The sequence below is a fragment of the Sarcophilus harrisii genome, chromosome 4 (assembly GCF_902635505.1).
Source record: "Sarcophilus harrisii chromosome 4, mSarHar1.11, whole genome shotgun sequence".
Taxonomy (NCBI): Eukaryota; Metazoa; Chordata; class Mammalia; order Dasyuromorphia; family Dasyuridae; genus Sarcophilus; species Sarcophilus harrisii.
In genome coordinates, this window is record NC_045429.1 from 362407913 (window position 1) to 362534841 (window position 126929).

Sequence of the window (126929 nt, forward strand, 5' to 3'; positions counted from 1 at the left end):
TTCATTCCCTTTTGTCTTGCAATATTTATCTAAAGATGCCTGGACTCACTTAGCTGTTCTGGAGGCCATATTCTCTTATTCATATCTTCTCTTTTGGTTTATCTGCTTATGCTCTGGTTCTTTAATTAAATGTTCTCCCTCCTAAGATCTTGGATAATTCCATTATTCTCCCCTTGTATTATTCTACTGTTTACTTTCTGATTTCTTCCCTTTTGATGGTGGTGTTCCTGGGAGCCAGATTTTAAAATTGCCTTAACTTCCTTCAGTATCTGGCAATTCATGTTTTACAAGCTTCAATCTCTGCCCTAGGTGACTACTAGAAAGACATAATTTCCACCAGCTAGATTCTGGGCCCTTTACAACTCTGGTGGTTCCACACACTCTCTAGTTTTCTGCCCTGCTTCCCCCTTCTTTTCTTAAATCTCTTATTGAACACTGCTGTCACAGAATATTGCCATACAACAGTGCCAACCAGAGCAAAATTCTATGTTTTAGTTTTCTGTGACAGTTTAAGGAGGAGATTAAAGAATGAGAGTTGAACTCTGTAACAAGGCAGCAACTTGGCTTGTGCAGCTTTGCCAGAGGATTATGAGTCATGAAGCAAGGGTAAAAGTGGGGGATTGGATTAAGGATTAGCCTTCTCTGATGCTAGTTCACTGGGTTTTTACTTCATTAGGATTTCTGATGACTTGGATCATTTTACTAGCTGAAATTATTTTATCTCTAGTGCATGTCACTACTGTAGGTTAAATTTTTAGAAATCATAAAAATTGAAGAAAGTATTATTATTTTCATCTTGTTGGTCATATAAGTAAGAAGACTATAGCAATGTGTTCTAATCAATCAAATCGGTAAATATGAGAGACATGAGCACCTGTCTTTTTGCCCCAGCTAGACAACATCATAATTATCATTATCATCATTATAGCATTGTATAACACATTGCTTGTGAAATATTTTTCACATATTATCTCATATAACAGCAACCTTACAAGATAAACACTATTATTTTCCCCATTTAATAAACAAAGAAACTGAGATTCAGAGAAATCAAGTGTCTTGTCTAGAGTCACACAGTAATTAAACATTTGAGACGAATTTGAATTCAAGTTTTCCCAACTACAAGCCCATTTGTCTATCCACAATGTCATCTAGTTCCCTCATTTGCAGGACTGTATTCTGAGTGATACCTTTTAGAGGAGACATTAACAAATTGGAACTTGTCTAGAGGAGGGTGATCTTTCTGATGAGGTATATTCATGTCACTTGAAAAAATAGTTAAGAAACAGAGAATGGTTAGCCTGAAGAGGAAAGCAACAAAGGAAACATGTCATCTTCAAATATTTGAAGACTTGCCTCATAGACTAGGGATCAGTCATATTTTTTTAGTTCTCCATTCAGAAGAAAGAACTAATGCTAAAAGGTAAAAGTAACAGAAAAGCAGATTTCAGATGAGTATAATAAAGAACTTCCCAGAAATCTATCTCCAAATGGAATAGTTTGCATTAGGGAGTAAGAGATACCTATGAATATATTTACACAAAGATTAGATGATTTTTAATAGATAAAACATGGTGAGAATTTCTGCATATAATAGATAAATCTGAATTAATCCTATTGATTGATTAATAAATTAATTTTAAAAATTTGTTAAATGTTTCCCATATTCCAGGCATAGGGAATATAAATACAAGAAAATATTAGAGTCCTACATTCTAATAGAGGAAGACAACACAAATTGGGGGAGGGGCAATAAGGAATGAAAATGAATTGTGATTGGAATCAGCGCAGATGATTGACATGTCCCTTCCAGGAATCTAGAAATGGTATTGTTGATTTGGTCTCTATTCTGAGAGAGAGAGTTGGAATAGCTATACCTAATATTGATATAACACTTTAAAACTCACAAAACATTTTATCTGCATATATATATAAATATATATGATATATAATACATAATATAAACATATATATATATATATCATGTTTAAAAGATAGATAGATATGTAAAATTTGATCCTTATCATAATTCTAGAAAGTAGGTTCTATAATTATTATAACTTTATAGATTCCAGTTTGGTGGTTTGGTGACTTGCCCAGGGTCCCCAAGCTAGTGAAATGTCTGAGGCAGGATTTGAATTCAGATCTCCTTCAAATTCAGTAGCTGAGTCACTATTTTACACTGTATATGTGGTATATGTGTTATGCACAGGCATGTGTGTTTGAAAAGCATAGGAAAGGCATGTCATGGAGATAGCATGATATGCTCTTAAGCATGATAAAATGAAAGCCCACCAATCAGAAGCCAAGGATAGTAGGATTTTAGTTTTTTTTTTAACCTAATCTATCCAACAGAATGCTAATCTATATAGAGGATACACAGAAATGTACAACATGATCTAAGACTTTCAAAAAGCCTACATTTTATATAGACACACAGCACTAACTTACAAAAAGAAATTAAAGGACAATCAAGTATAAAACTGTTAAGTAGAATACAATCAAAGGGTATAGACAGTTTAATAACTTTATGAGCATTATTCCACTTTGGTCTCCAGAAAGGGTGGATTAGTTCACAGCCCCACCAACAGTGAATTTTTGTACCAATTTTTCCATATTCCCTCCAACATTTGTCACTCTCCCCTTCAAACATTTGAAATCATGGAATAGCAATATCATTTCAAGAACAACTTTAAGCAACTAAATCATTTTTACTATTATAAACCCCCAAATATCTATAAAGGATCTGTGAAGGAAGAAGCTATCCCCCATCCAGGGAAAGAACTGATGATTAAAATTATGTATAGAATGACTATATATATATATATATATATATATATATATACACATATATATATATGTGTGTGTGTATACACACATATATGTATGTATATGTGTACATGTCTATATATACATGTATGTATGCATGTGTGTATTGTGTAACTAATGGAATGCATCATCAAAACATGAGGGGAGGGTAAGAAATAAAAAAGGGGGAAATAGAACTCTACATGATAATTTTAATATATATTTAAAAGTTATTCATAATAGATTTGCACAGAATTGTTTGTTTTCTTTCTCTCTTTTTTTTTACTGAGGCAATTGGGGTTATGTGACTTGCCCAGGGTCACACAGCCAAAAGGTGTTAAATATCTGAGACCAGATTTGGACTCAGGTCCTCCTGACTTCAGGGCTGGTCCTCTATCCACTGCACCACCTGTTTTATTTCTTAGGTTCAGAATAAAATTTTTAAGGTACAATAGGAGTTCAGAGAATAGAGATATCAGAGAAGATTTCATGTATGACAGAAGACTCAAGCTAGTCTTTGGAGGAATTTTTGGATTAGGAAAAGGGAATGAAAATAGGTAATTTCAGGTAGGAAGAACTGTATGAGTAAAATCACAGGGGAATTAAGGGAAGGAGAGGAGAATGAACAAAGCATGTGTAGGGGAAAGTGTGGAAAGAAAATATACTGACCCTGAGACAAGAAATTGTCATGTGTGGTTGATTGTAATGATTATTGGTTACAAAAAGGATTTCTACACAAAGATTCAATAAAGCTTTGTTTTAGGAAGGAAAAACAGAGAATCGTGAGTTGAAAAGATGAAAAGGAGCTTAGAAATCATCTATTTCAGTTCTCTCTTTAAAAAAAAAAAAATACATTAAAAAGTAGTATGGTTCACGGGAAAGAACACTGACTCTGAAGTCAGAGATCCTGAGTTCAAATCCCATCTACCTCCATTTACTACCTTCTATTAGTTTCTTAAACTTTTCCCCCCGTAACCTCTTTTCACTCAAGAAATTTTTACATGGCCTGAGATGTATAGGTATATAAAATTGATATATAATTAAACATTTGCTGATAATAAATCATACTTTCATGACCCCCACATTCAATGGCAAGATCCTGTATGGCATTGTGAACTAAAATTTAAGAAGCTGGGACCTCTAAGACCTTGGATAAGTTATATAATCTCTTGGTAATTCAGTTTCATCATCTAGAAAAAGAGGGAAGTTGGACTAGATAGTGTTTGAAGTCCCTCCTGCCTCTACATCTATGATCCCATGACACTGATGGAGTTTAAGAAGTGACTTATCCAAAGTTATTCAAGCAATTAGCAAAGCTATGGTGTTACCATAGGGCTGACTCTAAAATTCATGTTATTTCTCCTATACCGAGGAAATAAATAGTTCTTAAGTTATAGAGAAAATATGAGTTAATTTAGTTATGAGAATGTGAGAATGTTTTTAGTAGAAAGTCCTGCAACTCTGTTCCTTCCTTCCTCTTTAGAATTGAAGATCACTCAATGAGGAGACATAACCGCACAGAGGTGAGTGAATTTTTTTTTCAAGGATTCTCCAGTTTCCAGGAGCATCAGATCACACTCTTTGTAGTCTTCCTGGCCCTGTACATTTTTACCTTGGCTGGCAATGTCATTATTGTGATAATCATACGAATTGACAGTCATTTGCATACACCTATGTACTTCTTTTTGAGCATGCTATCTACTTCTGAGACCTTGTACTCATTGGTCATTATCCCACAAATGTTGTCTAGCCTTGTATCCAGGGATATGTCCATTTCCCTGGCAGGCTGTGCTACTCAAATGTTCTTTTTTGTCACCTTTGCCATCAATAACTGTTTCCTGCTCACAGCAATGGGATATGATCGCTATGTGGCCATCTGCAATCCACTGAGGTATACAGTCATCATGAATAGGAAGGTGTGTGCCCTACTGATATGGGTGGCATTTAGCATTGGTCTTATTGTAGCAGTGACACAAGTGACATCTGTATTTAGGCTACCTTTCTGTGGTGTAGAAGTGGCCCACTTTTTCTGTGATATCCGTCCTGTGATGAAACTCTCCTGTATTGATACTACCATCAATGAGATCTTAACTCTAATAATCAGTGTCTTGGTGCTTCTGGTGCCTATGGGCTTGGTCTTTATCTCCTACGTCCTCATCATCTCCACCATTCTTAAAATTGCCTCTGCTGAAGGTCGGCAAAAGGCCTTTGCCACATGTGCTTCTCATCTCACCGTGGTCATTGTCCACTATGGCTGTGCTGCCATTGCATATCTGAAACCTAAGTCAGAGAACACCAGAGACCAGGACCAACTGATTTCAGTGACTTATACTGTCATCACCCCACTGCTAAATCCTGTTGTGTACAGCCTAAGGAACAAAGAGGTGAAGGATGCTTTGCTCCGAGTTTTTGGTAAAAAACAACCCTAATTTTAACTGCAATTATCATGAAGCACTTAACCATTACACTATATATAAAAAGCAAGAGCAATACTTAAGTGTTGCTGTTCAAATTTAGGTTCATGGATTGTGCTCTAACATTAAGAGGATATTTTTTGGAAGAAAAAACATATTCAATCTCAATCAATGGTAGGGGGGAAGGAGAGGGAGATTCTTTGATGGAAGAATTTACCTCTGGAAGAGAACCAGATAAAAGAAGGTATGAGGCTATGATTGTGGTTTTTGCAGCGATAAAAATATGAGCATACAAGGGAACAATGAAAAATGAGATAAGACTAAGAAATGATGCAGGAATATGTTCTTTTCAAATTCCTCAAATTTCTTCGTGACACTCTGATGAGTTGGCAAATCTTAAGGATGATGATCCTCATACACTTTTTTCCCACTTTCCTTCAACTGTAGAAGGATGGATGGGAAGGGGGCAATAGAGCTTGTTAGCACCAAGTGCTCTATCCTCTGAGAGAGGCCCAATGAAACCTTCTCTAACAAACATTTCTTAGCAAAAAAATATAAGAGAAATATATTTCCTCTTCATATCTGCCCTCTTCTAACCTAGATCCAAACTATATTTTCAGAGATGTCAGTAACACTGGTCAAGTGGTTATAAAAGTGAACTAGTATGGCAAAAAATGAGGGTTCTAAGATTGCCCAGGGAGGGTGGGATACAGAATTAGAATGATTTGTGGTAAAAGTTAAGGAACAGAGATAAAAATTTTGGGAAGTTTGGGGTTTTTTTATTCTTTGGAAAGGAAATTGAATCAAGGGGGAAAGGGGAAAGGGAGCTAAGAAAGGAAATATAAAGCTCAGAGAGAAATAAAGACAGAGAGAGAGGAAGAGAAACAGAGAGATGGAGAGAGAGAGAGAAAGAAGGAGGGATGGAAAGGAAGGGAGAGAAAGGGAAAGAGAGAAAGAAAGAGAGAGAGAGAGAGAGAGAGAGAGAGAGAGAGAGAGAGAGAGAGAGCGCTAATGATGTTATGGTAGTTATGGCAGGGGAAAAGAGGATATACAATTATTTTACATTTTGAGGGACTAATCCTCCAACCATCTGGTGTATAATACTAGGAAGTCCTCAACCCCAGTTGAAGGAGAAATAAAATATAACTACCTACATGTGGATATGATAAAGAGGGTGATTTTATCCACTTCTGTAACAACTTGTTGTCCTTAGATTAAAAAACAAACATACAGCTTTGTCTAAAAGGGCTTCTTTCACAATTGTAAAATAATCTGAACATTTTTTATTGTCTCCTATCACTGAACAGAAAATATTTGTTCATAATAAATTTTGCCAGTTGAATTCCAAATACTCTCTTTTTCTCCCTTGGCTGATCCTCCCTCCCCTCTCTCAATCCATCCTTTTTCTGTGAAGTGCTTTGCTTATCTATTCTAAGTTGCTACACAATGTTGCTGATTCACTGTGTACTCTAAATGGGCCTGAAATGTCATAAAAAAAACAAATTTTACTCTAGGAAATTGAAGCTGCTATTCAACAAGAACAGTATTCCATGACATGCTAATAAATTTATTTTTTTTAAATTTGGCTTCCAATTTTTGACCCATAGTTATCAGATCCACCCCCTCCTAGGTAGTACTATCTCTCTCAACTGAAATAATTCCCCAATAGCCAGAGTGAGGAACCACTAAGTTCTCAGTGAGGGTAACAGTTCAAATAATTTGAGGTTTTTCCCCTCTCTTGGGAGGAATTACTCAAAATAATTCATTCTTCTTATTATAACATTTATTACTCAAATTTCCTGCTATGTCTGTCTGAATATGAGGTTTAATCTTACATACAGAACATAGTCTTTCGTCTCATTTCGATTCTGCCCATCCAGGAAACATTCAAACGGAACCTGCTTACAGTATTCATTTTTTTCTGAGAAATATTTGCAAAGATCTCCAGTCTTTCTAATAAAGAATAGGGCCTTACTAACTCCACCATATCTGGTCCCAATTTTAAAATGATCTTGAACCTCCACAGGCTTTCCATTCCTTTGGCTTTTCCTGAGCTCAGTGATGCAATATAACACAGTTCAACAATCATTTACTAAGTGTCTGCTATGTGCAGATTACTGAGTTGGGCACTATGAGAGATCCATACTTCAGAAAAGACATGACTCCTGATAGACCTTGAATTTTAGCATGGAAATGCTAGAACATGAACACAGATGAAATTAATGGATAATATTCCTTAGTGCATGCAAATAGAGATGCAAAACAAGATTTATGTGAGATTTAAGGGTGAAAATTCTTATGACTGAGGCTATTTCATAAAAAGTACAGAAACATGAGCTAGGGACAACTTTGAATGACATCATTCCCCACCCAAAACAAAACACCATCTTTAAGGTTTTTTTAAGTTGAATCTTTCATTTGAATATATGTAGTAAAGTTGAAGACTTTGTCAGAGTCTAGGGAGGCACAAAATGAAGGTCTCCCATGACTTCTTCAGATTCAACATTAATATCAAGTAGGCTTTAGCAACATTTGAGATGATTTAAAAATTCTAATTTTGGCCTACTCAGGTTCACAGAAGACTTGAAGGAAAATCATTTCAAGCTGCTGAACACTGGTTTGGATTCTTATGATTGAAAGGATGCTAACAACAATTAGCACTATAAATCTCACATTCAATATTATATTCCAACTTACTAAGCCTATATTGGGGGAAAAGGGGAGGGGGAAAATAAAGTCAGATATTCACACTGCCCCTTATCCTTTACTCCCCTTAATATACTTGCCAAAAAAGTGAGCTTTGTGTAAAAAATGATAGATATTCTGAGTTCTCAAAACAGAATGGGTGGAGAATGCTTCCAGTGGCTCTGGAAGCATGGATGGGTAGAAAAGAAAAAAAGAAAAGTCAATAAGAAAAGTTGATAGGAAGAAAATTTATTTATAAGTGTCTATTTTGTGCCAGTCACTATACTTAAATTCATTATAAATATCATCCCATTTGTTCTTCACAACAGTATTATGAATGCTATAATTATCCCCAGTCTATAGATGAGAAAACTGAAGCAAACAGAAGCTAAGTAGTTTACCCAGGGTCACATAGCTAGTACATGTTGGGTTGAATTCGAACTCAGGCCTTTCTGATTGGAGATGTAACAGTCTATCTGCTGAACCACCCTAGCTATCTCAATATTCCAGTCAATGGACAGAAAAATATGGGCTTTATAGAAACATGGACTCTGAAATACAGAGGTTAAGTTAAGAAGTGCTGCTATCTACTTAATGTGACTGAAGCTACCAAGAATGCACATGAGTACTAGTAATCATCAAATGACTCAGGAAACAGCCAATCGAAAGTATAATCTATAGAAATGGGAATCATACCTCTAATGAATCTTTTGGAAAGAAAAGGCTTAATTATAATAGTTTAATTAATCATTCAATTCAACAAACTTTAAGTATTCATTTATTATGTGATAGGCACTGAAGGCAATGCTTGTAGGGAGCTTAGAGTCTAATTAGGGATAAATGATGAGTACATATACAAGAATTATACAGAATAAAATGTGATAATACCGAAGAAGAGCTATGAAAAGAGGTATGAGAAATTTGAGGAAAGAGAGTTTATTTTCACCCGCTGACATGCTGAGGACTTCACAAAGGAGCTAATTTTTTAGTGGAACACTGAAAGACATCAATAGATGGAAATATTGGAGAGAAGCATATATTCAAAATTTGGGGGTCAGTAGGGACCAAGTAATAGAGACAAGAGGGGATAAAATGAGAAAGGGAAAGTAAAAGCAGTTCTTTTTGTTTGTTTGTATGATATGTCAAAAGTAGCAAGCAATAAGGCTAAATAAATTAGAAGTTCTTAAATGACAGATGAGGAAATTTAGACTCCAGACTAGTGATGATTCTCACTATATCTGAGAAAAGTGAAATGGGATATAAAAATTTCTCAGTACAATTCAAATGTTAGAGATTATTTATTGGGTACATGTATTTGATCACTAGAAAGGTAAATGACAGAATTTTATGGAGATAAACATAGTATTGCAAAAAGAGCACTAGAATTAGAATAAAAATTAGAATCAGAAGACCTGACTCTTCTTTTCTCGTGGATTAGCCATACAATCATAGGAAAGTTATTTAATTAGCCTCAGTGTCCTCATTCATAAAATGGAGGTTACTAATACTTATACTTTGCATCTTGTAGACAAGGTGGGTACAGCCACTACCATCTCCAGTAGTTAGAGTTAGTCATGACCATTTCCCACCCCCTCAACTGCCATTGCCTCCCTGACCATATCAGTCCAGAAGCAAGGAAGATAACCAGGAAGAATAGTATAAATATGTAATAGTATGTGTGCATGTATACATGTATGTATACATGTGCATATGCATATATATGCATCTATTCATATAGATGCACAAATATGTATATGAATAATAATGGGATAAAATATATTGTGATTTATTTTAAATATATTTAAATTATATTTCACATGAAAGATCATTTATATAATTATAATATGTGATGCAACACATTATATATCATATCAATTATATATCCTACATCTAATTATATGTTATAAGAATATGCAATATTATTTCATTCAAATAAATTATTATATTTAATATGCATAAGTAGCATTTAATTTGGTAGCGTATTTTATATAAGACATGCATGACCTGCTGTAGAGGGCTAAGAACAAGCAGATCTCCTAAAATGCTACACAGGGGTTAACATACTCTCTATGCAGCTGAGGATTGATGTGCAGCAGGTTTACCACTCTTCTGCAACCAAAGTTGAGAATAGGACATGTTGACCAATTAGATCAAACAAGTGCTGCTAGCACAAAGATGTAATAAATCTGGGAATTACCTATGTGAATATGTAAGCATCAGGAAAACATATTTGATATAAATCCAATATAACTTTGATGATGAATTCATGGAACAGGAACAAGGCACCACAAACTAGACAATTTATGATTATGCTGTGGTACACAGATTGTTATTGCTAGTTACCATTTAATATTACTGTCTAGCTACAATGTAACAATGGAATATACATAATGTAACTTAGAGACATCTGGTGTTATTGCAATACTAGCATAAAGAGTATACAAACCCTTACTCTAGGATCAATAAATGAACTTCATTAGTTGAAGTGTCCATCTGTCCTGCATCATACTTTCTCCTCGATGAGGCCCTTGAGCTGCTCTCAAGTGGCATCCAAACAGAGACGTGAACATAGATCTACACTGAAGCAGAGAAGCATTGAGAAGGACAAGGTACCCCTAATTATTCAAGATTCCGGAGCAACAAAAGATAAGAAGGGCAACAGGAAAGCATAAAAATCAACCTACCTATTGGAGGTAGAAAAGGAGCTATAGTTTCATTAAAGCCTTAGGCTGAATTGAATTTCACAATGGGACAATCTCAATCAGCAAAAAAAAAGAAAAAAAGAAAAAAAAAAAGCTGTATTTAAAAATGTTTTAAAAGGTAGTTAAAGAAAGGGGGCTACTGTTAACTAAAGATCAATTAAAAGTATTCATGGAATGCATAGCGAAGTCCTGCCCCTATAACTTTTTCCAGCCTTATACATGGCTTATCTGCAACATTTAATTTATATAAACACAAATATATAGAACATTTTATATTTTATATGCTATATAATGCATTTTATATATTGTATATCACATAGTATATGTTGTACATAGAGTATATTGTATATATTTTATAGTAATATTTAATTTATTATATCACATATGATATAAAATTATGCTTTCACAATGATTGATTTTTTTCATCACATCTTACCTATAATATATTTAATATTTATATGACCTATAAAATTATATTAATTATATTAATTTGTATAGATTATATAATAATTAATGTTTCCTATATATATGTGTGTATATATATATATATATATGTAACACACATATATATATATGTAACCCTGTATAGAAACATATATAATGTATCAACCTGGTTAAGTCAATTATTACTCTGCCACATGTCATATATAATGAATGAAATAACTGTTAAAATATAAGAATAATTCTAATATAGCTATATCATATGTATATTCTATAAAGATAATATTTATAGGCTATATTTATGCAATTATAAATTACATATTATAATTAATAAATTATAAAATACTTAGTGCCTTTGTTCTTTAGTGCTTGGGAATCTATCCAAAGGGCTCATCTCTTCATGGGGACTGGTACTATTATATGGACTGGTCCTTTCCCACTCCACTATCCAATCCTTCAGGGCCCAACTGGAACTACCCTGAGGGAAAAGGTCCTTCCCTTCACTGACCATTTTGAGGCCTTCCTGTTCCATTTTACTACCACTACCTATATACTGTGTATGCAACTAGATCTCCCAAGGTCAATAACTACCGCTCTGCTACCCAACTCTATTCTGGTATCAACTCTGGTCACAAAGGCATAGAGAAGGATAGGGGAACCTCTCCACTCCTCTGCAGTCAGTCCTGCCATCCCTCACTGGAGACTTTAGTACTAGGATGAACATGCTAGTAAGAGAGAGCAAAATAAATAGAATATATTTATATGTGATATAGTATAGTATACATATTTTATGTAAAAAACACCTTTTATATTTGACATATGTAAAATAATCATATTTACATATTGAATGTGGAATGTAGATTAAATTATTTTCATAGTATAATATATAAGATAAACATGCTGTATTAGATATGATATATTTATGTACATATAGTGAGTATAACTTACATGTGTATATTAAATTCTAAAAATTATATTATTTTATGCAAATATATTATATAATATATTCATTTTAAGAGATTATATAATATAATCTAGTTTATAACATGTATATACTATAATCCATCCATGATTTATTATATCATGTTATATGTCATAGAGTTGGATATCACATCAATTTTATATTTCAGTTTTCTATCTATAATTCTATTCTGTAGGAATACATGATACAGGCTATATCATCTATATCATATTGACATATTATAAGTATGCAATTCATTCATATATAATATACTATTTTATATAATATACACTGTATGGCACTGTATATATAAAAATATTATTGCATATCAGTTAACTAATATATCTTATGTCATTGTGATATATCATATTTTAAATATATAATTTAAATCTGTAATTTATACTTATGTGTGTTACAGGATTCTATAATTACATGTATTATATAATTAATTATGCTATCACATATTGCCTATGATATAGAATTATATTTATATTATATATAATAATTCAGATAATACTACACATAATTGAATACATATAAACATTTATAATATTATAATTCTTAAGCTGTGTAACATAATGTGCAACATGTAATATGCAATATATTATACATTTCATAACCATCATCATAATAAATTTCCACTGATGCAAAATAAATTACATTTATTATTTAATAATAGATTTTTAGTATTATAATATGTACATAGTATAGTATATGTAAATACATTGTATATTTTATGTTCTATTTATATAATTGAAACTATATTTTTTAATTATAAAAAGTTGGAATATCAAGAGGAAACATCTTCTCATGGGCACTTATATCATTCAGATGATTTCTCAGTCCCCCCATGCCACCCCCATGAGGGCAGAGGGGAGTCTTCCCCTCCTTCAATCAGGGCCTTGTTATTCCATTTGACCAGGGTTGTCCATCTCTCACTGTTCTCATTGCAGACTTCATAGGCGTTCCTTTCCTGCAATCAAAATCACCAGTCACCTGGATGGCCAATACCAGCAAACGTGAGGCAGGTACCCCTTTCCCACTGGGATCCACTACTCTACTCACCACCAAGACTCCACAGGTTTGATGCCACTGTTTACACGCCTGAGTTTATAAACTATATCATACATTATATAAAACATTTATATATCATATAGCATATAACAATATATAATTTACTATATTATCACAAACACTGCCTGGCACCTTTTATGTCCCTAAGCCAAGACCACCCAGAATCAGCAATCTCCCAGCTCTCGGCACCAGCTAGAACCAACAGCTGCCCATAAGGCAGATGGCTTGCTGCACCCCAAGATCCCTGCCTCCAAAGACTTAAAGATATTTGTAAAGACCTCAGCACACCTCAGATGTGCAAGCTGTTTCCTATGCTCCAAACAATTCCAGACTAAGGATGACAATTCTAGCCAACAAAAATAGCTTAAATGTAATATATTCATAAAATTTTATATATATATATATAATTTATGTAACCAAACTCATTATATGTATTATAATTATATATGATAACATTCTGATGTTAATATGTATAATATATGCATTTATTTAATATGTATAATATTATTGTATAATATATAGACTATATCATTCATAATCATATCACATGATGTTACTGTTCAGTTATTTCTGATTTTTTATGACCCCATTTGGAGTTTTCTTTGCAAAAATAGTGGAGTGCTTTGCCATTTCCTTCTCCATATCACTTTACAGAAGAAAAACTGAAGCAAACAACTTGCCAGAGTCACCTAGCTAGCAAGTGTTTTAAGACCAGATTTGAACTCAGAAAGAGAAGTCTCTCTGACTTCAGGTCTGGCACTCTGTCCACTGTAACACTTAGCTATAATATATATGTAATAAAATTGAGATTTGAGATATATTCATTATATATAATTTATTAGTGTATTCATATTAAAGTATAAGAAATATACTGTCATATATTAATAGTATATTGTATATAATACTACTTATGTGTGTTCTATCTATAATTATATATTTAAGGCACATTTATAGAACATATATTTAATTAACATAATACACATTATTTTCTATGATTTATCTGATATACTACATGTATTATGATATACTGTATACAAATATAATATATGCAATATTATATATAATTTAATGTATTTTATACTATATGTTAGAGATTATATATTTCTAATAAATTTTGTTATATCATTGTTTTGTTTTATATAACAATTAAATATAATTTTTATCACATATAATATTAGATATTTATATTTTTTAAACGTTAACTCATGAAATAATGGATAGAGTACTGAGCCTAGAGCCAGGAAGACTTGGATTTTAATCTAGCCTTAGACACTTAAGCATGAAACCTGGGGCAAATTTTAACCTCTCAGTGTCTCACTTTCCTCATTTATTAAATGGAAATAATAGCACTGAGGTTCAAATAAGATGATATTTGTAAAGAGCCTGATACATTGCCTGGCACATAGTATGCTAGCTATCATCATCACAGGTTAGTCAAGAGGAAAATACTTTCTAAATTGTAAAACACTTAATGTGCTAGATAATGGGTTAGTGTAGCACCATTTTATTAGACTCTGATGTTATTCTAGAGAGCAATTGTGAACATTCTGCTCATTTGGCAAAAATAGTCATCTATAAGTTAATTGAAGTCTGATTTTGATTAGATTTTTGTGAATTTAATTCATGGGAGTCAATTCACCATAATCTGACCAACTTGTGAGAAGCTAGGTAGTTCTAGATGGCACAGTGAATAGAATGTCCTACTTGGAGACAGGAAAACCTGAAATCCAGCCTCAAACACTTATAAGCCATGTGACTGTGGGTATGTCATTTAACCCCTTTCTGCCTCAGTTTCCTCATTTATAAAATGGAAGTAAATAAAGCATCTATCTTAAAGTATTGGTGTAAGGATAAAATGAGATAATATCTCTAAATCACCTGTAAACCATGAAGTGTTTTATAAATATTAACTATTATTATTGCTCAAAGGACATTTTTTTAAATCCATCATTATATGTAAGAAATTGCTTCAGAAACTACCAGATTAGGAGGATGGATGGGGATAGTTACAAAGAAATTTATGATTATGTAATACTTCTCAAGAAGTTCATAGTTTTGTTTGAAAGATAAAACAAAATCCTGAAAAGCCAACTACCAATATAGTTAAATTGTATCAATTAAATAACCTCTATTAAACATTTATTATGCTTTAGGTGCTGTGCTAAGCATTTGGGATACATGTTAAGACAAAAACAATCCCTCTCCTCAAAGAGATGATGTTCTAGAAGGATGTAAAATACTAAAAATATGAAATATACACCTAGAATCAATGGAAAGTAACCCAAGAAGGCAATGCTTTAGCATCTTGGGTGAGGAGAGGAGTGAACAAGACAGGAAAGGACTCCTGAAGAAGAAGATGGGATTTGAACTGAGCTGGAAGTGAGGACGGAGATCATTCCAGTCAGGGGAAGAAAGCCTGGAAGTGGAAATTGTAGTTTCATGTGTGTTGAACAGCAAGTAGAAAAACAGTAGAGGAGAGCAACATGTGAGAAGCTTGGAAAGACAGGAAGTAGCCATGTTAGGAAGTTTGTCTGGAATCTGTAGTCATCCCTTGGAATACTCCCTCAAATGGTATAGCCAGAAAACCTATCTACTCAGTGTAATCTTGTTTCTTTTTTGTCCATGTCTGAACTATAAAATCCTTCATACATGGCTTTCTTCTAGGTCTCAACATCCCCTGGGTATTAGTAACACATAAAAGCTGTACATTTTGTTAAGTCATTTCAATCATGCCCAATTTTTTGTGTCTTTGTGGCAAAGATACTGGAATGGTTTGCCATTTCCTTCTCCAGTCCATTTTATAAATGAAGAACTAAGGCAAATAGGGGGAAATGACTTGTATAGGTCTAGTACCTATACACAGCTAGTAAGTGAGAACATATTTAACCTCATAAAGTTGAGTTTTCCTGATTCCAAGAATAATGCTCAATCCATAGCATCACCTAGCTGCCCATACATTTTGTCTTATTTACTGTTTCTTATGCTCACAATTTTCTATCAAGATCCCATATAATACTTTTTTTTATTAGTATTCTAAGGTAACATTGCTTTTGGCTATTGTGTCCCTCCTTTTGAAAAGGAAACTGTTTCTCCTGGGAAGCTTTTGGATAGCTCCTCTTGGATTTTTACTAGTTAAACTTCTATAGGTAATTTGTACTGATTTCTCTTTTATCCACTTCCCATTTCTAGTGTTTAAATAAGTCAGGTAAGACTACTTAATTATTATGTAAAATGACTTCTTAACCTTTAATTTTTCTGTTTATTTAGTGCTGACTTCAACTTTTGCTTTTACAAGTTGTGATCCGACTGCATTGAGGCAGCTGATTCAAGAATAACCTTCACATCATTATCCTATCATTTTCTGTCTATTAAAACAGCCAACATTTTTTGTACAATACTTATTATGTGTAGAGCCTGCCAACATTTATTTTAGAAGAAAGTTATTCCAGTATGTGTAGAGGTAAGATTGATGAGGGGTTTACAAACCTGTGAATTTTCTCATTTCTTAATCCAGAACTATATTTTTTAAAATATTTTATAAGGTGCTTCTTTATATTCACCTTTGCATTGAAGTTGCCTAGTTCTAATATATATACAAATACACACACACACACACACAGAGAGAGAGAGAGATTTGATCCAGAAAATCTTGTTGACTTTTTCATAGAATTCCCATACCTCTAGATCCTCTAAAACAGGTGTTGGCATATAAGTTGCAATTCTTTTCATGAACATTTTTTTTCTTGTTTATGTTCATCTTAGCACCATAAGGTTAGGAGATAAAGCACTATATTAATTGACAATTGTTGTAGCCTTTGAGTATGCAATGCAATGAACTCTACCAACTCCTTTATTTGCTTCTCTAAGTAGAATCTATGTCATCAATACATTTAGCCACAACTTCATTATGTCTTCTGGTTTTATTTTTATATCAGTATTATAGGGCTCAGTTTCTTCATTAATATTTCAACTCTCAGAATCACAAACTCTAATAGCTGGAAAGGACTTCAGTGTTCATCTATACCAATCTCTACCTGCATAAAAATCCTCTCTATTACACATCCACCATTGACAGGTTCTCAGTAGGAGAGTCATGTAATTGGAGTGGTACATTGAAAAAGATTAATTAGACAACAGTGTGTAGCAAGAATTGGAAGGAAAACAGACTGCAGGCTAGGAAACTGGGAGAAAAATAACAAGACTACATATAGTTGTTGAGACATGAGTGTATAAAATTTCTGAAAATTAAAAAAAGAAAAATAATATATAACTGCAAGGAGGTCATAACTAAGAAGATATATTCAAATATAGCAAAATATTTATAGCATCACTTTTTGTTGTAGCAAAGGACTGGAAACAAAATAGATACCCATCAATTGGGAAATGTTTACAAATTGTGGTACATGAATATAATGGAATATTACTTTAAGAAATAATGGACACAATAGTACAGAGAGGCTTGGAAAGACATGAACTGAATCAAAATGAAGTAAACAGAGTCCAGAAAACAATACACAATGGCCACAACAATGTAAATAGAAAAAAAAACAATCACAAAACAATCAAAAATGAATATGGAGAAAAGATATGAAAAGACAACACATACATATACACACACACACACACACACACACACACACACAGTTTTGCAGAGATAGGAGGTCCCATGGATATGGAACATTGTAAATATTTTCAGACTTTTTCAAAATATTGATCAGTTTTACTGATTTTTTTTTCTTTTCCCCTTTTTTGTGTTTTTTAAAAGTATAATTTATTATCTTGTTTAGCTCCCTGGGGAAATTCATGTGAGATGAAAACAAAAGATAACAAAATATTTTTAAAAAGAAAAAAATGAATGAAACATTGCAGAGCTTCATAAATTAGATCTACAAATACTCAAAGGGTGTCAGTCTAGCTATCTATATTGAATTAGACTAGTTCTAGTTTCAGATTAAGATATCCATAATTTTTTTTATTCTTTCTAAAATTTAATTAACTTATCTACAAAAATCTGAATCCAGAATGAAAAAAAAAGTGAAGGAAAGCCAGCTGGATTGTCTTGGATAATTTACACAGTTCTGGTAATGATTACAAGCATCTCCTAGAAACAATGGCCATCTTCTTAGCATTGACATTTTTCTGTTGCTGAGATATGAATGAGATTCAGGAAGGGCAGCACAATGTTCTGCTGTTTACTATCGACATAACCCTGGACAGTCACACGAACTGGACCTCAGTTTCCTCATCTATAAAAATGGAGGAGATAGAATTTGACTAGATGATAATAGAAGTCCTTTAAATCTCTAAATATCTGATCTTATAAGTTTATAATTTGAAGAATTAAAGTTGAATGTAACCAAAAGAAGAACAGAGTCTCATAGTAGGAATGAGCAGGCTGCAACTCATAACCTAACAAGAATTTTGCAGAAAAGGCATAAATGATTGTATTGGCTAAACAATAAAGACAGTGGATTGATCAGGAAACAAGCATGGGGAGGAAACAATAGATAAGTCTAACGTTCCAGGAGTATCTATGTCAGCTGAAGAAATCTAGAATAGGAGTTGGCAAACTACAGCCAGAGGACCAAATCTCCCTTGCCACCTAAATTTGCAGTATCCTAAAGCTAAGAACATTTTTTACATTTTTATTTATTTAAATTTATTACATGTATGATTTAAAGGAAGACTTGTAGCATGATAGTCTGATCCTCTAAACTCTGTGGGTAAGTATTTTAAGGAAAGATTTGTACAGGGTGAGAAAAAATTAATGGATTGTAATCTGCTTCATTGGGAAAAGTGGCCACATCAGAGAAATCACTGATCCACTAAGGTATAAAAACTTCAACATATTGAAAAATAAGGCTTTTTTGATGACAGATGGGAATAAGTATAAGAAGAGGGGAAGAATATATGAGTATGGACCTATATTTGAAGTGAAATTGAAATGTATAGAATATTTTCTGTTTACTATTACAAATCAAAAGTCGCTTAATCACCTTAGGAAAATAAAAAATGCATTATGGATACCTTGGTTTGTGATAAAATTATAAGGTTTGAAATATTGTTGTTGTTAGTAGTGATGGTAGTGTTCCTCCTTCATTCTCAAAGAGGAATGTGTTATCAGGAGAGTGACGTCTTGGCTTACAAGTGAATTGTATTTAAGTGAGGCAGAGATGTATGAAATCACAGCCTCACTCTTTCTTATTATGAGTTTTTACAAGTCCAGTGACAAAATGACTGATGATGGTTAGTCAATATGGATTATAATGGCACCAAACCGCTCCAGTATCTCTGCCAAGAAAATCCCAAATGGGATCATGAAAAGCCTGACATAACCAAAAAATAATTGAACAAAAACAATTGTGTATTTAGAAAACAACTGCATACTTTCCAAGTAAATTCATTTTAAATGGTTTTAATTTTCTTTATAAAAGAACAATACAGGCTATTGAACTTTTTAGTCAGCCAATCAATAGTGATAATAAGTCAGCTTTACCACTGAGAGTCCAGGTTACTAAAGGGATGCCAGGATTTAAGTAAATGGACAGTGGTCCATTTAGTCCCTTCTCTCTTCTTTCATAATAACATGGGGTGGCAGACCAGTTCTGTGTCAAATATCCATCTATGAATTAACCTTCAATATAGACTACTGATCAGGGCCTACCCTAGCTGCAGAAGCCGCTGTTAATGCAACAGGGAGCTTCTAGGTACAAAGCTCAGTGCTTAGCCAACAATCATTTCAGAACTGAGCAATGAATGAGATAACAGGCTAAGAAAGAGAAGCACTAAAATAACCCTCAATCCCAGAAGCTTGATATATAGAGAGAAGCTATCAGTTTGGAGGAATGAAGAAGTATAAGGCTATAATTACAATGACAAATGCCAAAAAGTAAAGACATTTGAAATTAGTCAGTCAGAGGTCTTATCTATACAGATCCAATAGGGAATAAAAAGGAAGGAAACATTTATTAAGTTTCTATGTTCTGCTAAGCACTTCACAAATATTCTCTCATTTGATCATCTCAATGATTCTGGGAAGTAGATGCTTCTTTTATTCATATTTTATAGTTGAGGAAACAGAGGCAGACAGTGATTAAGTGACTTTCCCAGGGCCACACATCTAATAAGTGGCTGAGGCTAGATTTGTCTTCAGACCCAGTCCTCTATCTACCGTACTAATTAGCTGTCTAATATTTATACATGAAAAATACTGAGTTTACAAAAAATGTGTATAGAGATGGGAACTGACTTTTTGAGTCCAGAAAAGATCAAGTGTGGCTCTAAAATAGAGTATGTGAAGAGGATTCACGTGACTTAAGACTAGAAAGGTTTGCTGGAAGAGTATTGTAAATGGCTTTTAAACAGAAGAATATGTTATCTTAGAGACAAAACAAAACTACTGTAAATCAAAGATAAAAGCTCATCAACAAGGGAAAAGTGTACAAGTAGCTAATAAGTAACCTAGTAACTTGGGGATAGGGACTATTTCATTTTTTTGTCTTTGTGGCACAGTGCCTAGCACACAAGATACATGTGGACTGACTGACTGGATGACTCTTGGAATGAAAGCTCATGGTGTTCCAAAAGCCACTAGCTTTTCAAGTCTATTTCAGCCATGTAGAATGGTTCACTAAAAAAGATCAGTTGGTCCCATATCATTTCTTGTGCTAGTGGGGCCACTAATAAAATAGGAATAAGCACTGGAGCTATGATTTCATTGGTACAAGGAACAGCCAGTAACGAAATTCTATCAATGTAGGTCAGGTCATCATTAGTTAGCAGTTTATAGTCTTAAAAAGTCACTTATAGCAAGGAGGTTAAGGGACTTATGCAGTGTCACACAACCATTAAAATACTCAATTTGTGGTTGAGATAGGTCAGACTCTTTTTGACCTCATTTGGAAATTTTTTTGGCAAAGATACTACAGTAGAAGTATCCATTTCCTTCTCCAACTCATTTTATAGATTAAGAACTGAAGCAAACAGGGTTAAGTGATTTGCCTAAGGTCCCACAGCTAGGGAGTATTTGATCTCATGAACATGAACATTGACTGATTCTAATCCCAGTGCCCTATCCACTAGGTGCCAACTTGATGCCCCATAAAACACTAAATAGGCCCTACTAATAAGATACTAATATAGATTTTATGATAATAATAATAATGATAATAATAATCACTGCCTTTTATACAGTGCTTACTGTATGCCAAAAACTGAGTTAAATGCTTTATAAATAGTATTTCATTTGATTCTCACAACTCTGAGAGAAAGTGATAGGTGCTATTTTTATCCCCATTTTATAGATGAAGAAGTGAGGCAAGCAGTGATTAAGTAATATACAAGGATACTTCAAAATTAAAACCAGCTTTTGAGGGCACCGATAAAAAAAATCTGTCCTAAGTCCATGCCTGAAGCCCCTGACCCTGGAGGGATACAACATCACTCACTATGAGACACAACCAACAGAAGTAAAAAACAAACCAATTAACCATGGGGATATTATAGCAAATAGAATGGGATAAGAAGTCTAGAACAGATTTTAAAAGCCATTTAGTCCAATCCTCTACCCTGTTTTCCTGACCGATGCCCAGGGAAATTAAATGATTTGGTTAAGTTCACATAGACAGTATGAGTGACTACATTTAAACTCTAGTCCTTTGACTTTTCAGCATCTTCACCTGCTGTCACATCAAACTGCCTTTCAAACTGCCTTCCTAAATCTCTCATGTTCAGCATCTCAATTCGGGGAACACATGAGGGACAGAGGTACCGTGGCAACTTAGGAATGACTCATATTCTTCAGCAAACTACTAAAAGAAAAAATTCTTTCCCTTGAATCACTCTTATCTTTTTCATCTTTGACAAGGCTGTCTGCTCTCTGGCACCAAGGGAGATATTGAAACAGATGAAACAGACCAGGAAGGATGAGGTAACTATAAATGGGAGGAGCAAGATTCAAGGAGAAAATGAAAAGATTATTTGGACCAGAATGGAACAAGGCAATAGCTAATAGGAAAGGGAAAAAAGAGGTGGACAATTATCTTATTTAATTAAATGATTGATTTGATAAAATCTTGCTGGCAATTGTATTTCTGCTTGAGATCTTAGCACAGAGGACAGCTGAGAGAAGCTTCTAATTTCATTAGAGCTTGGCAGGAATCTGCTAATTGCCAATCAAAGGCGGGTGAGCAAGCTAATATCACATTGTGAGAAAAGGCAGGAAGCCTGCAATAAATAAATTAAACCTCACACGGGAGTTCCCAGCTACTGACTCTCAAATGCAGTAAACAGATATGGAAAATGGCACTTTGCCAATCAGTTTACCACAAGAGTTAACTGTGAGAGCTCTACCAACAAGAATCGCTGAGGAGGAAAATATTACTTCCAGGATGTCTGTAAGGCAATTCTGCAATGACCTATAGTTTGGGCAACATATATGGAGGATGAAAGAGAGTGCTAATTAATCTTACAAAGAGCCATGTGTCCAAGCGAGTAGAGGGAGATATTTAGAGATTAGCATCAAAGTAAAACAAGAGGGAAAAGTGGGAAACAGGATTCATTAGGGGACTAATTTTCATTATTGTGTTCTGTCGTATATGTTTATGTGTCCTCTGCTTATTTTTGCTAAATAAATTGAATCTCTAAAATAGAAATATGATTTGCATGACTTCACATGTATAATGGGTATCACATTGCTTGCCTTCTCCGTTGGTGAGGGGGAGGTTAAACAGGAGAGATTTTGGAAATAAAAAGAAAATGCATAAAGAAAAAATAGAATGTTACTTTACCATAACAAATAACCAAGTTGATAAAGTTATGAATTGATGCAGAGTCAAATGACTAGAACCAGGAGAGCAATATGTACAATGATAAAAATATTCTAAAGGAAAGGAGTTGAAAGACTTTAGACCCCTGATCAGTGCAATGAGAAACCAGTAATCCAGAGCTAACAATGAAGTAAGCTATACAAAAACAATGAACTTAAAATAGAGAATAAGTTCTACATTTTTGTAAATGGCCAATAGAGAATTTTACTTCATGAAACTAGACATATTTGTTATGTTTTTGCTTTAGTTATTTATCATTTAACAAAAAAGAGAAAAATAGACAAATAAATGAAAAAAAGAAGGGAGAGTGGAGAGAGAATGGGAACGGGAAAGAGGGAGAGAAGAAAAAAGGACGAAGAAAGAAGGAAAAGAAGGAGAGAAGAAGGGAAGACGGGAAAGAAGGAGAGAAGAAAGGAAGGTAAGAAAGGAGGAAGGAAGGAACGAAAGAAAAGATAAAGAAAGAGGGAAAAAGAGGAACAGATAGAAGGAAAGAAAGAGAGAGGAAGAAAGGAAGGAGGGAAGGAAAGAAGGAAGGAAGAAGGAAAGAAGGAAGGAAGAAAAGAAGAAAGGACGAAGAAAAAAATAAAGAAATCCTCACACTTGTTGCTCATCCCTACATTAAAATAATTGGCATCAACATAAAAAATCCAGCATCAGGGAAATAGAAGTCTATGTTAAGATAAGTAAAATGAGATAGATCAGTTTGGGTACTAAAATGTTGTATGTAATTAGATTGTTGCCGCAATAGTTAGCCACAAAGGTTACTAAAGGAAACTAGAAAAAGACCTTGCTTCAGACAAGTATAACTCTTCACTCTTCAAGTGAGGTGTAGGATTCCAAAGTGAAGTACAAGGAAAGTTGGCAATCTCTCTTATATGCTACTTATTTTGCCATGGGAAAAGCTTGAAGGCATGATCTTCAAAGTGTGTGGGTCCCACAAACACATCCCAAATATCAGGAAAAGGAAGGATACCCTACCTTTAAGACACAGTGTTCCCTTCAGTTCCAGTCTCTGTGTTCTACATGCCCTAAACTAAGGTTTGGATGGTAGAAGTAGCTACTAAGATTGTTAGCTCTAATCCTGAATAATACTTCTGATACTTCTGTGATGAAAAGGCTGGGGTAAAGGTAGAGCACCAAGAAACAAAACACAGAAAAGACAGAGCAGAAAGTTTTATTGAAGGAAAATATAATATGAAAGGCTGGCATCATATAAGGTGAACACAGAACAAGGCCATTAGGATCTTAGGTGGCATTAGGTACCTTAAAATGATAAAGCTAGGGTAGGTTTTTATAGGGCTCTTATCTGGGTAAAAAATAATTGGGCATTGGGAGGAGGGAAAAAGGAACCTAGAGCTAGGGTGTAGTTTAAGGTTTAAGTTTAGTGATGACTTCTGCTAGGGATAGAATTTTTATTTCTTTACCTCAATTTGGTATTAATACAAAATGTTTCTATATTAACTGTCTAATTTGACCAAATATTTTTCCCTTCTAAAACCAAAGCTAATAATATAGTCACTAAAATTATTTACATGCTTACCTACTTAGGTTTTAGGAGAACAATTTGTCAATGTTGTTGTTTTGAAATTATGATTCTCTAAAGTGCCAGTGTTTTAAAAATAACCTTCTTATAATTTTGCATGCTTTTGTCATAGAGTACTGGGCAGTTATATGACACAGTAGATAGAATATGGAGTCAGGAAGACCTGAATTCAAATCCTATCTTAGACATTCACTAGTGATGTAATCCTAGGCAAGTTACTTAACCCTGTTTGCTTCAGTTTTCTCATTTGTAAAATGACCTGGAGAAGAAAAGGCCAACCACTTCAGTTTCTTTGCCCAGAAAACCTCATTTGAGGTCACAAGGGAGTTGGAAATGACTGAACAACTATTCCATTAGGCATTTTTTTTACTCTTGAATTAGATCAGTGTTGTGTTTGTTTATGTATGATTCAGGAGGAATATGGTACACCTGAATCCTGGATGACTCTAATAAACTTATAATTATAGAGGTTTGAAAAAAAGGAAAATAGAAAGGTCCCCAGACTAAGGAACTTCATAGTTCCCACTAGTTGAGGGTTGAAGGGGAAAGGGAATATCACACCTACTACATGCCAGGCACTGGAGTACATATTTTACAAATATTATGTCATTTAATACTCGCAATAATCTTATAAAATAGCTGCTATTACTATTCTCATGTTATAGTTTAGAAAATTTAAGCATACAAAGTGGGAAAAAGAGCTTTTGGGCATTTTTGTGAGTCTTACTTTGACAGGGTGATCCTAGATTTGATCTTCCCTGGAGTTCCTTCATTTAGCAGGGCTGGGAAGCTACTGAAATCCTTACAATAATCTGCAGAGATAGCATATTGAAGTTTTCATTCATATCAAGACGCACATATACAGGTAAGAAATTTTTTCTTCCTGGAAGAAAAAGGAGAAATTACTAAAATAGTATGTTTCTACTCTCCAGGTTGTCAGGGAAAATGAAGTTTCCCTTGAAGGAATGGGAAAAAAGAATTCAAGCAGAAATCAAAGAAGAGAGAGGATGTGAAGAAGCAGAGGGAAAATTAGGAAACTGGAAGGTGGCAGAATGTGATAAAGAGAGGGAAAAGAAGATTTGGAGGTATATTATAGATTTCACACTCTTCCTATAGAGAGAAGATGAAAATGAAACTTCATTAGAAGATGCAGCTTCTTTTGCTGAAAAGAACAATGATGGAAAAGCACAGGTCATCAGGTGAAACATCATTCATTAATGGTCAAATAACCATTTGGAACTTCCTGAGTTCTAGAAGCAATAATTTCCTAGGGTCCTACCCAATGTGTGTTGGATTAATACGAAATCTTCTTAAAAGTCCTAGAGGTTCTAGGGACTAAAGGATAGTTTTCTGATAACCTAAGCACAAGAGCAGTATGCAAGGAATCACGAGGTCTTTCATTAGCCCTGATCAATGTGTCAGCATCATCAACACAGAGGTAAGGAAGGTGAATCAATGTTGGATCCTTGCTAAATATCCTCTCCATGCCATGATTAAATAAAATCCCTTTTATCAAGCACTGAATGGTCTACAGATTGATCAAACATGTAATCTGAGTGCTTCATGAAACCCACAACACTCCAAAATACTGTCCAAATCAAATCAAAATGTAATTTCTCTCTGGTTTTAAAGCATTGATGTATTAATTTCAAAAAAGAAACATCTAAACATGTATACTTTTCTATATGGTTCACAAGGCTCCCCGTTAGATTGTAAATTTCATAAGGGCAGACACCATCTTTTGACTCTTTTTGTACCCTCAGTGCTTAACACAGTTCATGGCACATAACAAGAGTTTAATAAATGTTGATAAATTGTTGATTTACAGTTTAGTGACCCCTGTTTCTATTTGAGTTAGTCACCACTAATCTATAAGATTTTAATTTTGTTACAGCACAAATCTTTAGGCCAGATCTAACTCAAATAGTCAGTGAGGCAAATCTTGCAGGCAACAGTGTCAAATCAAAAAACTGGGATAAATTTGAGTGCAATCTGATTGTGGTCCAAATCAGATTTAAAGGGAATTGGGAAATGTTTTAAAAAATAAAAAAGGGGCAGCTAGCTGACATAGTGGATAAAGCATCAGCCCTGAAGTCAGGAAGACCTCAGTTCAAATCTGGCCTCAGACACTTCTTAGCTGTGTGGTCCTGGGCAAGTCACTTAACCCCATATAAGTAAAATTAATATACAGCATATGTTAACTTGACATTTATTGTCATTATGAAGCTTCAGGGAACTATTTTCTATTTGAGTTTAACATCACTGGCCTACAACACAATGATAAGGAGAAAAAAAGGAAGATATATTTGTTGACCTGATATGAACAACAAAGGCCTAGTGTCGTCCCAGGGCCATCACCTTAGTTATAATAAGGAAACCTCCCAAAATTGTATAACCTGATGATCTAGAGGTCACTATATTATGGGTGATTTATTTAAAGTCAATTATCACCATAAGGAAATTAAAAATCATAGTATCATGAAATTTTGTATAAAAGATATATATGTATATGTATCTGTTTACATGTGTACATGCATATATATACACATATACATATATAAATACTTATTTTGGGGGCACAGATGTTGTTTTCATCATTATATCAGTGGAAGTTGGGGAACTAAAGAAAACAAAAGGGCAAATTAGGAAGGGCATAACTAGATCAGAAAATTATATCTTCACGTAGGATTTGGAATTTTGCCTAAGAGTATTAGAATGATATTTTCTTGGTCAGTCTCCTAGCAAGGACAGGTGGAAACATTTTTCCCACAGTCTTATGAATCTAATCAAGAGGGCTTTAAGTGCAAAAGGAAGTTAGAGGGAGAAAAAAATTACAAATAGAACTGACAAAATTGGAATAAAAAATTAGCATATAAACAAAAAGAGTTGGATGCTACTTATTCATCCATCTTGTAGATGAAGAAACAGACCTGGAGATGTGCCATGACTGTCCAAGACAGGCAAGAAGTGACAGAGACAGAATTGAATGTAGATCTTCTGATTCCAAATTTGGTGGTTCTAGTAATCTATGGCTGAATAAGACTTTCAGAAAAGAGGACAAGTAATTCATAGAAAATAATATCTGAGAAGAAAGGTAGCACTAGAACCCATACATAGAGACATATGTATAAATACAGTATATTTTGTATACTATGTATGTATTGCATAAATATATATATACATAAAGGGGAAAGAGGAAAAAGTGGGAGAGTAAGAGAAGAGGAAGAAAGAGGAGGAAAAGGAAGGGGAAGGGATAAGAAGGGGAAGAAGGGAAAGGATAAAATGGGATAACGGAGTGGTATATTGAATAAAGTCCTGGGTCTAGAGTCAGGTAGATCTAACTTCAAATCCAGGCTTTAGGTACTTACTAGCCATGTAAACCTAGGTAGTCAATTCATCTTTTTTTTGCCTCCATTTCCCACCTGTAACACATGAATAATAAAAGTATCTACCTCTCAAGGTGGTTGTGAGGATCAAATAAGACACTGATTGTAAAACACTTAGAACAGTTCCTGGTACATAGTAAGTATATAGTATATAAATGTTAGTTATTATTGTTAATGGTGAGGAAAGAATGGTACAATTGTGTGTGTGTGTGTGTGTATGTATGTGTGTTTTAATTGGAGGTCTGCTTTCCCTCCACTTCTCTTTAGCGCTAGGGATTTTTTTTTGTCCCCATTCATTTATAACATTTTATAAGTTTCTTAGAGTTCCTCTTAATAGTAAAGAAAAAGGATAGCTTCCTTAAAATAACATCAGCAGCCCCACACCAACACCTGTGGCCCAAGCAAGCTATTTAACATTGTTTCATAAGCCCAGAAATAGAACATCTAAACTCTTTCTTTCTTCAGCTACTCTCATGCTTAAAGAGAAAATATTGGAATGTTCTTAAAGAAAAGATATTGGAATCTTCTTAAAGAGAAGATATTGGAATATTTTTTGCTGTAATATAAACCACCCATCTCTACACACTGCAGAAGGGGATTATCTCAGTCACTCATAACAATCTAGAGAAGCATGTGAACATTAAATTGACTTTTAATGAGTTTTCCTTGAGAACCAGATTCCTCTTGGATCTCTTAGTGGGGACTTGATCATCTTCAATAGAGGAAATGAAATTTCATAAGATGGGATTCAAGGTTAAAAGATTATGCCTTATTCAAAAGGAATAGATAAAAGGAGGTAAAACCGAATCAGATTTTTAAAAACTTATACTTACATGAGAAACCCAGGAACTTAAATTAGGAAATACGGATATGAATCAATGGAAGGGGAAAGGGAATCTTTTTTTCTTCTGCAATTTGGAACCAAATTCCTTTTTTCCTTCATAACCCATATATCTCACCTCTTTTAAAAGAAGACCTTTTCCCTTCTCCCTTAATTTCATCTTTGGCATTCCTCAGTCTCTCCTATTTCATTCCAGTCTATGACAACAAAAAGTTTTCTTCTTTCTTAAGACTAACTTGTCATTGTATATGCTTGTATCTTTAATCCTCTTCCTTTCCATCTTTCTTTCTCCCTTAAGAAACTTGAACATTCTCTGTGTGTATGTCTTTTCTCTCTCTCTCTCTCTCTCTCTGTCTGTCTCTCTGTTTCTCTCTCTCTCTCTCTCTCTCTCTCTCTCTCTCTCTCTCTCTCATTCTATATCCATACCTATGTGTCTCTCTCTTATCCTCCTTCTACTTCCCTCTTTCCCTCTCCATTATAAATGAGTAGTCATGTGTGATATAAGATGCAAACATAAGAGAGGAAAGGTAACCTTTGAAAGGAAGACACTACCAATGGAAGAGATTATGAAAAATTTCCTATAAAAGGTGATATCTGAGCAGCACTTTCAAAGAATTAAAAAAAAAAATCTAAGAAATAGAGGTGAGGAGAAAAAGCATTCCAGCATGGGGAGAACGAGCGAAAAGGAATGAAGAGTAGGGATAGAGAACCTTATATGAAGAACAGCAAGTAATTGAGCATGACTGGTTTATAAGATATATAAAAAGATTATGTATGAGACTAGAAATATAAGAACAACAATTATAACAATAAAATTTATAGACTTTGGGGTTTGCAAAATAAATCCTCATTAAGTCCTCAGCACAATCCTTTGTATTAAATAATTTTACTATCCCCACTTCACAGATGAAGGAACTGACTGTGAGAGGTTAAATAACTTGCCAGGAACAGTTTCTGAGATAGAATTCAAATTCACATTTTTTTTCACTGCACCTCTAGCATGCTACACACTGTGCCCTGTTCCCACCACAAGATCAGGCTCTGAAAAGCTTTAACTGACAAACACTTAATTCATATTTTGATTCTTGAAATAATAGGAAGCCACAGAAGTTTACTCAGTAATAGAATGCCCTAATCAGAGCAGTGCTTTTAAAGGGATCACTTTGCTACTTATATGGACAATGGATTGGAATGAGAAAAAAACTTGATCAATTACGAGATGATTGCAATAGCATAGGCAAGAAATGATGAGGTCCTGAAGTGGAGTGGAAGCTCTACAAATAGAGAGAAAAGGACACATTTGATGATGATGGGAAAGGAGCAGATGAATCATTCATTTTTATATTCTCCAAATTTCATTCATGAGAACCTCATTTCCCCCTTGAGTTATCTTCTGATTGGGGTCTTATTGTGGGAAGTTTTCTTTTCTATGATCTTTTTTTAAAAATCTGCTCTCCTAAAAATGTAGTAATAAATCACATTTATATAATAATTTTATGGTTTTAAAAACATATCTCATAATAGTCTTGGGAGATAGATAACACAAATGATTTTTAGCCCCGTTTTGTAGATAATGACACAGAAGAGTCCAACAACAAAAAATGGCTGAAAACATTATATTATAATGGATAGAGAATCAGCCTTAGAGTCAGAAATTCAGGTTCAAATTGTACATCTAGTTTATTCCAGTTGTGTGACCATATACAATGATTTTAATCACTAAATTCTCCAAGACTACTCTCTTAAGAATATAGGCCACACAGGAGTTGCCTATATATAATGATAAAGGGAGTTTCCACATTGGGAATTCCTTTATCAAGGAACTTACATTATATGTAGACTTTGCTTCTATACGTAGACTTTCTTTTACTTTAGTTTTTGCTGCTTTTGCCAATTGAATATAAAGTTCTTGAGGGCAAGGATAGTTTCATTTTTTTCACTATGTCCCCACCATAAAACAGGGAAAGTAGTAGGCACTTAGTAAATACTTTTGTTGTGCCACAGTTTCCTTTTATTGTCCTGTCTCAGTTTCCCTAAATTATCCTGCCTAGGTTTCCCTAAATTGTCCTGCCTCAGTTTCCCTGAATTGTTCTGCCTCATTTTCCCTGAGTTGTTCTCCTTCAGTCCCCTTGGTTGCAACCCCCCTTTTCTGCTCATTAGAACTGAGATAGTTAGGGCTGTAGAGATCTGACATTCCAGAAGATAAGACTCCAGATGTCCTATCTCAGATACTTAATTGGCATTGTCTATATCTCTAAGTTTCAGACTTCATGGCTCTAGTTGAATACCTCCTAAGTCCTCTCAATTTGTAAGAATTTATGGCCCTATCTCCAACCTGTAAGAACCCGACTGTTGGTCCCTGCCTAGAGATTCCTGCTCCCCAGAGTTTGAACTCCACCCACACACCACCCACCCTCACCTTTGTTTCACTACCCAAGCCTAGAGTCATATATATGTCACTGAGAACTCACATTCCCTAATGGATGCTTTGAGACATCAGTCCTGGGGGCAACATGCCCCCAGCACAATCTCTCCCTCTCAAATAAAATATTAAAAACTCTCTAATCTCTATCTTGCCTCAGTTTCTCTGGCATTACACTTTTTAAATGCATGAATAAAGTCACTTTAGATCAAGGTTCCTATCACTTCTACTCCAACTGCCAGACAGTTCTTTTAATTAAGTGTACAGTTCTCCTTTTAAGAATAACTATTCTCCCAATTCTCTCTGTGCAACAAGAGAACTGTTTGGTTCTGCACACATATATTGTATTTAGGATATACTGTGACATATTTAACATATCTAGGACTGCTTGCCATCTAAGGGAGGGGGTGGAGGGAGAGAGGGGAAAAATCGGAACAGAAGTGAGTGCAAGGGATAATGTTGTAAAAAAAAATTACCCTGGCACGGGTTCTGTCAATAAAAAAAGTTATTATAATAAAAAAAAGAATCATTATTCTCCTTTTCACTTCCTCAATCTCCTGAGAAATAAAAAGGAATCAGATGATCTGCTTTTTGCAGAATGGAGACTTTAGCAGATGTCTTAGTAATCAAAAATTCAAAAATTCTCGATCACTACTATATCTTGCTTCTGGACCAGTTACAGGATATGTATCAGGAACTCTTCCATTTTCTCTTACCAGATATTCTATCACATATGCTCATAACCCTATCACTTCCACTTCTCTCTCCTTATTTCCTTGGGCAAACACTCTTCAATACATCCCTTTCCTCTGCTCTCTCCCACACAGATTCATAGTTTTCTAGAGTTCTTTCCCATTCCTTTGCACCTGATATATTGACTTAGAATCACTTTATTTTTCTATATTCTAGTCACGTCTCTCACTATTTTGAAAGTGTTGTTTTTCAAGTTAAACAAACATTTTATTAAGTACCTATTATTTGAGAAACATTGTTAGGTGCTAGGAAAATTCTAAGAGATTGTATTTATTTCCTTTTGTTAACCTCTCAAGATTCCTTTTATTATCCAACTTCTTCATTTTAACTAATAGAGATGATGTTTTTAAAACTCTTTCCATTATCTCCTCCTCCAAATTAATAAATATCTCTTCAACTTACTATTTTTTGGTGAATTTTCTTTGTTATGACTGATTTGTGATGAATGTAAGCAGACTTAAAAGGGCGGAGAGAGCTGCATTTTTCCTTTTCCCAGCATTTTTAATTTAAAGTTCTCAGGCTGGAAAGAAGAGGGAAGAACAAAAATCAACTACAAATGAGGCACAAATAATATCTCATTTGGTCTCCTTTGATCCTCACAAATAAACCCACAAGATAAATGTGATTAGTATCCCCATTCTACAGTTGAGGAAACTGAGGCAGACAAAGATTGAATACTAATCCAGAGTCACAAAGCTATTAAGTGCTTGAGGCCAGATTTGAATTTAAGTCTTCCTGACTCTAAGGTCAGCAATCTATCCACTATCTACCCTGGCGTGGGTTCTGTCAATTAAAAAGTTATAATAATAATAAAAAAAAAAAAGAATCACTATTCTAGTGGTAGTATACTACCTACTTGTCTCCATGACATGGGACGAGTGAGTTTTGGAAAGTGGATTCATCCCCAGATGTCCTCATCCACATTTTTTTCAATTTTCCAACAGCATTTTATTTTTCCAAATACATGTAAAAAGAGTTTTCAACATTTACCTCTGTAAGACTTTGTGTTCCAAACTTTTTTCTACTTCCCTCTCTTACCTCCCCCCACCCCAGGACAAAAACTATTCCATACAAGTTAAACACGTGCATTCCTTTTAAACATATTTGATATTTTTCATGCTGTGCAAGAAAAATCAGACAAAATGAAAAAAAAACACAAGAAAGAAAAAACAAAAAAGCAAAAGTGAAAATAATGTTTCAATTCACATTCATATGGAAGGAATGAAGAAAACACCATCTGTGCCTTCATTTTCCTATTGAGAATTTCCTATTTTCCTGTTGAGAATTTAATAACCCCTACAGGTTGTTTTCAGGTCTTTTTATTTATTTGTTTTTTTCTTTTTGGAATCTTTGATTAATTTCCTTTGACTCTTATTTCCATTTCCTTTATTGGGGAGTTATGGCCTATTACAAGACTCTTTTTTCCTTGTGGTCAGTAACTAATTTATATATAAGTTCTTATCTTTTTGAATAATGTAAGAAATGGGGCACTGGACTTGGAATCAGGAAGGTTCAAATCCTGCCTCAGACACTTACTAGCTATATGGCTCAGGACCAATATTTTAAGCTCTCTGTGCCTCAGTTTGCTCTTCTGTAAACTGAAGAGGTTAAACTTGATGAGCTCTAAATTTACTTCCAACTCTCAACCTAGATTCCTGTTATCTTTCTGAACATTCCCTGGTGAATAGAATTGTATTTACTCCTCCAAAGGTCCATATCCATCTTTCATAGGAAGTATCACATATTTATTCTATAGTTACATGAGAATTCTTTATTCTTTCTTTATTTTCTTATTTCTTTTCTTTTCCTTGATATTTTCTTTTGCTTCCGTCCTTCCTTCCTTCTCTGACTTTCCCTGACATTTTTCTTTTCTTTTTTCTTTCCTTTTTCTTCTTATGTTCTTATGTTTCTCTTTTCTCCTTATGTTCTTATGTTTCTCTTTTCTTCCTTCTTTGCTTCCTCAGAAATATATTAAAACTTAATAAATTACTCAAGATCAAGCATTGTAGTAGTTAGCAAAACTTAAGAAAATAATAATAATAACATTTATATATCACTTTAAGGTGATTAATTAATTAATTATTAATGGCTTATTTCATTTGATCCTCACACAATATCTGGGATGTAAGTAATATTATTATTTATATTTTAGAGATGAAGAAATTAAGGCAGAAATATCAAATGACTTGCTCAGGATCACACAGTAGCAAGTACCTAAGAAAGGATTTAAATTCAGTACTTTCTGACTACAAGTCTAACACTCCTTTTATTACATCACTTAATCCCCTTTGACTTGGCAATCATGGAAAGTGCCAATTTAGAGCATAGATTCATGTACAAAATATTATGTGGGAGGATAATGAACTAGGAATAAATATCAAAAAATAGTAGAGAAGGAAAAGCATCTAAAGAAAATTCTGCATAAGGATTTAACTAAAATGATTTCAAGAACACTAATTTTAAGTGGAAGAATAACTCTGTATGTGGGGTGGGGTGTATCCAAAATAAAAATTATTATCATTCTTCCACAACCCACCCCTTTTCTGAACTTCCCTATTAGTATAAAGAACCCATATCCTTTCAGCCACCCAGATTAGAAATTTCAGGATTTTACTAACCCTAACTCCTAATTCTCACCAACCCCATACATCCAACAAGCCACTAAACCCTGTGCTTTCTTCCTCTACAAAACCTTTTGCTTGATTCCCTGCTCTCTTCTCACACAGTTATCAGGTCCTCATTACCTCTCCTTTTGATTGCTACATTTATTTCCTATTTGATTTCCTTACTTAAGACTCTCACCACTCTAATCCATTTTCCACTCAATTGTCAATGTGATTTTCATAAATTCTAACTCCTACTATATCTTTCCTTTATTCAGTAAACTTCATTAACTCCCCATTACTTTTTTCTTTTGTAACACATTTTTTAAAATATTTCAAAATAGGAAAACAAACAAATAATTTCCATATATACAACAGAACTTGAGGATTAAAAACATGAGACTATAAATTTCCATTTCAAGAATATATAATAAAGATTACACATGGGGTTCAGAATTGTCCATTTTTTCTTTTCTCCTTTGCAGGTTTTCTTTTGCTTTCTGCCATATACTAGTTATTCTTTTTTTCCTCTTTCCTCCTCCTCCTCCTTTCCTCAAGAAGGTAATAATTAAACACGGATATATTTATATGTGCAATATATACATATATATTTACATATGAACAGATATCTATAATCATACTCATATATACATGTATATTCACATATATCTATGTTAGACCATATTATGCCTTTTGTCCCCTATTTCTTTGAAGGTGGATAACATCATTCTTTATAAATTCAAGATTTTCTATGCTTTTTAGATCTACCAACTCATCATTTCCTATACCACAACAATATTTCAACATGTTGTTTTCTATCTTGCTATTTAAGTAGATAAAATGATATTGTTTAATATGGTTGGTATATAATGCAGTTTCCTATCATTCTTTTTTGATAAAATCTACTTTAACTTAACTTTGAGATCAGTGGTTATTAACCTTGCTTTTTATTTTTTTTAAATAAATTCTACTCTTAGTTTGGGTGGGGGACAGAGCCAAGATGGTGGAGAGGACACATGCTTCTTTCTGAGCTCTCCTGCTACCCTCAAACTATTTACAAAATTCAAACTCTGAATTAGTTCTGAACTGTCAGAACCCATGAATATTGGGAGTGCAACACATTACCAACAGAAGATAATCTCAAAGATCACCAGAAAAGGTCTGTTTTGGTCAGGTATGAGCACAGGAGGCGGCCAGATCAGGTGCAGGCACAGGCAGGCAAGCAGACAGAGCATGGAGGACAGCACATGCTGAGCAAATGGAGGTGCGGTGTGGTCTCCCCAGCAGAGAATCTGCTAGGAGGACTCTACCACAATGTTGGCTACTCTGTTCTGGTTGTGAGCAAGTAGATCAGCAGAGAAGTTATAAAACTTCCAACACAAATGCAGAGGGTAAAGCGTGTACCACAAAGTGGAGTCTCAGGGGACCTGGCCACACCCACCCGTCATCGGGAGTGACTCAGTGGTGATCCCAGCACAACTGCTGCTGCTTCACTGCCACTTCCTGGTGCCTATTGAGAAAGCTTGGAAAACTCTCATTGTTGCCAAAAGCAGACCCCAACAGTTTTGTTTTTGTTTTTGTTTTTTTTTTTTAATGAGCAAAAAGGCAAAGTGAGCTCTAACTACAGATAGCTTCTATAGTGAAAGAGAACAGATTTCAAACCATGAGGAGACTGAAAGCACATTGTCCTCAGATGAGGACAGGTCATATCCTGGTCCCCACCATGCAAGGCTCTCCAAATAGAAATTAAAAAGGGTCTTAAAAGAGAGCTAGAAGGGAAATAGGGAAAAATGGGGAAAGGAAAGGAATTGGAAAAGGAATATAACTCATTAAAAGAAAAATTTGTTAAAGTGGAAAAAGAAAACAACTCTCTGAAATGTGAAATGGAAAAGGTAAAGAACTCCCAGGAAAACAGAATATTTTAATTAGAAAAGTTAAAGAACTCCCAGAAAAACAAAATTTGTGAATTGGAAAAGGTAAAGAACTCCCAGAAAAACAGAATTTTTTTTTTGTTGAGTACTGTCTTAGACACTTGCTAGCTATGTATCTCTGAATAAATCACTTTGTGCATCTATTACCTAATCCACAAATGGGGGTAATAAGACCTACCACATAGAGTTTATATGAAAATCAGATGAGTTGGCATATGTAGAATGCTTCATAAACCTTAGAACTCTCTAAACTCATTAAAATGAGTTTATTATTTTCTTTATTATGTTTGTGAATTGTAAAAAGAAAAGAACTCCTTGAAAACAATTGGTGAAATGGAAAAAAAATTCCATAGAACAAAACAACTCATTTAAAAGCTCAATTGGAGTAAACTCCAATTAAAAACTCAATTAAGTAAAATAATTTCATAGTTCATAATAATGAAAGTAGAATATTTATTAATGGTGGTAAGATTTAGAGTGTGACCAATCTTGGTCTGTGTATAGCTGAAAGAAAGTAAAAGATAAATTATGGGAATTGAGAAGATCGAGCAACTAGGAAGTTAAGGTATTTGAAGGAACATCACTATGTATGTTGAAGTTCCCAAGTATATGGGCAGGAATTGGGGTGGGAAAAGATTATAAACTAGGCATGAATTTATTGAAGAAGAAAGAGAATTTCCTGAGGAATCAGTAAGTAATAGCTACCAGAATCTAGATTGGGTGATAAATTTGGAATAAATAAATCTCAAAGAAGAGCTTAGTGAATGGTCTAGATGGAGAGTCTAGATGTGGCAATGAGGATCAAGCAAGGGATATTCTAATTCTTCTAACCATATCCAGTAAGTTGGGGAATATGAGAAATATAAATGAAAGCATAACCAGTAATAGAATGGGTGGTCAAGGAAGTTGTATCATCAAGTAGGACCCTGGTCTCAGGAAAGGAATGGGAGAGAAAAAGATTTAAGAAGAAAGAAAATGTGTTTTTCTATAGACTAAACATTCCAGAAGGCACAGTAGAAGGAATAGGTACATCTGGAATGAAACTATTAGGTAGATGGGTTGAGGAGGACAGTAGTAATCTGAGATAACAAAGGAAGTATATATAATAATAACTGAGACTTCAGGAATTAGAAATGTATAATGGGATAGGATTATGTTAACCATTGAGGAATATATCTAAGCAGAGTATTCCAGTGACTGGAAGTAATTAAACTGTCCAAACTTATAGTAGGTAAAAATGCTGAATTCTATGGAACACAGAGGGCCACCTTTCAATAAACAGAAGCAGACAAAGAAGTGGCTTTATGGGAGACAGAATAGTAGTAGGGCATGATTAATAAAAATGGGTCTGATCTTGGAGAGGACTCTTGGGTACTGGAGAAGGCCTTACAATAACTATAAATGGGAAGATGGGTAGACCTAGATCTGGAATTGATACAGGATACTCTGAGACATCTCAAAAATTAAGGAGCTATAGGTTGGGAGCCTAGATCTAGAACCTAATGGAAATTGGCCAGAAACCCTGAGGCTGATAACTTTGCATAATACTGACTCAATTAAATCCAATTCACTTGAATCTCCCTGATGTCATCAGCCTTCTTCAAGAATAAAAGTCAAAAAACAACAGTTAAATTTTTAATATAAATGTTTACACCTCGGAAATTGGCAAAAGCTACAAATTATAGCTTGATTTATTGTTTTGTTGTTTGTCTAGACTTAATAAAGTAATGGAGAAAATGTTAATAATTCAGATTAAACTAAAAAGTACATCAAAAATGCATTTTTCCAGAAAGCCAGTTGTTAAATGTTTACTAGCATAGTCTTGCATATTCCCCAATGAATGGAAATTTTGATATTTCTTCAAAAGAAAAAATATCAATCAACTAAGCTATAGGATCAGGTTCCTATTTTCCTGCCTTTCCTCACTGGCAAATAGTTCCCAGGATATGGAGAAGGGCATCATGTCTAGGAGAGTGTAAAGCAAAATGACTCAGTCCTTATATCTCATAAATTGAAAAACATGTCTCAGGGTCAGTAAAAGGAATGTCTTTGTTTAAATTTGAATCTATGTGTTGTTTCCCTATATGCTATAATTTTTTTTCATGCTTAGAATATAAGGTCATATTCTCAGTCAATGAGGATGAGCCAGAGGGCAGAGAGGGGGACGTTAAGATTGCTTCAGGAAACCTATAAATTGCCCCTTCTGTCCCTGCTCAGGGTCCTCACTTTCACCTCTTCATATGGTAAGAGTGACTGCCAGCTTCTCATGAGAACCAAATGAATTTTCTCCTTGCACCTTCAGAGATCTCTGAGTATTGGATGAGTTGCATAACACATACCCAATAAAATGTCAATTTTTTGAGATATAGATAATTTAATTTGCTGTATTTGTACTTCTGGGTTTAAAGTCTGTCATATAAGTGGGTGCTTTATAAATGCTTGTTTCTAGATTTTAAAGAAGTATCAAACAAGATGGATAGTTTAGGTAGCATGAGCAATGATATTAGATGATGACAATGCTTTTTGTGTTATAACGGTACTCTTGCAATATTATAGAAGTCCAGAAATAAATTGTTCACAAAGGAAATCCTCCAGACATTTGTTGAACCCCCATAAAGGATTTATTATAGTAGCAATTAACAATAATAATTATAGAGAGTTCTAAGGTTTATGAAGCATTCTATATATGCCAACTCATCTGATTTTCATATAAACTCTATGTGGTAGGTCTTATTACCCCCATTTGTGTATTAGGTAATAGATGCACAGAGTGATTTACTCAGAGATACATAGCTAGCAAGTGTCTAAGACAGTACTCAAACTTAGATCTTCCTAATGTTTTATCTAATATTCTGTCTACTACAACTCTTAACTGCCTTTTAATCACAGAAATAAAAGAAATCTCAGAAGTCAACTAGACCAATCCATATCTGACCAAAAATCCTCTCTAAAAAATACCTGCTATTTTCTAAATCCAACATTATTTTGAAAATCTCTAGTAGGAAGAAAAGCAGTACCTCCTAAGGACACCCAACTAGTCCTACTTAATTTTTGGCTGCTGTGTCATATTGTAGACTTATGTAAAGTTTATAGTATACTTAAGCTCACAAATCTTTTTTTCAAATTACTGCTCTTTATTTATAATTCCTCATCTTATATTTGTGAAGTTAAATTTTCAAATCCAAGTATAAACTTCTCCAATATGTTCTTTCTCCTCTCTTCAGTCTCAGAATAAATATTACTTTCAGAGTATAGGTTACCAGATGTTCATGAATCTTCTAAAAATATTAGCATGATTTACATATTGACCCAATCTGATCACCAGCAAGTAATTGGAATGCCTCATACTGGAAGACTTACTACATGTCTATTTCCTTGATTCAAGCTTTTGCCCCGTTCTCACTCTGGAGCACAAACTTTCTCAACTCCCTTGGTTTAAAAAGTGTGCCTGCTAAGGGAAAGGGACCTGTATGTGGACGAATGTTTGTGGCAGCCCTTTTTGTAGTGGCTAAAAACTGGAAACTGAGTGGATGTCCATCAGTTGGAGAATGGCTGAATAAATTGTGGTATATGAATATTATGGAATATTACTGTTCTGTAAGAAATGACCAACAGGATGATTTCAGAAAGGCCTGGAGAGACTTACACGAACTGATGCTGAGTGAAATGAGCAGGACCAGGAGATCATTATATACTTCAACAACAATACTAGATGATGACCAGTTCTGATGGATCAGGCCATCCTCAGCAACGAGATCAACCAAATCATTTCTAATGGAGCAGTAATGAACTGAACTAGCTATGCCCAGAAAAAGAACTCTGGGAGATGACTAAAAACCATTACATTGAATTCCCAATCCCTATATTTATGCACACCTGCATTTTTGATTTCCTTCACAAGCTAATTGTACAATATTTCAGAGTCTGATTCTTTTTGTACAGCAAAATAACGTTTTGGTCATGTATACTTATTGTGTATCTAATTTATATTTTAATATATTTAACATCTACTGGTCATCCTGCTATCTAGGGGAGGGGGTGGGGGGGGGGTAAGAGGTGAAAAATTGGAACAAGAGGTTTGGCAATTGTTAATGCTGTAAAGTTACCCATGCATATATCCTGTAAATAAAAGGCTATTAAATTAAAAAAAAAAGTGTGCCTGGTCCCTGCATGTGATTTCTGTTAGGAAATGTTGTATATTGGGAAACAATATTGATAATCATTTTAGTAAATCTAAATCCTGGAAGCTTCTGATTGGAATTGTTTGTTTCTCATTATAAAGGCTGTAGAATGAGAATGCTTTATTATAGATAGCTATTTCCATATATAGACAATTAAACAGTTTAAGAGTCATGTCAAGACAATTATGTATTGAAAAGAAACAAAATCATAGTGAGATCAGAGTGATGGTAGATAACAGTAAAGCACAGGGCCATCTTTCTCACAGAATGTGTCCAATTAAGCCAAATTTAGGGCCTATCATATTCTATTTATATTTGCAGTCTTTTGCAGCAGGATATGAGAAGTCAATAAGTACAATTTGAAGATAAAATTCACATATTTTTCTATCAAATGGGTAATACAAAGTATCATACCTTAGCAATGGTCAAATGTCAGAATTGAATTTTCTTTTTGGATGACAGCAAATCAAAAGAAGTCTGCTTTACCTTTGCTTCCTTAGTTTTCCCCCTTCCCCTAAACCTTCATTTTTCGGTTGGCAGATATCAAATTAAGGAGAAAGATACAGTGATTTGAAAGCAGCAATCCCCAGAAGTCACTAAAAGCTCAGTTCTTCCTATAAAATAATGTGGTCCTTAGTTCAATCATAATAGAAAAATGAACCTGAGGATGGACTGAGAGTTTGGGAAATAATGTTCTTTTCAAATGATAGAATCAGTAAAGTTTGACTTTCTAAATAAAAGGTAGTCCACAAAAAGCAATGCTGAAGGGATTTAGTTTCAAAAAAGTTAATTAGTTAGAAACTTGAAGTTTTAAATATAAATGCCATGCTATGCTTTAAAAAATTACTTTTGGTAGGGAGAGCATGAGGAGAAATGCAGAATTTTGGTCCCTTTTGGGCCAAGTCTTCAGGGTATCTCACTCATTATAACCGCTGTTAAAGGATTATGGCCCAGTGAGGTTTTAGCAAGAGCTAAAGGCCTATATGATGAAAGACAATGAAATATAAAGGGAAAAGATTTCAAATGTAAAATAGTCATTTCCCACCATGGAAAAGGTTGGATCCTTGAATAGCTCAATTGATGATGAAAATGCCAGCAAGATTTAATAAATTTACTTCAGTTACAGAGTGAATTCCTACATTTGTGCCTAACCATTCACAGACTTAAGATTCCCAATGAGTATAGGAAATAAAACTTAATAAATTGAAACTGATCATGCTGAGGAAGCAGAGAGAGGTTTATTGAAGACAGGGTCTTATGAGCCAAGAACAGGAGAAGCAAAATTTCTCCTATCTCCTGCCAAGGAGTAGTAAACAAGAATAGAAATTAAATGGAAGGAAATTCTGTCTGTCCTAAATCTTCTCATTGATCTAACTGAAGAAAATTCGGTGGAATTTAAAATGAACACACTACTGTTCCAAATGCACATCCCAGCCAAGACAGTGCTTGAGGTATGAGAGTAACTGCCCACAAAAAAGCAAACTTGGGGATTACAAAGGATCCACCAATCTAGCAGAGACAACAGACCCTACTAAAGAACCCAGAGAAAAGTTGTCAATCCAGCAAAGATTATCCAATAGCAACATTTCTTTCCAGAGATGACTAAGCCTATCCAGGTGGGGATTAAGATGATAGCTCACATGCCATCTCTTACAACAAGAAAACAACTCATCCAATGTCCATGCTACATTCAATTGTGAACTTTGTCAATGAATTCTTTGAAGAAACGTTTCTTCAAGTTCTAAGTTAATTCTTCTGAGAAAAAGGAAAATAGTAAAAATGTCTGGGGAAACATTTTATACTTGGTTCTTCCTATGAATTTCTTCAGTAAATATCGCTTCATAAAAGTTAAGTGATATTAATTGTTTGAATTGTTAATAGAGCACTAATTAATTGAGGAGATACTTGTGCTGAATTTTTGGAAGAACTCTCTAGAATGGGGACCTGTGCCCTTTAGAAGAATCCTATAACCCCTCTCTGGAATTTGCCTCTAAACCTTAATAAGGAGAAAGTTTCCTTCTGGAACCCAACTTAGTGGGAAAAAATGTTATAAGGACCCATTGGAATTAATTGCTTAACCAATAACAATTTATTAAACATCGATTATGTTGGGAGCACTGGACAGGGATATAAAATCAAAAGCAAAATAATCCTTTTCAACAAGGAACTTACATTCTAATAGGATAGCCAAAACTGTCTCTGTCTCTGTCTCTCTCTCTTTCTCTCTTTTTCTCTCTCAAAGTCTACAAAAACACTTACACACATGTGTGTGTTGAGGACAACTATCTTTTGCTTTTTATATCAAAAAAATGGTATCTATTCATTTATCAAGCTTTTAGTAGCATAACACTGTGCTAAGTATTGGGGAAATAAAGGAGCAAAATACAGTCCCTATACTCAAGGAATAGATAAGTAGATGGATGGATGGATGGATGGATGAATGGACAGCTATATCTTTCTATATAAAATCTAATTTTCATGAAATTCTATGAAAGTTATTTTTTAATCATAAAAACATATCATAATAAATTATTCAAAGGCTATTAAGGTACTAACAAAGTGTTAAAGGCCTAATGTACTCAGAAAGTCTTGATAAGTTGAGAAGAGTAACAGAAAAACTGCTTCTGGTAGAGGTGGGTGAATTACAAAGACAGGAAAGAGAGACTGGGAAACTGAAGTTTAGGGAGAATGAATAACTCTCCCCAAATCATAAAGGGAGTAAATATCAGATGTAGGATTTAAACCCAAGCCTATAACTGTAGAACCATTTCATATTCCACCACACCAGACTGTATCCACTACCAAGCTCAACACCAAAGAGAATAGTGAAAATGTAGTAAAAATAGAAGTACCCATGCAAAGAAATATTAAGGAGATGAAATCCAGAAATGAGTTAGCATTGAAGTCTATATGAAAACAATATGAAAATGTGCAAAATATGGCTAATGAATAAAATAAACTCTTTTTTAAAAAATTAAATTGCATTTAACAGCAACAAGATTATACGATGATCAATTTGGATGGAGGTGGTTCTCTTCAACAATGAGATGATTCAAACCAGTTCCAATTTTCAGTGATGAAGAGAGTTATCTACACCCAAAGAGAGGACTGTGGGAACTGAATACCCCAACAGTATTTTCATTCTTTTTGTTGTTTGTTGTTTGCTTGCATTTTAATTTGCTTCTCTCTCTCTCTCTCTCTCTCTCTCTCTCTCTCTCTCTCTCTCTCTCACTGGTTTGAATTGATTTTTCTTGTGCCACACGATAATTGTATACATATATATGCATATATTGGATTTATCATATTTCTACCATGTTTGACATGTATTAGACTACTTGTCATTTAAGAGAGGGCATGGGGGAAGGGGGGAATATTGGAACACAAGGTTTTACAAAAGCTAATGTTGGAGAATTGTCCATGCATATGTTTTGAAAAATAAAAACTTTAATAAAGAAAAAAATCAAAATGAATTGTATTTTATTTTTCTAATTACATGTAAAGATAGAGTTTTCTTTGTTTTCTTTTGTTTTGTTTTTTTTTATGATGCAATTGGGGTTAAGTGACTTGCTCAGGATCACAAGGCTAATTAGTGTTAAGTGTCTGATGCCAGATTTGAACTTTTTCTCCTGACTTCTGGACCAATATTCTATCTACTGCATCAGCTATCTGTCTCTTAAAGATCATTTTCCATAGTTATTTTTGTAAGATTCTGAATTCCAAATTTCAAGGGAACTAATGAAAAAAAAAAATCAAATGAAGGCAGCCTAGCTGTACCTGATCTAAAACTATATTATAAAGCAGCGGTCACCAAAACCATTTGGTATTGGCTAAGAAATAGACTAGTGGATCAGTGGAATAGGTTAGGTTCACAGGACAAAATAGTCAAAAACTATAGCAATCTAGTGTTTGACAAACCCCAAAATCCCAATTTTGGGGGATAAGAATTCACTATTTGACAAAAACTGCTGGGAAAACTGGAAATTAGTATGGCAGAAACTAGGCATGGACCCACACTTAACACTGTACACCAAGATGAGATCAAAATGGGTTCATGATTTAGGCATAAATAATGAGATTATAAATAAATTAGAAGAACACAGGATAGTTTACCTCGCAGGCTTGTGGAGGAGGAAGAAATTTGTGACTAAAGATGAACTAGAGATCATTATTGATCACAAAATGGAAAAATTTGATTATATCAAATTAAAAAGCCTTTGTACAAACAAAACTAATGCAAACAAGATTAGAAGGGAAGCAACAAACTGGGAAAACATTTTCACAGTTAAAGTTCTGATAAAGGCCTCATTTCCAAAATGTATAGAGAATTGACTCTAATTTATAAGAAATCAAGCCATTCTCTAATTGATAAATGGTCAAAGGATATGAACAGACAATTTTCAGATGATGAAATTGAAACTATTTTTACTCATATGAAAAGGTGTTACAAATCACTATAGATCATAGAAATGTAAATTAAGACAGCTCTGAGATATCACTACATACTTGTCAGATTGGCTAAAATGACAGGAAAAGATATTATCAAATGTTGTAGGGGATGCAGGAAAACTGGGACACTGATGCATTGTTGGTGGAGTTGTGAATGGATCCAACCATTCTCAAGAGCAATTTGGAATTATGCTCAAAAAATTATCCAACTGTGAATACCCTTTGATCCAGCAGTGTTACTACTGAGCTTATATCCCATAGAAATATTAAAGGGAAAAGGACCTGTATATGCCAAAATGTTTGTGGCAGCCCTGTTTTTAGTTTCCTAGAAACTGGAAATTGAATGGATGTACATCAGTCAGAGAGTGGCTGAATAAATTGTGATATATGAATGTTATGGAATATCATTGTTCTGTAAGAAATCACTATGCCAAGTGAAATGAGCAGAACCAGGAGATCATTATACACTTCAACAACAATACTGTATGAGAATGTATTCTGATGGAAGTGGATATCTTCGACAAAGAGAACATCCAATTCAATTCCAATTGATCAATGATAGACAGAACCAGCTACACCCAGGGAAAGACCACTGGGAAATGAATATGGACTACTTGCATTTTTATTTTTCTTCCCAGGTTATTTTTACCTTCTGAATCCAATTCTTCCTGTGCAACAAGAGAACTGTTCGGTTCTGCACACATATATTGTATCTAGGATATACTTTAACATGTTTAACATGTATGAGACTGCCTGCCATCTAGGGGAGGTGGTGGAGGGAGGGAAGGGAAAAGTTGAAACAGAAGTGAGTGCAAGGGACAATGTTGAAAAATTACCCATTCATATGTTCTGTCAATTAAAAGCAATAAAAAAAGAATTAGATTATTTAATTTCCAATTGGCTTTTAGTCTATCTTTCCCTGGCCCTTTATTGAATATAGTTTTTATTGCTTCATAGTCTGACAAGGAAGCATTTACTATTTCTATCTTTCTGCATTTGATCCTAAGGCTTTTATGCCCTAATTTTGGTCAATTTTGGTGTAAGTTTGATGTACTGCCAAGAAAAGGGTGTATTTTTTTCTGTCTCTATTCCATTTTCTCTAGAGGTCTATCATATCTAGGTTTTCTGGGATTTTATGGACCTCCCTAGTTTCTTGTTTATTTTGTGGTTAGATTTGTCTGATTTTGAGAGGGGAAGGTTGAAATCCCCCACTAATAAAGTTTTGCTTTGTATTTCTTCTTCTAACTAGCTTAATATCTTCTCTAAGAATTTGTATGCAGTACTACTTGGTGCATATATATTTAGTATCTTACTACTTCATTGTTTATGGTATCTTGAACTGGAGAGTGGTTCCCTTCTGTCAGAGTTCATTGTTCAGAGTCTTAGTTTCCTGTGGTTTTTGAGGGAAACTGGGAGAGTTTGAACAACTTCATGATTTCACTGATTTCATTCCATTATATTGACTGCACCCAGAAAAGAGATTTTAAAAGGAAGAAAAAAGACCTGTATGCACAATAATATTTATAAAAGGTCTTTTCTCAAGGCAAAGAAGTGAAAAATGAAGGAATTTCCATCAATTGGAGAATGGCTGAATAAATAGTGGTATGAAAATGATGGAATAATATTTTGCTATAAGAAATGAGGATAAGATGCTCTCAAAAAATCCTGGACAGACTTTGATAATTTCAAACAAAGTAAAATATACTGTTTACAAAGTAATAGCAGTACTGTAAGATGATCAACTGTGAATAAATTTGCTATTCTCAACAATACAATGATCCATCCCCAGAGAAAGAACTGATTGTGTCTAAATATAGATTGAAGCATATATTTTTTTATTTTATTTTTCTTTTGGTATTTTTTGGGGGAGGGGCAACCTCTGTTTTCTTTCACAACATGACTTTAAGGGAAATATTTTGCATAATCTACATGTGTCTTCTCAATATAGGGAAGAGGAGAAAGGAGGAGAGAGAATCTGGAACTCAAAAGTTTGAAAACAAACATAAAAATTGTTTTATATGTGACTTGAGGAAAAATAAAATAATGAAATAAAAGAAAAAAATTATTTTAATTAAGAACTCTGATTATTGCAATAACCAGCCACAATTTAAGAGCAGTGATAATGAAATATGTTGACCTCTGGATACTGAAGCAATTAATTTAAGATGCAAAATAAGACATACCTTTTTAGACCATCATTGTGGCGATTTGTTCATGATGCACATTTGTTCCAAAGCTTTTTTTCTTTTCTTTTCTTTTCTTTTTTTTTTTGCAATGGGGTGGAGGATTGGAGTCAAGGGAACAAAATATAGAGAGTAAGAAAAAAAGAAAAAGAGAAGAAGGTTGATTGAGGTATCTGTTTTTAAAAGTCTAGCAAAGTTGAACAAATTATGGCATATGATTCTTTGGAATACTATTATATTGTAAGACATGCCAAGCAGAATGCTTTTAGAAAAATCCAGGAAGACTTATGTGAACTGAGGCAAAGTGAAGTGAGCAGAACTAAAAGAATATTATTTGTAACAGCTATATCATACAATGATCAACTGTGAATGACTTTGCTTTTCTCAGCAATATAATGATAAAAAATAATTCCAAAGAACTTTTGATAAAGAATGCTATCTACCTTCAGAGAAAGAATTGCAGGAGTGCAAACAGAGGGGTCAAAGCATGCACTTTTTAATTTTTTCCTCTGTCTTTTCTTTTGCACCATGGACAATATGAAAATGTGTTTTGTATGACCTTTACAAATATGATCTATACCAATGTGCTTGTCTTTTGGGGGAAAAGAGAATAAATGGAGAGGGGAGGGAATTTTGAACTCAAAAATTATAAAAACTGAAATGTTAAAATTTTATTTTTATATGTAATTGACAAAAATAAAATAAAAAAATTTTTTAAATATTTAAATTTGTTAAAAATGCCAAGAAGAAAATAGGAAGAAAGCAGAGATAAGAAAGACTTTTGTGAAGGCTACAAGTCAAATGTGTTATATAGTTATATGTGTTAAAAATCTGTACTTTCTTGTATCAATCTCTTTAAATATTAGTTTCATTTGATGTCCATTAAGTTCAGAATAATTTTAAGTTCAGAAAAATCAATGGAAGGAGAGATAAAATGTCATTGTTACAAAAATGTGTTACAGACCATCTGGACCGAAAGCAGATATAAATAAGGAGCTCAATAGACAAATCTCAATCTGGCACAGATGCAGAATACACAGATTAAGAACGACTTGAGTTACTCAGACATCCGGTAGGATTCTCAGAAAAATGAAAAATAGCTGAAAATTTCTTGACTAGCCTTACTGATAATATCATTCATCAAAACATAGAGCATCCTTCAGGGGAAATTCTACTCTATATTGGATTCATTAGCAGGGAGGAGCTATTTGCTAGAGTGTAGATAACCAGAATCATTGAAAGTAGCCAGTCTTATTAATCTGGAAGAGCAAAAGGTCAAGAATTTCAAGGGAATTAATGAAACAAAATGCAAATGAAGTTGGCCTAGCTGTGTCAGACCTAAAACTATATTATAAAGACAAACCCAAGACGCCAGCTTTTGGGATAAGAACTATTTAACAAAAACTGCTAGGAAAATTGAAAATTAGTGTGGCAGAAACTAGGCATTGACCCATACCTAACACCATATACCAAGATAAGATTGAAATGGATTCACGATTTAGACATAAATAATGTTATTATACGCAAATTAGAAGAACAAAGAGTAGTTTACCTATCAGATATGTGGAGAAGGAAGGAATCTGTGGCCAAAGAAGAACTTGCGTGTATTACTGAATGCAAAATGGATAATTTTGATTATATTAAGTTAAAAGTTTTTGTACAAACAAAACCAATGCAGACAAAATTAGAAGGGAAGCAATAAAATGGGGGGAAATTTTTTACATTCAATGGTTCTGAAGAAGGCCTCATTTCTAGAATATATAGAGAATTGACTCAAATTTATAAGAATTCAAGCCATTCTCCAAATGATAAATGATCAAAGGATATGAGCTGGCAATTTTCAGATGAAGATATTGAAATGATTTCTAGTCATATGAAAAGATACTCTAAATCAGTACTGATTAGAGAAATGCAAATTAAGACAACTCTGAGGTACCATTACAGACCTCTCAGATTGGTTAAAATGACAGGAAAAAATAATAACAAATATTGGAGGGTATTTGGGAAAACTGAGATACTAATGCTTTTTTGGTGGAGTTGTGAACTGATTCAACCATTCTGGAGAGCAATTTGGAACTATGACAAAGGACTATCAAACTGTACATAACCTTTGATCCAGCAGTGTTTCTACTAGGCTTGTATTCTAAAGAGATCATAAAGGAGAGAAAGAGCCACATGTGCAAAAATGTTTGTGGCAGCCCTTTTTGTAGTGGCAAGAAATTGGAAATTGAGTGAATAGTCCTATTAGTTGGAGAATGTTTGGACAAATTATGGTACATGAATGCTATAGAATATTATTGTTCTATAAGAAATGATCATCAAGATGATTTCAGAGAGGCCTGGAGAGACTTACATGAATTAATAGTAAGTGAAATGAGCAGAAGCAGGAAATCATTATACACAGCAATAACAAGATTATATGATGATCAATTCTAATGGACATGGCTCTTGTCAACAATGAGGTGATTCAGACTAGTTCTAATGATCTTGTGATAAAGGATGCCATCTGCACCCAGAGAGAGAACAGTGGAAACAGAATGTGGACCACAACATAGTACTGTCACTTTTTGTTGTTTGTTTGCATTTATTTTTTCTCATTTTTTTCCTTTTTGATCTGATTTTTCTTGTGCAACATATTTGTGGAAATATGTATAGAGGAATTGCATATGTTCAACATATATTAGATCACTTGCCTACTAGGGGAGAGGGTGAGGGAGAAGGAGGGAAAAAAATTAAAACACAGGATTTTATATGGGTGAATGTTGAAAATTATTCATGTTTTTATTTTGAAAATGAAAGGATTTTAATTTTAAAAAAAAGAAGTAATCAATCTACAATTGGTATAAAAGAAAAAAGTTAGGCACTATCTAACACATATCCCAGAATTCAGAAAAACAGAGTGTGAGGTGTCTAAAGGAAGAAAAGAGAGGATTCTATGAACTAAATTCTCTAGAAGACATTCCAGAATAGAGAGTAATTTCTTTTTTTAAAAGAAAAAGAAACCAGTTAGATAAGTAGAGGTATGTGGAAGTGTCTTAAGAGACAAATGTGAATGTAAATAGAACTAACAAACTAAATCGAATGCTTAAGAGATTTAAAAAGAAGACAAAATCAGGATACTCATCCTAAGTAGCATTAGGACTGTTTAGGACTGTTTTAGATTCAGCCTTCCTTACTTAAATCCAAGTCATAGCATCACCTCCCTGATATAATGGTCCTCTTCTAGAATGCAAGACAGGTACAAACAAGATCGTTGTCCTGCAGTAAATACAGAAAGAAGCCAAAAATAAATGATCCAAACATGAGGGGAGCCACAATCAGGATCCACACAAAATTAAGCAGCTACCACAAGGAGTGGAAAGCTTTCAATATGATGTTCAGAAAGACAAAGGAGCAAGGATTATAACCAATAATTAACTACCCAGAAAAACTGATTAATCCTTCTGGGGTTATAATTGGACATTTAATGAAATAGAGGATTTATAAATATTGCTGATGAAAAGATCAGAGCTGAATGAAAAATTTGACATTCAACCACAAAACTCAAGAGAGCTATAAAAAGATAAACATAAAGAGAAATCATAAGAGACTTAATAAGGTTAAACTTTATATTTCTTTATGGGAAAATAATATATGTAACTGCTAAAAACTTCATCATTGTTGCTATACTTGGAATATACATAGAGAAAGAGTGTGGATGTGAATCAATTATGTTGGGATTATCTATTTTTTAAAAAATGAAAGGATGAGAAAGAGGAATGAACTGGAAGAAGGGAGGAAAGGAAGAATAGCAAAAATTATATCACAGAAGAGATATACAAAGTAGAGCTTTTATAATGTATAGAGGTGGGAAATGGAAAGTAATGAACAATACAGAAATCTCATTCTTAACTAAACTACTTCTAAGAGAGAAGAATACATACACACTCACAGAGTTGGGTATAGAAATCTATCTTACTGAACAGAAAAGTTTGAGGGGAAGGGGATAAGAGAAGGGGGCAGTAATAAAGAGCATTCATCATTTTATGTTATGGGCCAGAACTCTGAACTTGAAACAAAGGATTCTTACAAGGTACTAAATAAGTGAAATTGATAGAGACAATAGTTATCTAATTTAGCATGCTTCAGTATGATTGATTTAATCCTACAAAGAGATATTATGGGCCAGAACTTGAAACCAGGAATTAAATGGAATTGAGGGGCAATGGTGAAATCTAGTTTAGCATTGATTTAATCCTACAACAAATGATGGTTTCCTAGTGATATAATGATTGGTTTTTACTCAGTGTGGAGCATATAAGCTAAAAGCCTCATCCAGGGAGATTCAGAGACATTCAGAGAGAAGGCAAAGGACTGACAGCAGGAGCTGAAGCTCTCAGAACCAAGGAGAGAAATTCAATTCAATCTTTGAATCTCCTTGAATCTTTTGTACATTGGTGGAATTGTGAATTGATCCAACCATTCTGGAGAGCAGTTAGGAACTATGCTCAAAGCACTATCAAAGTGTGCATGCCCTTTGATCCAACAGTTTCTCTACCAGGTCTATATCCCAAAGAAATCATAAAAAAAAGAAAAAGATCTACATGTACAAAAATGTTTGCAGCAGCCCCTTTTTAGTGGCAAGGCAAGGCAAGTGCAAGGAATTGCCACTTGAAAAAAAGTAGATTAAATAGGAGTCTTACTAAATTTCTTCTCTAACATAATAGTGCTGATACCTAAACCAGGAAGAACAAAAACAGAGAAAGAAAACTATAAAACAATTTCCCTAATGAATATTGTTGCACAGATTTTAAATAAAATTCTAGCATAAAAACTACAGGAATATATTACAAAGAGTATATACACTATTACCAGATGGGATTGATATTAGGAAAGGAGAGCTGGTTCAATATTAGGAAAACTTTCAATATAATTGACCAAATCAATAATAAAATCACCAAAAATCATATGATTGTATTACTAGTAGCAGAAAAGACTTTTGACAAATATAGTACCCATTCCTATTAAAAAAAACAGAAAATATGGAGTTTTGTTTTGTTTTGTTTTTTAATGATGAATATTGCTATCAAAACCATCAGCAAACAGTGCTAGAATGGGAAAAAGGCAGAAGCCTTCTCCATTATGACCGCTATTATTCAATACTGTACTATAAATGCTAACTACAGCAATCATACAAGAAAAAGACACTGAAGGAATAAGAATAGATAAGAAACAAAACTATCAGTTTGTAAATGACATGAAAATACACTTAGAGAACCCTTGAGAATCAACTATTAAACTAGGTGAAACAATGAACAACTTTAACAAAGTTGTAAACTACAAAATAAACCCACAAAAAATAGTATTGAAGTTCCGCTTCAGTAGTGAAATAAGAGTGTGTTTATGCAGGAGTCAGGCTAAGAGAATTCAATATGAATTCTTCAAATTTTATTGATCAGAGAGACATATATATATGTATATATATATATATATATATATACTTTCAATGCTTATAGGCTTGATACAAAATACATTCTTTAATATTCCTATATCCTTTCTGACAAGCACAATCTACTGAGATGCAAATGATTAAGTCCAGATCTTGGCTACTTCCACAGAGATGTAAATAGCTGAGATTAACATCAGAGTAAAATTATTATACCAATGTCCTCAAGTACTTTTCTCTCAAATGCCTTTAGCTTGCATTGTGGGGTGCTTTTCCTGTCCTGGGTCCTGGGTTTGATCCATTATATAGTTGAGTTTGGATTTTGCTACAGTTGCCAGGCTTCTTATCAATATATCAATAAGTATGTTTCTGCTATTATATATAGAAAAGAGAAGTTAGTGAGCCAAGCTGCTGTAAATATCAAAACCTGAAATGAATTCTTACCTCCTGGCCCTCTACACAGTAGTATTTCTACATATTACCAACAGCAGAAAGAAATAGAGAAATTCCATAATGCAGACAATATAAAATATTTGGAAGTGTAGCTGCCAAGACAAACTATTGAGATATTAGAAATAATGAAGGGCATGATTTAAAAAAAAAAACCTGAGATTTATATGAACTGATGCAAAGTGAAATGAGCAGAACCAGAACATTATATACATAATAACACTGGGATGGTGATAAACTGTGATAGACTTACCTACTCTTATCAACACAATGATGAAAATCAATTCCAAAGGAGTTATGAATAAAAATGCCATCTTCCTCCAGAAAGAGAACTGATGGACTCCGAGTACAGATTGAAGCATACTTTTTCATTTTTTTTGGTAACAAGACTAATGTGAAAATATGTTTTGCATGACTTTACATGTATAATGGACATAATATTGCTTTTTCAATGAAGAATGAGAGCAGAGAGAAAAAAGAATTTGGGACGCAAAAAAAAATTTAAATGAATGTTAGAAAGAAAGATTCTAGGTGTTGGGGGAAGGAGATGAGTAACAAAACTAGAATTGTAACACAGAAAAAATCTTGAAGATTTCTGAAAGAACATAGACCAAAATAACATAAGATGAAGACACAAGCACCTGTGAATAGCTTATCCTCGTTGATAGATCTCATGTCCACCATAACATTTAAATCACTGAATTGTAGATAGGGTTTGGGATTGGGGTAGAGAGTTAAAGAAGGAAGGATACATGCTCTTGATGATAATTCAGTCTATTAGGGTACACAAGTGGGAATCAATGAAAATGAAATATAATGAGTACAAAATAGAGGTACAAATAAGGAACCAGGAGTGTCTGCAAGATAAAAAGACTGCTCTGACTGTTAATTTCAAAGATAAGACATCAAAAATTTCCTAAGCAATAACTGTGAGAAAATTAAATTCATAACCATTAGGTAGATATAAATTTGGATAGGGAAGATCTCATTATTCAAAGAATTTATAATCTAGAATAGATAAGATACCAACATAGCTTTTAATATACAATAATGCAAATAAACATTTATTAAACACTCACTAGGTTAAGCATTGGTGATAAAAAGATAAAAACTAAACAGTCCCTTTTACTCCCCACCCTGGTTGTCAAGTTGTTTCTGGGCTACTGGATTAGAGAATTTTTTTTAAATGTCATCTGAGATCTGAAAGGGAAATTTTTTATCAAGAAGTGGGATCAGGGACTTTTTCAGAGGAGATGGTATCTGCTAGGGTCTTGAAAGCAAAGGTTCTTTACCATTTTTTGTTTTGTTTTGTTTTGTTTTATGATGAGTCTCTCTGACAACCTAATGAAGCCTACAGACCTGTTCTTGGAATAATATTTTCAATGCAAAAATAAATACATACCTAGTATTACAAATGAAAACAATTGATATACTTTTAAAAGTTTAAAAAAGGTAATAATATGGACTTTAGTTTGAGAACCCTTATTTTAAAAGTCTGATTCAGAATCAACAAATGAAAACAGAGAGAGAAAATGTCACATGCCCAAGAAACAAACTGAATATGCCAGCCACATCATAGAAGTCCTTCATTAACAAGCTTCCATGTTTGAGCATTTTGGGGGAGGTAATAGTGAGTCACCTAGATTTTTAAGTAGAGAAGAAATATGACCAAATTAATATCTAAGAATATAACTTTAACAATGTCATTAAAGATGAACTGAAGCAATGAAGGAATGGAGACCAGAAATACCAAAAAAGAAGCTATTGAAATAACCCAAAAGAATGGTAAAGAGGAATTATAGTAAGGTAATGGTAGTGGGAATAGGCAGAAACTTAGTTTGTGTAATAAATGATTAGATATGGAGTTGAAGAAAAGTAAAGAATTTAGAACATCAAGGTTATAAATGTGGGAGGGAGTTTTTAATCAGACTACCACAAATTATTAGTGTTTTGAATAAAGTTGACATGAAGAATAAGCTTAGGTACAAGGATAACATCCTATGTTTTAGTGAATTTGAGCTACTGGTGCAATATACAGGTGAAGATGTCCTGAAATCAGTTAGAGATACAGGTCAGGACCTCAGGAGAGATGTAAAAAATATAAATATTGACTTGGAAATCATTGGCATGATTGGTGATACAGTGTAAGTAAAATTGTCAAGGGATAAGAGTATGAGAGAAGATAAGTTATTCAAAGACAGACTGTGAGGAAACATTTACATTAAGGTGTTGAGAGGAGATTTGCAAAGTTCTTCTCATGAGTTTTCAATAGATTTTAGTAACAAAAACCACAGAGATCTAGAAAGAAGACTGAAAGACCATTAGGTTTGACATCTAAGAGAATATTAGCCACCTTGGAGAGAGCAGGTTCATTGATGTACTTGCAGGAGAATCTTCTCTGCCATGGATAGAGAGATAGTAGGGACATCACTCTTTCCAAATAAGAAATGATTCTAGCTCACCTGGAAAGAGAACATTGTGCAACAAAAAATACACTAAGTTTAGGATGTAAGGGTAGAGTGAAAAAAATACTGGTTTTTGATTCATAGAGTGGATTCTGCCCCTTATTCTGTTTTCTAAATACTCCTTGATACTTCTATGATGATGGGCATGTTATTTAAACTTTTCTAAATCTCAATTTCCTCACAAGTAAAATAATAATTGGAATGGCTAATGCCTGAATTCCCTTTTATCTCTAGCTCAAATATTCCCATAAATCCCCAAATCTACCATTTAACAGCTTTGTGATTTGAGCCATGCCACTTAACTACTTTATGCCTCAGCTTCTTCATCTGTAGGATTATATTTGTACTAGTTAACTCACCGGGGGTTTTGAGTGAGGATCAAATGAAAACACAGAAAGCATTTTGTAAAAACTTGAAGCTCTATATGAATGGAACTTCTCCCAAGTTTGTTTCAATAATAAAATGAAATAGGACATAACAATACCTGATTGATCTGACTTGTTATGCAAATTTTGGCTGCCGATATTATATGGAACCCTGTCTGTCTACTGAAGTCGTACCCTGATTTTTCATCTGGACAGAGATAACTCTGGTTCTCAAAAGCCAACAGAAAAGAAAGAGAAGGAAAGGTTTCCATAATTCATTTGGTGATCGATTTTAGATCTATTCCTCCTTAGGCACTATATTTATCTAATGTTCCCTGGTTTATTGTGTTTCCCATAGAGGCTTTGCTAAATTCAGAATGGTAGCATCTCATTGTTGGAAGAGACGTTAGTGGCTAATTCAATCCACCCATATCTGAAAATGGAACTCTTCCCCAACATACAGGGACAGAGGTTAATCAGCATGCATTTTGTGAGAGAAAATCTACTACCTCTTCCATAATGCATTCCACTTTGGGATTGTGCACAACTTTTCCCCTCACATCAAATTTCTTCAAAGAGACATAATCTGGTTAATTTAAATAGTAATTTGGGATGGCAAGAAGAATATAAAAGCTCTTAAAGATCATTTACTAAGTTAGAGACAAATTTTGATCAATATCAGTGAAGTGAATGTCCACATTTAAAAAAAAAAAAAACTTATCCAGATTCTTATAAGTAATGTATATCAATGCAGCATGAATCCATGTTAATTTGAGGCATTTATGGATATCTGGTTTCTGGATAGACTCCAGGTGATTGAGGTTTCACATAAATGACTTATAAATAACTGGATTGCTACTATCATACCATAGCATCCAAATGAAGAGTATTTTAATTCTTTAATATTATTTAACAGGGTAGCACAAAGACTCTCAGATCAAGGTACATAAAAATCTAATTTCCTAGGGAAGAAATCATCTACTTGTTAGTCATTTATGGTTCAGAAACTCAGGGCCACAACGGGGATTTGATGACCACATAACCCTTTATCTCATAATTCAATGCTCCCCAATCTAAGATATTAGCACTGTAGGTCTCACCATTGTACAAAGAATGAATATGTGATGGAGAAAGTACATAATCCCACATGTTTACATCTCCAATTTCTCCCACAAAAGACTGTTTTTGACTAAAATTTCCCCCAAAGGAATCTTGCTCTTGTCCCAGGATAATCTTTGCCTCTGCTTTCACCAAATATCCCTTCTTCAGGCCCTTTCTCACTAGGGGTTTATTATTTATCCACATTTCAACTATGCCAGAAACTGACTCCCAGCTTGCACAAATATGGACTGGTAAAGAAAGGTTATCAATGACTTTGAAAGAAATCTTTTCATTCCCAATGAACAGATTATATTCCCCAGTTTGGGACTTATATAGGAGTAATTCATTGTCTTTGCTTCTGGTGGCATAGGAGAAAAGGCTGTAGTGACGTGTGAGGTCAGTGTAGGCACGCAGGCAAATAGTGAAATTTTCCAGTGACTTCTCAATCTGAGGGATTAGGAGGACATGGGCATCAGATGTTTCTTTAGGGAACACCAACACTTTAGATCTCATGTCTGTAAGAAAGAAAGAGGATTAGAAATAGGACTTTCTTTAAACTTTTCAGAATACAGAATTTCACCTACTCTATGACTCTAAATATTGGGAATGAAAACATTCCTTCTGGCGTATATTTCCTTCCATTCTTTCACCAATTCAATCCACCCCCAGTTCCATGTTCTAGACTACAGGCATCAAACACATGGTCACTCTTGCACATCTGAACCAAAATAAAATGTCATTGGGAAATATTTAATAAAATAAAAATACAATAAATCATAGATAATACATTTTAAAACTATCAATATGCCGCCCACAGGGTTCCATGTACACCAATTTGTGACCTCTATTTCTATTTAAGTTCAATGCCATTGCTCTAGACCCAGCCCCGGAACAATTCAAAGACTTCATACCTGTAGGAGCAATAGTCCCTAAAAGACTGTAAAACACCAATATCCCAGTCAAGATCCTCTCCATCTTCTCAGTCTAGAAGTTCCTGTGGCAGTAGCAATCGTTTTGGGAACAATGTTTATAGAATTATCAGAAATTGAGGCTTCACTATTCCTTACTTCAGTGATGATTTTCTCATCTCTGGTCTCAGCACCTTCAGGGATTTTATGCACATGATGGGGGAGGGGAAGAAATATTGCATAAGATTTTTCCCAGCTCTCCCACAGTCAGAGGTGATGATCTGATAAATTCTGATGGAATTGTGGTAGGAAATCGATGGAAGTTATTTATTAGAAATTCCACTGGCTGCCTGAGCTCCTATTTTGTGTGACACAGATAGAGGATCTAGAAAGACACTAGTTCAAAGAATCTAGGAGTTATCAGCAGTGGATGACAGTTAGAGATAAGACATAACTAACAGATTCTGATCCAATAATCCTTCCTGTTGAATTAGGGACCTTGTTCCCTTTCAAAGTTTCCATTTGATCAGCACTTTTATGACTACTTCAAAGTTCTCTTGATCCACATTATATCTTCTAACTGAACTCCAATAGCTCTTTCTGGAGTTCATACCAAACAAAGGACTTTATTTGTATGACTGGATTCTCATTTCATGAATGTATAATGATTTTATCTAGTCCAAATCACATATTCTATCTACAACATCCTGAAAAGGTGGTCATTCTATTTTTGCTTAAACCTCTCCAGTGGTGGAGACTCCCCAAAAAGACCAACTCATTTTTGGATACTAACATTATTAAGAAGTGGTCCTTTATGTGAAGTAAAATAATTCTTTTGTATTCAACTCAATGTTCCAAACTTTACCCTCTTGACTTTTCCATCATCCAAAATTATTCTACCAAGTTTTGAACTTTGAAATTCCTGCTCTCAAATCCATGATTTCTATATTCTTTTCTCTTCCACCAACTCCCACCTCCAAAACTTGCAAATTGTCTTTGTAAACCTCTTTGCCTCAATCCTTCCCTATTCTTCTACTCCATCTAACAACTACTCTGGCTTTATTTTCATGCCTTCAAAATCTCAACCTGGTCCCCAAAAAATCTCATTATCTTCTCCCCAAAATTGACTTTTCTTCCAAACTTTTACTGTTGTCACTTTAAGGCTCTCAGTGACCAGATTTATTAATGTTCCACTCTCCCCAAAAATCTAATTCATTGCCAAATTGTGTCCTTTCTATCTCCATAATATGTCTCATATTTCTCCCTTTTTTTTCCATTCACATAGCTACTCTCATCCCCTCTCACTCAGACTATTTCAATAGCTTTCTAAGTGGTCTTCCTATTCTAAGTCTCAGCTTCCTCCAATCCATCCTCTACCCAGCTATTGTGGTAATTTTCTAAAACAAAGATTTGACCCACTTCACACACACACACATACACACACACACACACACACACACACACACACACACCCTGTAAACTCTATTGGTTCTTATTACTTCCCGGATCAGATAGAAAGCTTTCTGTCTTTCACTTACAGTCCTTTACAGAGAGGTCATTTCCTACCTCTGGTATACTGGACTATTTTATCATTTCTCATGTCTGCAATAAAGAAAGAGGATTAGATATAGGATCTTCCTTTAACTTTACAGAATACAGAATTTCACTTGCTCTCTGACTCTATTCTGGTATACCCTTGTGGTATGCCCTCCTGGTATACTGGACTATTTGTTTTTCCTTATACAAGACATGAATCTCTCAAATCTACTACTAGAATGTTCTTCTTCTCACCTCAGCCTCATAAATTCCCTCTCTTCCTTTCAAATGTAACTCAAGTACCATATTCTATAGGAGTTTTTCCTTGTCTTCCTCCTTTCCTCTAAAGTTTTCCTTTTGAGATTATTTTATGCACATACATATATACACACATTTACATACGTATACATACACACATGCATGTACATACATACAAGACAAAGCTAAGCATACATACACCCATGTGAGCACATGTTTGTATTTATTTTTGCATCTGTGTATTTGTGTATTTTACATGAATAGATATTTGCATGTTGTCTCCCCCTTTAGAATTTAGACACTTGAGGGAAGAAGATGTGTTTTTTTCTCTTTATTTGTATTTATCATTTATCAGACTTATGGTAAATGATTAATAAATGCTTGTTGACTGACTGTCCCTAAAACAAAACTAGTTCTACAAGGCTTTATCCTCTGCCTTGCATTTTTTGCCCTCTTGACTTTGAACCATTTATACTCTATTAATCCTCAATCCTTGGTCACAACTAACAGCTGTTTCCCATGATCCAATTTATTCTTGTCACTGAAAGTTGCAGAAAAAAGTCATGAAACTAAGTAGACTTTGTCCAGTCCAAATTTATGTTATTTAATCTCACCTAGGACCTTATTGCTACAAGGTCTATTTTTCAATTCTGATGGACTCTCTCTCATGCTTCAAATAATGACTACCATAAATCTTTTTCTCTTTCTTTATTCCCATACCAATGCCCCGTACCCTCTCTGAGAGTAAAGGAGAACCACTTTGCTGATACAACCAAAGGCATCCATTGTGAATTTCCTCATATCCCCTACTTAATGCCTCAAAACTTCTCTAAATCTCCACCTTCCTCTTCTGCCTAGTTCCAGTTTCAGATAATTCGACAATGCTAATCCTCCCACTTGTGGTTTTCCCCTCTTATCTCCTCTAGGACTTTCTTGAATTAGCATGAACTTCCTTTCTCAAGGGTTTCTCCTATTAACCAACTAAGTATAAACTTATTTTTTCCCTATCCCTAAAACCTCTTTGATTCTGTAATCCTATATTATCTTTTTTTTTCTATTTCACTGATAGAAAATTAGAAATAATAGTCTATATGTATTGTTCATTTATACAGTACTCATTTGTTCCTGCATCTATCAGAATTCTACTTCTAATTATCCTCGTTCAATGAAACTGATTTCTCAAAGGTCAGCAATGCTTTTTAATAACTCCAATAGCCTTTTCTCAGTCACTATTTTCTTTAACCTTTCTGTAACATTCAACATTATTGACTATCCCCTTCTTCAAGATATTCTCTCCTTCCTGGCTTTCTATGATACTAATCTATTCTGTGTCTCTTTCCATCTGTCTAAGTACTCACCCACCCTGTGTGGCTGTCCATCATAACTCTAGCCTAGAACCTCTTTTTTTCCTTTTTCCCCCTGATTATCTTCTTCAAGGAGTTTAGTGATTAACTCACAATCTATATATCCATCCCTAATCCCTTCCCAGAGTTCTATGTCTTGATTAACCTATGGGACATCTCCACTTAGCTGTTTCACTGATATCTCAAACTCCACATGTCCAAAACAGAATTCATCCCCTAACCTAACTAATTCCCTATTTCTTCTGGTAGTACCACCATATTCCCAATCACTTAGATTGAAAACTCTTTTTATCATTTTTTATTCTTACATCTCTCTTTTAAATCTTCAGTCCATGACCACATGACTTGGGACAGCTAGGCATTACAATTTATAGAATGTTGAACTAAGGAATAGCAGAGATCAAATCCTGCCTCAAATACTTGCTAGCCCATGCCTCTAAGCAAGTTAAAAAATTTCTCTTCAATTCAATTTCTTCATATGTAAAATGAATATAATAGTATTTGCTTGTCATGGTTTTGTAAGAATTGATGATTTAACATATATGTAAAGTACTTTGTACATATTAGTACAAAAATACTGTCTTTTAGCCAATATAACACAAAGTTTGCTCTATTCTACTTACACAAAATATTTTATGTTTATCTTTATTTTCTAACACACACTGCCATCACCCTATCTCAGACTTCATCACCTCTTGCCTGGAATATTCAAATAACCTTTTGACTGAATTTCCTGCCTTCATTCTCTTTCACTTCCAAACAACATTTTATATAGCTACCAAAATAATCTTCCTAAGGCGCAAATCTAATAATGTCATATCATTGCTCAAAAATTATCAGTGACTTCCTATAGTTTTCAGGATAAGTAAAATGTCTGCAGTCTAACATTTAATGCCCCCTCCTCAGTATCTTTCTACTTTGTATTGGACTTGTGATTTTATTAATAAAAAACTCCTCAACCCCAACAATTTTGCTTTCCATTTATACAAAATTATTCAGTCATATTGATAACAGAGAGACAGACAGACAAAGAGACAATGACAAAGAAAGAGAAAATGAAAAAGAAAAAAGAGAGAGAGGAGGAAGAAAAGAAGAGGAGGAAATAAGGGAGGGGGAAGAGAGAGAATAAGTACATCTCATACAAGGAGAGATTTTTCTGATCTTTAATGTAGAAATGGGGACACATGTGAGGTGCTGGCCTCTTTCCAATCTTTCTTCCTTTCTAGAAACATATCCCTGAAGAGAGCCTAGAAATAAATGTATCCTCTTTTAAAGTAAGAAGTCACAAAACAAAACAATTCTTCTTTCCCAAGCTCTTCACCAATTTTGTCTTCATTGGCACAGAGCACTGAGTAATCATTTTTGTTCATTAATAAGGAAAATTTAATAATACTATCATTTATAGTGCACTTCAAGGCCTGCAAAATGCTTTATAAATATGTCTTTTTATCATCATAACAACCATGGGAGATAAATGTTTTTGTTATCATCATTTCGTCAGTAAGGAAACTGAAGCAGAGGTTAAGTGACTTGTTTGAGCAAGAATTTAAACTCAGGTCTCCCTGACTTCAGTCCAGTACTCTATGAACTTTATCACCTAGATGACATTTGTGCAAATACTTAGATTCCAAGGAGAAGAATCCTAGACAAATACCTGATTACATATTTGTATTCTTTTTCTACAAATTGTAAAACTCCTACTGAGAATGGGCTGTTTCATGTATATTTATGTATCTTCAGTATCTAGCACAGTAACTGGTATATAAAGGAACTTTAAAATGATCATCAATTAAATATTTATCCTCATCATATCATCAGTTTCAGAGGTCTGAATTCTCTCCTGCTGCTGCTTTCCTATGAAATTCAGTCCTTGTGCTAGATATAGAAACCATAGGCATCCCAGCCTCACTATCTCTAAGTCTTAAAAGTTAATTGCCCATAAGATTTTCCCCTTTCACCTCCCACCCTTATAATTCTAACCACTCATTGTTGTGACTGGCACCTTCTTGCCATCTTCTTTATTAAGAACCTTCCTCTGAGTGGATGCCCATCATTTGGGGAATGTCTGAATAAGTTATGGTATATGAATAATGGAATATTATTATTTTATAAGAAATGATCAGCAGGCTGATTTCAGAGAGGCCCGGAAAGACTTACATGAACTGATCCTAAGTAAATGAGAAGAACCAAGAGAACATTGTACATAGAAACAAGATTATATCATGATCAATTGTGATGGACTTGGATCTTTTCAACAATGAGATGATTCAAGGCAATTCCAATAGATGTGATGGAGAGAGTCATCTGCATCCAGAGAGAACTATGGGGAGTGAATATAGATCACAATATAATATTTTCACCTCTTTTTGTTGTTGTTGCTTGCTTGCTTGTGTTTTTCTTTCTCATTTTTTCTTTTTGATCTGATTTTTATTTTATAGCATAATAAATGTGGAAATATGTTTAGAAGAATTGCACATGTTTAATAACCTATATTGAATTACTTGCTGTTGGGAGTGGGGAGTGGAAAATGGGGAAGGAGGGAAAAAATATTGGAACACAAGGTTTTACAAGGGTATATGTTGAAAAGTACCTTTGCATATATTTGGAAAAATATAAAAGCTGTTATTATTTTTTTAAAAAGAACCTTGTTTTCCTCCTTGTCCTTTTCTTCCACATTCAGCAGAAGCAGTTTACAATCTCATTTTTGATTTAGGACTGAAAAGGGGCTTTAGCTGATCTAGTCTAACTACATTCATTTTCTAGATAAGGAAATCAAGACCCAAAGAGGCTCATTGATTTCCTCAAAGCCACAAGGGTAGCAAAGCCAGACTCAAAGTCAGATTCACCAACTCCAAATCAAATGCTCTTTCTACACCACAGCATTCCCTAGGTCACCTAATGTTACTTTTATAATCTTTCTCTCTGCTAGAAAAGTCTTATTATATTTAACCTAAATCTATTTATGAAACTTATTTCCTTCCTGTTCTAACCTTAGTGGAAAGAGAGAATTTCTGGTCACCATGCTCTATGGAATATCCTTTATTATCACATTTTCACTTCCCTTCATTTGTTTCTACATATGTTTTAGGGCAGCAAAGATAGGGGAAAGAGATTATTCAGTAATGTGAAAACCTACAGTTGTGGAAGTGTAATTTATTTTTGTGGCGGGCAGTATGGTTATAAAAACCAGCAGAACAAAGCAGAATTTCAAAGAAAATTAATAACTATAGTCAGTTAGGAGAATTATGCATGAAATTCTGGGTAAGTTTTGGGACTATTTAACCTATTCATAACTAGCTCCCACTTGTATCTAAGAGAATTTTTACAAGTTAGTTTTATTTCTACAGGAAAGAGAAAATACAAATTCTTTTTGGGTAGCAAAAAAAATTACCAAAAAAAAAAAGTAGTCTATCTCATCTGTAACCTTTCCTCAATTTATTTTGTGAGAATACAAGCATGATGAAAACCACTTCATATATACCATTGTTACAAACTAATAATGGCATTTCATGTTTTCTGTTACAAAAATATCTGTCATCAATTTCAAAGGACTCATGTTGAAAAATGCTGTTCATCTCCAGATAAAGAACTGGTAAATTCTGAATACTGGTAAATTCTGAATGAAGATTGAAGCATGCTTTTTTCACTTTCTTTGTTTTCTTATGTTTTTATGTTTTCATGACTAATACAGAAATATGTTTTGCAAACCTTCGCATGTATACAATTTCTATTGAAATACCTTAGTTTCCCTGCATTAGGTTTCCTGAATTATAATATCTCAGTTTCCCTGAGTTAGTATCCTATCCCCCCACCCCCAGACATTATGACTGAGTAATTAGGGCTGCGGAGCTCTGGCCACTCTGACATTTCAAAGAGTCAAAAAACTCCAGATGGCTTATCTCAAATACCTAGATGGCACCCTCATCTTTCCTGGCCCAGACTTCCTATATCCTGCTTGACCACCTTCTTCACTCCCAACTTATTAGAATTTATGGTCCTTTCTGAAATTATGATTTACTAGATGTTTCTCCCCCTTCCCTTTGTTTTCCTAATAGTTGGAGCTCTATAAAACTCTCTGGAATTAATTGCTAGATGCTGGGTGTTTTGAGACAAGAGTCTCATGCGGCCAATTAGTCAAAGTGCTACATTAATAAAATATTAAAAACCCTGATCTCTGTCTTGCCTCAATTTCTCTGGCATTACATTATCATATCTCTTGCCTTCTCAAGGTGTAAGGAAGGGATAAGAAGGGAAAGACTCTGAAACTCAAAAATTTTTAAATTAATATAAAAAATGTAAAATGTAATTGGAAAACATTTGATTAAATAAAATGAATTAAAAATAAAAGAAAGTGTATATTATAGTCAATGGGATCCCTATTAAGTAGAGGTGAGCAGAGAAGGGGAGTTCTTTTCTCTATTAATTTTCCTGATCAAATATGAATGTTAACTCTGTTTTGGAATTTGGCCTTATGTTAAGGTAATCATATAGATGAATTTGGTCACTGAAGGCATGAACTGTGTAAAATCTCCTGGGTTTGTTGACAAAGAGGCCATGGGAAAAAGTTACAACCTAGAGATAGAAGACAGGGTTGGTGCCATTTTGAAGCCATGCAGAATTTTTGCAGAGTCAAGCACTTAGTGGGTTTTTTTGTTTGTTTTTATTTTTTTGTTGTTGTTGTTTTTTGTTTTTTTTTGGTTTTGGAGGTTTTTTGTTTTGGGTTTTTTTTTTTACTGTTGCTGTTCAAAGACTCTGAAAAAGCAGCTGTTGCTAGCACAGCAACTGTTCCAGTTAACAGTGCAGCTAAAGCAGGGGAAAGAATTATTGCTATGAATGAACACTGAGCCTAGGATGCCAGGTTGAATGAGATGACCCCTATTGCCCCTACAGATGATTTCCTTCTGTCCTAGTTCTGAGCTAGAGATAAATGGCAGCTGCCATTAATTGCAACATTCCTCTGGAGTCTGTATCTTGCTTCTTTTCTGGTTAGTTTTCCTACCTTATATCTCTCCCCACTCAGATCCAACACCCATTCAACTGTCAAAATTATTTCCCTAAAGCACGTCTGACCATATCACTTCACCACTATATACACACATCATATTCAAGCGATTCCCTCTCCTCTCCAGGAGCACGAGAAAATCCATCATTTGGCATTTAAAACTTTTTATGGGGACAACTAGATGGAGCAGTGGATAGAGCACCAGTCCTGGAGTCAGGAGAAACTGAATTCACATGTGGTCTCAGACACTGAACACTTACTACTAGAAGTGTGATTCTAAATAAATTATTTAATACCTATTGCCCCTCAAATAGAAAGAAAAGGTAAAAAAAAAACCTCTTTATAATCTGATTTCTTCCTACTTTTCCAGTCTTCTCACACATCACACACTTCTACTTTGTAACAGAGCAATATTAGTTTTCTTGATGTTCCTTGCACACAATACCCTATCTGTAAATTCTGTGCATTTCCGTTAGTCAGTTCTTCATCCTTGGAATGTTCTCCTTCTTTACTTTATCCTCCTGATTCTCTTAGCTTCCCTCAAGCCTCAAATAAAATCCCAGTTTTTTCAAGGGATTTCCCCCCATCCTATTCCTTTATTATTGATATTTTCCCTTACAGAATACCTTCCATTTGTTCTGTATATATCTTGCATGTGCATGGTTGTTTACATGTTGTCTTCCACATGGGAATGTGAACCTCTGTTTCTTCCTCTGAAATATGAGAGTAATAATAATATTTACCATAAAAGTCCTAAATGAAAGAATATACTTCTCCCTGCACTAAAGTCATGAGAGGAAGAAATTGTCTTTAAAGAAATCAGGGGTTAGCTCAACTAACCTGGTACACTAGGCTCAGCCCTCACCAGTTACAGTCATTCTTCCTCCACTTCAACTGCAAAACTGACCCAGTAACTGCTTCAGTGTTAACAGCCATTTCTTGCAATTTTTTTGAAGGAGAAATTAGGCAATCATAAATTTAATACTTAGTTCTTCTCCTCTTGCTCTTCTTCCTCCTCCTTCTCCTTCTTCTCCTTCTTCTCCTTCTTCTCTAAATAACCTCAATACCCAATGGCATCCCAGCAAAGAATTTGAATTTCTATCTTTACTTTAATATAGGGCTAGATTTCAGTGCAGGATTATGTGAGAAATCAAAAATCACAAGATGTAAATGTGTAAAAATTCCAGGAATTTTACATAGTGTTTAATATAGTGTCTAAATATTGCACCCCCAAAAATAATTACTTTGGAATACTTGTTGTAGATGATGGTTTACTGTTATATGAATTGTGTAAAAAAAATATTTTTTATTTCATACCCAGCATTGATGAGAGAAGTTCACAAGAAAATATGATTCAATAGGATAACTCAAAAGCTGTTCAAGTTAAGTCTTTCTCCATCTTTTCTCATTCTGTGCCATCACATAAGGCATTGGTGTTTTGAGTGTTGGTTCATTGATACTGCTACAAATGCTAAAATCCAATCAACGGTCTAAATTTGCTCACAATGCTATATATAAGTTAGTCACCAAGTACAATTCTCTGTGAGTTGCTTTATCCTCAAGGAACTCTTAAGCTCCTAAGCTACATTTATAAGGTGCTGCCAAACATTCAGTAAGTTGCAATACTCCTTCTGCCCACAACACAGAGTTCCCCCATACTCAAAAAGCCATGGTATTCCTAAATTTGAATCAGGTTGGTTTTTCTTTTGCTTAATCTTAGAGGGATCCTCACATCTTTACAACAATACTGGTTTCCCCAAATTCTAGTGCAGGAGATTAAACATTAACTTTTAAAAATAAAAATTGCAGCAATCTTCTATCTCTGGTTCCCAAAGGGAGAACTTACTCTCAGTTCTCTTCCCTCTCTACCCATCAATTTGGACACACAATATATAAATCACTACAAATGTTATATATATAAGATTAAATTGATTAATAAAAAAAATAATATCTAGTAGTTATATGGAGCTTTAAGATTTGCAAAAACAAAAATTGCAAACATTTTCTTTTTACAGTGATACTAAGAAGTAGGTACTATTATTGTGCTCATTTTTCCTTTTCCCTGAATGATATTTTGAGCATGTTGTTTAGAACTATCTAACACTTCACAAGAGAAGATAGCAGACAGATAGCAGACACTGTTAGAAGTGTCCCAAGCATCCCTTCTCAGCCCCTTTGTAGATTGGGGCCCTGGAATATGAATAGCCTTTGAGATCAACCTTGGAACAAAAGAGAATTATTGAAAGAAAAATAGATCTCAAAATAGTAGATCTAGAAAGAATGGCTTTTCCAAGTCTGGAAAAGTATCTTTATCTCATTAATCCATCCTACACACACACACACACACACACACACACACACATACACACACACACACACACACACACACACAAACACACACAAAACTTTACTCTGTGAGGACTGAGATTTTATTCAAATCTAAAAGTCTGAGAACTGAGAATAAGTTCAGGAGCTTATTCACTACTAGATCTATGAAAAGAAAGTACTGGTAGTAAGTTAGATATATTTATTGTAAAGACACCAAGGCAGTGACAAAAAGATAGAATTAAAACAAAGGAAAAGATGAAGAAGACAATTTATAACAGATAACTGAAATGCTTTTCAAAATAGATTCTCAAAAAATAGAATGCAAAATTCAGAAAAGGAAGGAAAGTCAATGAAACAAAATCAAAAGACAAGATTATAAGAACATATGAGAACATTTTCTTTAAAAAAAAAAAAAAAAAACAAGATATGGTGTGTAGAGAAAAATATAAAGATTCCTAGAAAAAAATTATTAAAAAGAGCTCTCTTCCTTTTGTGCCCCCCCTTACAACAAGAGAACTAATAGAGTGATATGGAAATGGGAAGTATATGCTTATGAACTGAGAGCATAGTTCAAGGGCATCAAACCCTACTATTCTCTATAAAGACAGAGAATTTTTCATGATTCAAAAATCTAGGTCACAGAGAAAGGAGTTTTGTGGGGCAATATCAAGTCTGGAGGCTTCTTGTGGATACCAAAAATTTCACTGTATCCTGTACTATGTTCTAGAAGACTAAAGTTTAGTAGGAGTTTCTCAGGCAGTATAGACCCGATGAGACAGGATTTGTTTGCTCTATAAGCTCCAAATAATTTTTATCTCTCAGGGACTATAAACTATAAAATCATAATACAAGTCCTGGGAGGTGTGTAAAGAATTCTATATAGTGATAGTGGTGGGGTGTAATATATATTTTTTTGTTCCTAGAGTGAAAAGCAAGTATGAAACATATTTCAAGACTAGAAATAGCTCTCTCAAATGTCAGAACATGCTCAGGCATCATTTCAATAAATTCCACCCAAAAGATAAAGCAGGATCATACCTTCATCCAGTTCTATTAGTAGCATACATATAATTAAATTTCTGAATATTTATGTGGCTATTTTGAACATAAATATGTTATATTTTGGTGAAGCTCTACATGTCCATGAGGCATCAAAGTTTTAATATACATAGGATTAAAATTATTAGCAAAAGTTCATTTTCTTCATTAAATCAACTGACACAGTCTGGTCAGAGTAGAGCTTCTTCCATAGAAGGAAGTTAGGGCAGGAGATGGGAGAATGGGGCAGAGAAAGAGGTCCCTCTTCCCAGGAATAGACAGAAATAGCTTAAGTAACTAATAAACACAAATTACTGAACACTAAAGGAATTTTACCAACACTCTTCCAATTACTAAATTTGGAGCTATGCTGCACTATGGTGGTTTTCAATTTTTTGGGTCTCAAGACCATTATAAACTCTTTAACATTCATTTTCAATATTTTGAGTTAACAATTCTTTAGCTCCCCAATACAAATTATCATTGATCATAGTTTTAAATAGGTCCCATTTAGGATTATAAGGAAAAGTCCATTTGTTCCTGTGCTTTGTGGTGTTTTTAATAGGAATGAGTGTTGCATTTTGTCAAAAGATTTTTTTTATATCTATTCAGATAATCACATGAATTTTGTTATTTTCTTTATTTCATCGTCCTTGCATTCTTGGTATAAATCCCACTTGATCAAAATATATGATCTTGGTGATATACTGGCATTGCCTCCTTGATAATATTTTATTTACATTTTTTTGCATTAACATTCATTAGAGAAATTGGCCAATGGTTTTCTTTCTCCATTCTTGCTCTTCCTGGTTTAGGCATCAATATGATATTTGTGTTGCAAAAGTTGTTTGGTAGGACTCCTACTTTGCCTATTTTTCCATATAATTTATATAGCATCGGAATTAATTGTTCTTCAAATGTTTGGTAAAATTCACTTGTGAATCTATCTGGTCATTGGGATTTTTTCTTAGATAGTTTATTAATAGCATCTTCAATTTGTATTTTTAAGATAGGTTTGTTTAACTATTCTATTTCCTCTTCTGACAATTTGGACAATTTATATTGTTTATAAATATTCATCCATTGTCCTTAGATTTTCAGATTTTTTTTGTCAGATAATTGGGCAAAATAGCTCTTACTTGCTTTTATTTTATCTTCACTGGTAGTGAATTTACCTTTTTCATTTCTGAAACTGGAAATTTGGTTTGTTTCTTTCTTGCTTTAATAAATTCAGCCAGTGATTTATCTATTTTAATATATATATATATTTTTTAATTTAATAGCCTTTTATTTACAGGATATATGCATGGGTAACTTTACAGCATATTTTAATATATTTTTAATAAAACCAGCTCCTGGTTTTATTTATTAGTTCAGTTTTTTAACTTTCCATTTTATTAATTTATCATTTAATTTTCAGGATTTCCAGTTTCATATTTAATTAGTGATTTTAATTTTTTTCTTTTTTGTTTTTACTGTATTCCCGAGTCATTAATCTGTTCTCTATTTTATTGAGTAAGTATTTAAAGATATAAATTTTCCCTTAAGTATTGTTTTGACTCCTTGGTATTTTGTTTCATTGTTATAATTCTATTTAAAGAAATTATTGAGTATTTCTATTAGTTCTTTGACCCATTTTTAGGATTAGATTATTTAGTTTCAAATTAGTTTTAATCCACATTTTCATGTCCCTTTTTTAAATCTATTTTTTTTTTTTTTGCATTATGGTCTGAAATGTAAATATTTAATATTTCTTTCTTTCTGAATTTGCTTTTGAGATTTCGAAATCCCTTGATAATGGTCAGTTTTTTTGACCTGGACAGGCCATGCACAACTGAGAAAAAGGGATATTCCTTTATATTCCCATTCAATTTTCTCCAGAAAAATCCTTTTACATTGTTAAAATACAATGAAGACCTGCCCCCATAAACTTTTTTTTTGTGGATTATATCTATTGAATAGAAATATGAATTATAAAATTTTAAACCATTTTGTTTAAATTTATTTTTTAAATAATAATAAATGACCTATTACAATGTTAACATAAATAGCATTTTATTTTAAATATATATTTTCCCCAAAATAGTGAGACAGGTGGCACTGTTACATATTATTTTAAATCTCTTTAATGTCAGAAAATCAGTGAGCATTTTAAAGTACCTACTATGTGTCAGGTAATGGGCTAAATGCTAGAAGTAGAAAAATAGGCAAATTATAGTCTCTGCCTTCAAAGGGTAATTAATTTAATTAAATCTAAAGAGACAACAAGGAAACAAATAGGTATAAATAAGCTATAAATTACATATGTATGTGTTTATATATACACACATATATGTATATGTACATATACAAAAACATATACATACACAATGAAGAAAAAACAATTAAGTACTAGAATTGAGAAATTCAAAATGGCTTCCATAATAAGAGGGATTTTAGGTTTGTCTTGAAGGAAACCAGGAAATCTAGGAAAGTAAACAGAGATAATGAGGGGGAAAAGCATTCCACTTATGGGAGACAACCAAATAGGTAGAAGTAAGAGATAGGGTGTTTTGCTTGTGAAATACCAGGGAGAGGAGTGTCAGTGGATGAAAGGGTACATGACAGAGACTAACTGTAATAAGACTGGAAGGTATGAAGGGATGAGGTAATGAAGGGCTTTGAATACCAAACATAGGATTACTTTGGTAATCTTTGGGTTTATCAAACACTATATTACTGTAATCATTGACTATTGTGTTTTACAAATCTAATCTATTCCATTGATCTACTATTCTATTTCTTAACCAGTACAAAATTATTTTGATGACAATGCTTTATAATAAAGTTTTAGGTCTGAAACAGCAAAGTCAGCTTCATTTGTATTTTTTTTTCATTAATTCCCTTGAAATTCTTCACCTTTTTTTTTCTAGATGAATTTTCTTATTATTTTTTCTACCTCTAAAAAAGTAATTTCTTAACAGTTTGGTTGATATGGCACTGAATAAGTAGATTAATTTCAATAGAATTGTCATTTTTATTATATTAGCTTGTCCTGTCCATGAACACTTGATATTCTTCCAATTGTTTAGATCTAATTTGAGTAGAAAGTATTTGGACATAAACTTTCTAACCTATAATTTGGATAGTGCTTCCCTCCCTCACAGATGGTTATAAAGATTAATAGCTTTAGGAAATTTAGGCATGATGGTGCACACCTGCTGCTAGAAGACTGTAAGGCTGTTGGATAAATTTAGTAGGGCCAAAGCTAATCAAATGTCTTTAGTAAATCCATCATCAATATGGCATGCTCATGAGAGCAAGAATCAAATTATCTAAAGAGGAGTGAGAAAACCTAGGTAAGAAGTTGAATCGGTCAAGGTTTCCATGAAGATCAGAGTTGGGTTTAAACATAATAAAGTGAATGTCAGAGATAGGAGTATCAAGCAGGTCTTTTTGTCTCTAAGATCTTACCACAATACCTAAAATTAACATCGGAAACTGTTGTAGAGAAATAACATAACTTTGATCTCAAAGCTAGCAAGAACTGAGTTCAAATCCTGTTTCTGGCACACACACTGGTTGTGCAAATCAATTATCCTTTCATTACCCATAGGCATCTCTTTCAATGATAGATAGATTCAGCTATTTTGAAAAGCAATCTGTAACTATGCTCAAAGAATTATGAAACTGCCTATATTCTTTGACCCAGTAATACCATCACTAGGTCAATTTCCAAAGATGATAAAAGGGAAAAGGAAAGGAATGTATATATTCTAAAATGTTCATAGATGCTCTCTTTGTGGTATCAAAAAATTATAAATTACAGTAATTCCCATTAATTGGGGAATGTTTGAACAGGTTGTGATATATACTACTATGCTATAAGAAATTACAACTTCATTGATCAAAGAAAAACATGAAATGATTTTCACAAAATAATGAAAAACAAAATCAGCAGAACCAAGAGAACATTGTATATAGTTATAATAATATTATATTAATAATGACTTTGAATAAATAAGACATTTTAACCATTACAAATAACAAAATTGACTGTAAAGAACTTATGAAGATACGTTGGATTGATTGCTTTCTAGGAGAAAGGGTTGGAGGGGAGGGAGGGAGGGAAACATGGAACATAGGGTTTTCCAAGGGTAAATGTTGAAAACTATATTTGCATGTATTTTGAAAATTAAAAGCTATTATTTTAAAAATTAATTTAATTTTCAAAAGAACATATGAAGAAAGATTCTCTCTACATCCAGAGAAAGAATTGATAAATAGAAATGTGTATAGAATAATTTTACATATGCATACCTACTTTTGTCTAATAATAGCCATTTCTAGGGAAGATGAGGAAAAAAAATCAGAGGGAAGAATTTACATGATAACTTTATTATATTTTTAAAAGAAATAGAAAGTTGAACCTAATAAATTTTCAGTTTCATGCACAGTTATCTTTTTTATCATAATATGATATATATGGAAATGCTTGTTTTATTCCATAAATTTAAAGTTAATTAAATCTTTGAAACAGATCTATATATATACATACATATGTATGTATATATGCATGTATATGAATATACACACATATATATACATATTTAACATGAAAAGAGCTAGATGAATATATGGAAAAGAAAATGGCAAACCACTCCAGTACCATTGCCAAGAAAATCCCCAAATGGGATCATGAAGAGTCAGATGTGACTGAGAAAACTGAACAATAATTATGAATATATGTTTCTATGCTCATCCATTTTTTGCCATTATCTTTGTTCACCCAAGCTGAAAATAAAAGCAACACAACTATGGAAGAATCTAAGATTCAGGGACATTGAATCTAATGTCCTAAAAAGAAAGAAAGAAAGAAAGAAAGAAAGAAAGAAAGAAAGAAAGAAAGAAAGAAAGAAAGAAAACATCCAGCTATTGGTCCTTTGGTATTCCCAGCATCAACTTTCTTCAAAGTTATGAGCAAAGTCCATACAAAGTTGGACTTGGAAACTACAAAACCATTCACCTCAATTCAGAGTCCCTCAGAAGAGGCTATTAGAAATCAAAATGTCACATCTGCATACAATCTGTAATTCTTCAAGTGAAGAAACAAAATCCTATGTTCACAAAATCTTAATTTCTCCCAAAAGATTGCTTCTTACTAAAATCCATCCCAGTTTATCAAGGAATTTTCCTCTTGCCTTAGAACTGTCTTCCCCTCAGCTCTCACATAGTATTTGTGAACACATTGTTTTCCTCAGTAAAGTTATCAAGAGCAGAATCTGTTTCCTTCTTATCTTTGTATCTCACTTATTACTGCTTATTATATGCCAGCCATTGTGCTAAGTGCTGAGGATATAAATTCAAGCAAGAAAACGTTCTTTACCTTCAAGGAACTTATACTCTAAAAAAGGAAGGCAACAAACAGGCCCAGGAGAGAAAATGAATATTGCCTTGCTTGGCCCCTTCAACAAACTGAAAGTTCAAGAAAGAACTCTCTAATTAATAGGAAAATGTGGTCAATATGTGAGAAGGCAACTGAGTCATGATCATATAAGTCCAGAGAATAGGAAACATGGGGGAGAGAGGACAACTTATAAAAGCTCCTAGTTGTTGGAGGCAGCTCCTAATGTCCTGGTTCATTTTATGTGCTTTATTAATATTTGTTGACTGATTGAGTTAATACTATACATTTCTCTACATCTGGATCTGGTATGACTTACCATTGGGATAGTTTAGTAATAAAATTGACACATTTGGAGGACAAAAGGATATGTAAATTATGATAATTCATATTATCTTAACCCTTTACCTGACAGGCAGTGCTCATTTAAGATATAACCAATGTTTCATTTCATCGTTCATCTAAAACCGGCAGTGCAGATTCAATAAAGCACCATGAACAAAAACATGGGTTTAGCTGACTCTTTGTCTCAAAAGCAAACCCTACTTCTTGACAGAGAGCTCAAATTAGAAAATCAAGATTACCTAAAAGTTCCCCCAGGATTGAATCTTATCTGTACTGAGATCCCCAGAATTCTGTGTATTTAATTCTGATTCTTTTGGGCTTCTAACAAATTTCAGATGGACCCAGGAGATAAGATTTAGACAAGCCACACTTCCAGCTTTCAGAATATAAAAGGTGGATTTCTTTTTTAAGGGTAGATCTGCTAGAAGGCTTCTACTTAGAAGCTTAAGGTAAATCTGACACCTTGTTTGAGCCATTGCTGCCTGGTAAGTGAACCTCAAAAATAATAATATTAATAATTAATACCAAGATGTGAAAGGCATAAGACTTGTTATTTTATAGCTATAGGTGTCTTAGGGTTCTCTCAACTGACAGGATTCCATAGATAAGCCACAAGCATCTTTGTATCCAAGTTACATTTAATGGGGGGTAAAAAGGATAGGGGGCAGACGCATTACTGCTGACTTCCATCTCTCCTGGCTGCTGGTCCAGCCTTTGTTAAGAGGTGGAGGGAAACCTGGGGCATAAAAGCAACACAAATACCGTTAGCACTTTGAAAACTTTCAAAACCTACTGCTTTACAGATTCTTTTTTTACTAGACAGGATTATGACTTTCCTTTAACCAATTCTTTTTTTCTCTTTCTTTGCCTTCTCAAATATTTCATACATTCCTCATGAGGTCATCCTATTCATCCTGATCATAAGAAATGGTTTTATTTTTCAAAATAATCCAAGAATATGCCTCAGGTTAAGCATTTTAGATGTGCATATAATTGAAGTATCTGTTATTTATCAGTGTGAGGAAAGAGCAACAGATTGAAACCCTTCAATACTGAGAAGATCAATTTTAGGAAGCTTTCTGAGGCAGGTAAAATTTAAAGAGTTGCCCACAGTCACATAGTTAGTACACAATATAGGCAATATTTTAACAGAGTTCTTCTCAGCTACATGGCACAGTGGATAGAGTAGGTAAGCCTGGATTCAGAAAGACTAATTTTCCTGGGTACAAATTTTACCTCAGAAATTTACTAGCTGTGTGATCCTGGGCAAATCAATTAATCCTGTTTACTTCATTTTCCTCAACTGAAGAAGGAAATGGCAAACCACTTCAGTATCGTTGACACAAAAACCCCAAAGTGGGATCAAGAAAATACAACTTAACTCTACAATAATTTGATAACAATTTGAATAATTCAATCATTCTTTTGAATAATCAAAAATGATCAATGGCTCCACCTTATTTATCAATTAACCACTTACTAATGAGGAATAATTCTAGTATATACCAAAAAAGGGAGGGGGGGTCATTTTCTGTTTGGGGCAGCTAGGTGGCACTATAGTGCGCAGAGCCTGGGGTCAGGAAGAACCAAAGTTTTAATTTGGTCTCAGAGACTTACTATGTACTCTGTGATATGTAACTTAACCCTTATTTTCCTCTTTTTCCTACACTGGGATGGGGATAATGACATATACTTCCTGGGAATGTTGTGAAGATCAACTGAGATATATAAATCACTTAGCATAGTGCCTGGAATTTCACCAGTGCTATATAATGCTTATAGCTTTTCCTTTTCCCCTGGTCCAGATATTAGTCAATTGCCATAGACTTTTATAAATATGAGGCAAATATTTAAGCCTTCAAAGGTGCTCAGTATTGTGAAGCTTTCATATTTTAGACAATATTTCTTACCTGGTATTGTTAATATATTTTCATTCTTTTTCTTACCTCTTTCACTATCCATTGATCTCATTTGTTAAATTATTCCCTGAGTAGATTCTTACATGTTTAATATATTTTTTCTGTCCTGCTTCATATTTATGACTTATATAACCTCTTTCTACTGTGCACATTTTAGAAACTTTGTAAAAAAAAAAAGAGTAATAGCTAACATTTATATCACACTTACTATATACCATTTTATGATAGGAGAATAATGTGTATTTCTATAAATATAATATAGCAATAAAAATAGGAAATACATATAGTTCTTTGAGATTTGCAATATTTTTTAAAATTACAATAGCTAGCATTTATATAATATTTCAAAGTTTACAAAATGCTTTGCATATCTTAGGTCATTTGATCCTTACAGCAACCTTAAAGGTAGGCTCTATTATTACAGCCATTTTACAGATAAGGAAATGAAGCTATGGAAAGTTAAAAATGATCTAATTTGAATCATACAGCTAGTAGTAAACAACAAGATTCAAACAGAGCTCTTACTGACTCTTAAGTCCAGCATTTTATCCACTGTACCATCTAGCTAAAATAAATACATGGCAATTTGATGGAAAGAGACACTATCAGTTAAGGAAGTAGGAAAGATAGGAGATGGCATTTGAGTTTATAAAGAAACTGTTCTGGCTTTAAAGAGACAAAGGGGAGAATAGCATGTATTCCATATATGGGGACAGCCTTTGCAAACAGAAATGTGAGGTGGAATGTCCTTTGCTTGTCAATAAGGTGAACTTTTTTTTTTTCCTGAACTGTACATGAGTACATAAAGGAAAGTAATATACAGCTATGATGGAAATATACATTGGAGCCAAGCTGTGAAGGATTTTAAACTGCAAATAAAAGGATTTGTATTTGATTGTAAAAGTAAGCAAGAACTACTGAAATGCATTAAGCGGGTGAGTGACATGGTCAGTCCGATGCTTTGGGAATATCATTTTTTTCAGCTATGTGAAAGAGAAAAAGACAGGTAGAGCGATTAGGAAGACCATATAACTTCACTCCACAGAAAATGCAAAAAGAAGAAAGTATTCACAGGAATCACATAAATTGATATTTAAAAACACATAAAGAATTCCCAACAATTTAAAAGCTTCTCTCAGAAAGAAACAGGACTTTGAGCTGTGAAATGGGCAATACATTAAAGTAAGATTCTTCCTATAGAGTTCTATATAGTTCTTAAAAGAACTGCCATATTGTGATTTAGACTAGGGCTTCTTAATTTTTTTCCACTTGTGACACCTCTTTACCCAGTAAAGTTTTACATGACCTTAAATATTTGAGTATGTAAAATAGGTGTACAAATCAAACACGTAGTTTAAGGAGCTTTGATTTTGACTCCCTCCCCACTTCAAGAGAGTAAACATGCTTTGGAGCTTCTAAAAAGGTGAAGCTCTTATACAATAACCAAATTATGGTAAACCAAGGAGAATCATGATTCCAATTTCCTGACATCTCATATGTTGGCTTTAGTTTTTTATCTGCAAGAATCATATAGGCAATATTCTTCTTTCCTCAAGAAGCACACAGCTCAGGAACCAGATCACACGATTTCATGAATATATATATTCATTTGCAAACCTAAATGTGCTCTTTCAAAGTCAACTATTATAATGCTAATACATTGTTAGACATTCTCACTCTTGGTCTGCTTGTGAAACAACTTCTAGGCCAATGCTGCTAAAGAAATCTTTCTCCTTTGACTAGATATACAGATTCTAGTATTATACTTCCTTAGAAATCAGCATCTTTCCTCTTCTACAATAGAGGTTGGGGTTATGACTCTTGTTCATGAACCCCCCTCTCAGGCAACAAGGGAAAGCCCATCTAACTTATTGCTAAAGCCAACATTTCTAGTATAATATGATAATGGGCATCCTTGTTTCATTCCCAATCTTATTGTGAATGTGTTCAGCTTCTCCCTATTGCAAATAATGCTAGCTGCCCATCATTAAAAAAAAAAAAAAAAAAAAAAAAAAAAAAAACTCCCTTTATCCCTTTACTCTCTAATGTTTTTAATAGGAATGGGTGCTGTATTTTGTCACAAGCTTTTTTGGCATCTATAAAATTATCATATGATTTTCTGTTAGTTTTGTTATTGATGTGGCCAACTATGGCAATAGTTTTACTGATATTGAACTAGCTTTGGTAATAGTGTATTTTCTTGCTGTTAAATTGTTGTAATCTCTTTGTTAAATTTTTTTGCATCAGTATTATTTAGGGAGATTGATCTGTAATTTTCTTTCTCTGTGTTGGCTCTTCCTTATTTAAATATCAATACCATATTTGTGTCATAAAAGTAATGTGACAGGATTTCTTTTTTCCCTATTTTTCCAAATAGTTTACATAGTATTAGAACTGATTGTTCTTTTAATATTTGGTAGAATTCATTTGTAAATCCATGTGGCCCTGGAGTGTTATTTTTAGGGAGTTCATTGATGAATTATTCTTTTTTTTTTCTAAAATGGAACTATTTAAGTAATTTATTTCCTCTTCTGTTAATATGGACAATTTGTATTTTTGTAAATATTCATCCATTTCTATTAGGTAGTCAGATTTTTTGACATACTGCTGGGCAAAATAGTTCTTAATTATTGCTTTAGTTTCTTCCTCCTTGATGGTAAATTCAACCTTTTGATTTTTGATGCTGATAATTTGGTTTTTCCTTTCCTTTTTCTAATCAGATTAACCAAAGGTTTATCTATTTTGTTGATTTGGTTTTTTAATAAAACTAGCTCTTAGTTTTATTAATTAATTCAATAATTTTCTTAGATTCAATTTTATTAATCTGTCTTTTGAGTTTCAGAATTTCAAATGTGGTAATTAATTCAGGGGTTTTAACTTGTTAATTTTCTAGGCTTTTTTAGTTGCATGTCCAATTCATTGTTCTCCTCTTTATTTTATTCACATAACTATTTAAAGTTATAAAAATTTTTCTTAAGAACTGCTTTGGCTGGATTCCACAGATTTTGGTGTGTTATCTCATTGTTGTGATTCTCTTGGATGAAATTATTGATTGTTTCTATGATTGGTTGTTTGACCCACTCATTTTTAAGAATTAAATTATTCAATTTCCTCTATCATTGATCATTTATTGAATGCAATTTTATTGCATTATGGTTTTGAAAGGGAAGCATTGACTATTTCTGCCTTTTTGCATTTAATCGTGAGGTTTTTATGCTCTTATAGTCAATTTTTGTGTAAGTGCCATGTACTGCTAAAAAGAGGTATATTCTTTTCTGTCCCTATTCAATTTTCTCCATAGGTCTATCATAGCTGAATTTTCTAAGATTCTATTATCTTTCCTAGTTTCTTGTTTATTTTTAGGTTAGATTTACCTAATTCTGAGAAGGAAAGGTTGAGGTCTCCCAATAGTATGGTTTTGCTCTCTATTTCTTCCTATAACTGACTTAACTTCTCTAAGAATTTGGATGCTGTACCATTTAGTACATATACATTTTGTACTGATACTATTTTGTTATCTATGGTAACCTTTAACAAGATATAGTTTTCTTCCCTATATCTTTTAATTACACCTATTTTTACTTTTCCTTTCTCTGAGATAAGAATTGCTATCCTGGAAGATGGCTGAGTAGGTTGGTAAATTTCAAGCTTTTCTAATTTCCCCCACAAATAGAACAAACTTGCTTCTCAAGGCAAACATAGACTGGTGAAAAAACAAGAAGACTTGCAGCAGGACAGAGATCCTATTGATAAGACATGGCAAGATCTGAAGAAAGACCACAGGCTGAGATCAACCTGTCTGAAGTGCAGATACCTCAGAGCTAGCTCTGTAGAAACATCAAGTGAGGACCCCTGAGGCTAGCTGTTTGTGGCTGGAGTCTTTTTTGGTCAAGTGTGGGTTTGAGTCCCAAAAAGACAGAGTGAACCTTGGCTGACTTGGAATGCCAGACCCAGCTCTAATGCTGAGACAGGGGTCTGGGCAAGAAGAAACTAGCACATGGTGAGCACACAGAAGCTGCAGGGCAGGGAGCAATGCTAGCTATAGTCACTTGCATGAGGGTGGAGATCTTGGTTTGAGGTTCCTAGTCAGAGTGGAGAGGTGAAGACAAGCTTGAGTACCATCCCTTCACCATATAGTTAGGGTTGTTTACATTAATACCTCTTATTTTAAAAAATGAACCATCAAAGAAGAAAGAACCCCACTATTAAAACATATGGGAACAGGGAAGACTTGAATCTATCTTCAAAACAGGGCATTTTAGTAAAAAAAAAAAAAAAAGAAAGAAAGAAAGAAAGAAAGAAAGCCTTTACTCCAAAAGAGTTATGGTAAATGGCTCCCTGTCCAGAAAGAATTTATAAAAAAAAAAAAAAAACTCAAAAAAATTTCAAAAATCAATTAGATATTGAGAAAAAAACTAAAGAAAAAAAATAAAACCAACTAAAATTATGGGGGGGGATTAACCAATTGAGGTGCAGAGTTTCAAAGATGAAAATAACATTTTGAAAATTAAAATTAGGTAAGGAAGCCAGTGAAACTATAAGAGACTAAGAAATAACAAAACATATTACAAAGAAAGAGAAAATAGAACAGAATGTGAAACAACTCATAAGATAAACAAAAGATCTAGAGAACAGATCAAGAAGAGAAAATGTATGAATAATTGGATTGCCAGAAAGTCATAACCAAAAAGAGAACCTTGCCATAATAATGCAGGAAAAATCTTAGAAAAATTGTCCTGGAGTGAAAGAACATGAGGGGAAAGTAGAAACAGAAAAAAATCCAACCATCACCATCTCAAAGAGATCTGTTGTAGAAAACAGGAATATTATTGCCAAATTTTCTAACTCCCAGATCAAAAAGAAAATTTTGCAAAAACAAGAAAGAAAACTCAAAGATGCTAGAGCTACAATTAAAATTGTATAAGACTTAGCAGCAGCTACAGTAAAAGCTGCAATATCACAGGTCTTGGAATCATGTCTACAGACAAGCACAAGAACTAAGTCTGTGGCCAAAAGTATCATACCAGCAAAATTATTTTTAATTTTTAATGAGAAAAAAATGGACATTCAATGAACTCACAGATTTTCAAGCCTTTCTATCAACCAAACTCAAATTTAACAGAAAATTTAACATACAAGAGCCAATATTAAAGAGCATTTTTAAGGAACTCAACATGGACAAACTGTTTAAACATGGAGAAATTATGTTTTTTCTACATGGGAAATATGTACTTTATGTTTTAAATTTACATCAATAGGGTAAGCTCAAAAGAAAGACTGGCAAAATAAGGGCAAAAATAGCAATCATGTTATACAGATGAGATGCAAAGGAAGAATAGACCCAGTGATATTAAGAGCAGGAAAGAGGACTCATAGTTCTAAAAACCTATTCACATTGGGAATGGGTTCAATAAACAACACACCATATATACCATAAAGAGTAGGACTCTTCAAAATCTACAAAAGAATAAGAGCGATGGGATAGATGGATGGGGAAACAAAGAGTGAAGAAGAAGATAGAGGTATTGCTGAGTGAACGGAGGTTAAGTACTAGTCAAATTATGGAGCAGAATTTAATGGAAGAGTCGGCAGGGATAAGAAACACATGTATTTATGTGGGGGTATATGTGTGCATAAGTCTATGTATGTATATATCTACATATCTTTACATAAATATATCTTTTCTTAATTGTAGCTTGCTTAGAGTTAATGGGGATAAGAGAGATGTGTATGTGCCTATATGGTTGTATGTATGTGTATGTATATATCTACATACGGATATATAAATATATCCTTTCTTAACTATAATAGTCTTCTTGAAGGGGATGAAAGGATGGAAAAAAAGAATAAAGTAAATAAGATGCACAGGAGAGAACAAAAGAACAATTTACAAGAAAGCAAAGATGAACACTCATGAATATAATTTCTTCTACTAATATATATGTGTGTGTGTGTGTTTCATTTTGTTTTGTATTACTTTTCTGTTTTTCTTTTTGCTTATTCTGTTTCTTCAAATAAAATAAATTTGCAGGAAAACAATTAAACACAAAAGTAGATAAAGAATTGCTCTCTGCTTTTTTTTACTTTGAAAGAAGAATAATAAATTCTGCTCTAACCTTTTACCTTTACTCTCTATGCATCTGTTTTTTTCAGATGTGTTTCTTGTGAACAAAATATTGTAAGATTCTGTTTTTTTAAACCATTCTACTATTCACTTCTGTTTTATGGGAGAGTTCAACTCATTAATGTTCATAGTTATGATTATCAAAATTTTCAAGAGTTATAGATATTTTCCCTTCTAGGGATGTAAAAAGTTCAACTTTTAAATTATAAATATATATGTGTGTGTATGTATGTATATATGTGTGTGTATATATACATTTCTGTCTATCGATGTATAGATAGATAGATATAGACATATATTTCCCTATTCACCTTTCTAAGCTTCTCTTGAGTCTTGTGTTTATTAAAGATTAAATTTTCTGTTTACCTCTGGTTTTTTTCAATAGAAATGGTTGAAAGTCCCTTCCTTCACTGAAGATCCATCTCTTTCCCTGAAAGATGATGATGCTCAATTTCACTGGGTAGTTGATTCTTGGTTGTATTCCCAGGTCCTTTGCCTTCCAGAATATGATGTTCTAAGGCCTTCTCTCCTTTATTGTAGAAGTTGCCAGATCCTGGGTAATTCTGAATGTTGTTCCTCCATAATGAATTGAGGTTTTGTTTTTTCTCCTGGCAGTTTGCAATATTTTTTCCTTGAGATTATAGTCCCAGAATTTTGCAACTATGTTCCTTGGGGTTTTCCTTGTGGAATCTCTTTCCAGAGGTAGCCAATGGATTCTTTTGAAGAGTATTTCATCCTCTGGTGCTAGTATATCAGGGAAATTTCCCTTGATCTCTTAAAGAATGCTATCCATGCTCTTTTTTAATCATGGCCTTCAAGTAGACCAATAATTTTTAAATAGTCTCTCTGGAATCTATTTTCCAGTTGACTGTTTTTCCAATGAGGCATTTTACATTTTCTTCTATTTTTTCATTCTTTTTAGTTTGTTTGACTGATTCTTGATGTCTCATAGAATCATTAGATGCCATTCACTCAGTCCTAGTTTTTAATGTGTGATTTGTATGTCAGTTTCTATTTAATTGATTGTACTTTTCAAGGCGTTTTCTTCAGTGTTTCCTTTTTTAATTTGGACAATTGTATTTTTCAAGGAATTGATTTCTTTGCTGAATTTTTTTTCATTTGGCCACTTGTATTTTAAGAAATTGTTTTCTTCAGTCATTTTTGCCCTTCCTTTTCCAAGTTCTTAACTCTCTCTTGCCTACCTCTCATTTCTTTTCCCAATTTTTCTTCTCTCCTATTTGCCTTTTAAAATATTTTATGAGTAGTTCCAAGAAAATTCTTTGGGCTGAAGACCAATTCGTGTCATTCTTTGAGATTTATACTATGGGCCTTTTATCCTCATCTGAGTTGATGTTTTGGTCTTCCCTGTAACCATAGTAACTTTCTATGGTTAAGATTCTTTCCTTTTTGTTTTCCATTTTCTTTCTCTTTTCCCTCCCTATTTTGTGACTTTTATGGTCAAGCTCTTCTCCTAGGGTAAAGGGGACACTGTTCAAAGCTTCTTGTGCAGCTCTGAACCTTGACTTGGAGCACAGAGACCCCTTGTGCTTGGTGTCTTGCTCACAGCAGCAGAGAGCCCCACCTGCTTTTTTCAGAAAACTTTCTCCAGTTTTGTTTTCTGGTGGGCAATTTGCTTTCTGTGATGGAACTGGAGCTTCTCCACTAGTCTGGTCTGCTACTGAGCCAGGATCAAGGGTCTCAATGGCTGATTTGCTGTTGTAGAGGGCCACAGATAATGGGGAAACTCTGGGTAAGGTATAAGACCCTTCAGCCCAGTGGAAACGCTCTGACAATATCTGGTTTGGCTCCCCATTTCCCTTTGGTGTTCTCACTTCCCTTCCTGAGAAGTCAAGGAGAGTGTGACCACCTGTGTACTACTTGAAACAAGGGATACTTTTAGTTAGCACATACTCAGTGTGATTAATGAGATAATGGTTCTCTAGTTCTAACAGACTTAGTGTGCTGTAATGATGTAATCATACTGAGGTATTTAAGGGATGAGAGGACTGGAAATGACACACTTGATCTTTGACCATCCTGGTGGCTCTTCTCCTTAGTTCACCTGGAGACAAAGGTTGAACTTCTCCAAAAGAATTTAAGTAACTTTATATGAAATCAGATAATTTTTTAAATTAACTAGGGAGCACAGATTAGTCCAATTACAGAATCTAGAAATCTTATCCAAAAATATATATAATTCAACCAATAATTTAGCATAGATCCTAAGGCTAACTAGCCTCTTATTTTATCATCTACATTTGGTCTCCTGTAATCTGCTATCTTTCTACTTTAGGAGAGGACCCTTAATTTTACAGTTTATGTCAAAACCTAAAACCCACCTTTCCCTTTCTGTCCTTCCACAATCAAAAAGACTTGAGAACTACCACTCCAAAAGTTTTGGGGGAGATCCATTAGAGAACTTACTAATTAAAAAATACTCGGTAAGACTGAATTTGGTCCCAGATAAGAAATGCATGTCCCTTCTAACATGGCATCATATTTATATAGGCATAATATCATTTCTTTGCCTTACACATTTATACACTGAGAATTTTCATTTATTCTTTCCATCCTCCATACCACCTTCCCTTAGCCAATTGGATTTTTGTGATTGATCTGTTGCCAAAGCAAAAGTAGCTACAGGAACAACTTCTTCAAGGTCCACTTAGTTTGGACTTAAAAACAAAATATTAGAAAGAGTCTCAGCCTTGAATAACCAAAAACAGTGCTCAAAGTTGCAAAAGTCCTTCGTTCATTAATCCTTACTTTTTAATTTGCACTGCCTGGGTAGTGAAGCATCATGTCATAAAATGAACTGATGTTTGTAAATTTTGCAAACTCTAAAGCTCTGCTATCAATAATAGTTATTACTATTGTTATAATTTATGCTATATAACAATACAAAAATGTATTTAAAGTATCATTTTAAAATTTGCAAGTATTTTACATGTGTTATCTTATTGCATCCTCAAACCTACCCTTTGTGATGGGGGAAAAGGTACTCCATATAACTGAATTTTCTGGATAACATTTTTCAGGATAACTTAATTTTGTCTCTTTGCACTGAAGAATTTTTATCACTTTCACTATTCTTGATTGAAATTGTTCTGTAATATATAATTACCTTTCTAGCCTTCTTAAGCAGAATATTCGCAATCCTTATATTTATGTTATTTTATATCCTTGGGAAAAGTTATCCTAAAAATTTAAGTTTTATCTGATTCCACAATACAAAAATAGTGTAGAGTCACATAGTCACATTCATCACCAAAGTCTTCATTCACAGTGTTTTATACTAATGACCAGAAAACACCTTATTTATTCAAGAATGATACATTTATATTACATGATGTATGTAAAAGTGTATGCAAATTAATTTAGAGGGGAGATCTAGCAACTAAATGCCCTAAATCACACTAAATCTTATTTGATAGGCTATATAGTCTTCAGGATGATGTTCTGTATTCACCTGTCTATTCAAAAGCTTTCAAAAACCTCCCATTAAGTAACCTTCAAATTTCTTTGCTTAGCATTCAATGTTCCCCATAATACAGTGCTACCCTACCTTTCAATTCTTATTTTAATCCTTTCAATTCTCCAGTCATTTGAAAAATTTATTTCCCCCCATAATTCCCACTAATAAACCACCTTTATGCTGTTACTCATGCAATTATGCCTGGAATCATCTTCTCCCTATCTCTAAGCTCTCAACTCCCCCTATTGAATTCCTACCCATCCTCAAAAGACCAGTTTAAATGCCACCTCCTCTGTAAAGGCTTTCCTGATCCCACAAGTGAGTTGTAAATTCTCTCCCCCTTAGAACTCAAGAAGTACTACCCCCTTATCTATGTATGGTATTATTTATGTGTGGCATATCATTCTATTAAATTGTAAGTACAAGAAGACAGAAACCAATTTTTAATTATCTTAGTCCTTCATCACTGTCTATGAAAGATAGTGTACTGCATACAGTAGATGCTCAATAATTGTCAAAAGTCTCCATATTCCTCTGAAGCTAATATTTTTCTCATTGTAGCATGCTGCTCCCAAAGAAAAAAGTTCTTATTTTTCACACATTTACTGCCATATTTTCATATACAAAATGAAGGAATAATTCCTTAAAGTTCTAAAAAGTTTCACTGGAGATATTTTCATGGGTATGCTAGAGAAGACATTTGGGGATATCCATGTGCATTTGATTGATAACTTTTTAAAAGGCTGATCCAGAAATGTATGTTTTACTTCTTTTTCCCCCCACTGTAAATGTCCCTGAAGTAAGCAATGGCAGCAGGTTGCTAGTCATTCTCCTACCACCAAAAGAGAATCTTTTTCTATTTTTTGAGCACTAGCAGCTTCAAATGTAAGACATGTTTGCCTTTGTACTCAAGAAAATCCCTAAGGTAAACTGCATTGTTCAAACTTGAATTTTTAAATCATAGAATACTACAGTTAGAACAGACATAGAAGATCATTCAGCATAACTTTCTTGATAAAGAGTGAATCCCTGATAATTAGTCATCCAGTGTCTACTTGAACATTTACAGTGACAAGGAAATTCCTATATAAATAGGACTTATTAAATAGCTATAATTGTCAGAAAGCTTTTCTCTGCAATAAACTAAAACTGCCTGTCTATAACTTCCTGTTGCTATCACCTCCCTTACTAAGTAACAGAGAAAGCTTATAATGTTACAATGGAATACTAATGTATATATCTTAAATAAATCAATACTTCAAGGATCCATTATTGTGCCCTTGTGAATACTTCTCCTCTGCATACTGCAGTCTCTCTAAGACTTAAGACTATCCACTTACAGCTGGAAGAAACATCTAGGAATCTAGTCCAAACCCATCATTTTAAGGTGGAGAAAATGAGGTCCATAAAGATTAAGGTGTCCAACATTTCACAGACAGTGATAGAGGCAAGAACTCTGGTCCTCTGACTCCAAAGCCTCTTTCCTCTGTACCATATTAACTTCAGAGATAATCATTTCCAATTAAGATGCTCCCCACCCCCCCCAAAAAAAAACCTCATCATTGATATTGATTGGTTTTGCTGATTTTTTCTCTTCTTTTTTTATCAGAAAAAAAATTATTTTGTATAAAGGACAGCTTTCTGGGAGAGGAAAAAAGAAATGAAACAGGGGAAAATCAAATGATTTAAAAACAAAGACATCAATAAAAGTCTATTTTTTTGGAAATCACCATCTGGTATCCAAACTCAAAATAAGCCTCTCTGAACTTATCTGAACTGGTCCTTAGATGTCAGAAGTACAATTCATCACTTTCCATTGACATAGCTTTTGAAAATTCAGGGTTACTTCTATGACACAATGAAATATGAAGAGGTTTCCCAGAAGACATATATTAAAGTTTTATATAGTACTCTTGTGGGTAGGGAGTAGAATGTCATGACCTCAAAAAAAAATACTAGGATGTCATTAGTACAAAGAATATTAGGTTTCATTCACTTAGTCCCATCCCATAAACATCATAGGAATGGTAGAAGGAAATTGGAGGGTGGAGGGGCAAATGAGCTCTTCCCTGTTCCTGTTTAGTCATTGGTTTGGTGGAAAGCACACTTAATCTTAAATAAGAGGACAGAACTTTAAACCTTAGTTTTGCCACTTATGAATTATGTTACCTTAGACTACTTTCCATATTTCTGAAACTCATTTTCATCATATATAAAGAGTTTGAATTAGATGATCCCTAAGGTCCCTTCAGATTCTAAATATATGACCTTATAATATTACAGATTTCTTTTACTTTGTGATGCTTGACTAAGGTGACAATAATGGCAATTGCTCTGTGGCCTGGGCCTGTTTATACATTACAATGTCTTATAGTTGTAATTCTCATCCCCTAATGTCACTATCATTTCTAACACACATGTAGTCTCTAGTTCCACCCTGACTTAAAGTTATTCCCAGTATTTTTCTGCTAACAGAATCATGTCCTTTTAATCAGATCTCGCCATATGATAAGTATTATACTTATCATAAGTAACTCTTTAACTTACATGATGTTTGTTTCCCCAGGTTAATAGAACTGCAAAGATGTATCTCAGATTCATTCATAATAGCAATTTTTCAGCAGGTTCTCATCGGTCAGTTGCTTATCTCCCTATATCACAAATTCCGAAGAGAAGCTTCCTTTGAAAAAGTTCTCATATACTATCAGAGCTGCAAGGGACAAAAGAGTAATAATCTTCCTGAGACTATGTCAACTACAGTATTTACTCTAAATTTACTTGACTGAAGATGAAAATTTACTACTTCCTGTCTCTCAGTTTCTTGATCAGTACAAAAAGAAATAAAAATACTTATAGAATTAACTTCACAAGACTAGAGTAAAACTCAAATTTGAGATCATACATATAAAAAATGTCATAAGCTTTAAAATGCTATTTAAATATCAACACTTATCTATGGCAGTATCATTATTATCATTCTCTCTCAAAGATCACTTTGGGTCATCTTTGGATGTCCTCTTTGAAATCTTCATTCATGCCAAATAATTATTCTTCATTTTCCACCATTCCCCACAAAAAAGTTACTGCAAAAAAAAAAAAAGTTGGGATGGTATGGTGTGATCTACAAATTTGAGTTCCTTATAAGGAAGTCCTATTGTTAAACTGGTGCTGATAGCTCCCAGCCAGAGTGGATAAACTCATAAGGATTTCAAAGGACTCCAATCAGCATTTCAATGAAATAGGATTATACTGAACTGCTCTGAGTCAAATGTTCCAGCTTTTAGCCCAGGTTTGTGTTCCAAGGATCACAGAAGAGCTTATATATAAATAAAGATAGATTTCAACTTTATAAACATTTAAGGCCTTCTTAAATCAAGCATGATGTAGTGTGCTCAACACTCCAAAGTACTGCTGAACCAGATTAAAATATTTAACAAAATAAATAAAATTGTGGTACACGTAGATATGTTAATAATGTGTTTTTAAGGGAATCTGAACCCACAGAGATCCTAAGGTTTAGTGGTCCCTGTTTCTATTTCTTTTTGATACCATCAATCTAAGTGTTCCCCACTATTTTCATACATTTCTTTCTACTGAAACAAAACAAAACCAAAAAGATATGGTTCTTCCAAGTTACAATAGCAGTATAGAAAAAAAAAATTATACAATTGTTAATAATAATCCAGAATTTTGCTTTTGTATTTTTTAATCTCCAGAGCTAAACACAGTGTTCACATTTAAAGACAGAGCTTAGGTGTTGTGTTCCCCTCACTCTCCCCCCAACTGTATAGAGTAATAGGAGCTTTGGACTGTGGAAGCAAGAAAAGAAATGAGATGGTGTAATATTAGCAGAGAGAAATACTCAAAGTGGGAAGAAACAATGTTATCAGTAGACTTCCTGCTCTGTTCAACGGTTCAGTTTACTCACTCTGTTTCATAATGGGCTGGCTGTGACCAGGAAAAGCTTGAGATACCTAATAATAAGATGATCACAGTCAAATACTACATCCTAAAATAATTGAGATACTGAATCTACTCAGATCCTAAATCCATTCTCTTGCCATTAATTCTAGATTTCTCCCTAAATTTCTGCCTCTTTGTCTAGAGTACATCGTAAAGTGTATCCTCAAGGGGAATAGCAGTTGGGAAATAACCATATTGTAACTCATCTTTCATGGAGATCTAATTCCATTGTGACAATGTAACATGACAAGCCCTCATTGGAAATATAGCACATTTTAAAAAGATATGTGTCTGTTAAGGGAAGGGACTCAGAGTTAAGATATAATTAGGTATATCAATGAATTATAAGAATCTTTGGCAATGAGCTTACTTCAACCTATGAGGAAGACCGGAGACATAGAAGGTCATTGATTCTCTGTCAGACACATGGAGCAAAACACTTCCTCAGCATCTCCATTCTAACTGGGCCTGCACAGATTATAAAGGTGTGCATGAGATTCCCCAGTGAGTCAGTTTTTTGCTCAAACTTTGTCTATTAGTGCATTTTGCCCAATCTGCTTTTTCATCACTTTAAGTCTAATCAGGTGTTCTCATAATAGCATCTGCCAATACCTGTAGATTCATTTGTTTGCTTGGGACAATCAAGTTTATATCTCCTGGTTCCACTGTTCTGACTGCACATTTCTGAAGCAATCTCTCCAAGGGTATCATGAACTCAGAGGTATCTTTCTCTTCATATTAATCTGTATAGAAAAATTTAATATAAGATTGCTATAGATTTTCTTCTCAGCCAATTACATCCCCCAGCCATTTCCAGAATGCCAATACTATGTCATAAGGCTTTTTAAACTTTTGACCACTCCTTGGATTGAAAGTGAATCTCTTGAGAATGTTGAGTCATTATCACAGTCACCTATCCCTGAGGCAGTGTCATTGCGGTTTATCCTACTCAGAAGTGTAGTGGTTCCTTGCCAACAAAACTTGAGCAACTTTCCTGAGAAGAAATATAACTTATCATAATGAAAACCTTGCAGTGGCTTCTATCCACTGCACTTGCACTTCCAGATGTCCACTTTTCCTAATGTATACATTGGTCAGCATCTTCTGACAGTCCATATTTTGCAAAAAGTTCTTGAGTTTTAGTTCTATTTCTTTCTTTCTTTCTTTTTTTTTTGCTGAGGCAATTGGGGTTAAGTGACTTGCCCAGGGTCACGTAGCTAGGAAGTGTTAAGTGTCTGAGGCCACATTTGAACTCAGGTCCTCCTGACTTCAGGGCTGGTGCTCTATCCACTGCACCACCTAGCTGCCCCTACTTCTATATTTCTTCTTTCTCAATAAGAGGAAGTGCCTAAATTTCAGGTAGTTTTCTCATCCAATAGGTGACTTATTCAATAGTGTTTTGCTTTCATTTTTTCCAAGAAAAAATTGTCTTAAGTAAAAAAACCTAATGAAAATCACCTCAAGCATGTTTATGTATATGAGATGTAGAAGGAAAGTAAGATAACATCACAAAGATTCAAAAGGATGACATCAGGGGTCCAACTCAGGCCCTTACTAGCAATATGACCTGGAGGAAGTCACTTTACCTGGACCTGCCTCCATTTCTTCATCTATAAAAGGGAAGTAATGATTTATCTACTTCAAAGGGTTCAAAAAGGAATCAAATAATTAATATAAGATGTGTGAATCATTTTGCAAACTTTGAAGTGCAATATAAATATTGGCTATTATTATAAATTTTCTAAAAAATGAAACAATGGGAAAAATTTTTCCTACAACAAAATCGCTTAACCTAACATCAGAGGTCATAGAAGTTTGGCATAAGAGCACCAATAGCAGAGCACAACCAAAGACAGAGCACTATCTTTTATTACAATTGTGGTCAAGAGTGACATGTGGTTATTGGATTCATTCAAGAGGGCACTAAAAACTTAGTTTAATTAGTCAGTTAATAAGTATCTATTAAGCATCTATGTACAAACACTGTGCTTAAGCACTAAATTAGGGTTAGGATTAAGGTTAGATAGGCAAAAAAACATCCCTAGTCTTAAGAAATTTATTATCTAATGGGAGAGACAACAGGAAAATAATCAAATGAAAATAAGCTAAGACAACTAAATACATTCAAATAGTGGTGGTCAGAGTAGGAATGTGACCCAGGACTCAATGGAATAATGCAAACTACTTTGACCAGATGTAAACATTAAAAGAAGCTCCAACTGCCCCGTGGGAAAACTTGCATGTGACCATTGGACATCTCTGGCACTATGCTTTATTTGTTCCGTTTCTAAATAATGCCTGGTTTGACCTGGGGTTGGTGTGGGGATCCACAATGTTACTTTATCCTGTTGCTTCCCAGGATGATTTGCTTCTTGTAATTAAACTCTCCCAATTTATTCTAATAAAATCAATTAATGATTCTCAATTTTTTGGAGAAAATTAGAAGTGACCTGTCAAGTGTCACACAGGTAGTGTGTGATTCCAGGGCCAGACCTCTATTGACTACTTCTCCATATCTCAATATTTTCTCAGAGAGCATGCCATCCTACAATTGGTATAATCAAAGCAGGACAGATCTGCTCCCTTACAAAATTCTAACAAGATAATAAAGAGATGTTAGCATTAAGCAAGATAAAGAAAGACTTCTTACAGAAGTTAAGATTTTAACTGAGACTTTCAGAAAGCTGGAAGGCTTCCATGAAAGGATTAGATTGGCAGAAAGAATTTGATCTGACATTACAAATTGACAGGTACCATTTTTGCAGTGCCTCTTATTTGTCACATAGTGTCCAGTTATAAGTAAACACTGATGCAGAGAAAAGAAAAATATTCATCAGCTGGCCTTGTCCAAAGAACTTTGGAGCTGTCCGATGGAATTCTGTTCTAGACTATCACTAACCCCACTCTCCTCTCTAGAAGGCAGTTAAACCACTCAAGACATTTTATTCTTTGGCCAAGACAGCACTACACAATGACTTTGGAGATTTGCGTCAAGGGAGGACAATTGAACTAAACAAATTCTCAGAGAGAAGCAGCAATGGAGAACTTCATATGTGAGTGTGTGGTGGGCAGGGAGGGTTGAATGTGTGTGTGACAGGGTGTGTAATCAGGATACATATGCAAATGCCAGTTAGAGTTTCCATTATCATCCTCTATTCCTTCTAATCAGTATACTGCTACTTTTATAAATATTTTGGCTGGCCAGAACTTCAAAGAATTTCAAAGAAAATTCAAAGAGACAGAGAGGAAAGGATGCTCCCCTCAGAAAAAACCTTAACTTTAAATACTTGAAGCAAGTTAACATCTCAATTTCTAGCTAACTCTATCCATTCAAGTCTTACTTTATATCATTAATTTTGTGATATTTTCAATCCAACTTTATGCCCCACTGGTGTTTTATACCTTTTTTTTTCCAACTCCTCTTTCTGAGTAGAAGGTTTAACAATTAATTCTCACAATCTTTAGCGATTTATGAATAATTGAATGTATCTTTGCATCAAGCAATTGACTAAGAACATTCATTGCTCTGTCATTTTTCCAATCTCATATAGACATTAGTTGACATTTGTCCAAACTATCTATATTATGAAAAGTGTTTTCAATATCTTCTTCACTGGGATTCATCTACTGCTGTCTGTACTGTTAAATTGTTATATTCTACCCCTAATCAATTCTATCACATAATTTTCCTAAAATTAAACATCTTTTGAATGGTTTCCATTCTCCCTAGTGCATAAAGAGCAATGGCAATATTTTAGCTCAACTCTTATCAAAATAAAACTCAACAATGAGTCAGTGAACAGCAATATATTGTTGGTGGAGTTGTGAACTGATCCAACTATTCTGGAGAGTAATATGGAACTATGCCCAAAGGCTATCAAACTGTACATACTCTTTGATCCAGCAGTGTCTCTACTGGACCTGTATGTCAATCATAAAAAAGGGGAAGGACTTACATGTGCAAAAATGTTTGTAGCAGCCTTTTTTGTAGTGGCAAGTAAATGAACCATGAATGAATGTCCATGAATTGGAGAATGGTTGAATAACTTATAGCATATTAATGTTAGGGCATACTATTATTCTATAAGAAATGATCAGCATGATGATTTCAGAAAGGCCTGGGAAGACTTACATGAACTGATGCTAAGTGAAATGAAAAAAACAAACAAACAAAAATAACAAACAAACAAACAAAAACAAGAGAACATTGTACAAAGCAACAAGATTATGCAATGATCAATTCTGAAGGTTGTGGCTCTTTTCAACAATGTGGTGATTTTTGCTGTTGATGGCTTGTTTTTTCTTTTTCTCATTTATTTCCTTGTTGATCTAATTTTTCTTGTCCAGCATAATAATTAGGGAAATATGTATAGAAGAATTGTACATGTTTAACACATATTGAATTACTTTCTGTCTAAGGGAGGGGGTGGAGATAAGGGAGGGAGGAAAAATTTGGAACACAAGGTTTTCAAGGGGGAATGTTGAAAACTATGCATATATTTTGAAAATAAAAAGCTAAAAAAATGCTTAAAACAAAATGTAAAGATATTGTAAGAGAACATCAGAAACCTCAAACACCAAATTGATACTTGATACACCATAGCATAAGAGATGTAATGAAACAATAACTGTTTTATTCAGGAGAGCTTTCTGTGGGAAATTATAACCTTGAATTCTCAATTACAGCTAGAGAAGTGGGAAAAAAACTGGAAAAAATCTTCAGTAAATCTGAAGTGCTAAAAGAAATAGCCTCAATCTGATACAATACTATAACAAGAAAAAATATTTTCCCAGGATTCACTGAGGTAAATAGCAAAAAGTTGTGAATGAGGAATTTTCAAAGAAACACTTTTTAAAAGTTAACAGCTTTTTATTTTTCCAAATACATGCAAACATAGTTTTCCAACATTCACCTTTGCAAAACCTTGCGTTCCAAATTTTTCTCCCTCTCTCCCTCCCACCCTCTCCCATAGACAGCAAATAACCTAATACAGGTTAAACAACACATATTATTAATGGTCACCTGAAGAAGAAAAAAAAAACCTGTGAAGTTCTAATAATCATTTGGCACCCTGTCTGGCAAATAGTAAATGCTTAATAAATGTTTTCTAGAATAATTGACAGCAAATATTCATCAAATGGGCAATATAATAGAAAATATCAGCTAATTGATAGCTAGGCAGCTATGTGGTACAATGCTAAGCCTGGACTGCAGAAACACCTGAGTTCAATCAACAGGCACTTTAGCAGCTGTGTGATCATGGTAAATCACTCTCCCTTCTGTCTAACTCAGTTTTCTAAACTATAAAATGGAGATTATCACCTACCTCACAAAGGGTGCATTTTCACTGCAATGTGGTGATATGTGAGACCTGACAACTTAACTAGAATTCAAACTATGTGAGAAGCTGTATTCCAAGCAGCAATGAGTTGGTCCTAGTGCCAGACCATACTACGTGGGAAGAGGTCTCTTTGGGAGCCATCTCTCCAACCACAGGCAGTTGCTGGCTTGATTCCAACTGAGTTGGGAAGACTTGCTACCTTTTAAAGTATTTTTAAACTTTTGATTACCAAAAAAGGAGATCAAATAAGATAATATTTGTAAAGTGCATAGCACAGTGCCTGGCACATAGTAGGAACTTAATAAATACTTGTTCCTTTCTTCCTTTTTTACAGCAAAGCAGAGCTCACAGCAAATCTCCTTAGGTAGCTTGTCAAGGAAATTAAGATAAACTCGGTAGAATCCATTTTCAGCCAATAGCCTCTGCTTTCAGCAAAAGAGATACAAAGACTGCTCTTTCCCTTTTCTTTTTTTCCTCTCAGGCCAAAGATTAGAAAGCAACCTTGCACCTCAGAAAGGCTTCCCCTCTCTCAAGCTGGATTCATCGGGAGGATAATAAATTCAAAGAGCATCAGTTTTCTGCTATTTTCTAATGAGCTTCCCAGTAGATGCTCTAGTCTTTCTCCAGCCAATCAACAAAATAATGCCTCTTGTGGAATCAGCAGGTTCTCAGCAGAGTAGCAGAAGTCTTCCTATTATCTTATTTTCCTGCTATCTTCTTCACACTCACTTTCTTCACAGCTGGTTTTTTAGTTCACTCTCAGTGCCTCAAATCAAAGTCTGTTGGTAGTTATGAGATAAAATTCAAGAAATACATCTTTCTGTTGTTTTTGAACCAAAATGTCTTTATTTAATCATCCCATTGTCTCCAAAGAGTTAATTGCTTCACAACTTTGTAAGTTACAATTTTTTTATTCTAAAAATAATCATATGCAAATGAACTTATGAACCATAATGCCCTAAAGTCATATTCTTTCAGTCATTTCTCAGTTTCAAACAGGCCCTCTAGATACCACTCCCTATAGGGTATTTGTATTTCCAAATTTCCTAATTTGGATCTCTCTTCAGCATTTTAGCTGAGAAAATTGTTTCTTTATAAATTAATTTTATTCTTATTTTTCTTACACAAAAGTGTTGTAATGAAAGTTTTAAAAATAAAAAATAAACACTTCAGTAAGGAACAGATAAGCTATGTCTTTGAATGAGTACTTAACCCAAGAAATGTCTCAAAAGTGAGACGCTTCCCTGGAAGTTCTCTTGGGAAGGGGAATAGGCACAACATTTAACAAAAAAGAATTTGAACAATATGCACACCATCTCTCTAGCAACTTAATCTTATAATATCTTTAGAAAAGAAATGATCCAAACAACTTTCAAAATAAGCAAATGAGAATGAGATGACATTATTATTGTTGTGCCACAGTTCCCTAATTGTCCTGCCTCAGTTTCCCTAAATTGTTCTGCCTCAGTTTCCCTAATTGTTCTGCCTCAATCCCCCTGGTTACAACCCCCCTTTTGTGCTCATTAGAACTGAGATAATTAGGGCTTTGGAGATCTGACATTCCAAAAAAAATAAAACTCCAGATTTCCTATTTCAGATACCTAATTAATTGGTATCTCTAACTTTCAGACTTCCTGGCTCCAGTTGGACCCCTCCTAAATCCTCCAAATTTGTAAGAATTTATGGTCCTACCCCCAACCTGTCAAACAAAATTGATGGTCCCTGTCTGGGGATTCCCACTCACCAGAGTTTGAACTCCACCCCCCTTTGTGTACTTGAGTTTGGAACTATGTGTATATATTTCATTGAGAACTCACATTCACTGTTGGACGCTTTGAGACATCAGCCCTGAGGGCAATAAGCCCCCAGCACAATTTCTCCCTCTCAGAAATCTAAATAAAATATTAAAAACTCTCTAACTCTATCTTGCCTCAGTTTCTCTGGCATTACATTACTTATTTCAAATCAACATACACATTCATTTGGGGTTCTTGCTAACAGTTCAAGTAGTTTGGGTCTGTAGTTTTATTTATAATTTAAAGTTTTAGTTTTCTTTGCTTGTTTGAATGCTTGTTTTGCTAATTATGTTTTTAATAAAAACAAATAAATGAAAAAGTAGGTGAGAGTATTATCTACTTGCCTCCTTTTAAGATGAGTTTCTTTGTGAAGGATAGTAGCATGTTATTAGTACAAAATCCACTTAGTTACTTCCAGTTTCTAAGATCTTTCTTCATGGCCTGTTAGCAAAAACACCAACTATCATTGTTAGTACAGATAAGCCAGCCAAGTTGAATCATCAAGACATACTGGGGGAAATTAAAGGTTATCTATCCATGGTAAAATACATCGATGCCATCATCTTAATGGCTATAATCCTATAAAACCCCCAGTGAAAATAAATTAAACATTAGGCCCAAGAGTCCCAGAAATAGCAGCAACTCCCAGAACATTTGCTTTGCTTCCAGTTTAGTACCTATAGTTTAACATCAGTGAAGCAACCTTTGAGAAGAAGAGACCCACCACTTCTGCCACTACCAATACCAACAACTACCACCTATTGAGAGATTCTTTTTTTCTTTTTTATATTACAAATTTATTTTATGTTCATCAAGCAAAAAAAGGATTTCCATAACAGTACAATTTTTTAAAAATGTTTGTTTGTGAAACTGCACAACTACTATATACTTGTTTTTCTCTCCAAACATACAACAAAGTTGTCATACATATGTGTGTGTTTATGTGTGTGTATCTTTTTTTCTTCTTCCCCCTCCCCACCAGTCTTAGAGATGGCTACCATTAGACAGAAATAGATATAAATAGATATATGGCCTTAAACACATATGTATGTAAAACTATTCTATACATATTTCTATTTATCAACTCTTTTCTGGATATAAATAGCATCTTTCTTCATAAATCCTTTATTTTTAATGTGTACATTTATAATAGACAACATTTTTTAGTCACTCAAAGTCATTCTTAACACAATATTGCTGTTACTGTATACAATGTTCTCTGGGTTCTTCTCACTTCATTTTTCATCTTTTCATGCAAGTCTTTCCACACCTTTTAATATCATTGAGCTCATCTTTTCTTACAACACGTTAGTATTCTATCACAAGAATACACCACAACTTGGTCAGCTATTCCTTTATTGATGGGAATCCCTTCAATTTTCAGTTATTTGCCACCATAAAGAGCTCCTATAAACATCCTATTCAAAGTTCAAAATTATAATTATTTATAAATTTCCTTACCCCCTTCAAGTTTGAAAAACAAAGGAATGAGGGTAAGAGTAGATAAAATATAAAAGAAGAGAAGAGAAAGAAATAGAAATTAAAATCCTAACCATAAACATAAATATAAACAACTCACTCATAAAATAAAAGAGAACAGAAAAATGGACAAATAGCAAAATCCAATAATATGCTTTTTATAAGCAACACATTTGAAATGTAAAGAATCATAAACATTTACAAAAGAGGGACTGGAGCAGAATCTATTACACTCGATAATGATTTCAGCTAAGACTACAATAAATATTAATACAATTAAAAGAAATAATAAGGGATACTACATTCTGCTTAAATGAATCTATATCAATGCTTAATACATGTACCAAAAAGTTTAGTATCTGAATATTTAAAGGGAAGATAATTAAATGGCAAGGATAAATAGTAAAATTATAATGGGGAGGGGTGGTAACCTGAGCAAATCTAACAAAAAAGATAAACAAGAAGAAAGGACCTAAGTGTAACTTTTTTAAAAATTAGAGGCATACAACTCTGATGATTATTAAATGGGAAAAGAGTTTGCATATTTTTCAGCTATGCATAGAACCTTTAGAAAATTTGAACATATATTAAAGCATAAAAGCCTAACCCAAAAAAAGATTAATAAAATAAAGATATTGCACACACACTATTCAGGGATTACAATAACATAAATGTGTATTTATATATGCATATTAAGATATATCAGTAAAAACCTTTGAAGAAATAATTAAATATTTTTATGGGTCAGAACTCTGTACTTGAAACAAGGATTCTTATAAGGTGTTAAATCAGTGGAATTGATAAGACAATGGTTATCTAGTTTAACATGGTGATTAATAGTTCTCTAGTTCAGTATTATTGAATTAATTTTACATCAAATAATGGTTCCCTGGTGATATAATGATTGTTTTATATTCAGTATACAACATATAAAGTGGGACAAACTCAGCCAGACAGATTCACTCCATCTCACACCACTGTGGTTGCTGGCCTATCCTCCTGCATTTCCTCCACTGAGACCAAGCTAGCCCGGGCCCCAGGCAAGGACACAATAAAAAATTTGGACTTTAACATCTGGCTATTCTCGTGATGATTACTTACTCTAATGAAACGAAGTTTGGTCCCAAGACCTCCAGAAAACCAACAAGAACATAACAAAATGTTGAATTACTTAGTACTAAAGGAATTGATGAGTGAGAGAAGAGATGATTAAAAACTATAGAAACTTCCATCAAAGAAAATGATAATGATAAGACAGAATACCAAAACTCTTAACATGTAGATAAAGCAGTCCTGAGGGGAAATTCTGTATCTCTAAATATTTTGATTTTAAAAAAAAAACTATAAAGAACAAATTAATTAATTGGTCACTTAACTTTTAAAAATATTAAAAAGCTAAAAATTCATATTTGAACACTAAAGTAAAAATTTTGAAAATCACAATAAAATTGAAAGCAAAAAGTAACTCCATTGAATAAACAAATAAAACTAGGAGCTCTGCTTTTTGTTTAGCTAGCAAAGGAGATAAACAGCTAGTTAGTTTCTTTTAAAAAAGACTAAGAAACCAAATTGTTGCATTAAAAAAGAAAATTCATGAAAATTAAAGACATAAATAAAATTGTTATAAAATATATTGTGTAAAACTATGTTATATAACAAATAATTTAAATATATTTATAATATATAAACAAATAAAACTGTAAAATAAAAAAATCTTGTCTTCACTTTTATGCAAATAATAATGATGATTCAGATGAAACAGATTAATATTTTTATATAAATAAAAACTGAAAAAAATTATTTAAATAATTCATTCTCAGAAAAGGAATCTGAATAAGTAATTTGGAACCCCTGATTTAAAGGAAAAAATAACCTCTAGGACCTGATGAATTTGCAAGTGAATTTATCAAAAATTCAATGAAAAATTCATTTTACTATTACATAAATTGTTTGAAAAAAACTGGAAAATAAGATACCCTTCCCACCCCTTTCTGTGATAAAATATGGCTTTGATATATGCATCAAAAACAGAGAAACAATAGGCCAAAAACCTTTATAAACATGAAAGCAAACATTTTGAATAAAATATCAATGAAGAGGCTATAGTAGTATATTAAAAAAAAACATGTAATTACCAGGCTATATTAATATCAACAACAAAGGACTGACTTAATATAAAGAAATAAAATCACAAAAAAGATGATATTAGCAACAACAATTAAAAAGAAAAACTTTTTTAATACACAACATTATAAACAATGGATACCAAAAGACTTTTGACAAAATCAAAACCTATATTTGTAAAAACAGAAACAAACAGATGAAAAAAAACACTAGATAACATAAAAATTAATTTTATTTTTCTTTAATATGGTAAGTGGTATTTTGGGACAATAAAATGAATATCTATCTAATATGAAGAACAAACTTTTATGTAACAAAGAAAAGTCATAGTCCTCTCCAAAAAGATCAGGAGAAAAGGTATCCTTTATCATAACTACATTTTAAATGTTGCTAGAAATGTCAACTATATCAATAAGACAAGAAACAGAAATAAAAGGAATAAGTACAGGAAAAGAGAATCCTAAAAAAGTCAACAAAAATTACTTCATCAAATTATTGCTTAATTAGTTAAAACAAACAACTAAATTGTAGCATAGAAAACAAACACAACATATATAAAAGTTTCTATATATAAAATGCACAGATATATACAAAATTATTCTATATTAACATATTATATGAATTAATGCTGTTATATTATTATGGAAATGTTATAGAAAATATGATTTATTTCAGAATCAATCTTCCCAAACACATATTAGGACTATATAATTAAAATAACAAAACAGTTTTTACAGGAATAAAGGCATATAAATAACTGAAGGAATATTAGTTGCCCACAGGTAGGTGAAGTCAATATAATAACAATGGTACATTAGTTAAGGTACTTTTCCAGTATTTTATCAATGAAATAATCAAAGGATTACTTTATAAAATTATAAATGAAATAACATGGAGAAATAAGTGAAGAATGTCAAAGGTAATTTTTTAAAGTGGAAAAAATAAATAGTAGTACCAGAACTCAAATTAGACTACAAAGCAGTAATCACTGAAATGATTTAATGAGGTTTTTTTTTTCCAAATAGAGGAGTTTACTGTTAGAACAGATTATGTAAACAACATACAGAAACAATCAGACACAATAGGGTAGTACAATAAATCTAAAACCACAGTTCTTGGGGCAAGAAGTCACTCTTCAAAAAACTCTGCAGGGAAAACTGGAAAGTAGTCTGGTAGAAACTAGGTATAAATCAATATCTCATGCTATATGCCAAAATAAACTCCAAATGGATATATGACTGACATAAAAGCTGACATGCAAATTAAAGGAGCCAGGAAAACCTTTAAAATCTATGACTAGGAAAAGAATTATGACCAAATAAGAGATAATGAGGATCACAAAAGATAAAATAGAAAGTTCTATTTGTATAAAACTGAAGACATTTTGCCAAATAAAATCAATGCAATTGAAATTAAAAAACAAACAAATAACTGGGAGAAAAATCTTTGCAGCAGGCAAATAGTTGTCATTTTATTTTTGTCATCTTTGCTAATCTGATGGTTGTAAAAAAAGAAAAAAAAGAAAGAAAGAAAGAAAGAAAGAAAAAGAAGCTCATAGTTGCTTCAGTTAGTGTTTCCCTGATTATTAATGATAGGGAGAATTTTTTTTCATATAGCTATTGTTAGATTGAATTCTTCCTTTGAAAACTGCTTTTTCATTTCCTTTGTCCGTTTATTTATTATTATAAATTTAAGTGAATTCCTGATATATTTTAGCAAAAAATAAAATGACAACTAATTGAGAAACTTTTAGTGGGGATGTGAAATAGTCTAACCATTCTGGAAAACAATTTAGAAATATATACCAAAATTCACTAAACTCACTAAATTCACCCACTGATGAGATCTATATGCCAAAGAGATCAAAGAAAGAGGAAAAGAACACATATGCACAAAAATATTTCAAACCTCTTTTGTAGTAGAAAAATGAGCCCTAAATGTATGCCTATAAATTGATGAATGGCTGAACAAATTATGGTATATGAATAAACAGTATTATTGTGTATGAAAAAACATAACAAAATGGATACTTTTAGGGGAAACTGGGAAGACCTATATGAACTGATGCAGAATTTAATGAATAGAACCAAAAAAAATACAATTTAAACCATGATTACAAAATTATAAAGAAAAACAGTTTTGAAAATCAAAACAAATAAAATTAAATAATAACTATAATTCTAAATGAACAAAGATGAAGCATGCTATCTGCTTTTTGATAGAGGGGTAATGGACTTAAGAAGCAAACTATGCATTTTTAAACTTTGCTTGACTATACATATTTGTTTTTTAAAAAGTTTGGGTAAGAGTTTCCTTATGGGGAATGAAGAAGTAGGGAGCGAAAATAAATGCTTTTCAAGCGTTTTCATGAAAAAAGAATAAAACAACAACAATAAAATATAAAAAATTTTAGACAAATATTTTGTAAGACCAAAATACAATTTTTACTTGAGATCCTCTGTCCACCTCAGCAAAATACCTCTTCATTCTTCATTGTCACTGTTACATAAGGTCCAATGCATACAGGCAGAAAAGATATTGTTAACACATGGCTCAGGGTTCTTTATAGGACTACTGGTAAAGTAGAAACTGAACAAAAAGCACCTAAAGTTCTTCACAACCTGGCTCCAATCTATATTAGCAAGTTTATTCTCCACTCCTTTACTTTAGGTACTCTATGTTTCACTCTAACTGATTCTTGTCACTGTTCCACACATACCATTCCTTCATGCTTTTGAAATTTTTCTTTCTTGCTTGGAAATCACTTCCTCCTCACTTCTGCTCCTTAGAGTTTCTAGTTTCCTTCAAAGTTCAGGTCAAATGATTCTACATGAGACTTTTCCTGCTTCACTCATATTTCTTAGTGCCATACTTTTATGTGTCCCATAGATTGTAAGCAGCTTCGGGGCAGAGACTCTTTCTTTACTTAACATGATACATGTTAAGTGGTACAATCAATGGGAATGATTGATTGAAACATGGAAGATCTTTGGAACTTAAGTAGTGTTTTTGTTATTTCTGCTGATTGAAAGGAAGGGACTGAGAAGAGAAAAGCATATTTGAGAAATGAACCCGCTGACTAAGAAGATAGTGTCTAATGAGAAACATTTGGCTTTCTAGGCAATATCATAAAATATAAGGATAATAGACTCATGGTCAGAAAATGAGTACAGCTAAGAAGAGGCAATTTTAAAAAGCCTGGAGTCTTTTGAATCTGTTAAAGAAAGCATTCTATTGCAAAAATTGAGGGGAAAAGAGAAAATTGTCCACATATATCTGCTAAGTCTGGTATAACAAAGATTAGTAAACATAACATGGAAAGAGAAATAACAGAAGAGAAGGCAAGTAATTCAGAGTTGACAATATTCAAGACAGCCAAAAATGAGAACCCTTCATTTCAATGTCATTACATAACTACACAAAGTATAAATAATAACAGGATGAACTGATTGGAGATCTTAATGCAAAGAGGCATATTTTATCTTATGTATTTTTAAGACTTCATAGAATGTTACTCTTGATAAGATTTTTAAGAAAAAGATCTTTTCAAGCTCAGCAGCATGACATTTTATTTTAAGAATACAAGGAATTCCAGTAACATAATGATGGAAATGTAATGGAGAATATTGGAGTGAGAATTGAGAGAGAAGCAAAAGCAATATAATACTACTATAAAAAATCTAAAAGAGCAATTTAAATAAAAGAAAAATTAGATAAGATATTCAAGAAATACTTGGACTAGAAGCATTAATGGGTTAATTTAATTATCTACACATCTGCTTGCAGACCCCAAAAGAAGGCAGCAGATTAAAAAAAATTTCCTTGATGATAACCACATTTTTCAAAAGACAAGAAAAGTAGCAAGGCAGAACTAGGGATAATAAGTTAGAATTACAGAGAAAGATTTAAATTTGAAAAGTATAGGTAAGGCCAGGATGCAGCAGGAATATGGGAATATAAGGCAAAGATCATTATTTTTGCTTTTCTCTCCCCCATTTTGCTACATATCTCCTTTTCCAAACTATTTTCATAACTTTGGAAGTTGATTGCCAGTAGCATGATGGACATTGAAAAGAATGTACTCACCCCAATCCAAATATTAAAGAGGATTGGGGAAAATGTAACTAAAGAAGGAGTGAATGTGGTTGGAAAAAATGTTCTTGAGATTAAAATGTAATTGAGGATAATAGAGCCAAGAAGGAGGAGTAGAAGCAGGAATTCCTTCAAACTCCCCCAAACTCCCCTCCAAACAATATTAAAATAATGCCTGAAATCAATTTCTGAAGCAGCAGATTTTTTTAAAAGGCAAATTTCCAATTTAGGAATTGGCAATTTAGGCAATTGGCAGGAAAGGGTGGTGGTTGAGTCTGGAGTGCAGTACAAGCCTGGCACAGCAATGCCATCAGGAGGTCTTAGAGGTAGCTACAACAATAGCTGTAGTACCTTTGGAAGTTCTCAGCTCAGAGACAGTAAGAAGAGTTAGACAACTGATCAGGAGAAATTACAAGGAGTCATTTGCTGATACTAGGTTTAGGACTCTGGTGCTTTGCCCAACACTGTGATAGATTCGCAACAGGCTCCTCTGAGCCTAATTATTAAAGATCTAATTATTGAAAGAGATGATAATTTTAGTCTTAGGAACTAAAAATCCTGGGAAGATTTATATGAACTGAGCCTCATTGAAGTTAACAGAACCAGAACATCATTCACAGTAACAGCAATATTAGATGATGACTAGCTATTTTCATTAATACAACAAGTCAAGATAATTCCAAAGGACTGATGATGAAAAATGCTATCCACCTCCAGAGAAAGAACTGATGGAGTCTAAATACTGATCAAAACATACTTTTTAAACTTTATTTTTCTTGGAAAGCAGACATTTGGATCTGATTCCTTTTGCAAAATGTCTAAAATGAAAAAATGTGTTGATGACTCCACATATATGATATATATCAAATCACTTGCTTTCTTAAGAGAAGTGGGGAATGAGAGAGAGAACTTGGAACTCAATATTTCAATAAAATGCTAAAAATTGTTTAATCACATATAATTGAGAAAAATTCAAAAGTGTAATTGGGAAATAGTAAAGAAAAGTGATAAAAGACTATTCTTCTCTTTCTCAAATTCTGTCATTTACTATTTCTCAGCTATTGTCACTTGCTGCTGGATTTGTTCTCTGATGAGCTGGCTTCTGCTGCTGGATGTGTTATGAAGCTTATATGAGGTTGCCCAGTCAAAATGTGCCTATGGATCTTTGATAATATTTCAGTCCACGGTTATAGACTGAAAGAAGCATGCTTAATTACTTTTATTTCTAAAGGAAATAAAGCTTTTTGCTAGAGAGTTGTAAATTTTTGTTACCCTCCTTGAATTCCCCAGAAATGAGCCCTTTCTATAACAATGTCCCCAAGCAATTTGTTGTTTATATTCTATCTCCTCTGAGCCCCCAGTAAATCATCAAGGAAAAAAAACTCAGGAGACCAAGGCTAGACAAAATGGCTCCACCTCTCAGAGCCACCATTTCCACACCTCCTGTTCCTAAGGACTAAAACGATCTTTTCTTTCAATAATTAGATCTTTTAGGCTCAGAGGAGCCTGGTGTGACTCTGTCACAGTGTTGAGTCCAGTTCTTCCGAGTGAGATGTAAGTAATATTTAAAATATAATAATTCCTAGCAAGACTGGAACAGAACTAAGTTTATGATTTATAGCAATCGTTATCAGAACCATGTTCTCTCAAAAGAAGGGACTTCATATAATACTGGCAAACACTTCTGTACAGTAATCATGATTAGTCATAATTGGTATTATTGCTAATTTATTCATCCCAGTTAGCTGTTGTTGATCTAGTCCTACTCAGGAGCTAGAGATCCAGAGCTTGAAAGTAGCACAAATACCTTTTGGAAAATGAGAACTTTCAAAAACCACTCTGTTTTTAGATTATTTCTTCTTTTCAGTAACCATAATTAGTAAGATCATAGATCTAGACTAAGAAGGATCTAATAGTGCTTCTAGTCCAAACTCTTAATTCTAAAGATGAGAAAACAGAAAGGCTACAACTCTTTTGCTCTTTTTGTGTCTTCCCAAAAATTTTGAAAAGGAGGTCTTTCCAATATTCTGGGACCCTTTTTGATCTTTTTTTGTTTTATGCATACCTCTTTAATGTTATATGCATACCTCTCATATGTAGATGAAATGAAATATATCTTTCCCCTCTCTTTGGATCCTGAAAAATAAAATTTTGTTTTCAACTGCTTATCAACACATTGAGTTCCTATCATTTTACTGTGGGCAGTTTGCTTGCCTTCCACATACTACTCTCATCCCACATGCCACAACTTTCAGTTATGAACTCTTTTACAAGTATGGAAATATTATCAGCTGTATCACCCCACTCTCATTTTGTATAGTTTTTGTTAGATAACTGTCATTTCTTAATTTCCAAAAAATATATGCCCATATCCATGATTTGAGGGCAAATCATTTAATAATAGTAACTGACATTTATATAATACTTCAAGGTTTGCAAAGTGCTTTGAATATATTAAATAATTTTATTTTCACAACAGTCCCAGGATGCTTTTATTTTCTTCATTTTGTAGATGAAGAAACTGAGCAGTCAGAGGAAAAGTGACTTGTGTAGGATCACACACTTACTAAGTTTATGAGGTATGAGATCTTCTCAACTTTAAGGCTAGCACTCTACTCACTATACCAGTTTCTTAAAAATTCATTGGGAATAGTGACCCTTTCTAATCCTTCACATTGACCTAATGAGCCCTTCTCTGATTCTGTCCAGCCATTGGCCTTGCTACTCCTCCATTTTTCTTTGTGAAAGAATATGAAGTAACGGGATCCTCAGAGTCACAAATTCAGCCAAAACCTAAGGAGAATACATTTTACCTCAAACTAGCCAAAGCTATCTCTTTTACATTGTTCAGGCTTTGACTAGAAAAGCAGAAGAAATAGATTCCAATATCTCCCATGTGCTATTTCTGAGACAACTGTGGGTTTTTTTTTTATCATTTCCAAACACCATCCAATGGCTCACAGGCAATTCTATAGCTGTTTCATTCCACCAGCTTGGAAAAGAATCTTGGTTGGAAGAAGTTAATGGCAAGCAGCACAAGGAGCATGAGCTATAGGACATAGCTTATACAGGCAGCCCTGAAATAGAGGATGTCTTGGCAAGATTTTGTCTCAGAATCCAAATGTGCCAAAAGCATAACTTAGACAGAGAATACACTAGAAGAGACCATATACTGAACCTGTTATGCTCATTCATATCCGTATGATGGCCAATAGTATGGTGGCTATGAAGATCAGAATGGAGAGCTATAGTTGCCTAGATCTGCCTGTGAAAGGAAAATCTTGGTCCGGAAGGAAAAATAGATGTTTTCCTTTAAGGGATATGAATAAAAAGTATAACATGTAGACTGGTAATACACCATCTCATATAAGACAAAATAACAGACACTCTTGGACCCTGACAACAATTTTATCACTACAATAATAATAGCTAATTTTATATATTGCCTATTATATGCTAGGTACTGTGCTGAGAAGACATTATCTCATTTGATCCTCACAAAAACCCTAGGAGGTAGGTGCTATTATTTTACAGATGAGGAAATTGAGGTAAACAGAGTTTAATTGAATTGCCCAGGATCATGCATCTAGTAATTGCCTGAGGCTCAATTTGAACTCAGGCCACGCCCTATGCTATATCAACTGTATCACCCACCTGCTTCCAAGAGTACCACTGTATTCTTGGAAATTGCCAAATTTTCCATTTGCCTACAGCCGAATTTTCTTTTATGTACTGTTCCCCCCAGCAGAAATTCAAGTTGCTTGTGAGCAAAAAACATCTTACATTTTCTTTTGCTGTCCCAAAGTTCTCTCACAGTACTTGCCACATAGTAAATCCTTAATAAATAAGGGTTTTTTTCATTCATTTGGAAGTCAAAAGCCTCAGTTTAGTCTTCTGCTACACATTTGTCTGACTTGAATAAGTCACAAAACCATGTTGAGACTTAATGCTTCAATTAGTCATCACATCAAGCAACAATAAATCAGACTAGAATAGAATCTATTTTAGATTCAATCTATAGCAAATATATTACTGTACATTCTATATTTACCATATTTTACATACTTGAAAGTATCATATATGTTACATGTATACAATAGATATTTATGTGCTCAGATGTATATCCCAAAAAATAGCTTTTACTTTTGTTTTTTGAACACATTTTAGTTTTCCTTCATGTATTTTTTTTTGCTATCTACTCTATCTTTTTACCTATGACATTCCCTCCCCAAACAAGACTACTGATATATCCTGGTAAGTTTTCACTATTCTTACTTAGTCATACAAAAATATTTTTGTCCAGGTGAAATCAAAATACAAGTGATCAAGGACAGTCTTGAAGGAAGACATATATCACTAAGACCAAAATCCTACACATAACTGTCTTAGAGAAGCAAGGGTTTTTGGAATCAGTCTTTAGCTTAGTTCCATGTTTAGGGGATGGTGCTAAAATGTGCATTTATTTTTTCAAAAACAACCAAGTTTAGCATTTCATTTGGGAGAGGAAAATAATGTCTGGTCCTATAATTTCATCAATGTCAGAAAATCCCTTTCCCAGAACTTCTGTACAACATCAACTAACCTACATTTTAGTCTTAGACAGTTGTTTGGGAGAAATGAGAGATTAAATGATTTCCCCAAGGTCACACAATCATAAGCGATAAATGAATGCAGGTCTTCCTGACTCCAAGTCAACCATTACAACAGAGGTATCAGACTTCTGAAAAACTCCTGATTAGGGTCTAAATCAGATTTTTAAAATAATTGTGAAATGTTTAACACAATAAGTAAAAATATGCAATAAGATGTATAATGTTAATTTGTGATCTTCTAAGACAGTATGTGACAGAGATCAGTTTCTTTTTGAGTCTGACAGCATTACTCTATACCACAATACCTCTCAGTTAAGAGTTAGTTTTTGAAAATAACTAATAAAAACAGAAAAATATATTGTTGACTTTATTACACTGAATACTGTAACCCAGATTCTTTCCTGTTCTGGGCCTACCCTGTTCTTAACTTCATCATTAATATTACCAATAGTAAGCTCAAGATCCCTATAGACTCCATCTAATGGTAGGTATCTGTAGGGTAGGGTGAAGAGAGGGAAGAAAAAAAAGGAGTAAAAATTTACATAATAACTTTATTAAATAAGAAAGAAATAAAAATAGTATATAATAAATTTACAGTTTCATGTATTAGCATCTTTTTATCATACTATGTTACGGAAATGCTTCTTTTATTACATAAATTAAAAATTCTATATTTTTTTAAATCACCATGAACATATTTTCCTATCTTGTTGTAGGGATCCATCAGAGTTCAGTACAGTCAGTCAGTTAGTCAATATTTGGAAAGTGCCCACTATTTGGAAAAATAGTCAGACACTATACTAAGTATTGGAATCAGAACCTATATTTTAATCTAGTTTTGTTACTAAATATATAATAATCACTTTCTGGGATTTAGTTTCCTTAATTGTAAAATGGGGGGTTGGACTAGATCTCTAAAGTACCTTCCATAGTGCTAAATTTTGAAACCCCCAGATCAAAAATGAAATTTTACAAGAAACAAACAAACAAAGCAATTCAAATATGCTGAAGCTACAACTAGAATTATACAGGATTTATCAGCAGCTACAGTAAAATACTACAGGTCCTGGAATAACATATATCAGCAATCAAAAGAACCATAGCCAAAAATATTATATCTAGCAAAACTAGCCATTACAGTGGATGAAAAAAAAGTGGACATTCAGGAACTAGCAGATTTTCAAGACTTTGTCTCAATTAAATCTGAACTTTGCAGGAAATTTAACATATAAGAGATGACATCAAAAATTAATTTCAAAAGACACATCAAGGACAAACTTTAAGGTTTTTTAGATGGAAATGTATACCATATATTTAAAGTTGATATCGGTAGATGGGTAACTCAAAAGAAAGATTGGGGGCAGGTCTGAGTTTGATCTGACTCTAAAAATGAAAATGATCTAGGAAAAGGTAAAAGTAGTAATTATGCTGTACATATAAACTGCAGAGGAAGGACCAACTTGGAGACATTAGAAAGGAGAGGAGAATTGGTATCCCTAAAAAACCTACTTATATCAGGAATGAGTTGAATAAGGAATAATACATATATGTAGACCATGAAAAGTATAGTGCCTTCCTTAATCTATAAAGAAATAAAGAGGGAGGGAATAGGATAAGATAGGGTATAGTATGTACATTTCCAGCAGTGGGACAAGGTGTATAAATTAATGGGACAGGATAAAGATGAAGGAAAAATATGAGGGGAGAAAATAAGGGAAGGATCCATGAATGGAGGGAGGTTAAGTAACAGCAAGGCAAGTTAAAGAGTACAATTAAAGTAGAAGAGTTAGCAGGGATAGGAAATTAGAGGATACAAATACTACAACAAGGATCAGGAATAGAATTAATTAGGAAAAAAAGGCAGAGCTAGTAATCATTGATCTCAAAGTCAAACTTTAAAGATTCAATCAAGAGAGAAATCTATATTATATGACAGCCATATTAATATTGCTTTGGATGCATGTCTATATATGTGTAAATGCATATGCATATATGAGTGTGTGTATATGTGTGGATGAAGATCTATGTATGTGTGTAAAGAGATATATAGTGGTATAAATATGTATGTTAGGCATGAGTACATATATACATACATATACATATATACATTAATGTGTTAAGCATAAGTGTATATATGTATGCACTCATATGTACTGTAGCCTTCTTGGGAGAGATGAAAGGGGAAAAAAGGATAAAATAAAAAGTGCAGCAGAGAACAAATGAATTACCTACAAGGAAGCAAATATGGTCAATCATTAATATATAATCTCCTATGTTATTATATATGCTTTCTGGAAACGGAAGTTTATTGTTACATATTTTGAATACTTCCTGATGTTCTGCTGGGTGCATGACAATGTTTTGTTTGTTTTTGTTTTCCTTTTCTCTCTTTCTTTTTCTATTTTGTTTTTTTTCTCATTTTGTATTTAGTTTTAAACATTTTTAAAGTCCCTTCCAACTCTAATTCTTTGATCCTACAAAAGTATTTTATTATGTTGCATGATCAAGATGACAAAATTGCTTGTGACAGTTTTATTACATGGGCTCATTTATGCATTACAAAATCTCTTAACCATAGTTTTCAATCCTGTTACATGTAAATAGTCTCAAGTCTGTGGTTGTGATTTAAGCTTATATCCAATATTACCCTATTAAAAGAATCCTTATCTTTAATCAGGACCTGGCCACATAAGGGCCATAATTCATTCTGTAGCTTATAGAGTCTTTATTTCTCTAAATTAGCAAGACTAACAATATTGTTCTTGGATTCCTTTATTCTAAAGTCTCCCAGAAGAGAGTCTCTTATAATGAAATTGCTTATCTTATTGCATTACAAATTCTAAAAAGAAACATCTCTCTACAAGGCTAGAGCTAGAAGACATCCTATGGCCTAATAATTGGCTTAAATCTTCACAGATGCAGGAGAAGCAACTTTTTTTTTTCTTATATATTCTGAGTTTCTATTTCCTCAGTTATAAAATGAGGATTAAAATGTCTGTAATCTTAACCTTATAGGATTGTAGTAGGTCTCAAATATGATAATTTAAGCAAAGGTCTTTGTAAAATTTAAAATAATATCTAAATGTCAATAGTTATCAACATTTTTATCATTAGCGTTTTTCTGCCCACTATGTGGGCATATACCCTACAGAATCAACATTTGTAGTTAATCCTCACTCATAATGGAATGAGTATTGGTTTTGTAGCTAAAAATATTTGGAATCCAATCTCACCTATGATATTAGCTTTGTGACTGAGCAAATCACAACCTAACTTTCAGTATGCTCATTTGTAAAATGAGATAAGACTAAGTGACTTAGTCTTTGCACTGTAAATCTATAGTCCTATGATTTTACCCCTTTACCCAGATTTTACTGCAAGTATATTACAGTGTGAGCTAACCAATCAATCTACAAATATTTATTATGTACCTACTATGTGCCAGGATGTGAGTGCAGGTTGTTGTTCTTTTGACAGGCTGGTGATGATGGCTTCTAGCAACAGTAGGTGAGCCAAAAATAGTTTTAGAGAATGAGAGTAACCATTCAAATAGAATAGGTTCATACAAAAACTTATGTGGGTCAAGTGTGTCAACTGCTTAACTCCCCAATGCTTGGCCAATGCTTGTATTGTGAGAAGCATACAGGATTATATATGTAAGTATATAGTTAATAGTTATTTTTACCCAAAGTACCTATGATATTCCTACTATTTTCATGCCTACAGAAAAGAAAAGGCATATGCTTTCAGGTAATACAAAAATTTAGAAAATTAAAAATGCCTCAATTTGCTGTCAAAAGATAATGCACAGGAAAAATCCTTTATGTCTGACAGCTATGAATATGGAGCATATAGGAACAGCCTGAATTGGCCCTCTAAGCTGCTTTTTTTTTTTGAGAATTCATCACATTATCTGCAAAAGCTTCATGAGTCAGAACTCTAACTTGTCCCTCTCCCCTCAAAAAACAGCAAATAGTTCACCACAACATAAAACAAATGTGCAAAAATCCCCATAATATGAACACACACATACATACACATACACACACATACACACACACACACAGAGCAAAATAAATAAATCCCAACTAGAATTTGCTATTCTATCTTCAGCATGTTTGTAGTTTATGGATCCAGCTGGGAAAGATTTGCAGCAGCATCTGTTTATTATATGCATGGTTTGTTCATCAATCAAAATACTATGTGCCCAGAACTGTTCTAGCTACTATAGAAAATATATGTAAAATCTAAGATACAGTTTTGACCCTGAAGGCATTTAGAATCTGCTTGCAAAGACAAGATGTATGCATGTGACAAAGAGAACTAATACAATACAGAAGAGAATTAATGTCAAGCCTGTGGTTGGCCTTGATTCCAAGTCTTATAGGAGCCTACACCAGAAAGAAATTATCAAGGTGCGTTGGAATAATGGCAAAAAGCTTCAGTTGAGGGGGCAGTGTCCATTTGTATAAAAAGTTATGAAAGACCACTCCAACACATTCATTATTTCTTCTCTCTATAGAGAGAAGTCTCTATAGACTCCTATAACTCAATCCTTGTACATAACTCAATCCTAACAACAAACATGCTAACGGCTTAAAGTCATTTTTTTTGTTTTGATGTAGATTTTATCTATACTTTTAAATGTACATATCTTCTCCCAATAGAACTGTAGTTTTTTGAGAGTATGGATCATTTCTTTTTCTTTTTTTCATTTGTATCCACAGGAACCAGCACAATTTATAGTGTAGGAAAAAAGAAAACAAAATTAGTTATAAATGTTTGTTGACTGATTGATGGAACAACTTGAGGGCACTTGCTGAGTCTGGAAAATGACCAATCATTCTGAGATATTGAATTTAAGATTTTAATTGTCAATGATTCTGGGTCACTACCACAGACAATATAATAACATGAACAACATGTGGGTAAAAAAATGATAATTATGTTTGTAGGTTTAAACCTTACAAATTAAATTTTTCTTAAGCAAGAGATTAAGTTTATTAAGTTGAGACACATTGAATCTGATTATCTCTCTTCTAAAGATACATATGGGATGAATGGAAACAAAGAGAAAGATATGAATAAATGAATTGGAAGATCATTTGATAACTTAAATACAGCAGGAAGAAGGGCATTCCCAGAAATGCTCAGAGAATGCTACAATATAGCAATACCTCATCCAAGCAGTTAGGCAATAAGTATAGTAGAGAGTGCATTAGATTTGGAATTAGAAAGACCTACATTAAAGTTGTCTCAGATACTTACTGGTTGTGTGATCCCTTCATCTCTCTGTTATTCAGTTTCTTCACCCATAAAATGAATGTAATAATAACACCTACTTCAAAAGGTTGTTGTGAGGATCAAATGAGATAATATGTATAAAATGTTTTGCAGCTTAAAGCATTGTGTGAATGCTTGCTATTATTATTTATTCTCGATCTATCAATAAATATTTATTAAGTTCCAACAATGTTCCAGGCACTGTGCTAAGAACTGGAGATATCAAAAAAAAAAAAAAAAAGCAGAAGATATTCCAAGCCCTGGAGGAGCTTACAATCTAATGGGAGAAGTATTGTTGTTATAATCCATAATTAACTTTTTTTTATTATTACAGCTTTTTATTGACAAAACACATGCATGCATAATTTTTCAACATTGACCCTTGCAAAAACTTCCTTCCCAACCTTTCCCCTCCTTCCCTCTACCCTCTCCCGTAGATGGCAGATAGTCCCAAACATGTTAAACATGTTAAAATATATATTAAATACAATATATGTATACATACTTATACAGTTGTCTTGCTACACAAGAAAAATCAGATTTAGAAAAAAAGGTAAAAATAACCTGGGAAGAAAGACAAAAATGTAAGCAAACAGTAACAGAAAGAGTGTAAATGCTATGTTGTGGTGGTCCACACTCATTTCCCATAGTTCTTTCGTTGATTGTAGCTGTCTGTGTTCATTACTGATCAATTGGAACTCATCGTTGAAGATAGCCACTTCCATCAGAATTGATCCTCATATAGTATTGTTGTTGAAGTGTATAATGATCTTCTAGTTCTGCTCATTTCACTTAGCATCAGTTCATGTAAGTCTCTCCAGAACTCTCTGAAATCATCCTGCTGGTCATTTCTTACAGAACAATAATATTCCATAACATTCATATACCACAATTTACTTAGTCATTCTCCAATTGATGGGCATCCATTCAATTTCCAGTTTCTAGCCACTATAAAAAGGGCTGGCACAAACATTTTCTCACATACAGGTCCCTTTCCCTTCTTTAATATCTCTTTGGGATCGTGATTAACTTTTAAAAGAAGTTTACTAAATCTCTGATGAAGCTCATTCTTAAATCAGGGGCCAATAAGAATAGGCAGGAATTGGGTGAATAATTTCATTCACTTTGCAAGGAACTTTCAGGCCAGAAGTGAATTATTGAGTACATTTTGCCTGACACTGTCCTTATTTCTTTTCCTGTGCTAAAGTCCACTTAAGAATGAAAACTTCCCTACCCTGACTTCATTCATTGCTTTCAGACCCTAGGATTTCTCAATGCAGAAAAAGAACTACACACAGGTGACCATGTTCACCTTCCAGGGATTCTCCAACTTCCATGAGCACCAAATCACGCTTTTTGCAGTGTTCCTCATTTTGTACATCATAACTCTGGCCAGCAATGTCATCATTGTTACCGTCATCTGCTTTGACCGCCATCTTCACACCCCCATGTACTTCTTCCTGAGCATCTTATCCACTTCTGAGACATTGTATACATTGGTCATCATCCCACGAATGCTGTCAAGCCTCATAGGATGGAACCAGTCAATTTCATTGGAAGGTTGCGCCACTCAAATGTTCTTTTTTGTCACTTTGGCCATCAACAACTGCTTCCTGCTCACAGTAATGGGTTATGATCGTTATGTGGCCATTTGCAACCCCCTGAGATATATGATTGTCATGAATAAAAAAGTATGTGCTTACTTAGTGTGTGGGGCATTTGCCATTGGTCTGACCATGGCATCTGTACAGGTGACATCCATATTCAGCTTGCCTTTCTGTGAAGCAGAGGTGGCCCACTTCTACTGTGATATCCTCCCCATGATGAAACTTGCCTGTATAGATACAACAATCAATGAGATCATAAACTTTGTTGTCAGCTTAGAAGTGATCCTGGTTCCCATGGGTTTAGTTTTTATCTCTTATATTCTCATTATCTCTGCCATACTCAAAATAGCCTCAGCTGAGGGGCGGAAAAAGACCTTTGCCACTTGTGTCTCTCATCTCACAGTGGTCATTGTCCACTATGGCTGTGCCTCCATTGCCTATCTCAAGCCCAAGTCAGAAAATTCAATGGAACAAGACAGATTACTCTCCATTACTTACACACTCATCACGCCATTGTTGAACCCTGTTGTGTACAGCCTGAGAAATAAAGAAGTCAAGGATGCTCTAAGGCGAGCCATGGGCAAAAAGCTACCCTAAGCAACAGTGTGTTTCTCAAATAATCTTTGGTCCCATAAAGCTTATGTGCTGACTAAAGATATTACAAACAGTTTAAGTGTACAGTTATCCTTGAATTTTAAGCAAAATGCATGCTTCTCCACCACCTATAATTACTATGGGGTTGAGAAACTGGAGACTGGGCAAGGCAAACACTGTGAAAGAGGAAATGGGCACTATGTCCCTACTTGCTTGGTCGTGGGGAATCCTTGATGTTTATTGATTGCTTGAATGTTTAATTAATTCCCACCCAGATTCATTTGGCTTGGCAAAAATGACTATTCTCACTCCTTAGTTCACCTGGAGACAGAAGGTGAGTTTTCTCCAATGGATTAACTAACAAATATCAATCAATCGATATTGTTTGAACAATTATATGGAAAAATGTATAGTGTTGGGAAGAAATGTCAATCACTCCTACTTGTTCACTTCACCCTACTACTGGCTCATTGCCTATGTAATTCTAATGTGAATGTTCTTTATTTGATTTAGGAAGTTGTAACAAAAGGATCTATAATTATCTCTTTCTCTTCTCCCTTTCTCTCTCTTTTTGTCTCTGATTCTTCCTGTTCATGCCTCCATCTTTATCTGGCTGGATGGCTGTCTTGTCCTCTCCAAACCCTGTCAAAGAAAAAATATTAATGTTATCTTCTGTGTTTTTTGGCATGTCTTCCAGATCTAAGTTTGTTAAATTTAACACTGATTGAATTTCTAAGAGGGAGGGAGAGAAAAGGGAGAGGGAGACAGAGGCAGAAAGAGACACAGACAGAGAGAGAGACAGAAAAAGAGATAGAGACAGAGAAAGGAGGGAGGAAGGGAAGAAAGAAAAAAGAGAGGGACAGAGGAAAAAATGCAGGGACGAAGGAAGGGATAGAGGAAGGGAGGGATAGGGGAAAGAAAGAAGGAAGAAAAGGAAGGAGGAGTGAACAGGAAAGAACAGGAGAGGACAGAATTGGCCAGGAGAGGAGAGGAGAGCAGAGGACAGGACAAGACAGAATAGAACAGGAGAATGTCCAGCCTGGCTTAATCACATGACATTCCATGCCATGCCCTTATATATGTTTCTCTACCCAAAGACAAATTGAATGAACATTTATAATATTTATGAATAAGGAAAAGATCAAATATATTAAAATATATGATGCATTATTAAAATAAAGTTTAACATTAACATTTCAGAACAATAATCACCACTCAATTTCTCCTTTGACCTGAGAAATGAAAAGGCCTCCTTTTGGCAATCAATATAACAATTCTTTCTGAATAAGAGAAGAGGATATTTCTCTGAGATTGCTCACAACAGGCCCATGGCTTCAAGGGATTTGAAAGACTAAATTCTAAACAGGACAAAAAAATAATAAATTTGATTATTGCTTAATTTCATTTTCCTGTGGAAAAACCTTAACTTTTATCCTATCCACTTTCCTAAAGGAAAAAGTCTGAAAAGATTTTTGATATGGAGAAAATATTATTTCTTAATATTTTCAGTTGAACTAAAAAGGGGATTTTCTCCCTCCTCCTCCATCACCAGGGACAATATTTTAGCAAAACACTTCAATGTAAAAATTTATCTCTTTTCTCCAGAGTTGTTCCTCCTTCAACTGACTGTTCCCAACTGAATTCTCAATAAGTACATCCAGATACATTGTTTATAAAGATAAACTGAATATTAACAGACTTTTCTATGTCCCTGGGAAACAGCTTCAGGTTCTCAAAAGACAGTTTCTATCTTGACATTTTCTCATCTTTTATGAACCTACATGGGCTCACTCCCAAGGTACTGGCCTTGTTTCATAAGCCAGCTACTCCCCTACTCAGGAATTGAATCTAGTTAGCTCTGGGAATTGTCAAGGCTGCTCTTTTCATTCATTCCCCACAACTCACTGATTGAAATGAGAAAGTTGGAATTCCTGGGAATGGCACTAAAATTTAAAATGTTGCAAACTGAATCTGACTTACCAATATGAAGATAATATAATAGGTACCCTCATTTTTGACCAATGATTTTATATGCTACTTTTTAAAAAGTGAATACAAGCACTATTTTTATTCAGCTTCAATGTATCCACACAGTACAAGATTTCTAACATGTCTATAACTGGATTAAGAGTGCTTAATCACAATAAATTGTATATAATTTGACATAATGTACTAAATACATCATAGAATGTAAAAACCTAAATGAACTTTGGTATTCTCTAATGAGTCCTATTATATTTATGGAAAACAGGAGGTTTTAAGAGTTTTACCCAAAGTCATACAGCAATTTAGTGGCAGAAACAGAGTTAAGATTGTGGAGAGTCAGAATAATATTTATCTACTGATATAATCTTGTTATAGGGATAAGAACTAAAATAATAATTTCATTGCTTTAGGAAATTTCTGAATGAGGAAATTCCTCATACCACTGTAAGTTGGCACCTTCTTTCCAACTCATGGTTTTAGAGATCTGTCAAGAGCACTGAAAGGTTAAATGACTTGTTCAGGATGATACAACCAATATGTGTCAGAAGCAGGACTTAATCTTAATATTCCTTTGCTCAAAATATCTTTGCTGCCTACAAAATAATGATCAAACTCTTTCACTCTTCACAATCTGTTGCTGCCCTGCAACATATTGCAACACCTTTTCTACCCTTCACTTATTTAAAATTTTTATCTTACTTTTTCACAAGGAAGAAAGAATAATTTTAGAAAGTTTTAAAATTCAGAAAAAGGATGCCTTTTCTGAATTTCAAGACTTTCTAAAACATTTGGGGAAACTCAAAGATTCTCAATGGCAATTTGTGAAACCAATTCAAGAATGTTTATTTTATTGCCTTTTCTCCATTGCAAATATTCCTATAATATGCACAGTTATAACACAAGTTGATGACAATTCTTTTGCATCCAAAACAGAAAGCCTTTCTTAAGCTGTCATCTCATCATCCCTAGCAGTTGACATGTAATTCAAAAGAAAAAGGACACACAAAATGTCAAGTTTCCAGGAGCCAGCCTAAAGGATGTTTAATTGGAATAAAAGCTTCACAAAGCTTATGACCAAGCTAAGTTCATCCTCTTCCCCAAGACCCTAACCTTCTTCTTAATTTATCCATTTCACACTATTTGTGTCAACCATATTCCAAGTTAACCAAACTCTAATATTTAAAGATTGGAAACATTATTCACAAAATCATAGAATCTTTAGAATTGGCAAGTTGGATAACCTCTAAGGTCATCCAGTACAAATCTTAAACAAAAAAATCAAACTCTGTATCACACTCTTTATAAATGGTCATCCAATCTTGGCTTAAAGAAACTACTGAGAAGGCACAAATTACCAAGCAGCCCATTATACTTTTCAAAAGCTTGAATATTCTTTACATCAAGCTTAAATTTGCTTCTTTGCAATGTTTGATCATTGCTCCCATTTCTGCCTTCAAAGGCCAAAAAGTTTATTCCTTCCCCCTTAAGAGTTCTCTCACCATAGGCAAAACATCTCCAATTTCTTCAATCAGTCTTCATATGTCATAATCTTGTGTTCCTTCATCACCTTGATTGTCTTTCTCTGGAGACTGTCCAATTCAATAATATTCTCCCTAAAATGTGCTTTCAAAGCCAATCACATAATGTGCTTGAGGTCAAAGCAGAATGAAGTAGAATAGAAATATCATGACTCTAATCTTGTATACCTAAAATTCTATTAACTTTATTTCCTACCATATGCTACTGTTAACTCATGTTGAGTTCATTGTCCACTAAAACCAATAGATACTTTTTTTTAAATGAATTGCTATCTCAGCCATATCTGCTCGAAATTGTATTTATAAAGCTGATTGTTTTTAATCCAACTGGTTTACGCAATTCTGAACTCATGTGAACAGTTAGCTTCTGTGTAGGATATATTGAAAAAACTCATTTGGCTTGACTTCCCAACCCAGCTGGAAACTGAAAAATCAAATGTACTCAGTTTGAATCTTTACTTGCAGATCAGACAAGAAATATGCATTTTAAAGCCAAATTTTCAATCTGGATTAAATCACTTAGCAGAGTAATTGAGATACAATCACACATATTGTCAAAGGATTATAATCTATTGCCTCTGAAACTCATGCTACAGAGTAAGGAGCAAAAAAAATGGCAAAATTGCTTACAGGGCAGACCTATATTATTAGCCTTGTCCTCCCCAACTCCACTATTCCAGTGCCTGGATATCCATTCCTAGTTTCTCCATCTCTCCATGGCCCACATACCTCAAATTTTCCAATAAATTGATTAGCAACCTGAGCCATTTATCTCATCTTTAGTCATGCTGTCTTGCTCCATCTTAGCTCTCGGATTCCAAGTCTTAAAAAGCTTACACATATAAATCTATCCTTTTTTGTCCATCAGTGTCACTACTATGAGTAATTCCTACAAAAATATGACTTTGAAATGAGGCAGTTGACTAAGAGTTACATCAGGTGGTCCCTGAGGTATTACATGTTGGAGAGGAAAATTTTCTGACACTGATCTCAGAAAGGGCAAAGTATAGATGAGATGGACTGTATATCCTGTACAGATAGACTGTATTTTTCCTTAAGAAGACTTCCCTCCCATATCATTTGTACAGTAAAAATAGGACAACCCTGGTATCCTCTGAATTCACCTTTGAATGAAGAATTCACTGTTTCAGTGATGCCTTTGATAACCTCTGTCCTCTTACAAATTTCTGAACAGGAATTCTGGATTTTCTTGGAATCCTGGTAATATACTTCAGTTTACAACCTTCAGTGTTTTTCAGTATTTTGAATGAAATGAAATTGGTCCCATTCAATACTGATCCTCCTGAGATGTTCTGAATCAAGGCCTCAGATGCCCCCATTTTGTTGACATTTCCGTTTTCCCTAGGACCCAGCTTCTTAAACTATAGGTCACAATCCCATATGGAGTCTTATAACAATGTGGGTGCTGCAAAATTATGATTTATTATCAACAAATGTTTATCTGCATGCCTATTTTATATACTATGTATCGAATCATCAAAAATTTCTCAGGATAAAAGGGTCTCAAGTGGAAAAAGTTTAAGGCTTGTCTTCTGACATAAGGTAAATATAGCAAGGCTTTCTTGCTTTGTCTAGAGGAAACTATTTTATAATAGGCTACAGAGCAGAGACAAATCTTTTTTGACAGCATATTAGGTTTTTTTCCTTTGGTCATTTTTCAATCATGTCTGATGTATCGTGACCTCTTGGGAGTCTATCTTGCATTTTTACTTATTTTGCTAAGTATTTCCTAATTACATTTTAATCTAGTTGTCTCCGGAGTATTGGGCTGCAACCTCTGCTATAAAGATTATATAATGCAAGTGTCCATCATAAAATAATACAATTGTCACTTGAGATCTACTATCCAATATAACAGGACATTTATCTTTAACCCTCACTAACATCATTACATGAGCCATGAACTCCAGAACCTCCATTTAAGGAGATTTTCCATGTCAGAACAAATCAAAACATCTCCTTAATTCTCACCTGGCTATACTACTTTTGGGACTTCTCCATCTTTTCTATCATGTCCTGTATTGGGTGCCTTCCCTGGATTCCTGCTCTTGCTTTTCAGATTTCTTTTGGAAGACACCATCCCCCTTAGATTACAAGCTCTTTGATGAAGGGATTGATTTTCTTTTTTTCATATTTGTATAACCAATGTTTATCATAATTTTTGGAATATAAGCATTTAATAAATGTTCATTAAATGACTATTATTCCAGGAGGAAAGAAGCAAGAAAAAGTTGATGAAGCAAATAAACCTTTCAGGGCTTGAGATATAACTTGTCTCTAAAGCCATCTCTGTTTCCTAATACATACCCACTGCCTTCTGATTCTGGTAGAGCAGTACTGAATTTCATCTTTCATATATTCTTACATGTGACCATTTTGAACACAGGCAGATTATAACTCTGCCTCTTTGGCAGTGCTCTTTTTATGGTGTTTTTGTAGTAAGCTATCTGTAACTCCAAGCCTTCTTTCCCTTCTTTAAGAAATTAGTCTATATACTGATCATCTTCTAGCACGTTTGCTTCAACCTTTTTCAGTGGGATTCAAATCATCTGTATTGATCTCCTTTTTGTTTATAGTGGTCCATATCTAAGGAGAAGTCCTGAAGTTAGGCAGAGGCAATGTCTCCTATTTCTAATCTTTCTTTCATTCCATTATTTTTAATTCTATATTCACATCTGGCAAATCTTAATAACCAAGACATTGTCCTTGGTCTTCCTTCATTTATAAGTATATTCTACAAGGATTAATTATACATCAAGCTCCTGCTCATTTAGCTAAATCTGATATTGGCCATCTACTACTCAGGCACTGCCCCTTTGATTATCACCCTCCAGAGAAACCTTCTATTTTTCATAGTGAACAACATTAAGGAAATGGACATATGTTCTATGTGAATAATACTTTGCTAAGCAATCAAAAAACAAGATAGTCCCTGTTTTCAAAGAGTTCACATTCTATTTAGGGATACAATACATATAGAATTTTTCTGCTGCTATTCATATGGAAAGGTTCCATGGTCCTTAGAGTGTGGGAGCAAGGTACATGGCCAATATATATTCTATCATATCATTTCTGTGGATAATGATATCCATTTCTGATACTAAACCAATTGAAACTGCCCAAAATTTTAGGACAAGAATTTTATTTTCTGGATCCTCAGTAGTTCTACCTTAGTAGAAGTAAGACCTCCAATGAAGCAGTTGCTGGGTCACATCTTCACAGGGATAGCTTCCCTCAAGGATGGCTGAGGAGTGAAAAGCACTTTTACATTTGGACTCTGACCCCTGTTACTTTCATATTACTTGTTTGAAATATCCTAGACAAGACTCAGAAGTTTTCTCTCCTATGTAGTAAGAATGCTCACCAGAAAGGATAAGGATTTCCCAATAATCATTCTTTGTAGCTATACTGATAGCCTGCTAGTTTAAGCTCTTTTTTTCAGATGAGAAGTTTGTTTTTAATAAGGGAGTGCTGAAGTACATCAGGGAAGGTGGCAAGTAACTTTTATCTTTTTATTTTTGATTTTTTAATAATAGCTTTTTATTTTCAAAATCTATGCAAAAATAGTTTTCAACATTCACCCTTGCAAATATTTTTTTCCAAATTTTTCTCTTTCCTTTCCTAGTCCTCCCCCCTTAGACAGCAAGTAATCCAATATATGTTAAACATGTGCAATTCTTCTATACATATTTCTACATTTATCATGTTGCACAAGAAAAATCAGATCAAAAAGGAGGGATTGAGAAAGAAAACAAAAATCAAGCAAACAACAACAAAAAAAAGATGAAAATACTATGTTGTGATCCATGTTCAGTAGCCCCAGTCCTTTTTCTGGATGCAGATGGCTCTCTGTATCACAAGTCTATTAGAATTGGCCTGAATCACTTCATTATTGAAAAAAGCCACATCCATCACAATTGATTATCACATAAACTTGTTGTTGCTGTATACAATATTTTCTTGGTTCTACTCACTTCCTTTAGCATTGGTTCATGTAAATCTTTCCAAGCTTTTCTGAAATCATCCTATTGATCATTTCTCATAGAACAATAATATTCCATAACATTCATAAGCTATAACTTATTCAGCCATTCCCCAGCTAAGGAGCGTCCATTCAGTTTCATTGCCCCCACAAAAAGAGCTGCCAAAACATTTTTGCACATGTGGGTCCCTTTCCCCCTTTTTATGATCTCTTTGGGATACAGACCCACTAATGGCACTGCTGGATCAAAGGGTATGCACAGTTTGATAGCCCTTTGGGCATAGTTCCAAATTGCTCTCCTGAATGGCTAGATCAGTTCACAATTCCACCAACAATGCATTCGTGTCCAATTTTCCTACATCACCTCCAATATTTATCATTATCTTTTCCTGTCATCTTGGTCAACCTGAGAGGTAGACATAACTATGCTATGTGCCGAGCTATGACTAACTAGTGCCAAGGGAAAATATAGTCCTTTCCCTCAAGGATTTCACAATCTAATGAAGGAGACAATAAACAAACAGAAATATGCCAACCAGCTATGTACAAGATAAAGAGGAAAGTATTCAAAAAGAAGAGCCATTAGAATTAAGAGGGTTTGGGAATGTCTTCCGGTAAAGGATAGAATTTAAAAGAAATCATGAGGCAGAGATGAAAATGAATATCATTCCAGGGATGGGGGACAGCTGGAGAAAATAAATTCCTGAAGCTGAGAGATGAAATATCTTATTCTTGGTGTAGCCAGGAGGCCAGAGTCACTGTATTGAATGGGGAAGGAGAACAATGTTAAAAAAAAAAAAAACAAAAAAAAAAACCTAGAAATGCATGGGGAGTTATAATATGAAGTACTTTAAACAGCAAACAGAGGATTTTGTATTTGATTTTGGTACTCCCCAAACTGGTAATAATAAAAAAGGATCACAACTAATTACTGAGTACAGGTTTTCTAATAATCATAGTGTGTGATAGCAACCAGGAAGTCAATATTTAAATATGAAATATATAACAACAGTTTTGCAATATCTCTCCAGCAATAAACAAGAAAACTTCATTGACACATTAACATACAACAGCACCATGGTTTTCTTAAACAAATTGGTCTGATTAGTGAATTTCATTTTAAAAGTTCACCATCAAATTTTTAATTTTAAAAAATAAAAATAAAAAAAATTTATCTTCAAAAGATTCCTGTAGTAAGTTTGCAGCCTTACAGTTTGATGCAGTACTCAAAATGATATTTCATTAATAGTTGTTTAAAGATCCACAAATCTAACACCAAGTCTTTCAAGCGACTTTGGAATCCTTCATTACTTCCTGGGTTTCAAGGTAGCATTTATGTCTATTCAGATTTATAATTACAATCCCCAGCAATGCTGTCTACGGCACACAAAACAAATAATACATTAGTTCAACACAAGAGACATTTTGTTAGAATAGCAAAACAGATAAAATCTTTTTAAATCTCCCATACACAAAGTAGAACAACCACACTCAGATTCCCATGTTGCCAGAATCATATTCCTAGGGTTGTATTCCAAATGAAACATATCCCAGAATTCTATAAGCTTAATGTTTCAACGTCCTACTGTTTTTACACCTCAGAATCAGATGCTGGCTACTTCTCCATAAACTATTGCTGTCTTTTGTTTTCAGAGCTCTTCCCCACTGAGTTACTATCATTTACTGCTGGACTGGTTCTTCTCTGAGCTGATGCCCTTTCAAAAGGAGTTTCTTTTTCAAATGGGAGTTTGGGTTTTTTTTCCCTCATTCTTTTGCAATACTATATATGTTCTATGTCAGTTTTTTTGGTCAATAAGACATATCCTTCCCACAAAGCAGAGGA

General features: G+C 33.8%; 2 protein-coding genes across 2 annotated transcripts; one reads left to right on the forward strand and one right to left on the reverse strand.

Moving 5' to 3' along the window:
• The first annotated feature begins 4307 nt into the window (after positions 1-4307).
• Positions 4308-118218, forward strand: LOC100915618 (putative olfactory receptor 10J6). The gene is made up of 2 exons (XM_031966836.1): positions 4308-4817; positions 116624-118218. The coding sequence occupies exons 1-2, from the start codon at positions 4308-4310 to the stop codon at positions 117560-117562; spliced, it is 1449 nt and encodes a 482-aa protein (XP_031822696.1). The 3' UTR covers positions 117563-118218.
• On the reverse strand, positions 56771-58115 carry LOC100917076 (serum amyloid P-component). Its single transcript, XM_003767869.4, has 2 exons — positions 57919-58115; positions 56771-57522 (listed from the first exon to the last, which is right to left on the reverse strand). The coding sequence occupies exons 1-2, from the start codon at positions 57980-57982 to the stop codon at positions 56915-56917; spliced, it is 672 nt and encodes a 223-aa protein (XP_003767917.1). The 5' UTR covers positions 57983-58115; the 3' UTR covers positions 56771-56914.
• Positions 118219-126929: the final 8711 nt, after the last annotated feature.

Coding starts and splice junctions, on each gene's coding strand:
- LOC100917076 (XM_003767869.4), bottom strand. CDS start 57,982: ATGGAGAGGATCTTGACTGGGATATTGGTGTTTTACAGTCTTTTAGGG. Junction 57,523..57,918: donor AGGGACTATTGCTCCTACAG/GTATGAAGTCTT, acceptor TCTTTCTTACAG/ACATGAGATCTAAAGTGTTG.
- LOC100915618 (XM_031966836.1), top strand. CDS start 4,308: ATGAGGAGACATAACCGCACAGAGGTGAGTGAATTTTTTTTTCAAGGA. Junction 4,818..116,623: donor TTAGGCTACCTTTCTGTGGT/GTAGAAGTGGCC, acceptor TTCAGACCCTAG/GATTTCTCAATGCAGAAAAA.